The following is a 144,179-nucleotide window of genomic DNA, read 5'->3' as shown; positions in this document are numbered from 1 at the left end:
TGTAGAGCTTAAAAAAAAAATTAGTCAGCTTAATGTGCCGTAAATGGATCTCCATCAGACTGCATTTTGTTCCTGAGACTACAAACAACTTTGATTAACTGAAAACAGGCTTTACTTATGACGGTAGGGAAGGCAGTAAATTCTTATTTCCTGGTGTTCTCTCAAAACACTCCTGTCCAGGCCGAGGTGACAAACAAATAACCCTGCCAACTTTTTTTTGACTGTGAGAATTAGGAATACACCCACCTATATTACTCCCCTTAACATATAACCAATTTATCTGCCCTAATGATAAAGACCTAGGAAGAGAGCATCCAGGAACTCTTTTCTTCACTGGTTCCGCTCATGTTTTCAAAATAGTATGTTGTTACTCATGTTAATTTCAAAATTAAATTATTGCATCTAACGGCTAAGTGTCTTTAAAATGTGGCAAGCTCAAGTGGTGATTTTAAAAGGCCTCAAGTATGTCCTTGGGAGGGGGCTGTCCACCTCTGACAATGGCTTTGAGCCACTTGTCCTACTCAGAGTGTTTGTGTCTGAATCTCCAGCCCATGCGCTCATAAGGCCCTGAGTACCCCTGTGATCTGTTCCTGTAGATGCTTTATCCACAGAAAATGTTCATCTTCTACTAATACAGAAAAAAATTCGAGCAGCCTCTACTTACTGAGAACATACTTACTGTGTGCCTAGTACTTTGTATCCTGTATATTTTATCCTCAATTCAAGGGTTCTCAGCCAGGAAAGGTTTTGCCCCCAGGGGTCATTTGGCAATGTCTGGAGACATTTTTAATTGTCACAGCTGCACCAGGGGGAGGTGGGTGGAGGCCAGGGATGCTGCTAAACACACAGGAACGCACAGCTTCCCACGACAAACAATTATCGAACCCAAAATGTCAATGGCGATAAACACTGACAAGGTTGAGAAATACTGCTCTAATCCTCAAAACAATTCTGCAAGGAAGGTGTTAATATGCCAGTTTGGCTGAGGAAAACCAGAGGCTCAGCTAATTTAAGATGAACTGAATGGATGTTGGACAAGTTAGAAACAAAAGAGACTGTATCGTCAAAATAGACAAAAGATGGAGTAGTTGTTTTCTGAGCATTTCAGCTAATGGAAATTTTGTAGTGTAATGCTGGTACACCAGGCAGACGATCAGAAAAAATGAAAAGTGTTTAAGATAGTAGCTACTAGAAAGGAGTGGGAAAACAAGAAGAGGCTACTAACTTCATTCACTCAACTCATTAACGTCTGCCAGGCCCTGGGAATACAAAGATAATTCTTTAGGGTTTTCACATACATGGTGTCACACACATGATGCTTCCAACTCAATGGGAGAGGGAGTTCCAAAAAAGGTCCATCTGATTAATAAACATCTTTTTGACCATCAAACTTGAATCAACCCGCATGCCACCCAGGGCTTGAGAAGATTACTCTTGCTTCCATGTGATAAACAAAACAAAACAAAACAAAAAAAACAAAAAACAAAAACCTGAAGAAATAACCAAACATTTTCAAAGTATATTTTAGGTATTTCCTAACCTTACAAAAGTTCTAACAGGAAGAAATTAAAAAGTAATTTTCTAACGTTAGAAACCAAAAAAGCTATTCATCCAATTATCTTACAGTTTCATCACTGAAAACCTCAGTATCGTGTCTATGCCTACTTACTTGAATTGGCCTAAAGAAATAGGAACAGAAATAAAAAAAACAGGGGGCTGGGACCCCTGGGTGGAGCTGAAACCAGATAGTGAGGGGACGAGGAGACTTTTCACTGAATACCTTTTTATCATTTCTGGTTTTTATCAGTGTGCATGGACCTGTTCAAAATTCAGCAAACCCTCTTCCTCTGTACATTTAATCTTCACCCAAACTTCGATGATAACTTTGAGCATTTTTGAGCTAGATAAGCAACAGATGCCAAGCACATTCAGACTCTACTCAAGAATAAGTGGACTAACTGTAGCCCAGCTGTTGACGAGGAAACCGCCATGTTGGACTTTCATTTACCTGCTGCAAAGGTCTTTCCCCTACACACACACACACACACACACACACACACACACACACACACACTCCCATTAAAACTTCAATCTAGAGCAATTTGGTAAGTACCTACAATATACCCTAAAAACAGTTTAATAGAACTAGAGAATAAATTACTGATGAGGACGAATTTATCATTACAAGAGCCAAGTGAAATCATTTCATGAACATGTTAATGGTAGAAGGGCAGATGAGGCTGGTCAGGCAGGGTGGGATGAGATCATGAGGGACACCAACACCGGACCAAAAACCAAGAGTCTTACCATTTTTCACAGCCACAAAAATGTCCTTCAAAGTTGGCAAATAGCTGCTTTGTTTGATTTGCAGGATCCTAGCCATTTTGAGGACAATAGGAGCTTGAAGCTAAATTGAAGAAAATTTAATTCAAGCTAGATTAATGACTAAATAGATACATTTGGTAATAAAACACTTATATTTTACTCATGCACAATACCCACAGTATTCAAAAAAAAAAAGACTCATCTGGCTTCAAGTTGAAAATAATTTTTAAAAGCAATTTTTCCTTAAGCTTGAATTTTACTTTATGTTTACAGCTCTTGAGTATTCACAGAGTGTCAATTAACTCTTTAAGTGTAAAATATTAAACTTCCCACATAAAATCTCCTGCTGTGTTTCAGAGAATCTGAGAGACACATGAAATGCAAATGAACGTCTTAGTTTGCAGGATATTAAATCAAGGAACATGTAAGGCAAACAGCAGAGGAACCAAAGTTAGCTCTTCCAAAGCCACATCTCTCCACTCGGCAAGACGCGACTCCTTCCTACATCAGTTCAATCAACTAAATTTTACCATCTTTGACATTTCCCTGGGGAACGACTCTCTCCTATGCCACAGTGTTTCCAATTATTAAATGCTGTCAAAATATTCTCCAAATGGCAAACTTACTTTTAATCCGCATTCATTTCTAAAGTGCCTATCATATAAAACTTTGGAACAAGAAACGAGAACAGACTATTAAGTCATTCAAAAACAGTATTTTAAGCCTCTGAAGGTACTGGAAGTCATTGCTGTAGAAACCAAATTCTACAACTGACTTTCCTAATTCAATTTGTAAGCAATTTGTAGGGCTATCTACTTACTTGATCATAAATGCATGACAGATTTTCTCTCCTCATCATCCAGAAATCCAGTTCAGTTTGAGGATTCGACTGAAGACAATTCAGCAAAGGCTGCACGGAATCTTTTTCTACGATTTCTTGGATCTGATATGACCATTTAATAATCACTGACTCAATTGCATGGAGTACTGTCCTTTCATTTGATTCTAGCATACAAGCACTGAAATGATTAATAGAATAATTCAAAAACCAACTGTTTCACCTAAATAAAGATAGCACTCGGATCTTAAGATCTATTTGGTGTATCCATAAACTAGTTTTCCAAATATAAATGCTTCAGAATCAGATCCCTTATTTTTATAGTCCCACTTTTAGTTGTGATGTAAACATTGTTAAACAAATAATCATAACCTTAAACCATTATTGCTAAAAGAATACTGTTGAGGGACGCCTGGATGGCTCAGTCGGTTAAGCATCTAACTTCAGCTCAGGTCATGATCTCATGGTTCGTGAGTTTGAGCCCCGCATCAGGCTCTGTGCTGACAGCCCAGAGACTGGAGCCTGCTTCGGATTCTGTGTCCCCCTCTCTCTCTGCACCACCCCTGCTTGTGCTGTCTTTCAAAAATGAATAAACATTAAAAAAAAATACTCTTGACATCATGTCAATTGTTACAGCCTGCTTTTTGTGCAGTCTGCTTTTAGGAGATGTACTTTGTGGGGCATGTGGGTGACTCAGTTGGTTGAGCATCTGACTCTTGATTTCAGCTCAGGTCATGATCCCAGGGTTGTGGATGGGATGGAGCCCGCTTTAAAATTCTCTCTCCCTCTGTCCCTCTCCCCTCCTTGCACTCTCTAAAATAAAATTTTAAAAAGTGTACTTAGTAAGGAAATAATATACACGGTGCTCTGTACAACCTTTTTAAAAAAATGATAGAATTCTTGTGCTAATAGCTTCTATGTTAATTGGGTATGTAGGCTCTCCACTTTAATATCCGATATATACCATATCATTACATACTTGGTCTCTGAGTATTTCTGATCCAGGTCGATTTTTCCTGCAATTGTGGGAATTGGTAGAAGAGTTCTTCTCAACATTTTGCCCCGAAAAACATGCATTTTATTTTTCATGGCTTCTATGTGATGTTCCATGTCTTGTGAAATAAAACAGGACCAGGATTTATGGTTGTTCCTATTAGAAAGAATGGGCACTAAAATCTAAAGAGAAACATTTCCAAAAGAAGTTAATTTACAGACAGTGTACTCCTTCAAAGATTTTCTTGTCATACAAAATCAGCCACAAAACCACTCAATTTCTTAAATATCAAATTTACAAAGAGAGGACAAAAATCAGTATTCCATTTAGACATTATCAATTAGGCAAATACTTGCAAAGTGCAAATACTATAATGCTTGTTCACTCATTTACTTATTTATCAAACATTTGTGGAAGTTCCCAATGACTCAAACACGGCATAAAACAAACACAACCATGTCAAGTAAGCAAACTACTTTCCTAATGCAAACTGAGCACACTGGCAGGTACATGAATGAAAAAAAATTTTACGAATCACATGGAAGCAAAAGTAATCTTCTCGAGCCCTGGGTGGCATGCCGGTTGATGGTCAAAAAGATGTTTATTAATCAGATGGACCTTATTTGGAACTCCCTCTCCCACTGAGCTGGGAGGATCATGTATGTGACACCGTGTATGTGAAAACCCTCAAGAATTATCTTTGTATTCCCAGGGCCTGGCAGACGTTAATAAGAATGAGTTGAGTGAATGAAGTTAGTAGCCTCTTCTTGTTTTCCCACTCCTTTCTAGTAGCTACTATTGTAAACACTTTTCATTTTTTCTGATCATCTGCCTGGTGTACCAGCATTACACTACAGAATTTCCATTAGCTGAAATGCTCAGAAAACAATTACTCCACCTTTTGTCTACTTTGACAATACAATTACTTTTGTTTTCTGTGTTGAAACTAATCTTTCCAAAGTGTATTATTACATTTTCCTGCTTAGCACTGACTACAAGTCAAGCTAGGAAAACAGAAAAATAAGAAACAGTCTTTGCTGGGGATAATCTCATGGGTTAGTTCCTTTGCTACAAGAACTACCGTGATTGGAGGCATGTTCAGGATGTAATGTGGAGACACAGGATATACACCTGGCTCTGGAAGGGACAGGTGTTAGGGAAGACCTGCCACAAAAGGTGCTACTTGATTAAAATGGTGAAGATGAGGGCCTTCTGGGTGGAGTCAGTTAAGCGGCCGACTCTTGATTTCAGCTCAGGTCATGATCTCACAATTTGTGGGATCCAACCCCAAATCAGGCTCTGTGCTGACAGCGTGGAGCCTGCTTGAGATTCTCACTCTCCCTCTCTCCGTCCCTCACCCCCACACACGTTTAACTGCTTTCTCTCAAAATAAATAAACAAACTTAAAAATACATAAACAAAACGTTGAAGATGAAATTGCAGAGCAGGCACTCCAGAAAACTCAACACCAACAAAATCATTCAGGGCTCCAGAAGTATAGTGCTTCTGGAAACCTGCCACTCTGGGATTAACTTTGAGAAAGGCAGGGTAGTTCATGAAAAGCTTTAGAAATTAGACTGTAGACTTGAAGTTTATTGGGCATAACATTCACTGACCCACTAGAAAACTCTCTAGACTAAATCTCCAGTATCAGCAACTATTTCTAAATAATAGGCACGAGGAAAATTCTGGTTATTTGGCATATCTAACTTACCAGTTATGGTTTCAAACTTTCACTCTATGATTCTGTGGCAAAGCCAACTACTTTTAAATTTGAATATTTCTGTCACAAGCTGTAGATAAAACTGTGAAATTGTGAGCCACATGCTTTGCAGAGCAATTAGTCAAAGCGCGAGCGTGTTTCCGTAAATGTCATTTAAAACAGAGGTGCCTGGGTGGCTCAGTTAAGCATCTGACTTTGGCTCAGGTCATGATCTCATGGGCCATGGGTTTGAGCCCCACGATGGGCTCTGTGCCCCAAAGCAGGCTGCAAGCTCTGAGTCTCCCTCGCTCTCTGCCCCTCCCCCTACTTGCACTCGCTCTCAGAAAAAAACATTAAGAAAAAAAAAAAACATCATTCAAAACAAATAGACCTGGGATATGCTTTTTCATTACAATACATCTTCTTAAACTATACACAAAGTAATTCAATTAATTGGGGGTTTTATTTTGTCTCAGTTGGGAAATGTTTTCCTACTTTTTGCGGTTTAGAAGAAAAATTCCAAACTTTTTCTGAGCACTAAAATAATTTAAATATGCTTACATATTCAATACGTATATATACAACATGTAACTATAGATTAATGAACTACGGTGCCTCTGCTGTGTTTTCTTTACCTATGTTCTTTCTTTGATCCCTTTTTAAGCTAGGGATTTTCTTTTTACAATGGTTTTTAAGTCAATAGTTATTATTACCAGGGCAATGCTTTCAACATGTGGGAGCCTAGGCCTCTCCCAGACATCTTAAATTGCAATGTCCAAGGATGGGACCTAGACACTAACTATAAGAACCAAATCACACTTCCACTTTAGCTTGATAAGCCAAATGGATAACAGTAATTCACAATAATTATTTCTTTAAAGATTTAGACCAATATAATACATAAAGAAATAACTAGCCAGAGGAGTTAAGATGGTGGAGCAGCATGGAGACCCTAAGCTTGTCTCATCCCTGCAATGCAGCTAGAGCAGCACCAAACCATTTTGAACACCTAGGAAATTGATCTGAGGATTAACGCAACAATCTGCATAACTTGAGCCATAGACCCTGGCAGGTACACAATGCAAAGAGGTGAACTGGAGGAGAGAAAAGCCACGGAAGGTAGGGAGCCATGTTCACAGAGAGAGGACAGAGAAAAAGAAGAGGAGAGCGTGGTACATCGGGATCATGCAAGAAAAGCACTCCCCCCAAAAGTAGTTGGAGAGAAAGAGTGAAAACACAGGGGACTTAACAGGAAATCTGTTCCCCAAACCAATGATGGAGAGAAAGTAGAGGGTTTCAATACCACCAGGATTCTACAAATAGTGGAGTGCGGAGTCTGAAGTTCCAAAGTTCAGTCCCTGGTGGTACTCTGGTAATGAAGTAAAACAAATCCCCAGAAGCAGGCAGCCGGGTCTGAGGAGTCTGTGCGCCACCTGGGGAGAAGCAGTTTCCCTGCTTGGAGTGGATTTGGTAGAGGCCATACAGCCTCCCCACAGGCAAAGGTCCCAGCACACCCTGGAGAGCAGTCATGTTTGCTGGTATTGAGACAAAGACGCCAGAGGGCAATGAAACCTGGCACCAGCTGTGTGTAGTGATTTGCCATAATCTCTGAACCTCTGCCCCTGTGAGATCACACGAACCTTTTCTGGGGCAAGCTGACCCTAGTCATTGATCAGCGAGCCCCTCCCCCCAGAGAGCTGGCATAGGTCCAAGCAGCAGGGGTCTCTGAAGTGTGGGGTTTTGAAACACAACCTCATCTGAGATAAAACTCTGGAGGGGGGTGCTGCCTGGCAGGTGGACAGCTTGGACATGGCCAGGGTAGAGGCAGGGAATGGACAGAGGCCTGAGATCAAGGAGGGGTACTTAATCACAGGTTGGTGAGAGTATACAAATTCCTGCACCAGAGACTAGGGAGCTGGGTAAGGCCATTTCCACTTCCCCTGCACACGCACATGTGAGGATGCACACGGATCCACCCCAGTCAGCTATGCTGCGACCCTGATGGAGAACAGAGGCTTTACACCAAGCACCACCCAACTGTGCCCTCCAAGCACATTCCGCAGAAGACTAGCACAAGTCACTCCACCTGTTCAGTATACGGACTATAGAACGCTTCATAGTTTCAGTTCTAAGGGAAAGTGGATGTAAATTCATTCAGCTTTCATTCTGTTTGCTAAAGGTTCATTTATTTGTTCATTTTCTTTGCTTCTGTTTGGGTTTAAATTGTTTTCTTTTTTCTTCTTTTCTTTCTCTTTCTTGAATACAGAAAGAAGAAAACTTATTTACTTCATTTTTAATTTTTTTAAATATATTACTCTATTTCATTTTCTTTCTCTTATTATACATTTTTTTTTATTTTGTAAGTTTTTTCTTACCTTTTTTTTTCTTTCCTTTTCTACATTCTATGAAGTTTCTTTCAACAGGCAAACCAAAACAGACCTAGGATCTAGCTTCCTTTTTTTTTTGTTTTTAATTCTTTAATTTTTATTTTTCATTTTATTAATTTTTCCCTTCATCCAAAATAACAAAATGGAGGAATTCACCCCAAAAGAAAGAATAGGAAGAAATGACAGCCAGGGACTTAACACAGATATAAGTAAGATATGTGAACTAGAATTTAGAACCACAATAATAAGAATAATATCTGGGATTGAAAAAAGCATAGAAGACACCAGAGAATCCTTTTCTGTGGAGATAAAAGAAATACAATCTAGTCAGGCCGAAATTAAAAAAATGCTATACCAGAGATGCAATCTCAAATGTATGCCACTACAGCAAGGGATGGATGAAGCAGAGGAGAGAATCAGTGATACAGAAGATAAAATTATGGAGAATAATGAAGCAGAAAAAAAAAAAAAGACATAAACAAAGGCAAAAGATCATGATACAAGACTTAGAGAACTCAGTGACTCATTAAAAAGGAATAAAATCCCAATCAAAGGAGTCCAGAAGATGGAGAGAGAGAAGAGGCAGAAAGTTTATGTGAGCAAATTATAGTGGAATACTTGCCTAACCTGGGGAAGCACACAAACGTCAAAATCCAAGAAGCAATGAGAGCTCCCATTAGATTCAACAAAAAATGACCATGACCAAGGCATATCATACTCAAATTCACAAAATACACAGACAAGGAAATAATTATGACATCAGCAAAGGAACAAAGTCCTAACCTCTAAGGGAAGACAGATGAGGTTGTCAGCAGACCTATCCACAGAAACTTGGCAGGCCAGAAGGAAGTGGCAGAATATATTCAACGTGCTGAATTGGAAAAATATACAGCCAAGAATTCTTTACCCAGCAAGGCTATCATCCAAAATAGAAGGAAAGATAAAGAGTTTCCCAAACAAAAACTAAAGGAGTTCACGACCACTAAACCAACCCTGTGAGAAATTTGAAGGGAGACTCTGAGTGGAGAAAAGACCAAAATAAAACAACAAAGACCAAACCAACAAAGGCTAGAAAGGACCAGAGAACACCAGAAACATCAAGTCTACAGGCAACACAATGGCACTGAATTCAAATATTTTGGTACTCACTCTAAATTTAAGTGGACTAAATGCTCCAATCAAAAGACACAGGATATCAGAATGTATAAGAAAAGAAGACCCATCTATGTGCTGCTTACAAAGACTCATTTTAGACCTAAAGACACCTGCAGATTGAAAGTAAGGGAATAGACAATCATCTATCCTGCTAATGATTATCAAAAGAAAGCTGGAGTAGCCATACTTTTATCAAACTAAATTTTAAAATAAAGGCTGTTACAAAAGATCAAGAAGAGCATTATATCATAATTAAGGGGTCTATCCACCAAGATGTTAACAGTTGTGAATATTTATGCCCCCAACATGGTAAAACCCAAATATATAAATCATTTAATCACAAACATAAATAAATGTATAGGTAACAATACAGTGATTGTAGGGGACTTTAACACCCCACTTACACCAAAGGACAGACCACATAAGCAGAAAGTCAACAAGGAAACAATGGCTTTCAATGACTCACTGGATCAGATGGACTTAAAAGATATATACTGAACATTTCATCCTAAAACAGCAGAATACACATTCTTGAGTGCACATGGAACATTCTCCAGAATAGATCACATACTGGATCACAAATTGGCTCTCAGAAAGTACAAAAATATGGAGATCATATCATGCATACTTTCAGAGCACAATGTTATAAAACTTGAAATGAACCACAAAAGGAAAAAAATTTGGAAAGACGATGAATACTTGGAGATTAAAGAACATCTTACTAAAGAATGAATGGGCTAAATAAGAAATTAAAGAGGAATTTTAAAAGTACAGGAAGCCATTGAAAATGAAAACATGGCAGTCCAAAACCTCTGGGATACAGCAAAGGTGGTCATAAGAGGGAAGTATATAGCAATCCAGGCCTTCCCTAAAGAAGGAGAAAGGTTTCAAATACACAACCTAATCTAACACCTAAAAGATCTGGAAAAAACAACAAATAAAGCCCTAAACCAGCAGAAGAAGGGAAATAATAAAGATTAGAGCAGAAATCAATGATGTCGAAATCAAAGAAAACAGAACAGATCAATGAACCCAGAAGCTGGGTCTTTGAAAGAATAAACAAAATTGATAAACCCTTAGCCAGGCTGATCAAAAAGAAAAATGACCCAAATAAATAAAATCACGAATGAAAACAGGAAAGATCACAACCACCACTGCAGAAATACAAACAATAAGAGAATATTATGAACAATTATACGCCAACAAATTGGGCAATCTGGAAGAAATGGACAAATTTCTATAAACATATAAACTACAAAACTAAAACAGGAAGAAATAGAAAATTTTAACAGACCCATAACCAGTAAAGAAATTGAATCAGTGATCAAAAATCTCCCAACAAGAATCCAGGGCTGGATGGCTTCCCAGGGGAATTCTACCAAACATTTAAAGAAGAGTTAACACCAATTCTTTTGAAGCTGATCCAAAAAATAGAAATGGAGGGAAAACTTCCAAACTTATTCTATGAAGCCAGTGTTACCATGATTCCAAAACCAGGCAAAGACCCCACTAAAAAAAGAGAACTACAGACCACTTTTCCTGATGAACATGGATGCAAAAATTCTCAACAAGATACTAGCCAACTGGACACAACAATACATTAAAAGGATTATTCACCATGATCAAGTAGAATTTGCTCCTGGGATGCAGGGCAGGTTAAATATCTGCAAATCAATCAATGTGATACATTACATCAATAGCAGACAGGACAAGAACCACATGATCCTCTGACTAGATGCAGAGAAAGTATTTGACAAAAAAGAGCATCCTTTCTTGATAAAAACCTTCAAGAAAGTAGGCAGAGAAGGAATGTACCTCAAGATCATAAAGGCCATATATGAAAAACCCACAGCTAATATCATCTCAATGGGAAAAAAAAACTGAGAGCTTTCCCCCTAAGGTCAGGAAGAAGACAGGGATGTCCACTCTCACCACTGTTATTCAACCTAGTGTTGGAAGTCCTAGCCTCAGCAATCAGACAACACAAAGAAACAAAAGGCACCCAAATTGGCAAGGAGGAAGTCAAATTTTCACTCTTCGCAGATGACGTGATATTCTCTGTGGCAAACCCAAAAGACTCCACCAAAAAACTGTTAGAACTGATCCATGAATTCAGCTAAGTCGCAGGATATAAAATCAATGTACAGAAATTGGTTGCATTTCTATACACCAATAATGAAACAGCAGAAAGAGAAATCAGGGAATCAATCCCATTTACAACTGCACCAAAAACTATAAAATACTTAGGAATAAACCTAACCAAAGAGGTGAAAGATCTATACACTGAAAACTATAGAAAACTGATGGTAGAAGCTAAAGAAGACACAAAGAAATGGAAAAGAACATTCCATGTTCATGGATGGGAAGAACAAATACTGTTAAAATGTCAGTACTACCCAAAGCAATCTACATATTCCACACAATACCTATCAAAATAACATCAGCATTCTTCACAGAGCTAGAACAAACAATTCTAAAATCTGTATAAAACCAGAAAAGACCCCAAATAGCCAAAGCAATCCTGAAAAAGAAGACCAAAGCTTGAGGCATCACAATTCTTGACTTCAAGCTATATTACAAAGCTGTAATCATCAAGACAGTATGGTACTGGCACAACAGACACATAGATCAATGGAACAGAAGAGAGAAGCCAGAAATGAACCCACAAAGGTATGGCCAACTCATCTTTGACAAAGCAGGAAAGAGCATCCAGTGGAATAAAGACAGTCTCCTCAGCAAATGGTGCTCAGAAAACTGGACAGCGACATGCAGAAGAATGAACCTGGACTACTTTCTTACACCATCCACAAAAATAAACTCAAAATGGATGAAAGACCTAGATTTAAGAAAGGAAACCATCAAAATCCTGGAGGAGAGAACAGGCAACAACCTCTTGGATGCTGGCCACAGCAGCTTCTTACTTGACATGTTTCCCAAGGCAAAGGAAACAAAAGCAAAAATGAACTATTGGGACCTCATCAAGATAAAAAACTTCTGCACAGTGAAGTAAAAAAACAGCAAAACTAGAAGGCGAATGACAGAATGGGAGAAGTTACCGGCAAATGACCTAACAGATAAAGGGTTAGTATCCAAAATCTATGAAGAACTTATCAAACCCAACACCCAAAAAACAAAGAATCCAGTGAAGAAATGGGCAAAAGACTTGAATAGACACTTTTCCAAAGACATCCAGATGGCTAACAGACATAGGAAAAAGTGCTCAGCATCACTCATCATCAGAGAAATACAAATCAAAACCACAATGAGGTACCACTCACACCTGTCAGAGTGGTGAAAATTAACAACTCAAGTGACACAGATGTTGGCAAGGATGTGGAGAAAGAGGACCTTTTGCACTGCTAGTGGGAATGCAAACTGGTGCAGACAGTCTGGAAAACAATATGGAGGTTCCTCAAAAAATTAAAAATAGAACTACCCTATAACCCAGCAATTGCACTACTAGGTATTTATCCAAAGGATACAAGAGTGCTGTTTTAAAGGGGCATATACACCCCAACATTTATAGTAGCACTATCGACAATAATCAAAGTATGGAAAGATACCAAATGTCCATTGATGAATGAATAAAGAATATGTGATATACACACATACACAGACACACACACACACACACACACATATACAATGGACTATTACTTGGTGATCAAAAAGAATGAAATGTTAGTATTTGCAACAATGTGGATGGAACTAGAGTGTATTACCCTAAACAAAGTAGGTCAGTCGTACTTCATAGGATTTTACTCATATGTGGAATTTAAGAAACAAAACAGATGAACATAGAGGAAGGGAAGCAAAACTAAGATAAAAACAGAGAGGGAGACAAACCACAAGAGACTCTTAAATACAGAGAACAAACTGAGGGTTGCTGGCAGGGTGTTGCGTAGGGGGATGGGCTAAATGGGTGATGGGCTTTAAGGAGGGCACTTGTTGGGAGGAGGGGTTATATGTAAGTGATAAATCACTAAATTCTATTCCTGAAATCATTACTATATGTTAAATAACTTGGATTCAAACAAAATGTTAAAAAAATTTTTTTTAATTAAAAAAAGAAGTAATGTGAGAAGGTAAGAAAGAAAAGAAAGAAAATTAAGTGTCTGACTTTCAATTTAGACTCAAGTCATGATCTCAGTTTGTGTGTTGAAGCCACACATCAGGTTCTACACTGAGAGCACGGAGCCGGCTTGGGATTCTCTCTCTCCTTCTCTCTGCCCCTCCCCCCACTCATTCATTCATTCTCTCTCTCCCACAAAAATAAACATAAAAAATTTGTTTTAAAAAGAAATAACTGGGGCGCCTGGGTGGCTCAGTAGGTTGAGCGTCTGACTTCGGCTCAGGTCATGATCTTGCGGTCCGTGAGTTCGAGCCCCGCGTCGGGCTCTGTGCTGACCACTCAGAGCCTGGAGCCTGTTTCAGATTCTGTGTCTCCCTCTCTTTGATCCTCCCCCATTCATGCTCTGTCTCTCTCTGTCTCAAAAATAAATACACGTTAAAAAAAAAAAAATTAAAAAAAAAAACAAAACTACATAACATTTTAAATACTTTTGCTAAATATTATAAAATATAATACAGCTACAACTAAGAGTACACAGGAACACATAAGAATGTTGAAGAGCAGATTGGGAGTTCAGCTTTGGATATGTCAGATTTGAGACATTACACACTAAATGGCTATGTCCACAAGACGATGGATACCTAAGCTTGAAGTTTAGGAGAGAGGTCCAGGCTGGAGACACAAGTCTGGGAGTCCCCAGCACATCAGCATGAATTCCCATAAATCACTGAGTCAAACTCCAAAAAACGGTTCATAATGAATGCAAGTGAGAATACATTAGATCATTTGAATGAGAAAAAACTAAACATGAAGGCACAAATGACATTCCCAACCTGCAGTTCAAATACTTGGTCCATCCCTTTTTTATTCCATCCCATTAAGAAGCCAAACACTAGAAAACTCCCTCAGTACTTTACAGACCACTTCACTACCTCAGTAACAGTCTCTCCTTCACTCAACAGGATGACCAATTCAGCAGTCCTCTGCATGTCGTGTCTTTTGTTAATGTATAAATCAGAGAGTTGGAGGTTGATTAGCTTGGAATGCAAGTCACTGACATTCCATGTGACTGCACAACTTCCCAATCAAGCCAGCCCTGATAAAAAACCTTCCCAGAACATGCACCGCCACGGCCGTCTTCCAATCAACACATAATTTGGGTTTGGTCACTGCCTTTGCTGGCAACCACATGAAAAAGTTATGTGGCTGTTTATTTTCTAATCGGTCTCTCCACCCTTGTTTCTCACTACCTCCCAGCTCAGGTTCCCCGATCCAGCTACATTAATTTACTCCTTTTTTTAAAAAGAACCTACATTTCCTCACCTCTGTGCCTTTGTAGTGCTTCTCCCTCTGCTCAGAAAGCCCTTCCTCCTCCTACACCTAGCTATCTCCTCCTTGTCCTTCAACACTATGGGGACCACATAATTTACCATACAATTCCGGAGGCTTTCGAGAGTACAAAGAAACACTAAAAAGCCTTAGCGGACATTAACTGATCTCTGACAGTTCTAAGCCAAAAGTACCCCAGGCAAACTGAGACCTAGGATCATCCTATTTCAGAGTCCCCAGCCCCTGCCAGCCCTGTAGGTGTGGGGAGCATCATGAGGCTCCCACCCCATGATGCTGAAGACTCCTCCAGGAGCCTCCTGTGTCCTCCTACTGCAAGCTCAGCAACCTGCCTCCCTCATCAGACTACATGTCTTCTGAGGACACAAACTACATCACTAACTACCATGTGGTGTGGCCAGTCACTAGCAATGAGTAGGTCTTCAATAAACAGTGATTAAATGAATAAATGAGATTAGCATAAAATTTCTCGAGTGTCCTCTTCACCGGTCCAAAACAATCCAAATGGAAAGAGAGATCATATGCCAAATGCTTCTCTAAAGAAATACCTTGAAGCTTCAGGGTTTGGTCTCTTATAACAACAGGGTATCAGCCCTTAATTGACCTTCATTCATGTAACAAGTCCGGAGCTCCTACTACGTGTCAGGCAACGTCTTGGGTGTTTGGGCCACAACAGGGAGCAAAACAAAGATTCAAAGCTGGGACTAGGGTTAGGCAAGTGAGGCATTCACACAGGAAATAGAATCTAAAAGCCACCAAAAAACTCAGTAATCAAGACGAATAATTTTTTAAGATACTTTTTAAATCAAAATTAATGCAACAAAAATGATGAATTATCACTATTTTTAAATAAAGGCAACATCAGTATTACGGGTTTATTTTTGCTTCGGGCTCCAATATGATCTAGTACAGTACTGTTAGTGATCGACTGTTTATTTAAATGTTGACTTTTTCATTTTGATTTTTTATTAATGTTTACCTATTTCTTGAGAGAGACAGTGTGGGGGTGGGGAGGGGCAGAGAAAGAGAGAGAGACAGACACCAAATCCAAAGCAGGCTCCAGGCTCTGAGCTGTCAGCACAGACCCCAATGCAGGGCTAGAACCTGTGAGATCATGACCTGAGCCAAAGTCTGAGACTTAACCGACTTAGCAACCCAGGCACCCCTCATTTTTATTTATTTATTTTTTAAATACTGCATTGAAAGGAGGGCAGTTGTTGGGATGAGCACTGGGTGCTATACGTAAGCAACGAACCATGGGAATCTACCCCGAAAACCAAGAGCACACTTTACGCACTATATGTTCACCAATTTGACAATAAATTGCATTAAATAAAAAACCATGAACTCATATAAATATTATGTACATCTCAATTTAAAAAAATAAAATAAATACTGCGTTAAAATTTCATCCTGATATTGAGGGTTTTTTTGTTTTGTTTTGTTTTTGCTCCCTTTGCCTCCCTATAAATTTGCTCTTGAAGTGGGTGCCTCATTTGCTGACCCTAGTCCCTACCCTCCTCAAGGGTGGCTTTAATAAAAGATATATGAGTAAAAAGACTTGAAGGACATTAAGGGGTTAGCTGCGTGAATTCTGGGGGAGGTAAAGAAATAGTAGGGGCAACAGTGTACCTGAGACAATTAAGGATCAGCAAGGAGGTCACGAGTTAGCAAGTGAGAAGAGTTTAAAGAGGTCACAGGGAGGTCAGGTCACAGATTCTGGACTAGGGATTGCATCCTTTAATACACCTAAGAACCAATGATGATCCTGCCTCAGTAGCTCTGAAGACGACCCTGAGATTCTACAGTTCTACCAAGTTTTTAGGTAAGGCTGATAGCTGTGATCCACAGAGAACACAGAACATGCAAAGTCTAGACTACTAAAAGCATTTGGGCCCTTATTCAGAGTAAAACGAGAGCAGAGAAGTTACATGTTCAGACTCATGCTTCAACAGAATCCCTTTAGCTGCTATGTTGGGAATACATTCTAGATGGAAACCACACAAAAGCATAGAGATTAGTTAAGAGATGAAAGCATGGGAATGCAAACTGGTGCAGCCACTCTGGAAAAAGGTATGGCGGCTGCTCAAAAATTAAAAATAGAACTACCCTATGATCCAGTAATCACGCTACTAGATATTCACCCAATAACTACAAAAATACTAATTAAAAGGCATACACGTACCCCTATGTTTATGACAGCATTATTAACAACAGCCAAATTATGGAAGCAGCCCATTGACAGATGAATGGATAAGGAAGATTTGGTATATACATAAAATGGAATATTATTTTTCCATAGAAAAGAATGAAATCTTGCCACTTGTAATGACATGGATGGATCCAGAGAATATAATGCTAAACAAATTAAGTCAGAGAAAGAAAAATACCATATGTCACTCAAGTGAAATTTCAGAAACAAATCAAATGAGTGAAGGAAAAAAAAAAAAAAAGAAGAGGGAGATGAACCAAGAATCAGACTCTTAACTACAGAGAACAAACTAATGGTTACAGGAAGGGAGGTGGGTAGGAGGATGGGTAAAACAGGCAATGGAGATTAAGGAGTGCACTTTTCATGATGAACATGAATTCATCATGATCTTGGTGTGGATTTGTGTGTGATGTATAGAATTGTCGAATCACTCTACTGTCTACCTGAAACTAATATAACACTGTATGTTAATTCCTATATAATGTAACAAAATGAAATGAAATAATAACATTAAAAAAAAAAAGAGAGAGAGAGAGAGATGAAAGCAGTAGCACAGGTGAGAGACAATGGTGAACCAGACCAGAGTTGTAGCAGGAGAGGAGTATGGAGGCTGATTCTCAGTGTATTTTGAAGGTAGAACTTGCATGATTTCCTTTTGTTAAATATTATTTTAATCCAAGTTAGTTAACATATAGTGTAGTATTGGTTTCAGGAGAATTTAGTGATTCCTCATCGACCAATGACACACAGTGTTCATCCCAACAAATGCCTTCCTTAATGCCCATCACCCATTTAGCACATTACCCTACCCAACCCCCTCTAGCAACCCTCAGTTTCTCTATAGTTAAGAAACTTTTATGGTTTTCCCCCCTCTCTTTTTCTTATTTTTCCTTCCCTTCCCCTATGTTCAACTATTTTGTTTCTTTAATTCCATAAATGAGTTAAATCATATGATATTTATCTTTCTGACTTTTTTGTTTAGCATAATACATTCTAGTTGCATCCATGTTGTTGCAAATGGCAACATTTCATTCTTTTTGATCACCAAGTAATATTCCATTGTACATATATAAATTGAATATATATATATATATATATATATATATACATATATATATATGCATGCCACATCTTCTTTATCCATTTGTCAGTCGATGGACATTTGGGCTCTTTCCATACTTTGCCCATTGTCAATAGCACTGCTATAAACATTGGGAAGCATATGCCCTTTCAAATCAGCACACCTATACCCTTTGGATAAATACCCAGTGGTGCAATTTCTGGGTCATAGGGTAGGTCTATTTTTAATTTTTTGAGGAACCTCCATATTGTTTTCCAGAGTGGCCACACCAGTTTGCATTCTGACCAGCAGGAACTTGCAAGATTTCCTGCCAGAACGGATACAACGTGTGACACAAAAGAGTTAGGGCCGTCTCAGTAGTTTTCTGGCTTGAGCAACTGGAAGGAAGGCGTTCATGCCACTATTGTGGAGATAACCACAAGTAATGCAGTGGAGGCTGGGGAAGGTCAGTTCAACTTTGGACAGGTTTGGGATGTTTATTAAAATGCAAGTGTGAATTTCAGGAAAACAAATGGATCCCCAAGTTTGAAATTCAGGAAAAAGATCTTGGCTAGAGAGACCACATCATCATAAGCCACTGTTAATCAGCCAATTTTGCGAGCTACACTGGATACGAAGCAAAGACAATCCTTATAAAAATGTTTTCAACCCAATCATCTATAGCCAGTCCTTAGGGCCTTCTTCATACCGAATGTAAGTCTTGTCCAAAAGTAAACCCAAGTGACTTCCTAAGTGTGATCTCATTTTTTTTGTTCCCAATACTCAGATCTTCAAGCATAATTACATGAATCTTCTAAACCACTTAAACTCTGAGCTTCTGGATGGCTTATACGTACAATAAATGTACTTGTAGACAGCTTACTCTCTTTCATTTCATCTTTCTCAGAGTGGAATGCAGACCCTGGTATGGAGATAAATCCACACCAAGATCAGAGGAACTTGCAAGAGTTGTGTATCTTCTGTCTGTTGCCAGACAGACAGTAATGTAAGAATTCAAACAGAGTACATCCTTGCCCTTCCAAGCCCCAGCTGATGGCAGTCTAGTTTCAAATGACCAAGAGTCATTCCCATTTCATGTGAAATGCGTTCATCAGGTTCAGTTCGGTAAAAATTTCTTGAGCTTCTGCTACAGACCAAAAGTGTCCCAGGTAAAGATAGAAAACTCTATCGGTGTGTCCCTGAAATCATCTAAAACCGAGTAATTTCAACAGGAGGAGAGGGAAACAGAGGTAAGGTGGTGAAGTTGGGAGTTAGAGAGAGACTTTGGCTAGTCCAAAGACAGCGAGAGAGACTCAGGAAGTAGAAGTGGCATGCAACAGAGAGACTGGGAAATCGTTAGTAATAAATATTCTGGGAATTATTCCTACCTTAAGCACTGGCCTTGGCAGAAATGCACTGATTACAGAGATCTGATTTACTTCTATCTAACCCAGGGGCTCTCAAAGTTTGGGGCACATTAAAATTGGGATTTTAACCATTGTAACCACCTGGCTCCCACCCCATTCTGATTTAATTGGTATTAAGGTTGACCAGAAAAAGGCAGGTTAGATAGTTCCCCAGGTGATTCTAATGTTCAGCAAAGTTTGAGAATCTCTGCTCTAATCCTACAGAACCTGGTCATTTGGTACGTCTTTCCTCAAAGACATACCATCAACAAACAGAATCGTATGAGATCAGATACTGTAGAAGATTGGCCCCACCCCAGACCTACTGGAGCAGCCTGACTTTAATAAAATCCCCAGGATCCCACATTAAATCCCATTTAAAAAAAAAAAAAAAAAAACACTTTAAAAAAAATCCCACCAAGGTACTTTTATTACAAGTATCAATAACCTGGGTTTAGACAGCATTTCTCTGATTTAAGGGGACAGAAAGAAGAATTTTAAAGCAACCACTTCAGAAATTCGTTTCTATTATCTTTCCACATTATCTGACCTGAGGGTCACAGAAACTAACAGAAATCTGAAAAACTTATGATACACGCTTCCAAAGTCTAAGTTTGTCTCTATTCAACGTGAAATTTAAAACCTATAGCTAATTACAAGAGCCTATTCAAGCTTCTTTTTACTTCCCATATTTATAAACAAAGAGAAAAAGGATAATCCTACAGATTACCATCTGTTGAATATTATCAGTATCCTCTCATTCAGAAACAGTTAACCACATTGCATCCACCTAAAGAGATTATTGGCTTCTACATTCTTTTTTTTAACCAGAGTTTTTCTGAATAATTCCAAGTGCCATAGAGATAAATTAAAGATTCAAATATTAAGGACAGACTAGTACCTCATCTAGGAAAGTAGTTACATGTCCGAAAGATGAGGCGGTTAACTCTCCAAATAAAACCGTTTGAGAAAAGTCATTTACTCCAATGTTTTCAGTAATCTTCTTGGCAATATAAACAAGTTTATGTTTTCCATCTCTTGGGATCTGAAACAAGAGCAAGATGATTAGTCCAAGTTCACAGTGTAGTTTCCATATTAACACATAGGATTTGCTCTAACTTGTAGCTAGATTGCTAAAAAAGGAATAAAACCTGGCATCTTGCCTACCTTTATAAATAAGGTAGTTCCACTGCTCTTTGCCCTACCTTCTGCAAACTGTATAGTTTTGTTCTTTTAGAATGCTAATTCCACAGCATTATTGGTATGTAAATATCACCTTTAAGGGGGCTTGTCAATTACCCAAGATCATTATATACCCTAACATCTCCTTATTAAAAACAAATATAAGGAGAATTTAGCATTTTTCTATCTTAGGAAAGGTCATTCCTTTTTATAACCTTTTTTTTTGTTGTTTGGAAATAAACCAAAGTGAAAGGAAGTTCAGGCACAAGAGGTTACTTTGTAAATCTATCCTCAAAATAAAATGTTGAATGAAGATATTTTAACATTTCCACAAGTACTGAGCTATTTCTTCAGATATGATGATTATTTAACTTAAGTAATCCTAGACTTAAGTATCCTATCTCCTTGTTTGACAAAATTTTTAATTAGTTATAATTGGGAAAAGAGCAAAACAAAAAAATTCAGATCTCAAAACCCTAAGGCAAATTCCTGTTACTCTTTCTCTGGGATCCTATTTCCCAACTATTAAAGTGACACACAGCGATGATAAACACTTCACACATACAACACATTACACTGAGGCACTGTAAACACTAAAGACTTGATTTTGGCTCAGGTCATGAACCCAGGGTGGCAGATCCAACCGCGCATCTGCTCCATGCTGAGTGTGGAACCTGCTTAAGATTCCGTCCCGCTCCCTCTGACCCTACCCTGCTCATGCTCTCTCTGAAATAAATAAAAAATAAAAATAAAAATAAAAATAAATGCTGAATACAAATGCTGTATTTATAAGTGATACCTTAACCTCCAACTACAAAGTCTAAAAAAAAAAAAAAAAGGAAGGAAGGGAGAAAGATGGAAGGAAAGAAAGGACTGCCCCCCTTCTCCCTCCAGGGCTGGTAAACACCATGTGTGCGCGGAGTGACAGAGCACTCCTTTTTTAAAGACTAAGTATTTTTCCTAGGATTAAATGTGACAGACAGACTTAGCATATGAAAAATTATTCAGGCTCTGCTAAAACATTTTTTAAAGACAGGACCCAAGATTGGCCCAAGAGCGATTGAAAACAGAAGTTATCTGGCACAGAGAACCCACCTTGCTCCCAAAGCCTAGGCAGTTGAAAAAGTGTAGCGTAGCTTTTCCTGCTTTATCTGGGTTGGGCAAACTAACCTTCTAGAAAACTAATCCACAGTTGCTTAACTGGAGAGTGGGCGCACGTGGGTGATTTTGCAAACTCCAAGGCAAGGGCTCCCAAAGAAAGTTTCTTAAAGCGCCTAAGTGCATGCCCCCAAGGGAACCCAAGGACGCGACTGGCCTGTCCCCGTACTGGCAGCCTGACAGGGTCCCTTAGACTGTCGCCCCTTACCTCCCGGGCGACTGCGAGTGGTCCCGCGGCGGCGACGCTGAAGACAAGGCAGGCGGGACTGGGGTTCTCCAGGAACTCTCCCAGGACCTGCCGGTTTTCCTCGCTCTCCAAATGCTGGCTCCATTTCTCCGCTGAGAGCCCTAGCATCAGCTCCAGGCGGCCGCCGAGAAAGCGCACCCGCGCGTCTCGGGCGAAACTCCGAGCTCTCCTGGCCGCCGCCGCCTCTTCCTCCTCTTCCTCTTCTTCCTCCTCCTCCACCCCTTCCTCCTCCAGCTCCTTCATGCCGACCTCCTCCAGGCTAGCGCCCGGAGTTAGGCGAAGGGCTGCTTCTTCTGGAAACCCGAACACTTCCCGGGCTGCCATCACGCACGTCCAAGAGAATGCTGGGTCGGTCGGCTCCACACGCTCGCGTCCCTGCCCAGCCTGGGGTGGGCGAGGACACTTCTCCCCACACGCGCTGCGGCAGACGCCCACCCCCTCCGGCGACTGCAAGCAGCGTGGCCGCTGGCCCACACCTGCTGCTACTTGGCTGCGGGCGTGGCACGCACTGCTAGTCCCACCGGCTGAGGCTCCGACCCAAGCGGAGCTGCGCGTCCAGTTTCCCGGGAGACGGCGTCCCCGCCCCAGTCAGCTGTGGGCGGGGTCAGCGCCCGGCTGAGGCCTTCCGGCTCAGGGCTCCTCCCATTGGGGGCGGCTCTGGAGGGCGTGTTCTCCTCGTGTCTCAGCCGCTGAGTGGGTGGCTTCTTCTGCCCAACGACACCTTGTCCTACTGGACGTTCCGTGGGGTTCCCAGGGAGCGAGAGTAACAGCCCATCACTGATTACTATAGTTTATGCAGTGCTGTCTTGTGCCGAGCTCCGCGCTAAATCCTTAGCCTTATTTCATATAATCCCTAGAAAGTCAGGGCTTCGACTGCTCAGTTTGTCTTATGAGCAAGGGAACCAAGTCACAAAGTGGCTGCGCGACAAGGAGAAAGTGGAACCGGCATTCAGACCTAGCGCTGAGGGCTTTTATTCACCTTACTGCAGGTTGTCTGAGTAGTACCAGAAAAGAGCTAACCCGGCAGTGCGACTTCTCTGGTTGTGGAAATAAAGATCTAGGTATTCGAAGCCCTGATTCTGATCCTCACCTGCTACTTAATAGAATGTTAATACGCCCAATAAGAGAATGGATAGCGCTCTTTGTGCACTGCAAAGCAGCACCAGAATTATCGTGCAATCCAAAAGTAAATAAAAGATCATGGGAGAAAAGTTCCAGATTAAAACCAGTCCCCATGATATTGCAATGGAAATTCAATATGGCATATTGACATCTGTTGAGTCTATTAAAGAAACTTACATTACTGAAGTAGCCAGAATTTTGTGGGAGGAGTCCTTGAGCTAAACTTTTTTTAATGGGTCCGCTTTAATTGTTCATTTCAAAACAAAAACTTCAATCCCCATTCCTTTCATGGGAGCTATGGAGGAGTGTTGCCCTCAATCCATTATAATAACTAATTATTGAGGGAGCTCTTGTAGCTCAGTCAGTTGACCTTGGGATTCTCGATTTCCAGTAAGTCATGATCCCAGGTGGTAGGATCAAGCCTCCAGTGGGCTCTGAGCGTGGAGCCTACTTGAGATTCTCTCTCTTCTCTCCCTCTGCTGCCTCCTCCCCCGCTGCCCCCCTCACGAGCTAGCTCTTTCAAAACAAACAGACAAAAAAACCCTCATTTTGATAAATAGGTGTTTCTAGCAAGATTTAGAGATTCAATTATTTCTCCTTTTGGAATTTAGTCTGATAACCATCTGTAAGCTTTTCTAGTAACATAATCAGATTCCTGAATTAGCATACGCTCCTGGAAAGCCTTTATAATGACTTTAAGCCATTAAGGGTGCTATGTATGGGCCACAGCAATCCTTGATCCTCCAAAAGCAGTCTGGGAATCACTGCAAACACCTTACAATGGACTTTAAAAAAAAACTTTTAAAAAATGTTTTTATTTATTTTTGAGACAGAGAGAGACACAGCATGAGCAGGGGAGGGGTAGAGAGAAAGGGAGACACAGAATCTGAAGCAGCCTCCAGGCTCTGAGCTGTCAGCACAGAGCCGGACGCGGGGATCAAACTCATGGACTGTGAGATCATGACCTGAGCTGAAGTCGGACGCCCAACCTACTGAGCCACCCAGGCACCCCTACAATGGACTTTTTAGTCTCTCCCATCACCCCTGTATTCCAGCTTTGCATCCCCCCTCAGAAGAGAAACAAACATGCCGTAAGTAAGAGATGACTTAACTTGAAAGTGAAAAACCACTTTCAGACTCTGAAGAAAAAAAAAAAAAAACCTAGATGATAGTGCTAGTATTAAAGTACAATTTTCAAAAAGTTAAATCTATAACTCAAAATACAGAATGAAGGCATGTCAAAGATTTATTCAACCCATTATTGAGGAAACCAACAAAATGGTGACACTGGTTCCACAGGGAATTAGAGAAAAAGATTTCTAGTCAGTGGTGAAAGACTGTTGGAATAAAATTACTAGGGTAGATACAATACTTCCTAATGTCCTCCAGGACACTATAATGTTAACTTTTGTTTGAGTTTTTTTTTTTTTTAATAATTCCATTTCAGAAATTAATTTACATCTCGAACAAAAATCTATAAATAAAAATAGAACTTTATAGAGTTTAGCTCTGTAACCAGTAGCAAATAATGATTCAAAGGAGGGACATTCCTTGTAGATAATTAAGTAATCTTTTGGTGGACCAGTTAAATGATGTTCCAGTGTGACACTGAAAAGACATGCTGCCTTTCCTTTACCTTAGGTAATTCCCAAGTTTTGAATAAATTTTCTTATTAATAGCTAACATATATCAAGTGCCAACCAATCAAGGGCTATGTACTGTGCTGAGTTCATTTATCTGCCCTGCAAATATTTATTGAATGCCAAGTAAGTGCCAAGCACTGTTCCAGGGGCTGAGGATACAACAGACTGAGTTCTTGCTCTCATATTACTGGTATAAACCAGATGTATATTGGCTACATGAGAGCTATACCAACTGGGTGCACTTTCCACTCCTACCACTACTGAGTATGGGACTCTGACCAGCTACTTACCTTCTCAGTTTCCTCATCTACAATAAGAATAATAAAATGACAGATTTGATGATTTTTCAGTAAATATTCCCTCTCCCTCATCTTTCTGTTCCTTTGAAGTTGTATTTGGCCATATGACTTGCTTTGGTCAATGGGATGTTAGCAGGCATGACACAAAGGCTTGAAATGTGTTTGCATGGTGGGGCTTGCCCTCTCGTGCCCCTGCCATTGTCATGATCAGCACATCCCCAGCTAGCTCTCTGATGCAAGGAACCAACCTGGACCCAACTTGAGCTCAGAGGTAAGTCCAGCTAAGCCTGGTCTAGATCAATCTGCTCTCAATCAACCTACAGATACAGGAATAATAATAAATGATTATTGTTTTAAGCCACATATTGTGGTAGGTTTGGGATTCAGCAATAATAGCATGGCAATAGTCAATCAGAGGGTTGTTGTGAGAATTAAATTAACTCAGTTTACATACATGGAAAGTATGAACACTTGGGTCGGTGCCTTGTACACTTAAGCATTACAAGGAGTTTATCATTAATTAGGGAGTAAAAAACAGAAACTAAACAAGCAAAGGTGTAGTATGTTTACTATGTCACATAATGATAGGTTCTAAGAAGAAAAGCAAAGGAGGGTAAAAAGTGGGGGAGGACAATGCTAATTAGTATCAGTGTTCAAGAAAGCCTCAGTTTTGAGCAGAAATCTAAGTGAGGAAGTGAGCCACGGATTCTGGGAGAAGACTATTCCATGCAGAGCAAAGAGCACATAGATCCATAGAGATGATGCTTGGTGTTTGGACAAACAGCAGGGCCAGTAAGAAGGAAAATAGTAGGAGAAGGGGAGAAAGAAGAAACATGCGACCAAATCTTGTAGGGCTACGGTAATGGCTGGGTTATTCTTAAACCGAGATGGTGTGGTAGAAACCGCTAACTGTCCCCAGTGTGCACTCACCCTTTATTCCTTCAGGTAATAGGACACTTACCCCATTCCAAGTTTTAATGGAACTCATGGTCACCCAACTGGAAATTTCATTTCCTAGTTACTCTTGTAACTAATGGAAAGTGAAAGTAATGAGGTACGACTTTTGTGTCATGTTCTTAAAAAGAATCTGCCAACCCTCCATTTCTTCTGTCTTCCCAGCTTGCTCGCTAATATACGGACATGGTATGCTGAGTCATGTTCAATCACGCAAATAATCATTAAGCATATGAAAAGATGGTCAACCTCCCTCACAAAAGAAAAATATAAATTCAAACTATAGTACAATACTATTTTCTTACTTGCTAGCTTTAAGATTGACATATTCTTGGTATAACTAGGGAAACAGGCATTCACATCACTGCTGGGCATTCAAACTGATACGATCCCAGAGAGTTAGTTAATTTCTAGAAAAATTACATGTGCATTTGCCCTTTGACGCAGCAATCTCTCTTCTAGGAATCTATACACAAAGCTGGTTATCACAACACTATTTATAAGAAGAAAAGCTAGAAGCAACTTATATGCCCAGGAGTAGAAGACTGGTTCAATAAACTACAGAGCATCCAAGCAATGGAGTAATATGCAGCTACAAAAAGGAATGAGGATACCTCTATATGCGTTAGTGGAATGATTCCCAAAATACATTTTCAAGTGCAAAATGAAAGGGAGAGAAAAATCTATATATTTTGCTGCCATTCATCTGTAAAAACAGAGATACCCTTGCACCTGTACCCTTGCACCACCCCCCTCCACACACACAGTATTTGTTTATTTTTTGAGAGAGACAGAGAGCATGAGCAGGGGAGGAGCAGAGAGAGAGGGAGACAGAGCATCCAAAGCAGGCTTTATGCTGAGAACAGAAAGCCCCAATGCAGGACTCAAACTCACGAACCGTGAGATCATGACCTGAGCTGAAGTCGGACACTTAACCGACTGAGCCACCCAGGCACCCCATATTTATGGGAAAATATAATTACCATAATGGAAGAATAAGCCAAAAATGTTTAAAATTATTTACACATGAGAAAGGGTAGAGAAAACAGGGACAGAAGCTAGACTTCTGAAAATATACATCATTTTCCATAGTTGATAGGAATCGTGTAAATATTTTACATAATTAAAAAATGAGTTTAAACTTAAAAAACCTCTAAAAATAAAAAACAAAATGAACCAAATGAATTTATCTGTATATTGAGTTAATTGGCATAGCCATAGAGAGAGGAACTATTTTAAGTGATTTTAAAACAGTAATTAGATGGTGTATCCCTAAAAAGATAAAACCTAAGAACAAAAAGAAACACACAAAATAAAATAAAAATGATGTAAAAAAAATAATTTTAAATTGTTTTCAGTAAGTATGTTTCCAGTAATTGCGTGGGTAATATTATTATAAAAATGACTATGCATTATGAGAATAAAGCTATCATGGATTAGATTCTTAGATAAATAGACTCTAAGGCTCTTTGGGGGATTTGCATGCAGATCATTTATTATGGAGTGTGCTTTAAATAACAAAAAAAAAAAAATACTTGTAAGGGAATAGAAGAGCCAGACTGGGCAGAAGAAGAAGTTGAATCGTCAGGAAGTTGCAAGAGATTTGGTTGATCCCATGAGGAGCTCTTAAACCGTGATAGCCCTTTACGGATGTCCCAAATTGAGGCAAGAGAACCACAACTTTGTAGCCCCATATTTCACCAGGAGAAGTGGTATAACCTTCCCCAATTTCTGGGGAAAGACTTAGCATGAGGCTTCAACAGGCAATATTTCCAGCAGATGAATGAATGAGTTCCTTGTTCCTGAGGGGAAAGATCTGGGCAGCACCCACTACAAAAGCAAATGAATGATTATGCTGGTGTCCTTGGAAACCAGGAATTTGGGCAGAGTGAGAAAGAATAATTGACAGAAGACAGATGAGGTTAAGTAAAAACCCTTTAGACTTGATTTTAAAATTAAAGTTTTAACATATAGTCATGATCTCCTGTTTTTTATAAACTATCCGTCACCTAGTTTTGCTCACTGAAGAGTCTGAAACAAGAAGTAACCCTTTGCCATGAGCATCCCTGATGCTTAGACGTTGGTCTCTAAATACCATTTTCTACTCATAGAAACAAGGAAACTTTGAGAAACGGCTGTTTCTAGCTGCGGGACAGAAAAAGCACAAGTTGGTTTTGGAACATGCTGTAACAGCAGAAAGCAAGGAAGCTATCAAATACTTATGAAAGCGTGACAGAATTTTTCAGAAGCCAACTTGAAGAGGCTTCCACTACCTTAAATTTGAGCTCCGGTGAAAATAAAAACTACAACAGCTTGAAATGTTTCAAGTATGTGGCAGTCCACGAATATGTGATGGAATATGCTTCCGGCTTCTGCTTATGATATAGAAATTTAAGAAGAACTTCCCTCCCACCCTTATGACAACAGTGACAAAATATGTAGAGAAATCTGCAAAAATCACAACGTTGCTTGAACTCATCAGAGACCTAAGATTGCAGGGCGATGAACTACACTGAAGAGATGGGGCATGAGTACTTGATTACCTAGAGGTGATACCTCTAGAATACAGAGACTGTTGGGGCCACAGATGTGAGGAGGATCTGTAGCCACTCACAGGCTTCTTTCCATGGACACAGCAGAATTCTCACTAAAACAGTTTGGTGAGAGCCCTGAGATAACATCCTTGCAGCTCAGGCCTGGGGAAGGGAAGCAAGACCCCATTTCACCCCATCTCTCCTGTCCCTTCTGTGCTAGTTTCCACCAGTATCCCTCATCCTCCAAAGAAAATCATATCATCATATATAAAGGTACCAAATCAACACACTATACATCCAAAACTCACACAACGTCATCTGTCAATTACATTTCCATTTTTATATACAAATAAATACCCCCCCTTGACCCCCACAATTAATTAATTAATTAATTGATTATTCAACACTCCTTCTATCCAAAAGATGTAGCCTAATTCCCCTCTCCTTGAAGCTAAGACTGCATTTAGTGACACTTGCATTGAATAGAGTATGGCAGAAAGATTGAATGGTGAGGCAGACATGGAAAAATACTTTCTGGCAAATCAGCCCCACCCTAAACACAAACTAACATTACAGGAATTTGAAGCTTGGGGTGTCCTAAGCATAATCAGAGCAACATTAAACCTCAAGCCAGGTCAATTACCCACACCGTAACAGAGCTGAAGAATGCTTATGATAAATTCATCAGTAGACTCGACACATCTGAGCAAAGAATCAGTGAACTTGAAGATAGGTCAATAGAAATTACCCAAAATGAAACACAAAGCAAAAAAGGAGTATAAAAAGGATGACAGGACATCCAAATGCTGTGGGACATTATCAAACAGTCTCAAACATGTAGTTGGAATCTCAGAAAGAGAGAGAGAATGAGGCCAAATAAATATTTCTTAAAAAAGTGGCTGAGCCTTAATTTTTCAACATTAATGAACAATGCTAAGCATAGTTCTAAAAAACTCAAAGGGCAGCAAGCAAGATACATACCAGACAAAGTAAAACGAAGCGAAATAAACAAAACCCTACATACACATCTAGGCATATCCTACTCAAAATGTTTTAAACAGAAGACAAAGAGAAAAATCTTAGAAGCAACCAGATTGCGGGGGGGGGGGGGGGGCGCGGTGTGGGGAACCAAGTGGCATAAAGGAAAGAAGTACAACAAATTTACTTTCAAGCCATAAGATAGTGGAGTGACATCTATGGGAGAAAAAAGGGTTAAACCAGAATACTATAGCCAGCAACAATATCTTTCTAATTGAAGAAAAAATTTAAAAAAACGTTCTCAGATCAACAAAAACCGAGAGAATTCATTGTCTGCACACCTGCATTATAGGAAGGTGGCAGAACAAGATAGAGGAAACCTGGTTTTCAGGACAAATTGTTGGAGCAGTGCTGGAGCAGTAGAGCAGTACTGTCCTCAAAGCTTTGAACTTGTACATAAAAAACAGAAATAACTTTTTTTTTTTTTTTACTGTGTTTTGGGCCTCTGTTGAAGCATTTTAGTCTATATTCTAGTGTGTGCAGATGGGAGCCAATAAGGGTTCTTTAAGGAAAAGAGTGACATGGTTTCACTAAGGTTTTAAAAGGATGATTCTCTCTGTTTGCTGTGACTAGGCAATGAAGAATCAAGGATTATAGCAATAACCCGGAAGAGAGATAATGGTGGTGATATTTAGCAGTGGAAGTGGTGAGAAGTTATGAGAAGTGGTTAGATTTTAAAGGTGTTTTTAAATTTTTTTGATGTTTGTTCATTTATTTATTTATTTATTTTGAGAGAGAGATAGAATGCTAATGGGAGAGGTGCAGAGAGAGAGAGGGAGACACAGAATCTGAAGCAGACTCCAGGCTCTGAGCTGTCAGCACAGAGTCTGACTCAGGGCCTGAACCCAGAACAATGAGATGATGACCTGAGCCGAAGTCAGATGCTTAAACAACTGAGCCACACAGGTACCCCTAAATTTTTAATATGTTTTGAAGATGAAGCCAACAGGATTTGTTGAAAGTGTGGATATGGGATATACAAAAAGAAAAAAATTATGGATTAATAGGATTTTTTTTTTCCTGACAAGAGATTTATTCGAGATGTGCTAAGATAAAGGAACCTGGAGGTAAAACACATTTGAGGAAGGAAACCAGGACGCTGGGTTTGGACATGTGAAATGTCAGGTGTCTAGTAAATGTCCAGCTGGAGGTATTGAAATGTCCGTTGGATATATAGTCTAGGTTAAGGGGACAGGTGAAGCTAGAGAAATAAACTTGAGAGTCTTCGGCATAGGGACAATGTTTAAAGTTACGAGACTAGAAGAGATCACCTGGGGTTATCTGAGGACCAAACGCTGGGACTAAGGAGGAACCAGCAAAGGAGACAGAGAAGGAGAATCTAACGGTGCAGGAGGAAAAACAAGGAGAAAGCAGAGTCCTAGAAGTCAAGACAGGAAAAAGAAAAAAAAAAAGTTTCCAGAAAAAGGGAGTAGCCAACTATACCAAATGCTTCCGACAGGCCAAGTGAGGTGAAGACTGAGAATCAGTTGTTGGACTTACACAAAGTGGTCATTAATGACCTTGAAAAGGGGTTTGTCAAAGGAGCGATGAAGTCAAAAAACTTGGTTGGAATGAGTTTAAAAGAGGATGGAATAAGAAAATTTGGAGACAGTGAGTACAGGAAACTCTGTTTAGGAGGAGCAGAGAAATGGAGTAGGAAGTTGGTGTGGGAAGAATTTTCTTTTTCTAGATGTTTTCTTGTTTTCTAAATATATCATTGCCCCCTTTTTTTTATGAGAATGGTTTACTAGAGAGGGAAACGTTGCTGATGATGGAGAAAAAGGGAAGGGATTGCTGTCTTTGAGCAGGAAAGAAGAGGATGGAATCTAGTGTTACATAGGGATTCGCCTTAAATAGGAATGCAGAGATTTCATCCACAAAAGCAGAAGAAAAGGCAGAGTAAGATATGGGTAGCTTGATACATGGAGGGATGGGAACGTATGGAGGCTCTCTTCTGACTGCCTATTTTCTGATGAAGTAGCAGCAAAGTCATCAAATGAGAATGCCAAGGAGGGAGGAGATGTTCAAGGTTTAAGATCAGTGAAGGTGTGCAAGAGTGGTTGGGGAGACAGGAAAAGTGAATCGAATATGGAAGTACAGTAGGTTTGCAGAGCAACACCAAGGGCCCACTTGAGTTTAATTGATATGATTTTCAGTATTTCTTTTCAGCCATATTCAACTGCATGGTTTTTGAAGCTAACTTGGTTGGATTTTACCATGATTGGTTGGTTTTTGCCAGGATAGTTTGATGAAGGGAGATGGGGGCAGGAGAGTTGAGGGTGTATGGAAATTAGTCATTAATATTTTACTACAAATGCAATATCACCTTACACCTGTTAGAAAGTCTATTTTTAAAAAAGATAACAAGTATTGGAGAGAATGTGGAAGAAAGAGAATTCTTGTGCACTGTTGGTGGGAATGTAAATTGGTACAGCCACTACGGAAAACAGAAGTTCCTCAGAAAATTGAAAACAGAACTACTTGGGACGCCTGAGTGGCTCAGTTGGTTGAGGGTCTGACTTCGGCTTAAGTCATGATCTCACTGGACATGGGTTCCAGCCCCGTGTCAGGCTCTGTGCTGAAGGCTCAGAGCCTGGAGACTGCTTCGGATTCTGTGCCTCCCTCTCTGCCCCTCCCCCCCCCCCTCTCTCTCTCTCTCAAAAATAAATTAAATAAATAAAAACGGAACTACCATATGATCCTGAAATCCAACTTCTGGGTATATATCTGAAGGAAATGAAATCACTGTCTCACTATCTGGAAGAGATACCTGCACTCCCATGTACATTGCAGTATTATTCACAGTAGCCAAGACATGGGAACAACCTAAATGTCCATCTATGGATGAATGGATAAAAACAGTTGATACACACACACACACACACACACACACAGACATACACATAAGCACAACACACATATATAAAGAAGGAAATCCTATCTTTCAAGACAACATGAATGGACCTCGAGGATATTACGTTAAGAGAAAAAAGTCAGATAGAGAAAGATAAATATTGTATAGTATCACTTATATGTGGAATCTAAAAAAACTGAACCTATAGAAATAGAGAGTAGAATAGTGGTTACCAGGGCTGGGGGTTGGGGAAAATAAGCAGATGTGGTCAAAGGGTACAAATTCCCATGCATAAGATGAATAAATTCTGAGGATCTAACGCACAGCATGGTGACCATGGTTGACAATACTGTCCTGAACACCTGCCAAGAGAGTAGATCTTGAATGTTCTCACCACACCTAAAACAACAACGAAAAAGGTAATTATGTGAGACGATGGAGGTGTTAACTAACTTCATTACGGTAATCATTCCATACCTATATAGGTATATCAAATCATGACACTGTACATCTTAAAGTTACACAATGTTACCTGTCAATAAGGCTGGAAGAAATATTTTATTAGGGTACCTAAGCTAAGTAAGGAGAGAAATGAGGGGCAGTAAAAAGGTAATAGAATTAATGGATTCTGACATGGAGAAAAGTGAAAAGTTTGCCTAGAATATGTACATATTCAATTTCTCCTCTGGGAAAGTAGGGTTTCTGCTAAACACCTCCAAGGATGAATTCAGACTTAGCATTCAGGACCAGCCTCAAGTAAGAGTACGTGACTGTTTTCAATCTCCTAAAAAGGTTTCCTCTACCGTTTGCCAATGCCTAAAGTCCCCTCATTTGCTCCAATCACACAATTATTCTGTGCGGATAAGTAACACATTTTCACAACTTTTTTTCAAGTAAATAGAGTACTTAAAAGAGTAGGAGGATACCCAACAAATGAAGGAGAAAAGAGCGCCCTGAGGAGAACAGTAGAGGGAAACAGTGAAAATGGAAGATAATTTATCGATCCCCTGATCCCACCAAAAGGGATATGTCAGGAATGCTTCAGTTCGCAATTGCAGTTAACCAAAACCCAACTGACAGTGGCATACGATAAGGACGTTTATAACCTCACATAGGTGAAAATGTCCAGAGGTAAGAAAAGGAAACATCTGCATTTTTGAGTGGAGAAAACTTTCCAAAGCCTTCCACAAGACTTCCCCTTACATCTAATCAGCTAGAATTATATCTCAGGCCCACATCTAATCCTTGCACTTCTCCAGGACAATGAGAACTTCTTGGTTAGTTAAGCTAATCAAGGTCCAACTCCAGCCTCCTCTTAAGGATATGGCCACTAGGAGGAGCCTGAACAAAATCTGGGTTCTGTTAGTGAGGAAAAGGGAAAAGTGTCCATTTGGTAGTTAACCAATAGGGATATTAACCGTGTTTTTTTTCTCAGATGCCACTAATAACATAAGACATTATGGGAAATACCACCTTACACTAACGCAATTTCCCATGAATTACAAAGACTTCAGCACTTTTTTTTTTTTTAATTGTGGCTGAACATTAAAAGAAATTTACCTTGGAGAAGCCCTTGACTGAGGCCATCTTAAGATTTTGGAAGGAGAAAAAGAAAAACAGGACAACACTGAAAAACTATGCAATTTGAGGGATTTTATTACCTGGATATTCAGAGATATCGAGACATTGAAACCAGTTGGTGAAGGACAAATAGAACAGGAAACTGCTAAGCCCTAAGATACGAAACAGGGGAGTAGAGAAGGGTGATACACCAATGAAGAGACAAATGCAAATCACAGACAGGAATATCAACTCATAAGGTCAAGATTATTCAAAGCAGATATAAAACAATAGTTTAGTTATATTTTTCTTAAGACTGTTGGTTTTGATTTAAAAAAAAACCAACTTGGGGCACCTGGGCAGCTCAGTTGGTTAAGCGTCTCACTTTGGTTCAAGTCATGATCTCGCGGTTTGTGACTCGGAGCCCCACATCAGGCTCTGTGCTGACAGCTCAGAGCCTGGAACCTGCTTTGGATTCTATGTCTCCCCCTCTCTCTGCTCCTCCCTTGCTCATGCTCTGTCTCTTTGTCTCTCTCTCTCTCTCTCTCAAGAATAAACAAACATTAAAACAATTTTTTTTAATTAAAAAAAAACAACTTAAAATCTTAGCGGAAAGAAATCTTAGCAGCATTACAATGGGTACATCAGCGATGTAAATATAAAACGCAAAAGGAGATTTTTCTGACCTAAATCTATGCATGAACTTTCTAGAATATATGCATGAATTTCAGAGTCAAAGGGGGGAAATATAGTAGAAAGCCAAAGGATTTGCAGAAAGAATCATCTCATAGTATTTAGGCAGAAAATACCAAGATGTACTGGAAATGACTGACAAAAACAAGCAAGCAAGCAAACAACAACCACAAGGCTCTCAGGAAATCCTCACCCAGTACTTGGTGTAATCTCTTCCTGTACCAGTACAAGGCACTCTACTTAACATCATAGTTACTTGTGCAGCTTTCTTCTCATTTTCTCATTAGCAACTAAGCCAGTTGAGGGCAGGAACTGTCAGGGACTGTGGCATTTATTTATTTATTTTATCTCCTACAGCATCCAGCATTGACTCTCTAGAAACACTTTTGTTCAAATACTTGTTGAATTGGAGCAAGCCCTTCAAAACAAGGCCAGCAAAAGGAAGGACTTCTGTTCTCGAAGAGATTTTAGTCAGGGCAAACGTGAGGGTCTCTGAAGGAAGACGAAAAAAATAAATCTGTGGAAGGAGATTAATTAAATTACAGGTGATCCGAACAAGAAAGCAGCTTTATTCTAGGTGCACTCGTTCCAGAGAAGGAAGATTTAGAGATTAAATAAATTCATCGCAAGAATATGAAAAGGAGTGAAGCTGTGGGGGGTATAAACACAATTATTTCTGAATATCTTCTAAATCGTATTAAACATTATTATTTCTATTCCTGTCTATCAAGCCTTGCCTTGAAATGAGAGATGAGGAGGAAGCCCAGAGAAGGTGCTGGGCCTCGGGCACAGGTGGGAATTCAGTGAGGATTAGTGACCTCTCCCAGCGTGGAGGCAGCAGACATGTATAATTAAGCCTCGAGTTTATTTAGCGCATAACAGTTTACAAAGCCCTTTCCTAGGAGCTATCCATCTTTCTTAGTGGAGAAAGTGGAGAAAGATGGAGCCTCGCGTTTGTTTAGCGCATAACAGTTTACAAAGCCCTTTCCTAGGAGCTATCCATCTTTCTTAGTGGAGAAAGTGGACAAAGATGTAAGGAGGAGAGCCGTGTGCTTTAGGTCAGAAAAATCTCCTTTTGCCTTTTATACTTACATTGCTGATGTACCCATTGTAATGCTGCTAAGATTTCTTTCTGAACCAGTAAGCATTGCTTGCTTTTCTCCCTAAGTACACACATTCCTAATATGTTGGTAGTGAATTGTTACAGGATATAGAATTCCACATCAAACTAGAACATTCCCAAATTCCGAAGGACCAGCGTGTCCTCTTTAATGCCCAAATTCTGTCGGCACCAAAAAGCTGCCACCACTTTCCCTGCAATTCCAGTCCCTTACAAAGAGGGCATCGTCTTTGTGACTCTCTGGAGGGCTGCTAGGGCTGGGACAGGTTAGAGATAATAAAGCATTCTTTCAGTTCACACCAGGGGCCCCTTTCTCAGCCACCCAAGCCCTGCACCTCCCCATGCCAACGAGGATGCAAATACAGTAATCCTCCATGAACCTCAGTACCTTTGTCCTAAAATGGTCAGTAAAACTGCCATTGACAAAATCAAGATCTTTAAGAAGACAGTGTATTTTTGGGGTGGGGGGGGTGGTTGGGGAAGGCAGAAGGGAAGTCACAAAAATAGCTTAAAGTGTAATTCTTTGTCAATTCTGTGGTATGCGTTTTGCTCACATCTCTAAAATTGGGGCATGTCTTACATTTGTGGTCTGCCCAGAGTCCTGTCGTTGTTACTCATGCCCCACCATACATCTGCAGCAAAGCTTGCAGAGAAATTCCTGGAGTTCTTTTATGAAATGCTGCATCATTAGTGCCGTTAATGTCACAGAAGATGATACTGGTTGAAAACTGATGACTCCTGGTATGTTAGTTAGCTATTGAGGTGAAACCTGTCCCCAAATGTCACAGCCCGAAACAACAAACACGTGTTACTTAGCTCACAGGGTCCCTGTTGGTCAAGAATCTGAAGGAGTGTAGCTGGGTGCTGTGGCTCAGAGCCTGTGAGGAGGTTGTAGTCAAGATGGGGTCTGGGGCGGTAGTCATCTGAATGCTTGACTGGGCTGGAAGATGCATGTCAAGCTCACTTATTTGACGGTTGTCCAGAGGTCTCAGTTCCTTACCACGTGGGCCTCTCTTGACGACTGCTTTATACCACGGCAGCTGGTTTCCTCCAAAGTGGAGAATCCAGGAGGAGAAGAATTAGAAGGAAGCCACAGTGACTTTCTATGTCCCAGTCTTGGAAGTCCCACCCGGTCACATTGCACTTTATTCTGTTCATTAGAAGCAGTCACGAAGTCCAGCCCACACTCAAGGGGATGGAATTAGGCTCCACTTATTGAAGGAAGGAATATCAAAGAATTTGTGAACATAGTTTTAAAATTACCACTCTTGGGCACAAACATGATTGAAAAGTTAGTCACTGAATATGAAGAAGCTATTTCATTTAGATTTTTTTGAAGATTTTATTTTTTTAAGTAATTTCTACACCTAATGTGGGGCTCGATCTCACAACCCTGAGGTCAAAGGTCGCATGTTCCACTTATTGGGCCAACCAGCCCTCCCTCATTTAGATTCTTCATGTAGGTACAGGAGTGATGCATGGGAAAATACCTGTCTAAATAAGTCTAATAGAGCTCTCAAGTATAAAAGAAAAATTTTAAGAATAATAAATCATTGCATTGTAGTGTTATTGGCAGGGGTATTTTAGTGATATACAAATTAATATATATAAATAACTGATCATGTCTCAGATTCAATAAATATTATTAACAGGCTTTTAAAGACCAGTGAAAATAAAGTGTAGGAAGCAATCACATTTGTTGATGTAACAGACCCTTTCTCTTTTAAAATTCCTTTTAAAATTATTTAAGGGGCCCCTGGATGGCTCAGTGGGTTAAGCATCCAACTCTTGATCTTAGCTCAGATCTTGGTCTTACGGTCATGCCCTGAGTTGGAACCCAATGCAGGGCATGAAGCCTACTTAAAAAAAAATTACTTAAGGGGCGCCTGGCTGGCAGGCTCAGTCAGTTGAGCGTCCAACTTGGGTTCAGGGCATAATCTCCCGGTTCGTGAGTTTGAGCCGCATCGGGCTTTGTGTGGACAGCTCAGAGCTTGGAGCCTGCTTTGGATTCTGTGTCTCCCTCTGTCTCTGCTCCTCCCCCACTTGTGCTCTGTCTCTCTCAAAAATAAACAAATATTAAAAAATTAAAAAAAAATTACTTAAGTCATCATAATCCACAGAAACTGTATCTTACGCAAATATTACAAGAAGTTTTAAAATCAGTCCTATCTTTAAGTGAAATAACTTTTCCACTTATATTTGTCTTTGATTTTGTGTGTCTAAGTACAATGCTTATGTAACTGCTTGAGTTTTTCATAAATTCAGCAATTAAAACGATGTTTTGGGGACTGGGTTTTTCTATCCCTATATCGAAAGTGTGAAGAACCCACTGTGCAGGGTTCACATTCAGCTGTATAGCCACAATGGTTATTAAGATATTAAAATAATTCCATGCCAAGAAATAAACAGGCACTGTGGTTCCTGATCTCTCTACTTCTATCCCATGACTTCCCCAGGATCCAGCAACTGAAACAGTAAAGGCCAGCACTGAGGGGTTGGGTAGGAGTGTGTGGGGATGAAGGGTCAGGGGGGACTCGGGGGCCTTCCTCCATCACTACGTCTAGCATCCTTTCTGACCTGATACATGCTGTGCTGTAACTGTTATAAATACTGTGACTATCAAACATGTATCTATGCTAAAGAAAACCAATAATTACTTTTATATTTTTGTTTAAGGGGAATGAACCGAACTTGGGAATAGGGTAACTCTTAGTTTGATATCTAAATATGTCTGAATTTTGATTGAGGTGTTGATTCTGGAAAACAAAGCCGTGTCCCCTGGATTCATAAGCTGGATGTATTTTAAGCCAGGTTATATTTCAGCTACAAAAAATTAAAGCAGGAGGGTTACTTGATCTTTTTACAGCTCATAATTATTTTTGGAGTATTCTGAACAATGCTAGAATTTAAAAACATCTTATATATTTCTAAGTAAGAGATGTAAGTACTCAAATCATAAATCTGACCAGAATTGCTATTACAATGAAATGTATAACGTAAAGATGAATATTTTATTTGAATATATTCTTTAGTGATTATCAGTTCTTTTCTCATACCATTAATTCTTCATAGAATTTTTCAAGATCATGGATTCAAATAAAGATAATATTTAAAAGAAAACTAATATTTTAAAAGCATTTGACAAACAAGGTAACACTTCTCCTGAAAATACAGAACAATTATTTTATATCTGCAAAACGATCAATTTAATATAATTCTTCAGGTAGGTTTGCCCTTTTATCCTTTTTTTTTTTTTTTTTAAGATTTTATCCTTAAGTAATCTCTATACCCAATGTGGGGCTTGAACCCACAACCTCGAGGTCAAGAGTTGCACACTCCACAGCAAAGGACACAATCAACAAAACTAAAAGGCAACCAAAGGAATAGAAGATCTTTGCAAATGACATATCACATAAACTCAACACACAAAAAACAAATAATCCACTGAAGAAATGGGCAGAAGACATGAATAGACACTTTTCTAAAGACGTCCAGATGGCTAAAAGATGAAAAGATGTTCAACATCGCTCGTCAGGGAAATACAAACCAAAACCACAATGAGATACCACCTCACACCTGTCAAAATGGCTAAAATTAACAAGTCAGGAAACAACAAATGTTGGCAAGGATGCAGAGAAAGGGGAACCCTCTTGCACTGCTGGTGGGAATGCAAACTAGTGTAGGTACTCTGGAAACTAGCATGGAGGTTCCTCAAAAAATTAAAAATAGAACTACCCTATGACCCAGAAATTTCACTACTAGGAACTTGTCCAAAGGATACAAAAACGCTGATTCAAAGGGGCACATACACCCCAGTGTTGATAGCAGCACTATCAACAATAGCCAAAGTATGGAAAGAACCAAAATGTCCATCAACTGCTGAATGGATTAAGAAGATGTGGTATATGGATATATAATGGAATACTACTCGGTGATTAAAAAGAATGAAATCTTGCCATTTGCAACAATGTGGATGGAACTGGAGGGTATTATGCTAAGTGAAATAAGTCAGTCAGAGAAAGATATATGATTTCACTCATATGTGGGATTTGAGAAACTCACAAGATGAACATAGGGGAAGGGAAGGAAAAAGAAGATAAAAACAGCAAGGGAAGCAAACTACAAGAGACTCTTAAATACAGAGAACAAACTGAGGGTTGCTGGAGTGGAGATGGGTGGGGGGGGTGGATTAAGTGGGCGACGGGCATTAAGGAGGGCACTTGTTGGGATGAGCACTGGGTGTCATATGTGACAGATGAAACACTGGGTTCTACTCCTGAAGCCAAGACTACACAGTATGTTAACTAACTTGAAAATAAATTAAAAAAAAAAAAAAAAGAGTTGCATACTCTACCCACTGAGCCAGCCAGGCATTAACCTATTTTTTTTTTTATGTCAAAGTGTACATTTGTAATTAGATACAAGAATAAAAGCAGAATAAAAGGAATTGGTGGACATACTTATATAGATTTTTAATACAAATTGGCATCCCCGTGTTTTGAAAATCATAACAAATAGAAAAACATATAAAGACCTGAGACTCTTTCCATAGGTCTCTAAACCCTGTTCTACTCATGATTTATTCTATAAAAATGGGAAGTAAAATAAGGTTATATATTGTCATCAGCATAGGGCTTACTTTTCTAACAGTCTTTTTGTTCACATAATTATAGAAGTGAACTATAATACAAAACCACGGTAACTTATAAATTTACTTATGACTTATGAACTGTAGTTAGAAATAGACATGATGCTTCGCCAAACACGCAGGTGCACGCGCGCGCGCACACACACATTTCACGTATGCATATACAAATTTGACAAAGAATAAGCCGACATAAAGAAAGCTTCAAAGACGTAAAACAGTTAAGTTAAAGTTGTAACCACTTGCAATATTCCTGAACTGAGTTGGAATCTTTTTTCAGTAAGCTTCCTGTTTGCCTTTAAATTATTTTCCTCAACAGTGTAGTTCAAACTTGTTGTTTCAAACTCAGATTCTCAGAAGCCATGATGCCCTTTACATAACACCATGAATTACTGATGTATTTAATTCTAGCATAAAATTATATAAGCTAGGAACAATTTTACCAGCAGAAAATATAACCTTTATTATGGCTCCCACATCTCAAAGATAATACTACTATCAATAAAATATTTATTAAACCACATTTCATAGCAAGGTAATAAATAACACAATTTAGGCCAAGCCAACCATCTAGAAAGGCATGATTCAAAGATGGATGGGTGATTGAGACAACTTACATTTAATTTCCTCCTCTTCCCTGTATTTGCTTTTGTCTGATCTTTGCTCCCAGGGTCTGACTTCCTGGCTCTCTGACTCTGACTTGAGATGAACCTGTTCATCTTAACTTGGCCCAACATGATCTGAGCCTTGGCTCCTTCCCATGGATTCAGGCTTAATACACTCCCATATCTGCAAGCTCTGGCCAACTGGTCCCTAGGATTGTGGCAAGAGGATCTTGAGGTGCTCTAGAAATCTAGCTGAGGTAGAGATCCAGGGAAACAGGGTTAGTTCGGAAAAGAGGAACAGCATCCCTTGTGCCTGAATCTGGCATGCAATAGGTGCTCAGTAAAGTACCACCTGATTGGAAAAAGCATCCCCAAAAGTCAGGTTGGGAATGAAAAGACAAGTCAGAGTTAAGAACAGGATCTGGAAGCCAAGGTAAGACACTAAAGAGGACAAGATGGCCGGAAGTGGAGAGCAGGAAGTAGCCAGAGGTGCCCCTGAGGATGGCAGGACACTAAGCCAGTTTGGACAATGCATTTATTTATATCCTAATTCCACAAAGAAATCAGAACAGCTATGTGAAAGTAGCTTGGAGCTCATAAATTCTTTTTCTGAGAGACTGAAAGGTAGCTTGTTGAGAGTAAGAAAACCTTTGGAAATCAAATTGCACATTTTCTTTTTTGTGGCTATAAGTTGATAGGAAGCTGGAAAACACAGGAGTGCTTTTGCCCTGAGGGCTCAGATTCATTTTGTCTATTTAATAAATATAGGAAATGATTTTAAATATAGAAAACTTTCCATTCATGTCTACAAAAAAGTTGTTGAACACATGAGCAGCTGTTTTTGTTTTTCACCAATTGGTTTGCTTCTCGTTCACTTGTTTGGTTATCAGCTATCACTTCGAGGTAGGCAAATTGTAGTTGGAACGAACATTTTAAAATTAGGATATAACTGATTTGAAACTTTCATTTTGTTGAATAGCATTGGGAAAAGACGACTATCCTCTAATTTTGAGATAGAGCACCCCAAACTGGCTCATAAGCAGATAGTTTGAGGAAAACATGCAATTGAATCAAGAAATTCCTACTGAATTTCTCCCTTTTTCCTCTTTGGGATATTGAGAATTAACTTTTCAATGCATTGTCCACTTCCAAAGCTTTTCAGCTTTTCAGCATTGGTCCGACTAGGAAATATTCCATGCTCTTCCCCCCCACCTTTTGGATTAACTTATAATTAACAATAACTTCTACTGAAAACTGTATCAGAAGCTTGGGAGATTTATCTTTTTTTTTTTTTTTTTAAGTTTGTTTATTCTGAGAGCACAAGCTGGAAAGGGGCAGAGTGGGGCAGAGTGGGGCAGAGGGAGGGCAGAGGGAAAGGAAGAGAGAGAATCCCAAGCAGGCTCTGTGCTGTCTGATGAAGCTGGACGCTTTAACCGACGGAGCCGCCCAGGTGCCCCTTGGTAGAGATACCTTATTTGGTCCTCTTAACAGACCTGTGAGGCATTATCCTCACTGTGCCAAAGAGGAAAAGAGGATGCAGGACAGTTAATTTGCCCAAGGTTGTGCAGTTAATTAAGCGGCCAAACCAGGAATGAAGCCCACAGTCCTCTGCCTCCTAGTTGGTGATCTCTGCATCACAGGGCTTTGCTGTTGCCAGGGAGATCAACCCACCCCACTGTCACCATCACCGGGCTTTTCCACTCCAGTGGTGAAGATTACAGGGTCTACAGGATGTTGCTGTTCTGCCACCTTACCTCTCTCCTGCTGCCTTTTTGGCTTCTCTAGACTGTCGTGCTTTAGCTACAATCCAACCTTCAGGCTCATCCCTCTTGTTGGATTCCTCTTCCTCCAACCTTTCCTCAGATACTGATTGGCAAGGCTCGTTTCCTCATTTCAAGTTTTGCTCAGGTATCACTTGGGAAGGCTCTCCGGACAATCGCAGCCTTAGCACTCATCACCTTTTTTGTGCTTGTCCTCCCCACTCTGTAATACGTGTGACCTCTATAAGGGCAGGGATAGGGCTTTCTGTTGTTCTTGATCGATCTCTGATACCCAGATTTGTGCCTGCACCAAGTAAACAGTATTTGTTCAATGAGTGGAGAATCAAAATTTAACCTCTTACCCTTTGCCACTGTTAAGTTTTATAGCAAACTCAGGTCCAGAAATGGGGGGGTGGGGAGGAGGATAGGTAAAAATGCAATTTCATGGAAACTGCTGGTACAAATCTTCAGAGCATTTATTTTAGGCCAAGTGTGTACATTTAGGCCTATCTGTAATTTCTTACGGATTCTTTTTCTTTAAACAGCTTTAGAAACAAAAGTTTTATTCTGAAGTTTGAACTTCTTAACCCACCCCAAATGTTATGCTGATATATACCTACAATGCTACACATAGCATATATCTTTAAAAATGTTAATTTCATTAAGATCTAGGAAAAAAACCTCTATGGATTGTGTTTACATTGAGCAAAAATTTTAAATAGTGCCAGTTATGCAAGGGGAGTATTGGTAATTGGGGGAAACACATCTATTGTTTCCTTGAATTAAATTTTTTATTATGGTGTTTTTGTTTTTATGAAATATTTCAAAACAAGCTTATGTGAAAATTTTGCTTGACTTTCACCCAATTTTCCTGGTCGACTTCTCTAGGAAATGCACAATGTACTTAAGGCTTCAGTATCTGCACTTAATTGTAGGCCGGATAGTGATACATGATTTAGCATAAAAATGCCTTTTCTGTTTAAAGAGAACAGGTTTTATGTCACTATGGTCTAATAAATGTACTAACTCAAATCCTTACTATAAACAGTTGCACTCTATGTACATGCAAACATAAATTGCTTTTCTGGGCCAAAGTATTATAAGCAGCATTGTGTTTTTTGTGTTTAAATACATGAAAACTTGGGAGTATAATTAAAATTCTAAAATCTAGTAATAACCCTATTAATTGGAACATTTTTTTTCTTCCAGGAGAAATTATCCCAGCATTATCCAAACTATTAGCTCAGACAAAAATAAAGGTTTTCAAGATCTGTCTTCCTTCCTCTCTTCTCCCCTCCTTCTTTCTTACTATTTGTACTTGAGATTACTCTCAGGTATCCACAAATAAATTATTTGATTGCCACCTGCTGCTAGGAGGAACACAGCTGGAGGCCTATGCTAATTAGCTACTCTGCAAAGAACCAAAATATGTACCTTAAAAATCCTGCGACACAATTACAAGTTGGTTGTGTGCACAGTAAAGTTATTATTGCTTGGGCAATAAATACAGTTAACACATGATTCAGATATACTGAATAAAGTATTTTGCGCTTCTTGCACATACCTTAAGTTCTTGGATCCCTTAAGCATCTGAATTTTTAAATAAAAATACTCAACACGCGATCCTTTCTTCTGGACTTGAAATCATCCTCACCAACAGCACTGTGAACCACACTATATTACAGTCTTGCTCCCAGCACCGCTTCACCTTTCCCTGCTCATTACCCCAAATGTTTTACATCAATAATCTATGATAAAGTAAAAAACATTACTTTCAATTTTCTTCCATTCAGTCTTGTTCATAGTTATGTGGTTGAAGTCCCAAGAAGTCCCAAGAATCAAACTGGTATTATCATACTAAAAATTAAAAAAAAAAAAAAAAAAAAATTAATGTTCCAATTTCACAATCATTTCTTTTATGCAGTATCATCCTGAAACTTCCAAATGTGACTTTTTCTGGTAATTTTATCATCTTTAATTTGACACAAATTTCTTGAACAATTTACTCTGTAACTGGTCTTGTTTGGCATAATAGCACAAATTTAACCGTTTCTCGATTCAGTTATTGTTATGAACACACAGATACTACACTACACTGAGTTGTAACATAAACATACCTTTACCTTTGGGCTCTCCTGTACAAGGCAACCTATAGAGCTAGCTCTGGATTACTAGATGTAAAAAGACTCTTTCTGGAGTCTTCTGCCAGTGAGCCAGGGGACTTCCCTTGCTGCCTAACCCCCCCGCCCCCACCAGCCCACGCCCCTCATTTGGCCATATCATCTAATCTGGCCTGAGCTTGGAAATCTGATAAGTGAAGTTGTTACAATAATGTATTCATCATGTTAGTAAGGTTCTTTATGAGATCTGTAGGGCTCTCCCCGGAGGAAAAGACAACAGCTTTTGCTTACAGATTTTGTGGCATTTATGTGGCATACTCTGCTTCTTCTTAGTATTTCTGTGAGCTTAAATAGTATTTTAGTTATGTGTTCGTTTTTAGCTCTTCCTACAATTTCCTAACATTTACTGCTTTAAAAACATTTAAGTAAAAAATGTCCTAAATCAAATTTTAATTTCCATAAATGTCTAGGGCAATGGCTACAAATTAACATGAAATCTGCATCGGTGTTCTCTGGCAGTATGTTCAGAGAAATGGTGACCAGATCTTATACCAGGAATTATGAAGAGTTGCCAATACGTTTTCTAGTGAGAAGCATTTACTTCCCAGTGTTCACCGTGATAAGAAGGTTGATACTTCAAATAATTTATTGCTGCTTTATAGTATACATAATTAAATGAAGAAACATGTTAAACTCAAGGGAATTTTTAATAGGTTACTTGCAATTGTTATTGCAGGCAACAACTTGTACATGATTTTATTTCCAAATCCACAAAAAACAAATTTTATACAAATCAGCACTGTAAAAATGTCAATTACAGCCCCAGAGGCTTTGCTGGCAGAATAATTGTCTAAATTCTAGGATATGGGAAACAGGTTTTTTTCTTGATTCATCTTTTTTTTTCATTTTCTTTTTTTTTTTTTTTTTACAAAAAAAATTTACAAGTGAAATGTTACTACAAAACTTTTTATAAGGAATTTTTGCAAAACATTTACATTTTACCATCAACTATTTCTGTTTTAAAATCATTATGTAGATTTAATACCCTATGCTGCACATCAATTTATGTGGGATGACAACTTAGTGACATGCATAAAAAAACACCACAAGGCATTAAAATGAAGACTTAAATACAAATATTGTTGCAATAAAACAGTTATAAAATTGAAAAATAGGACCTAAACATCATGCTTATCTAAGTTTGACAAATTAACTTTTTCTCCTAGATTACACACTTTTATTACTGCTCTCATGAGAGTGTGATAAATAATGACTTAACATCAAGTTCTAATGTAATCAGCAACACATACACAAACCTAACCAAAGAAAGTATACTGTAAGAAAAAACTATTCTAACACTGGAGTTCTACCATGATAAATACATAGCTTTGCACTGATAATTACAATAAAGAAAAGTTTTATAACGGTGGCAAAGGGAATGAACAGTGAAATGCCATTAAATATGACTCTACTGCACATCTGTGCCCTATTACTTATAACAGCTATATCCCACTGAGTCAAATAAAGGACATTGAAATTTACGATTCTTATAAGACAGAAAAGTGGATTCAGAATGGTATGCAGAACAGACTGTCAAAATAGTTCTCATTTCAGTGGTGAAATGTGCACCTGCTAACACAAATTAATGTATTTTATATGCTATAAAGCTATCCAGATTCAGTTTGTTAAATTTATAATAGGCCTCATTGTTGATTAAAAAATAACTTCCATTTCTGATGAGCATACACAGGTATGCATTAAAACCGGTTCATGGAATAACGGTGCAGAGAGCTCATACTTGGTATTAACAACAACGAAAAGTGTCACTTTGAGGAAACATGATTCGAACATTAGGAAAGTTTCTTTGCATAAAAAAATTTATAGCACTGATTGTGTAGCATAATGATAGATAAAATATATATTTGATGTTTCAGCTCCTATATAATAAAATTAAAATTCACACGACCAAATGCTCCTCTGTACCAAACAAAACAACAAACTGATTCTGATGTTTTAAAGCCAGATACATCAGTTGTTAAGAGTACATTAAATAAAATATACAAAACAATTTACAAAATCCAACTAAAATTTAAAGACTTTGTTACAAGTCTACAAAAGCTTTAAGAAACTTGAAATTTATAACCACAGTGTAAAAATTTTTTTTTCCTTTAATCTCAAAGCTTTTTTATACAAACTGAAAGCACAAAAGGCCTCCAGCTTTACAGAGCGCTACAAAGGGCTGGCCCGAAGTGTGCACAGTGTAAACAGTGATCGCTACAGTATTTCTCCTTCATCGAAAAGACAAGAAACACCACGATTCTGGAAGAGAATTCGCAGGAGTAGTACTTTTCCTGAAATAATAGAGAAATGCACAAGAAAACACGTACCTTTATTCAAACGGTCCCCAAACTAATAATGTTAATAAACCAGGCAGTTAAAAGTTTTAGTTTTCAAATGGTCAATTCCAATTCCATTATGTTTCCAGGTAAATACATTTTTAAAGTGAGAAATATCTTACTAATACTTAAACTGTTGGTATAATCCAAATTTGTTTCATAGGAGACTTTTGGCCACCTTTCCTAGAAGATCCTTGCATAAACAATAAAATATAATTTTTTTCCTTAGTCATTTATTTGAAAGTTATTCTGATTTTTAAAAAATAACGTGCTTCATAGTATCACATCATTATATATCTGTTAGGCTGTCTCTTTAGGGAAAATTCAGTTATTGGCATAACATAAAGATATTTCTATGTTATAAATTCGTAACCAGCCTTCTAACACAGTACTAGAAATAAAATGGGGTTGGCGAAATTTTAGTAGAGAGGAAAACGGAAATTGTAACGTAGTTAAAAGATAATTTTCTGCTGGCCTTACAAAAAAAAGTGTGATAATTCTTTCTTTGGCTACCAAGTCAAAGCATAAAGAATTCTGCACATTGTCAACATAACTCATATTTACAGAATATGAAACTACAGAATGATTTATACTCTAGGCAAATATTTCCAATATAAACATTTAAAATGAATTTTGTGGTTCAACCTAGGGTTAGGAATATCATCAATCCTAACTTCAAAACTTACATATGTTAGGTTGCCTCATTTTATTTTCCTGAAGCTATTATGAGTTTGTTTCAACCACCCTCCCCACCCCAGTATTTTCCTAAGGTTTCAATCTAAAATTTAACCTAAAGTTTAGCTCTAAGTTCCTCTTGTGTCTCCAAATGGAGAAAGTAATTGGACTTCACTGATTGTCTGCATACACACTACTATAATGTAGTGGTAATAAAGATCTGAGATGCATCTCAGATTACTTTTGTGGAACTTACCTAATTCAACTGTTGAAGAATTTCTAACATTTAGAAAAGACGGCCAAAACTATTTTCGGTTGATTTTCCAAAAAACAAGCTAAGGAAATAAAATATTATCCCTATCATCAGTTAACTGTTTTCTGTGCTATAGAAAAAAAATCTACATAAAATTATTACTGACTGAATTTATAACAAAGTACTTCCAAAGAAAACAAGTCCACTTAAGGTCCAGCCTGCAAACTACTGAGGTCTGTCTTTTTAAACATGTTAACACATGATGTTAAGAGAGGGGAAAATTCAGTTTAAAGATTATGTGATATATTTCCAAATGGCTACAACTTATAGTATGGAGGAAATACTTTTCTGTTACCAGTACATCAGTATGCTTTTTGTATTTCTAAAAATTCAACACTTCACATGTTGACCCCAAATCTTGGAATATATAAAGAAGCCAAGAATGAAAACATGATTGATTTCCTACTCTGTAATCCACTTGACCAGCCCATTTCCAGATTTTCAAAGGTGTGTAAACTTAAGTGCAGCACTAGAGGTCTCTGTTATAAATAACTTTTCAGAATTCTTCCATGTTGGTTGAAACATTGGGAGTTGCTGGGTTTGAATCTTGAGAAATGGCTGCAACTGTGACAATTCTTGGGGAGCCAAGCACCTCTGTAACAGATGAGTCCAGTTCTCCCGAGGTAACAATGGCAAGAGCTGTCCCACCACCTTTCTTATTCTGGTGCGTTTTGACATGTTTGGAGAGATGATCACTCCGCATAAACCTTTTAGAACATTCCGGGCATTCAAACCTCTTTTCACCTAAACAAAAAAACAGTGAATGAAGTCACACATACTTTATTTAAATGAAATAATAATGTTAAATAATTTCTCTTCTGGTCATACTATACTTTTGTTTAACTTTTGACCAGATGCAAAATACTTTCATTCTGTTTTATTTTAAAATGCTATCAAACAAGCAACGCAGAACAGGAAAAAGAGCATGTGACTAGGAATCAATGAGTTGAGTTAAAGTCTTGGTTCTGCTAAGAACTGGAAGTAAAAGCTGAAGCCAGTTAAAGAGCCACTCTGTGCCTCAGTTTCCCCATTTACGAAATGAGGATTTCTTTTTTTTTTTTTTTTTTTGAATGTTTATTTATTTTGGGGAGCAGAGAGAGAGGACAGAGGATCCAAAGCAGGATCCGGACAGACAGTGAATCTGATGCAGGGCTCAAAATCCAGAACCGTGAGATCATGACCTGAGCTGAAGTTGGGTGCTCAACTGACTGAGCCACCCAGACCAGTTGAAAGTAAGAGGATTTCTAACAGAATCTCAAAAATCTCTTCCAGGTGTAACAATATATAGTTCAAGGCTCATGTCTACTCTTTACTACCTACTGCCTCTGTTTTAATTATAATGCCTAGAGGCAGGGGCACCTGGATGGCTCAGCCGGTTGAGTGTCTGACTTTGGCTCAGGTCATGATCTCGCGGTTCCTGAGTTCAAGCCCCGCGTCGGGCTCTGTGCTGACAGCTCGGAGCCTGGAGCCTGCTTCGGATTCTGTGTCTCCCTCTCTCTGCCCCTCCCCCACTCATGATCTGTCCCTCTCTCTCAAAGATGAATAAACGTTAAAAAAAAAAAATTAATAATGCCTGGAGGCAAAAAACTATCTTAGAACTACCTCAAATAAAATCAGTTAATAATTTAATAGTGCACTGAGTTTCTTCACAAGGCAAAAATGAGAGTAAGGTGAATACTGCGTTTCAAATTTAATAATTTGTACGTCTCACAGAATAAGGCTGTCAGGTTCTCGTATACAAAGTGACCCTGAAATATGCTCTCCTTAAGATGTAAGATAGCTCCACAGGAACTAACTACTTCTCTGTTTTTGAATAAAAACAAATTAAACGTTACCTTAAAAGAAAAAAGACATTTCACTTCTGTGCATAATGGATGGGGCACAAAAAAATGTGGTTAAGTGGTGTGTCGTCGTGTTCACAACAGATCAACTATTAGCTTCAGTCCTTTCCTCTAAGTTTGTTACTTAAGGGAAAGAAATGTTTTCCAAGTCTGACACTAGGACTTGAATAATAAGGAAATTCAGTTTCGCTGACTTCTTTACTTGGCCTTGCTTTTGACTTACCAATAGAAAATCTATAGGTTCAAGTCCATCCATATCAGCTAATTCCCCCACATCTTTGTGTTTGCTTCTATTTTCTAAAAAAATTACATTAGCAATATCTCATTTAAACTTTCTCTTTCAGTCTTGAAAAATTAAATGAAAGGATAAGTACATGGTTTAGACAAAATTCTCAAAAACATTTATTTTTCCTGAATGCTGATACATAGAAAAGGCCAAAAAATGATTAAATGAGGGTGTTCGGTTAAGATCAATCTTGAACTCCTCTATTTCAAGTCTCCCATTTACTTCAAAAGAAAAATTCATAATTTACAAATTTTAAAGCTTCAAGATCTTATTTCACATTTTCATTTTATAAATCTGTGAGCTGAGGCTCAGAAATTAATTAATCTTCTTGGGAAATCAAATAACTTATTAGTATTACAGCAGGATTCAAGGCACTGTATTTCTAGTTTGGGTTTTTAATGCTACACCATCAAAGTGCAATTACAGTCCTCCGTTCTTTTATAACAACAATGGCCAGGAATAATCACAAGAAATCAGGTGGTGATGGCTTGAAGACACAAGATCATTTAGTAAGCCCTGAATCAAATGGGTGATCAACCTGTACACAGTAGTTGTTTAATAAGTCTTTGTTAGCTGTGGTGATGTTTGTGAACTCATTTTTCAACAAATATTTGTTCAGTATCCACAATGTGCCAAGCAACAGTGATACAAAAATGAACAAGTGAGAGTCTCTGACATTTTAAGATCCCATTATCTTAAGACAGTCATTTGCAACCACATGGAGCTATCAGTAACAATTAAGAAATACAAGTCCTAGATACTCTAGTGGCAAACTGTAAGATACGTGAGATATCATGGTGACAGCATTTGTATGAGGACCTTTTTAGTCTGTCTACTTCTAACTGGTGTGGGTGTCAATTAATTTTAAGCAATGAAAGTTGGCTAGAATCTCAAAGTAAGTTACGCTACGCAATTAAACTAACGTTAGGGAAATGACATTTTATTGTGCTATCCTTTTCCACAAAGAAGTGTTTTCTGTGGTGTCAATTTCTAAATTTCTTATTGTTGGCCAAAATTATCATTCCTCTTTATTGCAAGGAAGTCAGAGTTCCTGTACTAATGTAATACAGTATCTTCCTTATATTTATAATTATGTTATTTTATAATTATTCTTAGGAGATTAATACTTTTATAGTTAGTACAAATAAAAACTGAAACTTGATACTAGATTACTTAGGACGGGCAGGAATGGCTCCCAAAGGTGTCCATGCCCTAATCCCTTGGAACTTGTGAATATGTTTTATTACACGGCAAGGGATGTAACGAAGATAACAGAGGTTAATACAGGAAGATTATTCTGATTTAACTGAGCGGGCCCAATCTAATCACATGAGCTGTTAAAAGCTAAGTTTTCTTCAGGTGGAGTCAGAGTTGCAGAAGGAAAAATCAGAGAGATTAGAAATGAAAGGGATTTGACCTGCTATTGGTGAAGGGTGCCACATGGAAAGTATGAGAAAGAATGTGGACAGCCTCCAGGAGCAAACAAGAGCCCACAGCTGAAAGCCAGCAAGGAAACAAGGACCTGTGTCCTTCAAGAGCAAAAACAATTTGGTTGACAGTGTCAGTGAGTTTGGAAGCAGATTTTCTCCTACAGCTGTCAGTAAGGAATAGCCCAGCTGACACCCGAGTTTGACTTTGTGAGGCACTAAGTGGAGGACCCAGACCAAGCCTACTCAGACTTCTGACTTAAAGAAATTGTGATACAATAAATGTGTGTTCTTTTGAGCTGTTAAATTTGAGACAGTTTGTTATGGCAGCAATAGAAAACTAAGAGTTACTTAAGTCAGAACCTCGAAAAAAATTAAAGCATAATAAGGAAATAAATGATGGCTGATCTATATGGTTCAAAATCTGTAAAGTATCTTCATTACAGGTACCCAAAGCATGTTAAGGACAAATTCCAAATTTCATTTCTTTTTTATTAAACTTTATTTATTTTGAGGGAAGGAGAGAGAGAGAACGAGTGGGGCAGAGGGAGAGGGAGACAGAGAATCCCAAGTAGGCTTTGCACCTTGTCAGTGTGAAGTCAGTGCAGAACTTTAACTCACGAACTGTGAGATCATGATCTGAACCAAAAATCAAGGGTCAGATGCTAAACCAACTAAGCCACCCAGGTGTCCCCCAAATTTTATTTCTACCACAAAATATCAAGAACATAACTCAAACAATTTTGGTTTAACTGAGTATAGATAAAAGAATTGCTTCTTTTACCTAGGTTATTAAGAGAAGGCCATGTTGTATTACATGATTGTTAAAATACGGTAGTCTTTTAAAAGGATTTAAGTAGAAGATTCATATTTAGAAACTACATTAGATTACTTCTTAGCATAATATTCTCAACAGTAATCTCTCTCAGAAAAAAACCTGATTGTCAAATGGAATCACAGATGTGAATGAATGCAATAAATCAGCTCTTTTAAGCTTTATTTATTTGAAGTACCATCAAGAGCCAATTATCTTGCTATCATAGTTCTGCCTTTCATCTGTTTTCAACATGTTACCCTCAAATCTAAACTAATATAATGCATAAAACATACTTTGTGAATTAATGTTATTTCTAAATTTGTCATTTGATAATATATTTAGAAATTAAAATTAGTTTTTTAGGGGCATCTGGGTGGCTCAGTCGGCTAAGCGACCAACTCCTGATTTTGGCTCAGGTTATAACCTCACAGTTCATGAGTTTGAGCCCTGTATTGGGCTCCACACTGACAATGTGGAGCCTGCTTGGGATTCTTTCTTTCCCTCTCTCTCTCTCACTCTCTCTGTCTGCCCCTCTGGAGCACGCTCACTCACTCTCTCTCAGACTAAACTTGAAAAAAAATAAATTAATTTTTTATATTTAGATTAAAATTAATTTCAGGAACCAAGTGACTGTATTAGTTTCCCTGGGCTTTTGTAAGAAAGCCCATACAAACTGGGTAGCTCCAAATGACAGGTATCTATTCTCTCAAGTTCTGGATGCCAGAAGTCGAAAATGAAGGTGTCAGTAGGGCAATGCTCCCACCAAAGGCTCTAGAGAAGAATTTTTTCTTGCCTTATCCCAGCTTTGGTGACTTCTGGGAATCCTTGGAATTCACTGGCTTGTAGCTGCATCTCTCTAATCTCTCCCTCTGTCTTCACGTGGGAAGTGTCTCTGTGTCGTCTTCCCTTCTTACAAAGACATTACTCAGTAATTGGATTTAGGGTCCACTAGGTCCTAAATCTTAGTCACTGTGTGTAGTATGACCTCATCTTTATTTAATCTGCAAAAAAACCTATTTCCAAATAAGGTCACATTCACCAGAGATTAGGACTTGAACATATCCCTCTGAGACACACAATTTAACACACGACAGGGACATTTTTAAATGTCTGGCATTTGTTATAACTAAGTAAAAAACATACCCCTTTGCTCATGAATAACTTTTATCAAATATCCATGTGTAGCATATACAGTTTGACCCTTGAAAAACAGAGGGGTTAGGAGCACCGACCCCCATACCTGCACAAATGAAAATTTGTGTGTAACTTTTCACTGCCCCAAATTTAACTACTAATAGCCTATTGTTGATCAGATGCCTTACCAATAGCATAATCAATTAACACATATTTTGTGTTAAAAATATTATATACCGTATTCTAACAATAAAGTAAACTAGAGGGACGCCTGGGTGGCTCAGTCAGTTAAGCGTCTGATTTCAGCTCAGGTCATGATATCACGGTTCATGAGTTCAAGCCCAGCAATGGGTTCTGTGCTGACAGCTCAGACCCTGGTGCCTGCTTCGGATTCTGTGTTTCCCTCTCTTTCTGCCTCTCCCCCACTCATGTTGTCTCTCTCTCTCTTAAAAATAAATAAACATTGGGGCACCTGGGTGGCTCAGTCGGTTAAGCGGCCGACTTCGGCTCAGGTCATGATCTCACGGTCCGTGAGTTTGAGCCCCGCGTCGGGCTCTGTGCTGACAGCTCAGAGCCTGGAGCCCATTTCAGATTCTGTGTCTCCCTCTCTCTCTGACCCTCCCCTGCTCATGCTCTCTCTCTGTCTCAAAAATAAATAAGCGTTAAAAAAAAAAAAATTAAAAAAAAATAAAAATAAATAAATAAATAAATAAATAAACATTAAAAAATTTAAAAAGTAAACTAGAAGAAAGAAAACATTATGAAGAATATCATAAGGAAGAGAAAAAGATATTTATAGTACTTTACAGTATTTATATATATATAAAAAAAAAATCCACATATAAGTGGACCTGAGCAGGTCAAAACTGTGCTGTTCAAGGGTCAACCATACACAATTTCTTAGTAACAATAACACCATTTATTTACAACCCACATTAAATAAACAATTTTTCAATTTTTTTCTAAGAAGCCTAGTTATTCAAACTGGGAGGCCTGTTGGCCCCTGTAACCCTCACCTCCAACACCTTTATAACCTATTGGTCCCTCCGGATACTCTTTTTTACCTACCCAGCCTAGAATATCTAAATGAATCTTTCATGAGTACCTTCATTTCTCCTCTGTCATTACCTGTAGATAAAAGTAAATTAAAAGGGGAAGGAAAAATAATTTCAGGTAAGTCATGTGGCTTACATCTTCCCAAATTAGAGAAACTAGGAGTAAAGGGAGGTTGAGTATGAAGGACAATGGAAATAAGACTCAAAAAGACTGAGATGATGATTACTATTATTAAGATTTTATTGTTAAGTAATCTCTACACTCAACACAAGGCTTAAACTCACAACCTGAGACCAAGTCACACGCTTCACCAGTCGAGACAGCCAGGCGCTCCAAGTAGATTTAGATAATTATTAAAATAATGTGGAAGCTGGGGCATCTGGGTGCCTTAAGTCGGTTAAGCATCTGACTTCTACTCAGGTCACGATCTCACGGTTTGGTTTCTGAGTTTAAGACCTGCATCGGACTCTGATGTCAGCACAGAGCCTTCTTTGGATCCTCTGTCTCCCTCTCTGCTCCTCCCCTGCTCGCACGTGCTCACTCTCTCAAAAATAAGTAAACATTAAAAAAAAAAAAAAAAAGTGGAATCTGACCCCCAAAAATAGGCTTGCAAGGCTGTTCTGAGTGATGGGCTGAGACTTGAGACTTATAAGGACATCAATTTGCATTATGAGTAAGTTTTCATTTCTTCACTCAGCAATTATCTATTTGAATATAGGAATCATATGGTCAATTTTATCACAAATGCTTTTTTAAAGCAATCTTATCTACTCTAATAGTTTTAACTGTGATCTATAAATGAACAATGACCTCAAGATCCAGATTTCTAAACCCAACTGGGAATTCAACATCTCTGAGATATGCCATTTACATCATTTAAAATATCACAAAATTCATCATTGTTTATTAAAGAAAAATGGCTGAATCTTGATTAGAACAGCAAATTTTATGGTATTTTAACTTCCCTAATTCCATCTTAAACTCCCCAGAAGGCCCACTAGCTACCAGAGGGAGAAGAGAGCTGGAACTCTTTCAAAACCTCATTTCCAAGGAATTGCCTTATGTGACCTGTCTAATCTGTCTAGTGGTTCTTTGGAGGGCTTCACTTGAAAACTATTGTACTGAACCTGACCTGGAGGCAGTCCAATGTGAAAAGTCTTTTCAGGGCCAGAAAGGAACAGGTGTTTGTCTAAACAATTGCAGGTTAAGAGTTTTAACTTCATGGATGCCCCAGGCAATGGATTAACACTTGGGACAAACAGAAAGACTGAACAAAAAGCTTAAAAGGAGGAGCTGGGAGATAAAATACCCATAGTGGCTTTGAAAAAAAGCTCTGTCATTTCCTTGGAATCTAGATGGCCACATATATACTTTAAAGCGTGAGCCTGGGGGCACCTGGGTGGCTTAGGTTGAGGGTCTGACTCTTGATTTCGGCTCAAGTCATGGTCCTCAGGTTGTGGGATCGAGCCCTGTGGTGTCCTCTATATGGAGTGTGAAGCCTGCTTGAGATTCTCTCTTCTTCTGCCGCCCTCCCCAGCTTACACACTCTCTCTCTCTCTAAAATAAAAAATGAAATGAAATGAAAATGGAAATGAAAGCTGTGAGCCTGCTCAGGAAAAGCCTGAGAAGGCCCAAACTCTCATGTGTGCTTAACTTTTGAGGCTCTGCATAAGCAGAAAGGGAAGGCTAAAACAGAGTCGTCAACTGTCTGGGTGAGTATTGAAGGGCACTCCAACATACACACAAAGAGTGAGAGATTTATTGTTCCAAGATATATAAAGAGAGAATATATGCAGAAAGGATAACTGAAAACTTCCCACATCTAATGAAAAACATTAATGTACACATGTAAGAAACTCAATAAGCTCCAAATAGGTTAAATGGAAAGAGATTACCAGTTAGACATATCACAAACTGCTTAAAGTCAAAAACAAAGAGAATCTACAAAGTAGCAAGAGAAGTGATGCATTACCTACAAAGGATTGTCAAATAATAGCAGCTGATTTTTTTTTTTTTTATCAGAGCTCATAGAGGCCAGAAAGCACTGAGATGATACAAGGAAAGTCCTGTCAACCAAGAATTCTATATACAGCAAAACTATTTTTCAAAAATGAGAAATTCAGATATTCCCAGATTAATAAAAACTTGAAGAATTTATTGCTAGTAGATTGGTACACCTAGATTATTGTAATATGTGAACTGTAATCCCCAAAGCAGGCAATCACTAAGAAAATAATATATTAACATTATTATAAAGAAATGACATTAAAATAATACACAAGGTCTATTTAACACCAAATGCCAATAACAGAGGAATACAGGAACAAAAAAAGAACCATACAGAAAACAAATACCAAAATGGTGGAAGCCCTCATCAGTAATTCCATCAAATGAATGTATTAATGCTCCAATTAAAAGGCAGAGGTTGCCAGAATAAATTAAAGAAAAACATGATCCAACTATTATGCTGTCTAAAAGAGGCTCACTTTAAACTCAAGCATGAATGGGCTAAAAGTAAAAGGATGGAAAAAAGATATAACATGCAAACGAGAGCTGAAATAGTTGTTTTAACAGACCAATATGATAAAAATAGTAACTACAAACAAGGACACTTTATGATAAAAGACTCATTCCCATCAAGAAGATATAGCAATCATACATATACATGCACATAACAATAGAGCCCTGAAGCATAAGAAACAAAACTGAGAGACGTGAAGGGAGGTAGAAAATTCTACAATATACTTATTCTTCTCCTGTATTCTCCATTTCATTTGGTAGCAGTTATCACTGGTACCAATTATCTCTTTTCTCACATTTAATAATCACCATGTCTTGTCAATTTTACTACACAAACATTTCCTGGAATGGGTCCCTATATATTGTTACAGCTTCTGTTTTACTTAGGATCTTAACAATTGTCTTTGATAATTGGTCTCAATATTACTCCCTGTGAATTTATTCTCCATACAAATACCAAATGGTCTAAAATAAAAAGATGACTACCTGATTAACTGCTGGAAACTTTCAGTGGTTTCCTATTTCCTATGGCTGTGGAAAAAAAAATTAAATAGTATATAACATCCTACAGTAACTGGACTCTGCCAACCTTTTTTGTTTAATCTATTGTCACAAATATTATGGTTCCCAAACACTGAACTGTTTATAGGTCTTGACATATGCTACTTTCTTTTTTTGTATGAATTGGATCCTAGATCAGGATAAAAATTTTTTAATTTTGCTTCACCTACTAGCCATGAACTTTGGGCAACTTCTCTATCCAATTCTTAATTTCTTCATTTAAAACTAGGAATAACAGAGATACCTATTTTATGTTATTGCTCAAAGGATTAAATTAGAAAATGAATGCAAAAAAGCATTTAGAAAAATCCCTGCACACTGAAAGGACCCAGAAATTTTAGTCTCAATTTGTTTACTACTCCCATGGCTTATTCTTATTAATCATGAATCTCTCAACTTGGCTCAAGGAACTAAGTTTGGGCCTTAGTAAAGAAATCAATCAACCTCCTAAGACTTCAGGTTAGTCCTTATTTATAAAATGACAGGGTTGCACATAATCATTTTTAGAAGTTCCTCTGGCTCAAATATTATCCTTGGAAGAGTTAAGAGAAGTGTATGATATTGAAGCATATGTATGAAGCATATGAAAATGGCTTTGGATTCTTAAAAAAAAAAAAATCTCCCTTTTTACAATTTAATTTCTCAAAGATAAGACTTTGTCTCACACTTTAAAAACTTTGTTTTAATTTATATACAGTAAAATTATTCTTGGTACATAGCTCTGTGAATTTTGACAAATGTATTAAATCATTTAGTCATCAACAAAGTAAACATATGGAAGAGTTGCTATCACTTTCAAAAATTCCTTCACAAAGCCTTTCTATAGTTAAATTCTCTTTTTCACCCTTATACCCTAGAAAACAATAATCTGTTCTCTGTCTCTATAGTTTTTACTTTTCCATAATGTCATATAAATGAAGTCATATAATAGGTAGGCTTTTGATGCTAGGATCATTCACTTAACATAATGCATCTGAATTTTACCCCTGTGGTTGTGTATATTAATAATGCATTCCTCTGTGTTTAAGAGTGGTACTCTCTTGTATAGATATGTGTTGGTTCACAAATTGGCCCTTTACACAAAGGGCAAGAAGAAACCAAAAGAGGCAGACCATTCCACATTGGTAGGTGCAAGTTTTAACTTACAAGAAAGGGAACTTACTTATGAGGCTTGTTTTGGATAGCCTTCAGATGAATAGATCTCTGTACCCACTTGCCAAATCTTAAAAGTTTACACAGAAGTCTTAACTGGGTTCAGTGACATACACTGTCCAGATGGTTTCAACACCGCTCTCTCTCAAGGCTACATCCTTAGAATAGCTCCCAATGTGGGAAGAGTGGGCACAATGTATATTACAAGGACACGGGAGGGAGGTGAGAAGCCTCTGATTACACAGGTTCAGCTTGCAGGTCAACCAGCAGTCAAGTCCTCTCAATTGCCTCTTCCAACAATATAACACAGTTTTTTATCCATTTACCAGTTGAATATTTGGATTATTTCCAATTTAAGGTGATTATAAATAAAATCTGCTACACATATATACATAGCTTTTTGTGTGAACATAGTTTTTATTTCTTTGGGGTGAATACTCAAGAGTAGATTGCTAGGTCATATTTGCTAAATATATGTTTAACTTTATAGGAAAATTCCAAAATGTTTCCAAAGATGCTGTACCATTTTGCATTTCCAATGGCTTGGCATTCTTGCCAATGGTTCTAATTGTCAGGATTTTGGTGTCCTTGTCTTTAATTTTAGCCATGTTAACAGAAGTGTGCTGGTATTTTGTTGCAATTTTAATTTGCATTCCTCAAATAACAGGTGATGTGGAATATTTTCATGTGCTTTTCACATGTATATCTTCTTTGGTGAAATGTCCAAATCCTTTGCCAATTTTTAAAAACTGGGTTTTTTGTTTACAAATTGTTGAGGTGTGAGAATTCCTTATATATTCTAGATGAAAGTACATGTCAGATATGCTTTTTTTTTCCAAATATTTTCTCAGTGTGTGTCTTGTGTTTTCATTTTCTTAACAAAATGTTTAACAGAGCAAAAGTTTTTGTCTTTATCAAGTCCAATTTATCAGTTCTTTTATGGATTGTACTTTTGGTGTTGTATTAAAAACACATTTATTTGTATGAACAGACTTTTTTATAGATACCAGGGTTTTTCTAAATAGACAACCAGGGTGTCTGCAAATAAAGACACTTAATTCTTTCATTACAATCTATATGTCTTTTCCTGCTTTAGTGTACTGGGTAGGACTTCCAGTACAATGGTGAAGAAGATTGATTAAAAAAAAAAAAAAAAGAAAAAGAAAAAGCAGACATCTCTGCCTTGTTCCTTATCCTATGGGTATTAGGTCCTCCATCATTAAGTAAAAACTTAACTATAAGTTTTTAACAAATACCCCTTACCTGGTTAAGGATATAACCTTTAATTCTTAAGTTTGCTGAGAGTTCTTATCAAACCAAATGCAGATTTTCCCAAATGCTTTTGGTGTATGTATTTAAGTAATCATATGATTTTTTTTCTTTCTCTTGTTAATATGGTAAATTACATTGACTGATTTTGGAATGTTCAATCAGCTTTCATTCTTGGAATAAACACAACTGACTCATGATATATTACTCTTTTTAATATATTACTGGACGTGGTTTAATATTTTGTTGAGGATTTTGACATTTGTATTTATGAGGATACTGGTCTGTTAAGTTTTTTTCTTCTTCACTAGTAATGTCTTTCTCTGGTTTTAGTATCAAGTTAATGAAGGCCTCATAAAATACTTAAGTGTTCCCTCATTTATTTTCTAAAAATGACTGCAGAATTGGTATCATTAATTGCTTAATATAGTAGAATTTGCCAATAAGGTTTTCTTTCTGAGCCTACGGTTTTGTCAAAAGTTTTTAGTTAAAATTCAATTTCTTTAATACATATGGTGCTATTCATATTATTTATTTCTTCTTGAGCAAGTATTGATCACTTGTGTGTCTTTTAAGGAGTTGATCCACTTCATCTTAGTCATCTAATTCAGAGCGTAGAATTATTCATAGCATTCCTTTACTTTTATATTGTCTGTAGGAGCTCTAATAATATCTCCCTTTTCCATTCCTGGCATTGATAAATTTTCTTGGCCAATCTGGCTAGACTTCTCAATTCTACCTTTTCAAAGAAAACTTAGCTTTGGTTTGAATGATCTTTATTAATTTTTCTATTTTCAATTTTATTTGTCCTCTTTATTGCTTCGTAACTTCCTGTTTTGGGTTTGATTCATTTGTTTTCTAGTTCTTTAAGGTACAAGCTCATTCTATTTAAGAATTATTGACTTAAAACCTTTCTTTGTTACTAATAAAAACATTCAATGCCATAAATTCCTTCCAAGTACTATTTTACCTACATCCCACAAATTTTGATATGTATTTTCATTCAACTGAAAATATTTTGTAGTATCCCTTGAGATATCCTCTTGACGCACAGGGTTAGTCAGAAACGTCTTGGTTAGTTTCCAAAATTTGAAGGTTTCCCAGGTATTTTTGTTACTGACTTACAGTTTAATTCTATTATGATCTGAGAACATACTTTGTGTGATTTCTATTCTTTTAATTTGTTAAGGTGTATATCATGGCAAAGAACATAATTTATCTTCAAGAATGCTCCATGTACTCATATATAAAATATTCTGTTGCAATTGGCTAAAGTGTTCTATGAATGTCAGTTAGTGCAATTTGACTGATAATGTTCTATATCCTTTCTACTTTTCTGTCTACTTGTAACAATTACTAAGAAAAGAGTGTCAACTCTACAAGACTAATTGTGGATTGGTCTATTTTTCCTTTTAGTTCCATCAGTTCTTGCTTCATACATTTTAGAGCTCTGTTGTTAAGTGCCTATTGTATTTAGAATTGTTATGCCTATGTGGAAAGTGAGCCATTCCATCATTAAGAAATGTCTTGTCATATCCAGTAATTTTCATTGTTCTATGAAGTCTATTTTGTCTGTATTATACATAATTATTGATTATATTTAAGTCTATCATTTTGGTATCTGTTTTCCATTTTTGTCCTGTTTTTCACTTTTGTTTTTCCCTTCTCTCCTTTCTTTTGGGTTGAGTATTATTTAGCATTCTATTTTAATTTATTCTCCTTACCCCCCCCCCCCAAATCTCTGTATTTTTAGCAGCCGATAAAAGGGATTACAATATGCATATCTAACTTTTCATAACACATATACCAACTTCTAGATTTTCACAGTAAAACAAAGAAGTTTCAACCATATAGACTCTTTACCCTCTCCACTTTACACTGTATTTACCACATATATTACATTCACATACAATGAAATATACCTGTATTAAGATTTTTATTTTAAACAAACATTTTTTAAAAATTTAAGCAGAGGAATAACAGTCTACTATATTTACCCAAGTATTTACCATTTATTTTGCTTTTTTTTTTTTTAAATTAAATTTCTCTGGTATGATTTCCTTTCAGCCTAAAAAACTTTTAGCATTTTTTTTGAGTAGATAAATATCATAAATATTTAGCAGATAAAGATCATAAAATGTCATAAAACATGACAACAAATTCGTAGATTTTCTTCATCTGAAAATCCCTTTGTTTTGCCTTTCTTATTGAGGATACTTTCACTGGATATAAAATGCTGAGTTGGCAATTCTTTTCTTTTTCTGGCCTCCATATTCTCTGAAGAGAAATTATTCATCGTTCAAATTTCTGTTCTTCTATACACAATGTGTCATTTTTTCAGACTCCTTTCCAGATTTTTTCCTTACCTTTGATTTTTAGCAAATTGATTATCATGTATCTGGGCATGATTTCTTGTCAATTCCTGTTTGGAATTCAACAAGCATCTTAAATCTATAATTTACACCTAATAATGGCTGAAGTCCCAGTTCGTTATTTTGTCAAAGATTTTTCTACATCACACTTTTCCTCCTCTCCTTCTGGAACTCCAATGACAACCAACTTTGTAAGTTCCACAAGTCCCTGAGACCTAGTTCATGTTTTTCCCCTGATCTTTTTTCTTTTCTGTTCTTTACACTATAATTTCTAGTGAACTATCTTCAACTTCAGTAACTCTTCTCTGTTATCTCTATTTGCTGTTGAGCACATATAATGAATTTTTAACTTTGCATAATGCATTTTTTTTTCAGTTCCAAAATTACCATTTAGTTCTTTTTTAGAGTTTCAATTTTGCTTCTGAAAACTTCTGCCTTTCTTTTTATTTCAAACATGTCTACCTTTAGTCCACGAATGATGGTTATAATAGCTGCTTTAAAGTCACTGATAATTCCAACACGTGGATCATCTTGACACAGTCACAAAGTCACAAAGTCAACTTTACTTGAGTCACAGTATGTTGAATAATTTTCGGTTGTATCCCAGACATTTTGGGTATTATGTTGTGGTGACTTTGCATCCTGTTAAAGAATCCTCTGGGGAATGTTAAGTTTTTGTTTTTGTTTTAGTAGGCAACTGACCTATCTGGTTTCAGACTAGTTCTATCTTGCCCTCTTTACGGGTTCCCATATTAAATCATTTTCAAAGACTTTGTTATGTTTAGGTCTGCTCAGCACATTCTGGCAATCAGGTAGTGGTTTATAAGACAGTTCACTTCTTGAAGCATTTGTTATGGTTCTTTGGGTCTATTCTGTGCATGTGCAGCTCACGGGTGAGCCCAGAATTTATTCTGTTCCATACATGAAATTAGGGAATCACCTTTCACAGATCTCTCCAAAATTTCCCTCATACTTTCCAACTGATATCCCTTCTTCTTGGTTCCTCCTGCCAGAAAGCCAGAATTCTTGAGGCATCCTACACCATTCTGTACATACACAATAGTGTCAGGGCCTTCAGATTAAAATAGCAATGGAGTAAAATAATAGTGACCCTCCTCATATTCAATAGAAACCAAGGGCCCCATTTCTGGGTTTCTTTGGACAGAGATGGCAGGTATTTTCTCAGGTTTTCAGGTCTCTGCTGCCACTACTGCAGCACAACCTACAAACAGAGTTGGCCTCAGGGTAGAGAGGCCTCTCTTCTCAGTTCTCAGGCTGGATGTATATGGTGTTTGCTATGTATTACAGCTATTCAGTGCCCACAGGGTCATTGCTAGGAGACAAAGGAGGAAAAATTCCTGTGAAACTCACTTGTGTTATGCAATGCTATATAAGTTTTGATTTTATCAAATTTCTGCAGACTAGAATACAGACTATTAAGGAAGAAGATATATCTAGAAGAGAGCCCATCTGTCTTCGACAGAATTGTGTAGAAATATTGGACTCAAAACGGTGAGAGGGAAACATGGAACATAAAAGAGTAAATTAAAGTCTGTACATGGATCATTAATCCTACTATCAAAAAATTGGGTCAAAACATTTGATGATTTTTATCTACAGAAATGTGCCCCCATAAATGACTCTTAAATATAGAGAACAAACAGAGGGTTGCTGGAGGGGTTGTAGTAGGAGGCAAATGGTCTAAATGGGTAAAAAGGGCATCCTAAATTCATTGTTGCACCATATGCTAACTAACTTGGATGTAAATTAAACAATAAATTAAAAGAAAAAAAAAAAAGAAATGTTGCCCCACAGTACATTACAGTATTTTCGTAATTAGGTATCTTGCATTATAACACAGCATCCCTGCCCAGTTGCCTAAAATGAAAGCCACCAGTTCATAAAACTTCCTTAATCCTTCATTCCAACATAGTTACCAATCACCATCATCAACTTGAATAAAGGCCAAGGACCACTGGACAATTCAGGAAAGCCTATAACATGGGAAAAAGCAAGGTACAGACAAAAAAAAAAAAAAAAAAAAAAAAAATTACCTTGGAGGAAACATAAATATTAAAAAAAATACTTAGCTGGAAAACTCAGATTTTCAGCAAACTCCTGCATCCATACAATGAGAAGAGTATGCTACAAAAAAGAAACAGTAGAAAAGCACTCTTGGAAGAAAAAAAATCAGAAGACATATCTGAGTATAAACTTAAGAAATCACACAGGAAATTAAAAGGTAAAAAAAAAAGCTGTAAGATGTTAAAAAAAAAAATCAATGTAGAGGCATCCCACTTAGACAAAGTAAGACTGCAAAAAGAATAGAGAATAAAAAAGGGAAAATGAGAGAAAAGGTAGAAAGGGGATGAAGGTGAACCCTGAGTGGAAAAGTCCAACAGGTTTGCACAATAAATGAAAAACTATGCAAACATACATAATTATGCAATTAAAAAAACAAAGATTAAAAGAGGCTTTTGCAGTTAAAAAAATAAGACAAAACAAAAGAATGGGGGCATGTCAAAAAGGATAGAGGCAGCAATCTAAAACAACTTCCAACTGGCCAAAGATGGAACAATGTGAGCCAGAAAATAATGACAATATTGTATTATAACCCACAAAATAAAATAAATACTCATGAGTCCATGCTGGATTACAAATAAACAAATAATTGGGTAAGAAGGTATAAATCTTCCTTGTATAAGAATCAAAACTAAAAACTGGAGAAGCAAAAAAGGGAAATAAAAAATGACCTTTAACACAATAAAGTAATTGCTGCAGGCAAGAAACAATGAGGAATACTAAAAGGGAAACAGGATTTTCTTTACAGAGAAACAGGATAATTGCATAGACTTGAAGAATACGACCTTCCCCCTGCCCTACCCCCTCTCGAGAAATATTTACTAATTACAGTGGTTGTTTTACAGTACATCCAAAAATTCTTTGTCACTCGTCCCTCCAAGAGGTAGAGTTTACTTCACCGCCCCTTTAGTGTAGACCAGACTTAGTAACTTGCTTCCAATAAACAGTGTATGGAAAGAAGAAACAACTTCACAGTGGAGCTACCTGGCACACAAGATCTTAACCAATTCACCAACAATAAGATACACGGACATCGTGTACTTCCTGATGCAATGCGATGAAGAAGGGCAATGATACCTGTGATATTCTTCCCAACAACAATTCGTAACCTCACTCTAATCATGAGAAAATACCAGACAAACACAAATTGAGGGATATTCTACAAAATACCTAACTTTCAAAAGTGTCAAGTGAGCCAAAAAAAAAAAAAAAGTACATCAATAAAAAAAAGAGTAAGGAAATTTCAGATTACAGGAGACTAAAGAGCCACGACAAATAAATAGAATGTGGTGTTATGGATTGAATCCAGGAACAGAAAAGGTATCATTTGTGGAAAAGTCTGTAATTTAATTACTAGTATTATACCAATATCAACTTCTTAGTCTTCATAAATTACAGGAATATGGAAGAGGTTAGCATTAGAGGAAGCTGGGTGAAAGGGATGTAAGAACTCTCTATGCTATCTTCACAACTTCTTCTGTAAAACTATTTCAGGGTAAAAATTATAAGTAAATAAGAAAAAAGCTTTTAAAAGCTGACGGGGGAAATTAGGTCACCTACAAAAAAGGAAGAGAAGAATAACAATGGACTTCATATTAATAAAACAAATGCAAGAAAATGATAGAGCAGTGCCACTAATGTTTTAAGTATCATTTTCAACCTACAATTCTGTTATATTAGCCAAGCCATCTATTAACTGGGAAAGCAATATAAAGACATTTTCAGACAGGGGTCCAGGATGGCTCAGTCAGCTGAGGATCTGACTCTTGATTTTGGCTCAGATCACGATCTCATGGTTGTGGGATCATGACCCCACGTTAGGCTCTGAGCTGAGCGTGCAACCTGTTTGAAATTCTCTTCCTCCCTATCCCTCCTCTGCTTGTGCGCACATGCGAGGTCTCTCTCAAAAACTTTTTTTTTTTTTAATGAAGAAAGACATTTTCAGACAAATTTACTTCCTAGAGCTTTACTGTAGGAAGCATTTCAGAATGTTTTCTGGCAATCAAGTAAACTAAGAAAAATGAAGAGAGGAGATCTTGAGAACACTGGATCAAAACCAGTACAGCAGGGAAGAAAAGTCTCAAGACTATCGTGTGCAGCAACCTTACAGAAGAATCCGACTGATTAGAAAGCTGGAACCTCCAAGTGAAAGGATAAATTGGATGGAATTAATACTATTTTTGAAAAGGCTAAATAACAAAAGGAGGTGATAAAGTTAGCCAATGCAAGGGTAAAAAAAGGAATTTAGACACCTGAAGAAAAAAACAGGAAAAGATATATAATCAGACTCATCACATCACAGTCATAACATTATTATTTATTGGTTTTCTACTTTAAGAACTAAGCTACAAAAAAACGGCAACAGTGCTTATTTAAGAGAAAGTAAACATTTTAACATGAAGAAAAAGAGAAGAGAAATAGGTAAGAGAAGTTAAGAGGTGAATGCTAGTATCTCTAACACAGGGTGGTTAAGTCAAGAGACTGTGTCAGGCCGGCACTCAGTTAAAAAAAACCTGAATGTCAAAAGATGATGTAAAGTGAGGTAATTTCTTAACTCTTAATGTAAGAAGTCAAGAGATAGTGCCTAATATTGACAGATCAATAACAACATAAGCATATTATTTAGATATACAACAACCATCAGAAGAAGAATAAAAATATAAGAAGAGTTAACAAGACTAAATACAGTCCTTTCGGGGTCAGAACAGGGGATGTGGCAAAGATTCCCCTTAAATGTTTGTCAATGATGTATCTGATAAGGGGGTTAACATCCAAAATATATAAGGAACTCCTACAACTCAACACCAAAAAAAAAAAACAAAAAAAAAAACCTGATTAATAAATGGGCAGAGAACCAGAAAAGACATTTTTCCAAAGAAGACATAGAGATGGACAACAGATAACATGAAAAGATGCTCAACATCACTAATTGTCAAGGAAATACAAATCAAAACTCCAATGAGCTATCACCTCACAACTGTCAGAATGACTAGTATCAAAAAGACAAAAAAATAATTGTTATGAGGATGGAGGAAAAAGGGAACTGTTGGTGGGAATATAAATTGGTGTTAAGCACTGTAAAAAATAATATGAAGGTTCCTTAACAAATTAAAATAGAAATACCATACAATCCAGTAATTGCACTTCTGGGAAGAAAAAGAACACTAATTTGAAAAGACATACACACTCCTATGCCAAGATCTGAAAGCAACTCAAGTGACCACTGATAAACAGACAAAGAGGATATGGTATATACTGACAATAGAATATTACTCAGCCATAAAATAAGAAAGAAATTCTGCCATTTATAAAAGATGGATGAAACTAGACGGTATTATGCTAAGTGAAGTAAGTCTGATCAAAGACAAAATACCATATGATTTCACTTATGTGTGGAATCCAAAAAACGAAACAAATGAACAAGCAAAACAAAACAGAAACAGACTCATAAATCCAGACAGCAAACTGGCAGTTGCCCGAAGGGAATGAGATAGAGAGATGGGCTTAAATGAAGGGGATTAAAAGGTACAAACTTACAATTATAAAATAAAAAGTCATAGGGATGTAAAGTAAAGCACAGAGAATATAGTCATAATCTTATACAGTGACAGATGGTAACCACTTACTATGGTAAGCATTTCATAATGTATACAAGTGTCAAATCACTATGTTGTACACCTGAAACTAATGTGTCAACTATCCTTCAAGTAAAGATAATTTTAAAAAAATCCCCTTAACATTGTAACCTCTTTTACAATTTAATTTTTTTTTAATATTTTTTGAAGTAAGCTCTATGCCAGGCATGGGGCTTGAACTCATGACCCTGAGATCAAGAGTCAAGTGCTCTACCAACTGAGCCACCATGGTAACCCTATGACTTGATTTTTAAATACCATATACATGTGACATTTGGAAATTAAAAAGGGGTGCCTGGGTGGCTCACCCAGGTTAAGCATCTGACTTCACCTCAGGTAATGATCTCACAGTTTGTGAGTTCAAGCCCTGCATCATGCTCTGTGCTGACAGCTCAGAGCCTGGAGCTTGCTTTGGATTCTGGGTCTCCCTCTCTCTCTGCCCCTCTCCCACTCATAAATAATAATAAATGAGTAAGCTTTAAAAAAAAAAAATTTCCCAAAAAAGCAAAAATAATTGGCACTATTTTCAGCAGTAAATAAAAATAACTCATATATTCATTTATAGTAAGGTACTGAATTTCTACTTAGTGTAGTGGCTGCCCCTTAAGAAAAAAATAGTTCAACAATTTTGTGCATGATGTATTGAAGATGTTCGAAACACTGAAAGTAAGCTTAAAATACATTCAATTCTGATTATTCAGGCTAGTAGGTTACAATGGTACTAATAGTTAAAAAAAAAAGAAAATATGCCTCCAAATCATTAGTAATTTGGTTTTGAAGTATATGTGTATTTAAGTCCTTGAATAAATTTGTTTTGTATATCTGTATGAATGTGGATATGTGAGACAAGACTTTAGACTTGACAAGACTTTCTCAAATAAAATGATGAAATCACAATGTGCAGTTCCAAATTCAAAGAAAGCGGCAATTTTTCTTGGCTTCTCTAACTTGTCCCACTGCTAATCCACAGCGGAAACATTGCATCCTGTCATACTGACATAAATGGCAGAGCACTTTTTTAAAACAGACATCAACACTATTATGGGATTAATCACACCATATTTGCCAATATCAATGGTGAGGTGGCACTATTAAAAGTCCTAATGCAGGAGCGCCTGGGTGGCTCAGCCGGTTAAGTGTGTGACTTTGGCTCAGGTCATGACCTCACTGTTTGTGGGTTTGAGCCCTACACTGGGCTCAGATTGTGTCTCCCCCTCTCTCTTGCCCCTCCCCTGCTCACATTCTGTCTGTCTGTCTGTCTCTCTCTCTCTCTCTCTCTCACAGAAATAAACATTAAAAAATGTTTTAAAAAATTAGAAAAAAAAATCCTAATGCAATACCATATGGAAACCTTTAAAAACTTTTTTCAAACTATGCTAACTCAGGGACTCAGCCAGTATTACTAAGACTCTGCCTACTAATTTATGTACATATCAAACTAAGTAACTTTATCACTTTTAAATTTAACTATTTTTTCTTCTCTGACACTATTTTCTAATCCATAAAATGGAGCTAATTTCTATCTCAGTGTTACTGTTAGAATCAAATGAGATAATTTATTTCAAACATGTGATGTATGGTAGCTGATCAATACATGCCAATTCTATTTCCTCTTTTGTCCCACATGTACCTTGGTACAAGTTAAAGGTTAGTCTAATTTGAAAATTTATCCAAATTACTAATTTATTCAACAATTAAATACTGAAACCCAGATGTATACAGGCATTCTAAGTAGAGAGGGTGGTTGTTCTATGCAAAACTTAGAAAAAGAAGATGAAACTTACACGAAAACTTTAAAACCATTAGAAGAAAATATTTTTAAAAACTTTATGATCTTGGGATAGGAGAGGATTTCATTCAAAATAAAAAAAGGAGGGGTGCCTGGGTGGCTCAGTTGGTTAAGTGTCCGACTCTTGATTTCAGCTCAGGTCATGATCTATCTCCCAGTTCATGAGATTGAACCCCATGTCTACCTCTGCGCTGGCAGCATGGAGCCTGCTTGGGATTTGCTCTTTCTACCCCTCTTCCGCTTATGCGCGTGCTCTTTCTTGCTCCCTCTCTCTCAAAATAAATAAACGTTTAAAAAAAATAAGAAAAGCAAAGGACAAAAGAAAAAACATATTTGACTAAAAAATGTAAAACTTCCATGTGACAAAAAATAGCAAGAAGTTCAAATACTAGCAATATAGGGGGAAATTACAACACATAAATCAGTAAGAAAAAGAAAAACAACCCAAAAGAAAAGTGAGCAAGGAAATAAATAATCAACAGAAAATGAAATATAAATGATCAATCAACAAGAAAAGATGCTTAATCTCATGGATAACCGGGAAAACTGCTACTTAAAAAAATAAGGAAACCAGGGACACTTGGGTGCTTGGTTGGTTAAGCGTACGACATCGGCTCAGGTCATGATCTCACGGTCCGTGGGTTCAAGCCCCGCGTCAGGCTCTGTGCTGACAGCTCAGAGCCTGGAGCCTGCTTTGGATTCTGTGTCTCCCTCTCTCTCTACCTCTCCCCTGCTCGTGCTCTGTCTCTCTCTCTCTCTGTCTCACTCAAAATTAAAAAAATAAATAAATAAAATAAGGAAACCATTTTAGATATACAAAAATTTTCTTTTTTTTAAAGCAATAAGCATGTTTTTATTTATTTATTTTTTAAAGTACGCTTCACAGCCAACATGGGGCTTGAACTCACAATCCTGAGATAAAGAGTCACATGCTCTACCAAGTAAGCCAGCCAGATGCCACAAACTGACAAAAATTTTCAAAAGTCAACACCAGTCAGTACTGGTGAACACACAGCAAGCGGAAACTCTCAGTTACTGCTAGTGAAATAGAAATGGTTACCAGCCACTTGAGAGATTCTTTGGCACTTATTTAGCAAAACACATTAAATTCTCTGTGATCCAAAAATTCTATTTGGCACACATGTTCACTGTATGTTCACAGTAGCAAAGTTCATGATAGTAAAAAAAAACTAATGATAATTTAAGCAGCACAAGGAATGGATAAACAGTATGGCAGTCATATAACAAAATACTACATAGCAAACATGTATACATACATTTGTATGTACACATATGAACTTGGATAGATCTCAAGACATAATGATAAATGAAATTATGATACTGTATCATTTATGCGAAATTTCACAACACACAAAACAGTATTTTACATACACATGCATGAATAATATATGCAAGAGTATTAAAACTGTACTAAAAACCTACATTTTAAATGCATGGGGGCTGTTGTCTTTGAGAGGACAAAGACGATGTCAACTTTGTAGGATTTGTTTTATTAAAAAATAACAAATATAACATCAACAGCTGTCAATTCTGAGAGGCGTATATTTGTTATATTATTCTTGATACTTTAGTCAATTTTCTAAATTGTAAAAAAACCAAAAACTAATAAAGGTCACCAATAAGATCAGAATTCAACTCTCTTCACCTATGTAAATACTGACGAAAAATAATGTATGTGAATTCAACATGCTAAGAATACAACAGGTTAAGTAAACGGAATATATTCCTTGTTATGTAATTACTCTAGTAAACCTCACAAAAAGTGGAATAAAACGTATCCTGGAAATGAGGTAACGATTTTGATCTTTTTTTTTTTTTTTTAACATTTATTTTTGAGACAGAGAGAGACAGAGCATGTACGGGAGAGGGTCAGAGAGAGAGGGAGACACAGAATCCGAAGCAGGCTCCAGGCTCTGAGCTGTCAGCACAGAGCCCGACGTGGGGCTCAAACTCACAGACTGTGAGATCATGACCTGAGCTGAAGTCGGACGCTTAACCGACTGAGCCACTCAAGTGACCCACGAATTTTGATCTTAAACAACTTTCATAAAATCAGTAAAGTGAATTGTCTTTAATTTGCATATTTCCAATTTTCATCTAAGCATTAAAAACGTACAAACCCTGCAATAAAACAACTAACCTGTATGGGTTCTTCTATGTCTCTGGAGTTCATCACTCCTTGTGAATCTTTTGCCACAAAACATCCAGTTGCATACAAAAGGTCTTTCTCCAGTATGCCAGCGAAGATGTGCTCGTAGGTGAGATGTTTTGCCATAAACTTTTCCACATCCTTCAATATGACAAATATGCTGTTTCTTTTTTCCTGGTTCATTACTGCCTCTAACAAAAACAAAAACCAAACATTAATTATACTCTTAGACACCAAGCTTATAATTACAGAAAAACAAAAGGGAATTAAAGTTCTTAAATGATACACTTCTGAATGGGTTTTTAAAATCATGCTACAATTGTAGTTAAAAATCAGAAAAATTCTAATCAAAAAAGGGTTATGTATGAAACTCAAAACTGTTATGAAAACATGTTAACCTCAGAGAGTTCGTGTTCTACCACGGACTTCATGTTCCTTCCCTAACAGCCTCTTCCCTTTGGAAAAAATCTCTAAGCTTTTCAAGACACTTGAAAATTCTTCTCAAATACCAAAAAAATGGTAATCTCCATTTAAAAGTGTACGGTTCAGAGTTTAACTCCCAGTAGGAAAGAAAGCATGAAGAGCTCCATTGGCCTAGTCCCTAGTGAAACCAGTGAAAAGTATGAAAACAAAACAAATAATATGTACAGTTCCTGGAAATGGCTCTATGAACATATAGCAAATAAATAAATACTCAAGAAAATTAAGAGTTGGTAAGAAGAGTGAGAGCCTATGGTATTTGAACCAAGACCCAACCCTCTCTCCCAATTTCCTATCACTTCCCTTGACACATAAACACTGCAGATGGGCGCAGCCAAGAACAGGGTTCCCTTTTCACATCTCCTAGTTTGAGCTTATCTCCCTAGGAAGGGGCAAGAGGTCAGCATTTCTTATTCCACCCCCAATTACCTGCTGCTGAGGCTAAGTTTCAGGCAAGTGTGACTGACAGGTAGGGAACTCTCTTCTACCCAAACCCAACTCCTGAGACCTTGGCTCTACCTTGGATAGGGCACAGTGAAAATACTGCAGTCCAGTCACCTTTGACTCAGCTCCTTTGTAGTGCATACATCAGAACTTCCAAGCCAGCAGAGGCAAGTCAAGAAAGCCTGAGGCCATTGCTGCTGCCCTGCCACCAAGCATTTAGCTCTCAGATCAGGGATGCCACTCAGAAAGAAATGTGCCACTATCCCAACCCTATGTTCAGGAGCCATGACAAAGAGATGTTGGCCAGAGAGAGCACAACATGTAACAGAATTCCAAATCTCTTCCCAAGGAACTGAATTCATTTGCAAACAAAGTGTGGAAAAACTTCAGCGTATGGGTGCTCTTAAAATCAGTGGAGGCGGTTGCAAAATGAAGTTGGGAGGGGACTAATAGATACAATGGAGAAATAGGCAAAACTATGCTCACTAGGCTGACTGAAAGAAGGGAGGGAAGAGGCAGCTGGGAGTAGCCCTACAGACTCATAAATCTCAAAGCGCAGGCCTGTTGATCTAGTCCTTTAAAAAAAAAATCTGATTGGATCACTTTGTAGAGCAATATACATTTCAGGGCTTTGAAAACAATAGAGCAATCAGTGGACAATTAGTGGAGTTTAACAACTGGGTGTGGTTAGGGACAGGACACTAAAGATCTCTGCCCAAACCACTGTCCTCCAGGGTCACTGTAAGCATACCGAATTTTGCATCCACTGAGGAGCAACATACTTCATGGCGACAGTGAGCAACATGCTTCATGGCGAGTTAAGGGAAGTTCACCAAAATAATCCAGCCAGTCACTAAATAAGCAAGCAAACAACAATAAACCAGGGGTGGGGGGGGTGGGTGGGGGGGGGCAGTACTAAGAGTTACTACAATGTATTATCTAAACCATCCAGTTTCCAACAAAAAATCTAAGACATGCCAAAAATAAAACAGAGGAATATGACCCTTCACTAAAAAAAAAAAAAAAAAAAAAAAAAAGCAGGCAAGTGAAACTGGGAGAGCAGATTTAACAAGACTTCAAAGTAGCCATTTATAAATATGTTTAAAGAACTAAAGGACACCATGATTAAAGAAGCAAAGCAAGATATAATGACAATGTCACATCAAATAAAGAATATCAATGAAGAGTTACAAATGGTTAAAAAAACTACCAAGAGGAAACTGTGGAAATGAGAAGTACAACTGAAATGAAAAATTCACTAGAGGGACTCAAAAAAGGGAAGGAAGAGTAAAATTGAAGGTAGATCAATAGAGACGATGTAACTTAAAAAGAGACAAGAAAAGAAAGGAAAATGAACAGAGTGTCTGAGAAATGTGGGACATCCAAGTATCGGTGAGGGAAGGAACGGGGAGGACAGGGGAGGGGAAAGGAGGAGGAGGAGGGAGAGAAGGAGAGAGAGAAAAAGTGCCACAGAAAAAATATTCAAAGAAATAATGACTGCAAACTTAATTAATTACTCAAAAACATGAATCTACACACGCAATAAGCTCAACAAACTCCAAGCAGACTAACTGCACAGATCCACAAATAGACACCTTATGTACTAAAAAATCCTGAAACCCAAAGACAGGACAAAATCCCGAAAGCGGCAAGGGAAAAATAACTCCTCACTTACAAGGGAACTGCAGTAAGAATAAGAACTTGCTTCTCAGCAGAACAATGGAGCTTAGAAGGCAGGGTGAAAACATATTCAAAGTACTCAAAGGAAACAACTCAAACAAGACTCTATCTAGCAAAACTACCTTTCAGAAATGAAACAAAGATATTCCTGGATACACAAACACAGAGAATTTGTTTTGAGCAGACCTCCTTTGCAAGAAATAGTAAAGGAAGATCTTCAGGTTGAATCAACTGGATGCAGAAAGTAATTACACAATTAAGATGCACACAAACAAGCAAGAGATCACCAGCAAAGGTAATTATGTAATTACAAAGGTCAGTGTAAGTGCGTATTTCTTGTCTTACCTGATTTGAAAAGTAATTTTAAAAACACTACGTGTAAAATGTATTGTTAAAGGCCACAACATTACAGAAATGTAATATATTTAATATATTTGCCATTAACAGCACAAAGCAGGGAGGTAGGAGCAAAGCTCGACTGGGCTAAGAAAATGATGCCAGAAAGGAACTCAAACATCCAGAACAGAGAACTACTGATAAAGTTAACATAGCAAAAGTTAGATATGCTTGCTCATCTTCTCTCAATTTCTTTACAAGACATTATATAAAGTAATAATTATAATAATGTATTATTGGGTTTGTAACACGGATAATATATATAATAACATCACAAAAAGAAGTAAGCTATAAAGAGAGAACATTTCTGTAATTCACTGGGATTAAGTTACTATAAATCTTAAACTGATAATGATCAATATGTATATGATAAGGCCCAGAGCAAGTACTATGGAAATAACTCAAAATAATATAAGTGAAAAAATTATTAACAAAATTAAAGTGCTATAGGGATGGCTGTGTGGCTAAGTTGGTTAGGCATCTGACTTCGGCTCAGGTCATGATCTCCCAATTTGGGAGTCTGAACAGCTTAGAGCCTGAAGCCTGCTTTGGATTCTGTGTCTCCCTCTCTCTCTGCCCCTTCCCCACACATGCTCTGTCTCTCTGTCAAAAATAATTAAACAATAAAAAATTTTTTTAATAAGTAAAAAAATAAAGTGCTATATTATATTCACTTAATGAAAAAGAGAGTAACAAAGGAGGAAAAAAGACATGACACACACAAAAACAAGCAAACTGAAAGACAAATTCAACCATATTAATAACATCAAATGCAAATGGATTACACACTACACTCAAAAGACAGATTTTGTCACAGTGAATTAAAGAAAAAACAAAAAAACACTAAGATCCAAACTACATGCTGTCTACAGTGACATAGGTCACATTCAAAGACTGAAAGATACAGGGAGATTAAAGTAAAAAAGATGGAAAAAGGTATGCAAACAACCACCACAAGAAAGCTGGAGTGGCTGTACTAATAATACAAGACAAAATAAACTTTAAAAACAAATGTTATTGAAGACAAAGGGGGAAATTTTATAGGGCTAAATGGGTCAATCCATCAGGAACATATAACAATTATAAACATACGTGCACTTAGAGTAACAAGAGAACACCTAAACAGATGAAGTAAACTGACAGAAATGAAGGGAGAAAGAGACAATTCAACAGTAACAGTTGGAGATGTCAATACTCTATTTGCAATGATAACTTCATAAAACAATTAAGCAGAAGAGCAACAAGGAAAGAGAACACTTGTTAAACTTGACCTAACAAATATCCATAAAACACTCCACTAAACAGCAGCAAAATATACATTCTTCTCAAGTGAACATGTAATGTTCTCCAAGATAAATCATATGGCTAGGCCATGAAACAAACCTCAACAGAAGACAGAAGTAATGCAAAGTATGTTTTCTGACCACAATGACATAAAACTAGAAATTATAGCAGGAAATTGGAAAATTCACAAATACCTAGAAATTAAATAATACACTTCTAAATAACCAGTGGGTCAAAGAAGAAATCGAAAGGGAAAGCAGGAAAAAGCCCAAGATGAATGAAGATACAACATAACCAAATTTAAGGGATACATGTAAAGCAATGCTTAAGAGAGAATTTTTTAATTTTAGAATTTATTTATTGGACAGAAAGAGAGTACACACATGTGCACAAGCTCACGTGAGCAGGGGAGGGGTGGAGAAAGAGGGAGAGAGAGAATCCCAAGCAGGCTCCACCCTTTGAGTGCAGAGCCCAACTCTGGGCTTGATCTCCTTAACTCCAAGATCTTGACCTGAGCCAAAATCCAGAGTCAGACACTTAACTGACCTGAGCCACATAGGCACCCCAGAGAGAAATTTTTAGCTGTAAATGCCGACATCAAAAAATATCTTAAATCAATAACCTAACCTTCCATCTTAAGACAACGGAAAAAGCAAATTAAATCTAAAATAAAGCAAACAAAAGGAAGGAAATAATAAAAAATAGAGCAGGAACTAATGAAATAAAGAATACGAAAACAACAGGGAAAAAAAAAATCAATGAAACCAAAAGCTGATGTGACTTGACTTTTGAAAAGGTCAACAAAATTGAACAAGCCTTAAGGTAGACTGACCAAGAAAAAAAGAAAAGACTCAAATTACTAGAATCTGAAACGAAAGAGGACATCATTACCAACCTTACAGAAATAAAAAGGATTATACAAGAATACCAAGAATAACTGTATGCCAATTACTTAAATAACTTAGATGAGATGGACAAATTCCCAAAAAGACATTAAGTACCAAAAAGTGATTCAAGAACAATCAATCAGAAAAACCCTTAAAAGTAAACAGATAAATTAGATGAATTAGTAGTCAAAAAATACCCATAAGAAAAATACCCACAAGCCTAGGACTTAATTTCACTGATAAATTCTACAAAACAGCTGAAGAATTATTCTTCACAAACAGTTCTTCACAAACTTTCTCAAAAATAAACTGGAGGAAACACTTCCCGAATCATTCTATGAGCCCAATATTATCCTTTCCAAAAGCAAAGACATTAAAAAAAACTACAGACCAATATCTCTCACGAACACAGATGCAGAACTTAACAAAATACTAGTAAACTAAATATAACTGTGCGTGTGTGTGTGTGTGTGTGTATAAAATTACATACCATGACTAAGTTGGGTTTATTCCACAAATGCAAAAGTACTTTAACATCTGACAATCAATTAATACCAATAGAAAAAAGATAGAAACTACATGATCATCTCAACAGATACACAAAAGCATCTGAAAAATCCAACGTCCTTTCATGACAAAAACAAAATGAAGTAGGGATAGAAGGGAGCTTGCTTAATTAAAAGCATATATGAGAAAGCTCAGAGCTAGCAACATACTTAATGGTGAAACACTTAAGATCAGGAACAAAACAAAGATGTCCACTTTTGCTACTTATATTCAACATTATACTGTAGATTCTGGATGGAACAATTAGGTTAGAAAAAGAAATAAAAGTCATCAAGACTGGAAAGAATGAAGGAAAACTATCTCTTTTTGCAGATTACATGATCTTACATATAGAAAAACCCTAATGAATCCACTAAAAAAAAAAAAAAACTATTAGAACTAATAAAAAGAGTTCAGTAAGGTTACAGATACAAGATTAATACACAAAAATTAATTGTGTTTGTATACACTTGCAATGAACAATAAAGAAAAAGATCCATTTATAATAGCATCAAAAAGAATAAAATACTTAGGAATAAATTTAACAAAGAAGTACAAAACTTATACTCTGAAAACTACAAAATAGTGTCAAAAGAAATCAGAGAAGATCTCAAACAAACTGACAAGCTGACTGATTCTAAAATTCACATGGAATTGCAAGTGTCTCTGTACAATCAAAACAATACTGATAAAGAATAACAAAGAGAACACATAGTGCCCGATTTCAAAAGTTCAGAGGACAAAGTAATCAAGACTGTGTGGTAGAGGCATAAAGACAGACATACAGCTCATTGGAATAAAACCAACAGTCTAGAAATAAACCTATTTGGCTTATATGGCCAACTGATTTTTGACAAGGGTGACAAGACCATTCAATGAATGGGGAGGGGAGAGTCTTCAACAAACGGTGTTGAATGGATCCTTACCTCACACCATACACAAAAACTAACCCCAAAACCGATCAAAGACCTAAATGTAAGAGCAAAAACTATAAAACCCTCACAAGAAAATGAGGAATCTCTGTGACCTCAGATGTGGCAATGGATTCTTAGACAGGACACCAAAAGCAGAAGCAACCAAACACAAGGCTGAATTTCATCAAAATTAAAAACTTAGGTGTTTCAAAGGACACTATCAAGAAAGTGAAAAGACAACTCTCAGATTGGGAAAAAAATATTTGCAAATCATGTATCTGATAAGGGACTTGTATCTAGAATACATAAAGCTATTACAATTTAACTTAAAAAATCTAATTTAAAATAGGCAAAAGATCTTAATAGACATTTCTCCAAATAAGACACACAAATGGCCAATAAACACATGAAAACACACCTGACTAATGAAGTCATCAGAAAAATGCAAATTAAAACCATACTGAAATACCATTTCACGCACACAAGGAAATCTATAATCAAAAAGCCAAATTATAACAAGTGTTGGCAACGAACTGGAACCCTCATACACTGCTGGTGGGAACGTAAAATGGTACAGTTACTTTGGAAAATAGTCTGGCAGTTCCTCAAGTGGCTAGACTTAGAGTTACTACATGGAGCATTAATTCCACTCCTTGTCCACTCCTTGTCCATTTCAAGAGAACTAAAAACCTATGCCACACAAAAATTTGTATAAAAGTGTTTATAGCAGCATAGGAGCCAACTGGTGGAAAAATTCCAAGTGTCCACCAAAAGATAAATGGGTAAGTAAAATACTGTGTATCCATACAATGAAACGTTCATTTGTTCATTAAAAAGAATGAGGTACTAATATGTGCTAGAATATAGATAAACCTTGAAAACATTATGCTACGTAAATGAAACCAATCAAAAGATCACATATTGTATGATTCCATTTATATGCACGTCCAGAATTGCATAAAGACAGAAATCTGTTCAATGGCTGCCTTGAGTTGGGAAGAAAGGGGGCCGAGGGGGTTGAGGGCTAAAGAAGTCAGGGTTTCTTTTGCAGGGTATCAAAATGTCCTAAAATTGTGATGATGGATGCACAACTTTGTGAATATACTAAAAACCAATGAAATGTACACTTTGAGTGAAACTGTACAGTATATGAATTTTATATCCATAAAATTAAAATTTTTGCATAACAAATGAAACAAGAAAGCCACTAAAAGTAGAAGGCAGAAGGTGGAGGACCACTAAAACTCCATTTCTAAACTAGCTCAATTTAATCCCTGTAATAACAATATTGTATCTCAACTTCTGGGCTACAGAGCCAGTGACATTCTAGTGATCCAAGGACCCGGCCAATGGCTTGGTTTACCTACTATTTTATGCCTTCCAGAGAGATAAAGTTGGTAACAGAGCATTTACCTTCCTTCTCCTTCCCTACAATTAGGACAGGAACAGGCAACTCTTCGAAGCCTCTTGCCAGGCTGCACCTCTTGATCAGAAGCTTGCTGGCCTTGCTGCAAATGCACTTGTGTGAGTTGGTCAGGACTAACAGCACCTATCGTTGCGTTAGCAATTCCTCCAACTGCTACAGTTACAGGAGCTATCGTGGCTTGTTGGACCTTTACTCCATCTTGTCCTTGCTGCTGACCTAAAAATTGGGGGTGAGGGGGAAAGAGTATTATAATGTTTTCTATTTCTAAAGAAAGGATTAAAAAAAAATTCCATGTGGACATTTAAAAACTACCATATTTGTTTTAATAGTTAATCTGTGTAAAATACAACAGCAAAGGGGTTAATGATTTGTATTATGCAGACCCTCCTAAAATACAATATTCTTATTAAGTAGTTCAGGCTGCCTCTCTGTCTGGTTGGTGGGACTACACATAAATCATTTAACCCTCTCCTGGCTTTAATTTCCTCATCTGTAAAAATGAAGACAACAATACTTGCCACCTACCTACCTCATCAAAGTGCTGTGAGGATTCATGAGACATTATTTGAAAAGCACTCTGAGATCCTCAGATGAAGGATGCTGTATCCATTTCCACAGTAAACAACGTATCTCATTCACTCCAAGAAAATACAGGAGTAAAAAGTAACTAAACGAATGATTAAGTTTTATAGATATTTCTCATTCCTAGATACTTTAGGTTAAGCAAACATTTCTTTATTAAGGAAATCTTTTTTTTATTATACACACTGAGTTACGTAGTTTTTTAAAGTGTAAAACCACCCATGATTATTACATACTATCACTATAATCATAAAATAGACATTTAGGACATTACTACTTTATTCACTCATGTAGCTCAGACTTCACCTCTCAGGTTAGTACATATACCAACTTGACTTCTTCACTTAGGGAAAACTATGATAAATAATACATAATATGACAAAAAAATATCTCCTGTGAAGTGCACAGGAGTATGCCTTATAATCATCCTTTCTCTCAACACAGTTCTTTCTCCACATCAGTTTTGGAAGGGCAGCTAAGAAACACCTATTTATAAAGGAATGTTCCCACCTGTGAGAGTTGATGTAAGAATTAAACAAGTTAATTTTTAAAAACTCCTTACCACAGGGCCTGCCACAGAGTTCATTATTGGTTATTTGTTATTATTTGTTAGCTATTATTACTGCTACGAGTGTCCATTGAGTTGGGTGGCAACACCAGAATAAAATATGGTAGCAGAAATAAACACAAGAGAATTGGGTATAAAATAAAGGGTTTATTTCAAAGCTGCATAGGTAGTACTTTAAACATTCAGAGCTATCAAGAAAAGATAATAAAAATCAGCAAGTGAAAACTAAACCTCTAATTCTCCTAGCCAAAGTCAATCTCATTCTCCTCTGTGTATTCAAAGCACTCTGAAACCTTTGGTACAGCATCAATATTTGTAATACAAATAAAAAAATATGTATTTTGTCATTGTTTTAGTAAGGATACATATTTTAGTTTTCCTCCTAACATTTAAATTTTTGATCATCTTTGAATTAACATGGTGTGATAGGTAAAACAGTGCAAGTAAAATCCAAAGTTCTGAATTCATGTCCGATTTGGTGACCGTGCACTTGGATACCCTCAAGTTATCTCACCTCTAATAATGCTGACCTCCCTTAAATTCCTGTCCCTTATCTACTTCAGAGAGTTCTTTCTGACGATCCTAAAGGGTAAAGACTGTAAACAATAAAACAATACGTACATGTAAAGTATAACTATTATGTCTCTATGTGTCTTTTGAGTACTTAAAAGTTGTACATATTCAGTAAAACCAGATTCCTTACGGATGCCCAAGGCGAAGTAAACTTTTCAAACTACTTGTGTATCTAGAGTCACAGTGATACACATACTCCCTGTTTACTGCAAAATAAATGCATTTATAGAAACAGGAATTCTATCTGAACCAGCACTATACAAAATCTTTAAAGCTTGGTCCCTATGGAGTGTGGGTATTTTAATGTGGTAAGTATTCTTTACATTCCTTAAGTCATGAGATATTTCTGGCCATAATTTTTGCAGCTATTGCTCATACAACACTTGGTCATGCCTTTCAAGTTGCAAGGGTATTAGATGCAATGGTAATGCATGTCCTTCATTATGTCAAAGAAGTGCTAGGAATCCCCTGATCACTGGCTGCTCATTTTCCTCAGTTCCTTTGATCATTTCCTCGATAGACTCCTCAAGTCTCCACATTATGGGCATTTATCTGTTCAATGCCTACACAACTTGGCAAGTTAGTCCAATGAATAATACCAAATACTTGAATTTATAGATTTAAGTCTGACCAACTCTCTTGACTTCATCTAGATGTCCTAGATCATTCAAGTTCAACATAGTTCAGTATTACTTTTCTTTCATTTCCACTGCTGCCAGTCAAGTATAAGCCACTGAACTACTTACCAAGGCTTCCAAGGCCCTGCTCAAGTTTAAACCCACCCTGTCAGACCTCACCAATTATTATTAGTCTCTCCCCTCTCACTCTGCTTCTGACACAGTGACCTTTCTTTCTAGCCCTCAAACAAATCAAGCTCATTCCCTTCTTATGGCCACTGCATATACTCTCTCGTCTGAATGGAAATGCCGTGCCACCTAAATCTTTGCACAGCTGACTCCTTAGTAATATTCTAAGTTCAAAACTCTCCTCTTTAGAAATACCATTCCTGACCACATCATCTAAAACGGTACCTTTTAGTCCATTTCTCTATCATCACCAAGTTTTGTCTTACCTGGTTTAAATTATCTTATCCTTTTTAACTTTTTTCTATCTTTGCCTCCTCATTTCTGAATGTTAAGTGCTATGAGAAAAAGGATCTTGCCTGTCAAGTTCACTGCTGTTTCCAGCCCATGGAACACCACCCAACACATAGTAGCCACTCAGGAACAAAAGCTTAATAAAGGAATTTTTAAAAATTAATTCATCTTCAAAACTGCTACTACTACTGTTTCTGTTTTGATAAGTGCTAATTACTACCCTCCTTATTACTACACTCAAAACAGTAAAACGTCAACTTTTAGGCTACTTCTCCTTTACCCATTAATTACATCCATGTGATAGCTAAGTTAAAAAGCGCATAAAAGGGTAACAGCTCTTGGATTCATCTTATCTTTCTATTGCCAGAACCATAATCTCGGTCCAGATCCTTGTTACTTTGTGCCTCTACCAGCCTAAATGGGACCCACATCTCCTACCTCATCCTTCAAACTGCTTCCAGAAATTTAAAAATGCTAACTTTCAGTCATTCACCATCGGCCAAAGTCTGCATTCAAAGGACTCCACCACAAAGACTTAACTCCTGGCTCACAGACTTCCTCTTCGTAGCCAAATCCAATGTGAATTTTCCCACTGAGCAATACATGATTACCCTGCCTCATGTGACACAATCAACCATTCTTTCCTTCTTAAAACTTGACTGAAGAAGCTACCTAATTTCCTACATTCTGAGAAACCCCCTCTTCTTTGTTAGCTATTACCAGCATTTAAATCTAAGCTTCTGTCACATTTTTATTTTTAAAAGATTTTATTTTCGGGCGCCTGGGTGGTTCAATCGGTTAAGCTTCCAAATCCAGCTCAGGTCATGGTCTCGTGGTTCATGGGTTCAAGGCCCCTGTCGGGCTCTCTGCTGTCAGCACAGAGCCCACTTTGGATATTCTGTCCCTCTCTCTCTCTGCCCCTTCCTCCTTCCCCCTTTCTCTCAAAAATAAATAAGGATATTTAAAATTTTTGAAAAAGAAAAAGAAAAAAGAAAATAAAAGATTTTATTTTTAAGTAATCTCTGCACCCAATGTAGGACTCAAACTCACAAACTCAAGATCAAGAGTGACATGCTCCACCGATTGAGCAAGCCAGGTGCCCCTGTGTCACATTTTTAAAAGATTTATCCACATTGGTTACCTTTACTCCTTTCCCATTCTCTCCTCAAACTACTAAAATTCCATGTTGAACCCACCACTCTACTAAAATCATGACAGAACTAACAACTTCTTCATTCATAAACCCAAAGATACTCTTCTTTTTGATCCTGTTTCATGTCTCTGGAGCACCTGAAGCTGCTAATCCTACACGCTCCTCGAAATCCTACATGCCTGTGCTTCATTGATAGTACTCCCACTGGTGTTCCTCCTACTTCTCTCACCATCTCCACGCTGATGTCTTTCTTAGGCCACTTTCCGGTTTTCCGTCATTTCTTCTAACTCCCTCCTTGGGTTATCTCATCCGCTTTCATAAATTTTACTTCTATTTTAAGCTGAGGTCTCTCAAATCTGTATCTTTGGCTTAAATATCTCTCAAGTGTCAGACTCTTATTGTCATTTGCCAGGGAACATGGCCAACAGCTGTCTTGCAGGCGATGTGTCCAAGAATCATACAGGTTATCCTCTTCTCCTAAACTAGCTCCTTCTCATTGCCCAAACTGAAAACTTGGAAGTCGTTCTTAACTCTCCTCCATCTCCTCCATCCCCACAACAGTAGCTATCATTTTATGCTTATTTACTGGACATCTTACAACTATTACTTCACATACTCCTCACATCCCAATGGACTGAATACTACTGTCCCAATTTTAAGCTAAGAAGACTGAAGTTCTGAGAGGTACATAAAACACCCAAGATCACAAAACAGCTAAGTGACAAGAGCTGGGATTTGAATCCAAGTCTAGCTAACTCTAAAAGCTATTCTCCTTCCACTGTATTACTTACATTGACCAGTAGTCTTGTTGAGTATACCTTTTCAAATATCTCAGATTTGTCCATTTTCTCCATCCCTATTACCTATGCAATAGCACAGGTCCTTATCACCATTATGCCAGTTTTGCCCTTTCCAATCCCATACCGCATATACAAATCGGGTTCCCGAAAAGTCTATGAGTCTTCAATGAATTCACAATACAGTCAACATTTCTTGGCACAATACATAATCTAGTTTTCGCTTACTTTTATAGCTTCATCTCAGTACTCTTCCTCCATTCCCATTCTCAACACCAGCTACATTGAACTCCTACTTCTTCAAATGTTCCATTCTTGATTATCTCTGGGAGTTTTGACTAACCCCCATCCCAAATCTCCATCTTTGTTGATCTTGGAAAAGCTGATTCATCTTACAAAACTCAATTCATGTGTCATTACCTTTGGGAAGTCTTCCTGCTAAGTGTCTTTCTGAATCTAGGTCAGATACCTCTTCCTTCTTTTCACATAATATCCTGTGCATAATAATCTTGTTATATCAGCAGACAAATTGTATGGTGAATGCAGATACTATAAATGCTTATTTGTTTTGTCTTTCTAAAGGATCATATATTATGGTCTCTGAGGAGCTAAATACACCTCTCTTTGTTTTCCATTCTTAAAAACGTATTGCCAGGGTGTGTCAGACTTAAGAACAAAGGACTGGCCCATGTGCTAGTGGCTGCTGTCACTGTGTTGAGCTGAAATTTCTCAACTGTCACTTTTTTTAATAGGGTAAGTTGGGTACAGCATGATTTAGACACTAGACAATGAAATCTGCATTAATGAGACCACTACTGCTTATAATTCAATCAGGATAATAAAAAAAAATAAGCACAGGAAGAAGCTGTTACATAGGGAAAACGGTTGGTTTGTTGCAATGACTTTCTGTTCAATTTGTCAAGGAAAAATAACAAAGATGTTTAAAAAAAGATGTTAAAAAATATAAGAAGCTGTGCCAATGACAGTGCTGGTGAAAATGGGAAAAACAAGTAATTATAGAAACTATACATTTATGGCTACAAAACACCTTCACTATTAAAATGTCTGAAGGAAAAAGCTATTAACACTCTTTTAAAACTCGTCTCTAACCTCTCTGTCATCACTTAAACTGTTTTATGACATGATCTTACAAATAACTCAGAATTTCTTGGAAATACAACTATGCATCATGATGGTACAGTGGGTGACCCTTTCTTTTCCTTCCATGCTACCATAGGTAAAAAACATTCCAAGGCTGCTTGGAACAACCAAGCTATCTTTCCTATTCCTTTCCTTTTTTGTTCTGCTCCCTTTTTCAAACGTAGGAACTGGGACAAGGGTAACAGGGACCAGTTGGTTGGCAGGTGGCATGGTATTAGAATGCTAGATATTCAAGAACATCTAGAATGGGTATTTGGGAGAAACTTTGTTTCTTGCACATTTTCCTTTAGCACCAGCTGGAATGGTCCTTTGCCTCAATACAGTACTAAGAGACTTGAATTTAAGCTTCAGAAAGGAAAGCAGATTTAACTAGTAAAGAAAGACAGCATCTTCCATACAGACTAACCTAACTCTCTGAATTTTGAGATGGAGGGGCCTACACCTAAGCCAATAAAGTGTTACTCTGACTTGAATTTCAGTATACCTAGCTCCCTAAGAGACCTTAGGGAGGGAATCAGAATCTGAGTATTCCTGCTGCCTCTTATCAGATAACCCTCTCATTCCATCACAATATTAATCACAAATTATTTCTAACAAAAGCTGCTCAGAACAGAGGGCCTCTGTGTGGTTTTACGTCCTTTGCCCAGCAAAGTTCCTGGCACACTGGAAGTACTCAATGAATGTTTCTTAAATAAAGTGAATGGCAATCTAAAATCCATACAAACACAGCAAGCGTTCTTATGAAAGTAGGCCAGCAGGAGATCACAAGGCCACTACTAGATGACACCTACCTTTCAAAAGACATGGACCACGGGTGGTAAGACAGTAAGAAACAGGATAAGGTGGACATTCACCACAATTCTCTCCTGCTTCATTGATCTGGAATTCAGATTATTTAGGAGTACATCCCGAAGTATAAATCACAACCTGCCACTGAAACTACTGTTTCTTTTCTCTCAGTTATCAGCTGTAGCCCAGAATCTGTGTTAACCACATTCAACAAGATCTTTCTTGAGGAGTTATACTCTTCAAAAAAGTCTACTTTAAAAAATAATTATAACCAAATGACATTTAATAAAATAGGCGAAGATTTCTCCCCTTCCACATATTTTGAAGAAGGTAAACATAGCTTCGTATTACAGATACATACACTTTAAGTTTTTTCTTCTGATTTTAACAACACATGCTCACCACAGAAAAGAATTAAGGAGGAAACAAAATCATCCATATAGTCATTACCCACAGATTATCAATATTATCATTATGGTGTCTGTGCTTCTACTCTGTTCTGGCATTTTGATAATGATGCAACTCTACTAATAAACAATTCTGTTGCATTCTATTCTTTTTTACTTAAGAATATAAGTGCTTCCAAGTTATTGCAAATTCTTTTAAAATAGTGTAATGATTGTATAATATTCCATCACATACATATACCACAATTTACAAAACCATTACCCTAGTATTAGACATTAACGTTATTTTGACACACTCCAAGTAATGCAAAAGCAACATAAATAATGAGCAACGTGAACAAAAATATTTGTTCTTATTACTTCCAAGAGATGGAGTCCTAGAAGTGAGATTATTAGGTCAAAGGACATGAAACACTCTTAAGACTTTATATACACATTAAAAAACTATAGAGGCATATATAAAGAGTTACATTCATTTATATTTCCACTGAAAGTATATAAGAGTACTTTTGCATACCATGCACAAGAGAGATTCAGTAAGATTAAGAAAAAAATTTAATAGACAAAAAATTGGTATCTCACTGTGGTTTTTAACAAGTGATTCCTACTCTCACCTATAATATTCTATATATTGTGAAGGTATAAGTCAATGCAATAGGGTAAATAACAAATCTGTATGAGAAAAGAAAAAGAAACTCTACAAAATCAACAAACTATTAGAACAAATAAGACATTTCAGCAAGATGGCCAAATACAAGATCAACATTAAAAACCAACAGGGAAGGGAGGGAATCAGAATATGCTTTCCTCCATAACAGCAACAGTCAACTGAAAAAAATAAAAGAAAATGGGACGCATGGGTGGCTGAGTCAGCTATGCATCTGACTCTTGGTTTCCGCTCAGGTCCTGATCTCATGGTTTTGTGAGTTCAAGCCCCACATTGGGCTCTGGGCTGGCAGTGCAGAGCCTGCTTGGGATTCTCTTTCTCCCTCTCTCTCTGCCCCTCCCCCACTCGCGCTGTCTCTGTCTCTCTCAAAATAAATAAATAAACAAAAATAAATAAATAAAAGGAAAAAATATTCCATTTACAACAGCAATAACAACCATCAATACCTAAGAATCAATCTAATTAGAAACATGCAAGGTCTTAAGGAAGAAGACATAAAGGACATAAATTAAGACCTGAATAGAAGGAAATATGTTTTTTTAATGTTTATTTATTAATTTTGAGAGAGAGAGAGACTCTGAAGTGCATGAGTGTATGCCTTCTAATGATCCTTTCTTTCAACATAGTTCTTTCTCCATATCAGGTCTGGAATAGCAGGGGGGAAAAAAAAAACCCAATTTATAAAGGAATGCTCCCAACTCCAAGAGCTAATGTAAGAATTAAACGAGTTAATTTTTACAAACCCCTTACCACAGCGCCTGGCACAGAACTGTTCATTATTTGTTAGCTATTATTATTGCTGTGAGTCTCCATTGAGTGGGGTGGCAACACAAGAATAAAATGTTACTCTTCCGAATAATACTAAAATGAGTCTTAACTCAGACTATTGGGATTTATTTCCTCTACAGATGAAACTTGGGAGTCTGCCTAAACAAATGTCTAAGGGCCTCTAAATGTATACATAGGAAAGAATGTAAGTCTTGTATTTCAGATAGTTTTCAATAAATAATTATACTCTGAAATAGAAACTGGTTTGCTTTATAATGATTTAAAACAGACAAGCAGAGTGTATATTCCTAAAAATAAAAAGATAACCAGGTATGTCTAGGGCTCAGGGACAGGGAGGAGAAATGGGAAGTGACTGGTAATATGCCTGGGGTTTCTTTATGAGGTTATGAAAACGTCCTAAAATTAGATTGTGGTAATGGTTGCACAACTGTGAATATACTAAAAGCCACTGAATATAAACTTTAACTGGTTGTAGAGTATATGACTTATACCTCAATAAAACTGTTCAAAGTGGGGGGAGGGTAACTAGAAAAAAAAAATCTACTTTTCGTGGTTCTAAATCTCTTTAAACTAGTGGTTCTCAACTGGAAGTAATTTTGTCTTCCAGGGGATATTTGACAACGTCTGGAGACATTTTTGGTTGCCACAACTCGGGGGATCATTACTGGTATTTAGTGAGTTGAGGCCAGGGATACTTCTGAACATCTTCCAATGCACAGAACAAATTCCCAAATCAAAAAATATCTGGCCTAAAATGTCAATAGTGCTGAGGTTAAGAAACACTGATTAAAATGAGCTCCCAAAAAACTCAACTAACCTTCATGACTCTCATATACTCATAACTATAGCCAAAACAGAAATTATGAAAATATGGTACATTTGTAGGATACCCATAAAAACTACAAAAGACTACATGAGTCTCCATAAAAAAAAAACAAAAAAAACAAAAAAAAACCCCTACATGACTGAATTAAAGTCTTTACAAAGAGAGTAAAGTAAAAAAAAAATTTTATAATGTCCATAAATTTAGGAATGGGGAGCGCCCACATGGCTCAGTCAGTTAAGCATCCAACTCTTAATTTCGGCTCAGGTCATGATCTCATGGCTCTTAAGTTCCAGTCCCATACTGGGCTCTGCACTGACAGAGCCCCTCTCTGCCTCTCTCAAAAATAAATAAACATTAAAAAAAATTGGGGAATGGGCTTTAACACATTTGGCACATAATGGACTTGGACAGATCCCTATAGCATAGTGGCAACACAAAGAATAACATACTGAGTTTGGGAATTATGCTCATTACCTACAAAATACGTTTACTTTATTCAAGAACTGTAACAAAGTCTTGTCTATAGACGAACTATAACTTGAGAATATTAAGAAATTATTCAGTGTTCTCTATACTTTTTTTATATAACTTTTTAAACTTTATTGCATTCAGTATAAGCTACCACGAAGGCAGAACTTGCTTTAAAAAATTTTTTATTTATTTTAGAGAGACAGAGCACGTGTGGGGGAGGAGGCAGAGAGAGAGAGGGAGGGAGGGAGAGGGAGGGAGAGAGAGGGAGAGGGAGGGAGAGGGAGGGAGAGGGAGGGAGAGGGAGGGAGAGGGAAGGAGAGGGAGGGAGAGAGAGAATCTTAAGCAAGCTCCATGCTCAACACAGAGCCCGAAACAGGGCTTGGTCCCACAACACTGGGATCATGACCCAAGCTAACATCTAGAGTCGAATGCTCAACTGACTAAGCCCCTCAAGAACCCCTCTCTGCACTTTTTAAATGAAGATGAGCTATATTAGCCACTGACTTCCAAGATTATTTACACAGCATGGGACATACACAATTTTTAAACCAATATTGAGGTTCTGAGTAGGCACAACAGATAGTTTAGCAGATTTAGTTAAATTATAGATTTAACAAAGCTCTGGACTCAGATTTATCTCTGAATTCTAATCCTCTCTAGTTTCTTTCTTTGAGGACCTGGGAGTGGTGGGAATTAACTGAGATAATGTAGTGTTGTCTACAGATGAACTATAACTTGAGAATACTAAGAAATAACACTTAGTATGACACACTAAGTACAATGTCTGCAATATAATAAACACTCAACAGAAATGTTAACTTCACTACATCTAAAATTGCACAATTTTATTAAGTACAAATACCTAATAACAGTCAGTCAGATTTTTATAAATCTTAGATCTTTGAATGAGAACCTAGGGTACAAGTGAGATTTATTAATTCAATAAACATTTCCTGAGTACCTGCTATGTGCTTAACACTGCTGGGTAAATAAAGATGACTACAATCTGGCCTGAAACTCACCTGTAGGGATGACGAGCAAATAAGTATAAATATACATAACATTAAAAAAATGAGTAAGATGCGTAAGTAGTACAGAGGAAAGCGATATAATGTCAAGAAGAAACAATGAAGGCTTCATGGAGAAGAAACCACTTACTGGTAGAAAGAGTAAAGGCAAACAGGAGAGCCACAGGAAGAGTATATTTAAAGGCGTAACTCTGAGACAGCATATTGCTAGAGATTAAAGTTCAAGGAAGTGAGGCACTAAAGAAAGAGTTGGAACAGATCAGGAAGGGCCTTATTCAATTTCTTACAACAGTGACTTTTGGCGGTGGGCGAGGAGTGGGTCCTTGTTAAGGTATCACGCCCATCCCTCCCATCCCCAATTCCGACAACAGCTGACATATAATAATTATTTATGTTTACTAAATGGCCAGAACTATTCTCAACTAGTTTACACTCACACTCTTGTCATCTAATGCTCTCTCCGAAGGCTCTGAAAGATTATATAAACTTCCCATTACATAGCAAAGCCAAGGTGTTAACCTAAATCCAGAGCCCTCTAGTCCTCTATAGGCTACACCATCCTCCCTAGAAACCAGAAATCTTATTTGGGCTTTGGAGGCAATAGAAAGTTATAAATGGTTTTAAGTAAGAAACTAATTGGTTCAAGACCACATTAAGACACAACACTGCCAATTACTCTGAATGGAACTGAGAATGGAAGTTCTATTCATCATTTTTAAGTAAGACCTATAGAAGATCTATCCTATCTTCTATATTACATTACAGACATGATTAAATCAGTATGCTGATATGACCTTTGATCAAATTAGATAAAAAAGGTGCTTTAACCTGGGCATGCAAGCTGGTGCAGCCACTCTGGAAAACAGTATGGAGGTTCCTCAAAAAACTAAAAATACAACTACCCTACAACCCAGCAATTGCACTACTAGGCATTTATCCAAGGGATACAGGTGTGCTGTTTCAAAAAGACACATGCACCTCCATGTTTATAGCAACACTATCAACAATAGCCAAAGTATGGAAAGAGCCCAAATGTCCATCGAGGGATGAATGGATAAAGATGTGGTATATACATACAATGGAGTATTACTCGGCAATCAAAAAGAATGAAGTCTTGCCATTTGCAACTACGTGGATGGAACTGGAGGGTATTCTGCTAAGTGAAATGAGTCGTCCAAGAAAGACAAAAATCATATGACTTCACTCATATGAGGACTTTAAGAGACAGATGAACATAAAGGAAGGGAAACAAAAATAATATAAAAACAGGGAGGGGGACAAAACAGAAGAGACTCATAAATATGGAGAACAAACTGAGGGTTACAGGAGGGTTATGGGAAGGTTACGGGAAGGTTATGGGAGGGGGGATGGGCTAAATAAGGGGCAGTAAGGAATCTATTCCTGAAATCATTGCACTATATGCTAACTAATTTGGATGTAAATTAAAAAAAAATAAAAAATAAAACAAGTTAAAATAAAAAAAAAAAAACAAAAGACACTTCAAAAAAAAATGGTGCTTTAACCAAAAATAGGTATAAACGTAACATGCGGGGTTTTCATTAACTTTTATTTAAAAAAACCCAACTAGGTCAAGCTTCATTTACATGCCAAACATCTCTTAAAATTAAGGATCAGAAATTCAACAATGCCTAAAACATAGTAGGCTGCAGTTCTAGAGTAAATACCCCAATGGTATATATATGTAAAATCTGCCTATCAATTTTGATGCTTGAAGGTGCTGCTCTTTTGAACCTGGAACTAGGAAGGAAAGGCAACACCAGACACTTAGAATCTGCTACTGGTGAGGAGTGGTAGGTGTTACTTAAGCTTTTTTCTTCCCATTGAAAGCCCCAAACAAGTTGCCATTATTCTTGAAGAACAAATGTGGACCATGAAGAACAGATGTGGATGACATTTTTAAAATGTAGGGGCGCCTGGGTGGCTCAGTCGGTTTAAGTGGCCAACTTCAGCTCAGGTCATGATCTCACAGTCTGTTGAGTTTGAGCCCCGCATCAGGCTCTGTGCTGGCAGCTCAGAGCCTGGAGCCTGCTTCTGATTCTGTTTCTCCCTCTCTCTCTGCCCCTCCCCTGCTTGCTCTCTGTCTCTGTCTGTCTGTCTCTCTCTCTCTCTCTCAAAAATAATAAACATTAAAAATTTTTTTTTTTAAAATGTAGCCTAAACATCATGATCTGATACCTATCAAATTCAAGAAAGTGTAAGGAAGAAAGAACATATTCCTAACAGAAGGAATCACTTAGAAGGGACATTTAAAAAGAATTAAGAAGCAAGCACAAAGAATGCTGATTTTAAGAAAATAAACAATAGTGGACTCCAAACTTTACTACATAATGCCACCAGGAAAAATACCTTAACTTCACAACCTAATACATTTATTTATAACTAACATGCATATAATAAATGTGTATCAATGAATACATTATAAAATAAACATAAGAAGTAGACACTTGCAGTTATTTGATCAGAAAAATAAACTCAATATTTTCTTCCTACTTTCTGTTTTAGAGATGTCTTTCAATACAATATGAGTAGGGCATAAACAGAAAAGTATTAAAAAAAACAAACAAAACCCACCTAGACACACACACTGGCAGAAGTTTACCCATGGAAACTGCAAAAAGCTCACAGCTAAGTTTGCTCAAACCCATTGTATTCATATAGTTTGAGATGTTTATGACTGATTTGGAGATCTATCTAAAAACGCTTAAGGAAAAAAAAAAGCACTGTACCCAAGAATATGGAGAACTGGTGGCTGCCAGAAGGGAGGGGGTGGAGAATTGGCAAATGGGTGAAGGAGAGTGGAAGGTACAGGCTTCTAGTTATAGAATGAATAAGGCATGGGGATGAAAGGTATAGCATGAGGGATGCAGTCAATGGCATTGTAGTAGTGTCGTGTGGTGACAGATGGTAGCTACACTTGTGATGAGCACAGCATAATGTAGAGGGTTACCTACAGAGTTGTAAGAATCACCATGTTGTACACCTGAAACTAATGTAACATTGTGTGTCAACTATACTTCAAAAAATACCTAAATAGTAAAAGCAGCACAGTCATCATGGGAGATTGTACATTTCCCAGAAATGTCACACCAAGATTTGACGACACTGCTAAAGTACATCAGCATATAAAACTGCTTTGGACAAGAAGGAACATTAGATTGAAACAGTCACTGCGAAAATAATTTTCCTTACAGAATTCCACCTGCACCATTATAACTAAAATTTAATTAATTTCAAGATGTTCTTCTTGAGGAAATCTGTCATTTTTTTTTAAGTTTATTTATTTATTTTGGGGGTGGGAGGGGCAGAGAGAGGAGAAGAGAATCTCAAACAGGCTCTGTGCTGTCGTGTTGTCAGTGCAGAGCACAAAGCAGGCAGGGATCGAATCCATGAACTGTGAAATCGTGACCTGAACTGAAAGCAAGATTGGACACTTAACTGAGTCACCCAGGTGCCCCTGATAACATTTTTTCTGTTTGGTATAGTATATGGGAAAAAGTAAACAGTAAGAATTTATCACTATTCAATCTAGTACTATTATATTAAAAAAACACTAATTGGAAGACAAAAATATTCTAGTTACTAGATATAGAAAGATGAACTCTATATTAACAGATATAGTTTCAATCCCGAGGAAAATCGTTAACAACCACATCAGGTACCATGTTAAGCACTTTCACATATTTCACACATAACCTGCTGAGACAGGTTATTACTCCAAAAGACTACCTCCTAATGCTCTGACTTTATGCTTACCAATTAATTCTGATTATTACTTGGTTTCTCAGGTCCCTTGACACCAGGAATAGAAGATTAACAGCCTTCCAGTAATAGGAAAGATTTATCTCTTAGCTTATATTAAAAAGAAAAAACAGGGGCACCTGGGTGGCTCAGTCTTGGTTAAGCATCCAACTCTCGATTTTGGCACAGGTCATGATCTCACAGTTCATGAGATCAAGCCCCATGTCAGGCTCTGTGCTGACAGCATGGAGCCTGCTTGGGATTCTCTCTCTCCCTCTCTCCTCATGATGTCTCCCTCTCTCTCTCTCTCAAAATAAACAAACTTAAAAAAAAAAAAAAAGAAAAACCAGTATTCTAGTTCATAAATCAGCCTTTTGTCAATCCTGATTTCATAAATCAATTTCTCTAGGATCTGAACCTGAAAAACAGTTCTTGAAATTTCAAAGACACAAACTAAATCACAGACTATTTTGACTCTATCAGAGAATACTTTAGGAAGCCATACTCTCAAACAGGTAAACTACCTAATCATCTTAACTACAAATAATTACACACACACACTTCAATAATGCAATACATAATTTAACTTAAAAGGCTGACAACTTTTTAAGTTTTTATAAACAAGTATAGTTTGCAAATTATACAAAAACACAAAACACATATTAAGTCAAAAGGATTTAATGTGCCTGTATAACTCTGGGAAAACAATGTTACAGACCATCAAATTAATACCCCAGGAACTGGCAATACCCTAGTCTCATGAGAAAGGTAACAGTCTTATGAGAAAAGTCCCTAAATGGCTAACAAAAAATATGACCGTGGCTCTTAAATCAGTTTCAGAGTATCCACTCATTTTCTAAAGCCCATGTTCCACAGAACACCATATATATATATATATATATATATATATATATATATATATATATATATATATAATTTAACTTGGAACAGTACTGTTCCTACAATCTATCACTGGAATAATGATTTTTTTAATGATTAAAACCTGACTCTAGTTTGTAATAAAAATTAACATTTTCAAAAAAAATTACATTTTCCTCTAAAATTACTTAATTACAGAATATTATTAGGCAGTTCTCGGGGTTACAAATTAATAACTGGCACACAAATAAAAGGTCTCAATTTTTATTCTTCCACATCATAATTTAGAAGGTCAATACACAAATAATCCAATGGATGAAGCAGCTCCGCTCCATGTATTCAATACAATTTACTATAATAAGCAATTACTGAGTGCCTCCCATAGGTTAGGAATACACAGATGAACAGGGCAGGAGCTGAGAAAAGCTTAGTCAAAACAAAGACATACATTTATCTTTGACTCCTAGTTATTTCGATTTATTCTGGCCTTAATCCAGATTAAGGATCAACTCTTCTCAACTCTTTGTCTACATAGGGAAAAGTTTACATTACAGAATCCCTTCCCACAGGGCAAACAACTGACCCCAAAGGATGTGACTATTTCCTTTAAAATTTCAATATTAAAAAAACCCAAAAAACAAAAAACAATTTCCCTACATCCCATTCATTCTTTATTGAACCACACTAATTTAAGAAGGTGGTAGAAAAACAAAACAAACAAACAAACAAACAAAAAAAAAAGGAAAATCTGACTACTTCTACATGGAATTCTAATAGTTTTTAAAAATCTGAAGTTTGTTTCAGTTCTTCAGAGGTAGACAGAGTTACCATAGATTGTCCTGAACTGAATTATAGCCATTATCACAAACTTTATTCCACATTAGGCTCTCTTACTTCTTGAAAATGAAATGCATAAAAGTTTAATAACTTGAAAAGTTTGCAATTGGAAACCTATGAAGGTTCTGAGGAAGGGAATAGGAGTACATAATCAAGTCTGGGTTTTAGGAAAACTCCAGAATGTCAAGCATGTGACAGAAAAGCTAGAGGCAATGAAGCTATTCTACTTTCTAAATGACAAGGCCCTGGAAAAGAACACTGACAAGAGAGAGAACGAACTAGATATTATAATAATAATAATAATAATAATAATAGCTACTAAAAAAAACTTCTCTATGTTCTAAGCACTGTGCAAAGCACTTTACACCTATCATCTCACTAAAGTAACATGATTATTGACATTTTACAGATAACACTCATCTAGAAAAACACTTGATTAAAGTGCACCTGGGTAACTCAGTCGGCTAAGCGTCCGACTTCAGCTCAGGTCATGATCATGAGTTCGAGCCCCACATCAGGCTCTGTGCTGACAGCTCAGAGCCTGGAGCCAGCTTTGGATTCTGTGTCTCCCTCTCTCTCTGCCCCTCCCCTGATCATACTGTCTCTCTCTCAAAATAAGTAAACATTGAAAAAAAAATTAACAAAAAAAAATACACTTGATCAAGATTTAAGTGGCAAAACCAAAACGTGAATCAAGGTTTAATTGCAAGAGTCAGGCCTAAAACTAAAAATCAATGTTACGAAAATCAAATCCGTCTATAAGAATTCTAGTCTGGGACAAGGAAAAGATGATTAGCTGAGACAAAGGAACTCAGCAAGAGAAACAAGTTTGAAAAGGAAAATCGGGTCTAGGCTCAAGTTGTCTCCCGGCTCAGGGGAGCCTGGGTGGCTCTGTCGGTTGGGTGTCTGGCTTCGGCTCCGGTCATGATCTCACAGTTTGTGGGTTCGAGCCCCGCATCGGGCTCTATGCTGACAGCTCGGAGACTGGGGCCTGCTGCTGATTCTGTGTCTCCCTCCCACCCTCCCTCCCTCTCTCTCTCTCTGCCCTTCCCCTGTTCCTGCTCTATCTCTCTCAAGAAAATACACATCAAAAAAATTAAAAAAAAAAAAAATGTCTCCCAGTTCAAACTCTGTCACCCATTAGAACTGCTCCACTTCCAAGAAGTCACGCTCAGCGCTGTTTCGTCTTTGACTGCTATCGTTTAACCTTCTACCATCCTCACTACCAACACTTTGGAACTTCATCTCCATTCTCATCTTGTTCTCTCATCATGTGCCTGGACACACACTCTCCATCCAGCAACCTTCCTGACTTCACTTGGCATCCTTAGCTAATCCGTTGCCTCTTTGAACCTCTATCCCATACAGTGCCAATTCTCCTCAGAAATCCCTCAGAAAACAACAGGCTTTCATCTCTTACTACTGCCTCAGAAAACATACTCAGTTTTCCCCTTAGCCTCCTCTCTCTCTGGTTCTTCCCTTTCCTTTGACTCTATGTTCCTACTCAACCAACCTGCTTAAAACTAGATTAGCCTCCTCTCATCCATATCCAAACTGTGCAATCCAAAATGTAGACGTGACCATGATACTCCACCTCTTCAGGCCCTTTGAAGGCTCCCCATTGCTTTCAGGATACCATTTAAATTCCATGACAAGGGGGGGCGCCTGGGTGGCTCAGTCGGTTGGGCGGCCGACTTCGGCTCAGGTCATGATCTCGCGGTCCGTGAGTTCGAGCCCCGCGTCGGGCTCTGTGCTGACAGCTCGGAGCCTGGAGCCTGTTCCCGATTCTGTGTCTCCCTCTCTCTGACCCTCCCCCGTTCATGCTCTGTCTCTCTCTGTCTCAAAAATAAATAAACATTAAAAAAAATTTTTTTAAATTTTAAAAAATAATAAATAAATAAATTCCATGACAAGGAAAGAATCTCTGTAACGTGTGCTTGCCACCATGACTACAGCACATGAACTCTTGGTGTGAACACACAAAACTATCTGTGTTCCCTTCCCTGATCAAATCTGCTATTTTGTGACTCTGCCTTTTGCCTGGAATCCTTTCTCTGCCAACCTGGCTAATTTCTAGTCATTCTACCTGAGCCATCCTGTATCAATCATCTCCTCGAGGAAACATTCCTCACAAATTTCCTCATTTGATTATACAGTAGACTTCATGTATCCACAGAAGATGAGTCCTGCTGTTTAAAGCATTATCACAGGATATCCATAACTCACTGGATTTCTAACCCCCAACATTCCTGCTCCAATTATATACCTACACACGTTTTAATAACTTAAGCATCGTGGTGTCTATACCTAGGCACAGTACTTCATAAATAATATGGTCTCAATAAATATTTACTGAATGAATAAATCATAATCATAGTCTTAAAAAGCTGTTATCCCGGCACCTGGGTGGCTCAGTTGGTTGAGTGTTGGACTCTTGATTTCAACTCAGGTCACGATCTCACAGTTCACGGGATAGAGACCCAGAGCTATTAGTGCACAGCCTGCTTGGGACTGTCTCTGCCTCTCTTTCTGCCCTACTCCCTCTTGTTCTCTCTCAAAGTAAATAAATATTAAAAAAAAAAAAAAAAAGACTTTAAAAAGCCTTTCTCAGACCCCAAGATACTATCCTCTTCCTGTTTTCATCAAATTTTTCCAAATGTACCCTATACTTGCTAGGTCAGTATTTTTACCACTCATTTACTTAAATGCTTTCAATTTTGCTGTAGCATCTCCTAAGTTTTGTAAAGTAGTTCTAGCCTATGGATCTTTCTGCAAGAATGAAAATGTTCTGTATCAGGGCTGTCCAATATGGCAGGCTCTAGCCTGATTAGAGAGGTCCAGTTTGTATTGGCTATTAGCTACTGAAATGTGGTCAGTGTAACTGAGAAAATGAATTAAAAAAAAAAAAATTTAATGTTTATTTATTTTTGAGAGCGAGAGAGCAAGCAAGCAGGGGAGGGGCAGAAAGAGAAGGAGACACAGAAGGCATAGTAGGCTCCAGGCTCTGAGCTATCAGAACAGAGAGTGATGCGGGGCTCAAACTTGTGAACCGCAAGATCATGACCTGAGCTGAAATCGGCCACTTGACTGAATAAGCCACCCAGGCGTCCCAGTGAATTTTTAATTATAATTAATTTTACCTTAAATAGTCAAATGTGGCTGGGGCTTTCGTAATGAACAGCGCAGATCTCGGGTCTTACCAAATAATCCAAACACTATTCATGAACTCTTCCCAACGCTTACTCTCCAAGTCATCCTTTGAACATTCAACACTCTCTGAGATTCCTCTTAGCTGTTGACATACCACCTGTTCTCTTCCAATCTCTCTGTTTTCACTTTTCTAGTTTTTTTAATGTTGATTTATTTTTTTCAGAGACAGACAAAGCATGAGTGGGGGAGGGGCAGAGAGAGAAGGAGACACAGAAACTGAAGCAGGCTCCAGCTCTGATCTGTCAGCACAGAGCCCAACGTGGGGCTCGAACTCATGGACAGTGAGATCATGACCTGAGCCAAAGTCAGACACCTAACCGACTGAGCCACCCAGGTGCCCCATCTGTTTGAATGGACAATCTCTTTTGTCCCCAAAAGACTGAGTGTAAAGCCTAAGGCTAGTTCTCATCCTTCTGCACTTCAAACTCGAAACTGCTCCCTCATCAATTTCACACACCGCCATAATTTCAATAACCATCTGTATCTACAAGACTTGCAAAACCAGATGCCAACTCTAATCCCTCTTCTCAGATTCACATTCCAAATACAAACTGGACATTTCTAATGGATGTCAAAGTTAACAAATATAAAAATTCAGGCTCATCACCTTCTTTTTCTCAATGTCCTTTCTTTTAATGATGAAATCACTCTCACCTAAGCTCAAACTCTTAAGAATTACCTTAAGTTGGGGTGCCTGGGTGGCTCAGTGAGGTAAGCTTCCAACTTTGGCTCGAGTCATGATCTCGCAGTCTGTGAGTTCAAGCCCCACCCCACATCGGGCTCTGGGCTGACAGCTCAGAGCCTGAAGCCTGCTTTGGATTCTGCGTCTCCCTCTCTCTCTGCCTCTCTCCTGCTCACCCTCTGTCTCTCTCTCAAAAATAAATATAAACAAAAAAAAGAATTACCTTTATTTTTCCTCTCCATATTCATGAATCATATCCTGTCAATTGTTTTCTTGAATTCTCTTGAATTGCACACTTTACACCCAAGTTCAGATTTCCCATTACTGATATCTGAACTAACACTATGGTCCCAACACTGGCTTTCCTGTACCTCCTAGGTCTACTAGAAAATAAAACTAAAACACCATTTTATAAATGAAACTTCCTTTCCCCTAATCCTTCAAAAATATACACATTCACACCCTCCTTCAATGATTTGTCACCTGTCCTTAATCTGACATTGCCATTCTAAAATCAGACTTGTACCAACCTTGCCAACCTCATCTTCTACCATTTCCCTCAAAGTCTCCGCTAACTTAAATGGCCTACCAATTTTTTTCTTTAATATGTAAAGCATATTCCAGCTTCCTCTTTTGCACCTCTTGTTTCTTCAGCTTATAATGTCTTCCCTCTTTATTTGTGTTTTTGGGGTGGTGAGGGGAGGCTTTCCTTTCCCTTAAGAATCGGTTCATGCCTCCAAGGCTTCATGAAGCCTTTCATTTCTGCCCTATCTCTCAGTGGCTTCTTCCTGCTCTTAATTTCAGTATTACTGCCTTTTACCATTCAGTCTACTTTTAGCACATAACACTGCGTATTATTTCTACATACGATCTTTAATTTTAATGAACATTCTGTCTCCTCGACTAGAACAGAAGCTTTTAGAAAGCAAAGACTGTGTCTTATACCACCCTTTTATGTTCTATGAACTTAGCCCTGTGCCTGTACTTAGTAAGAACAAAGGAATAATCACAAAAAAATAGGTATGTTGAGAGGTTGTAAGTAACAAGAAAAAGTAAATCAGCAACCAAGAACACTACTAAATGTATAAAACAGGAAATAAGAGGGGAAATAAGCAGTCTAACATGAGAGCCAAGAATATGGGAAAAGGCAATCACAGAACCAGGCATTAGTGTAATAACCACCTAAAAACAGCAAAATCTTGTAACAATCATCATCAAATGCCTCTAGGTTTTCCTGTTTTACAGGCAGTTCATTCAAACAAGCAATGCTCAAAATAAATAGGTAAAACACAGTATTTGTGTTTTAAGTAATTTTTTTTTTCCTATAATGCTATTTATTTTAACGAAATCCTATATATTAAGGCGAGCTAGTAGTTTGTGCAGGTGGGTACAAGGATTTCCCAAACATCAGAATGATAGCCTTAATTGCATAGAAATTTATAGCTGATCTGTCCAGCCCTGGAAATACAGAACTGGCACCCAGTGCTATGAGGGTACAGTATGCCCTGTCAGTTCTTAAGGTCACAGCTTAAAATAGTTACACAGTTCAGGGCCAAAAGAGGCTGGGCCAACACTCTTAGGCTGTCATGGATCAGTCTAACCCCACAGATGTCTATTTTAAGCTACATCTCTAAACAGCAAATTGAGCAACCAGGAAATACTAGCTTTCTACTTTCAACTGCAGATGAACAAGCCATAGATTTTCTTGAAAAATGTGGACAGGATCATTCCAACCATGTGAGACCCAACTTAGATTGTCTACCGTGCAATCCAGATGCATCTTCAGTTGTGGGGAATTTAGTTCTAGTCATCTGTTTTCACTTCCAGTACAGATGAGAAAACTATCAGCACATCTTTGTGGGGAAAAGAGGATTTTTAAAAATTACATTGACTTTCTTGGTACACAAATAACTTTTAGCATGTTTGGTGGGGGGGGGGGGGGGTTGGTTAGAACACAGGTAAAAAAAAAGGTTTTATTCACTTACATGAATTCACAATGATTCTTTAAAAAAATTCATTTATATAAATAAACTTTAAGAAACAGATCAGAGAATTATGTGCATTTGATAGAAGAGACTAATTTAAATAAAGATATGTGAAGACAAGGAAAAAAATAAACTTTACTGTAAAATTACAGTCAAAGCCTAATACTTTTAACAGAGCTCTACATTGCCTCTTCAAAAGTTATTAAGAACCTTTAAGTGTAACTATTTTGTCCTTTTAATTTCTTCATCACAATAAAGCTCCAAAAGACCATGAATTTACAATACCTATATTACTGTTTTAAATTAGTGGTTTACTTCATTCATTGCTCACGGCTAAGATCTCAAGATTATTTCCACATATATGCACTTGATTATGATATATGGCAATAGACACAAAATAAATTACCATAAAAGAATTACTGAAAATAAAAAATAGTGGATCACATTTATATCCCTTTCCTTTGACCATATTAGGGAGTTATTATTTTATATTTCTATTGTGCTGTCCCTTGTAAGAACTCAATGTGCTTTATCAGCTTGGGCAGACAATAATCTATTCATTATCAAAGAATACTCTTTGCCACTATCAAAGAATACCCTTGATGATTCTGAAAGGAAAGGAACTTGCACATTTCTAGACTGAGTAAAGACTATATAAACTTAAGAGAATAGCTTGAAAAGAACAAAATTACCTTTAATTATTTTTTAGGAAGCCTAAAAAGTTTCTGGCTTAGGTTGTTCTAAAAGGCTACCAGGAGATGTATATCACATTAAAATTTTATTTTCAACTAATAAAAATTTTGAATGATTTTAAAATCCTAAACAAAAAAGTGCCAAATTTGGCCAGATTTACAATATCTGGAGTATAGCTCTCCGGCTGAGTATCTAACATTTCAGTACAAAAAGGAACTATAGTGCTAAAACGCAAGAAAAAATTTAATGGTTTAACGTTAACTTTTATTAGCAGTTACAAAACACAAAGTCAATTTAGAAGTGAACATATCAGGGGAGCCCAGGTGCCTCAGTCAGTTAAGAGTCCAACTTTGCCTCAGGTCATGACCTCGTAGTCCATGGGTTCGTGTCCTGCATCAGGCTCTGTGCTGACAGCTGAAAGCCTAGAGCCTGCTTCAGATTCTGCGTCTCCCTCTTTCTTTGCCCCTCCCCGGTTCATTCTTTCTCTCTCTCAAGAATATACATTAAAAAAATTAATAAATAAATGTGATACAGATCATTACATAAGATCAGAAGATTTTATATTAGCAGAATATGGAGATTTTTATGCTACCAGAGGATTAATAAAATGATTATCTTTTATTCCAATTAACGAAAAAGGCAAAGCATTTCCAAAAGGTAAAATGCAAAGTTTACAATAAATATCAGTCCTTCAAGTAATTGACAAGTTTTGAAAAATGCCCACACACTTATGGAAAATGAAATCGAATCATTAAATATAAAACAATTTTTTCAACAGACCTACAAATCTTTAAGCAGTGACTATATGCAAGGCATTGCCTATAGATACTGGAAGAAGCCAAGATGATCACAGTACTAGCAGAGGTAATACAGTGGACCATTACTTAGCTCCACTCATAGCTGTTTGTTTTCCACTACAAAAACTGAAAGCTATGGCAATAAGCACATCTTAGAGCCTCTAGGAGATCGGGTATAACAGCTGGCAAAAAAAAAAAAAAAAAAAAAAAAAGGTAGACAGGAAATCTGTCAGGGAATGGAAAACTTTTTTGAAAATCCAAATGAACTCGATTATTCTGTATCACTCTTACATGACTTAAGGTTATACTATAATGAAGTTGCTAAGTGCTTTATTCTATGATCAAAAAATAAAATTTCTCTTATTCAGAAAATTAGAGGATCCCTGGGGAGCAGCTGACATGCAATTCTAAAATAAGCTAGAATGACAGATTTTCATGGGCAGAGGTTCAACAATCTTCTTCAGTAAGTCATACCTTGTTCAACTACTTAATGTATTTCTTTAATTTAACCTAAATTTCACCTTCCAACATAATTACATTTTGTTCAGTTTCCTCAAGAAATGGACAGCAATCACTAGTGTCTGTATGGAGAACCAGTTTAAAGCCACCTTTCAGGCTTTCCTTTCTTTGTTTCTTTGAAAGTGGAAAACCAAAATTGATCCAATATTTACATAAAGATCCAGCAAAACAGAACACAGCAGAAAACAATTTCACCACAAATCTTGTATATTTACTTCCTAATATTATGTCTACTGAAAAATAAGAAACCAAAAAACCCACTAAGAAAAACTCACTATAATTCACTGTTCTCTCCATTTCTCCTCATATTATCTCATTCACAATATAATTACGTGACCCAGTCAAATTTATCATTAAAAGTACAAATACTAGAAAAATGTGTACAAGAAAATATCTAGTTTAAAAGCCATCACAAGTTTCTAAGCTTGTGATTCTAACAACAAAAACAAAATTAAAAAAAAAAAAAAAGAGCTGAGATACAACATGGGTGAATTTTGAACATAAAACATCCAGATTTGGATGTAAAATATCTGAATATCTGTGCATAAAATATCTATTAAAATAGTTTACGAAATAAATAAAATTTAAGTAAATACATTAGATGCTAGATGAAAAAAATTATATAAATAGGAACAATTACTAAGCAACCAAACCACTGCCACTTGGGACAGGAGAAAACAAAATTAAGATCTTATTCCCTTGAGAAAAGGAAGAAAAAGTTGCCTATAATTTTCTTCCTAATAAAAAAACTTGTAACACTCACACATCTATTTAAGCCTGAAAGAGTCAGACCTAGGTTACCCTGGGTTTGCCAACAACTATAGGTATGATTTGGGTAAACTATATATCCACTTTGGGCCTTAATCTTCTCACTTACAAACAAAAAGAGCTGAACCAAAGACGGTGTGTAAAGGTAGCTTGGAAATCAGAATTTGTCATCTTTCCATGAAGTTTTAAAAAGGTGTATATACATACATACATATTTGTGTATACATATACATACATATGCATGCACACATTTAACTACCTACACACATACATATCTCAGTATCATTCTGAATATTCATGTTACTTCTTAAGAAAACTTCAAATTTAACAATATTTAATACTATTTCTTAATAAGATTCTTTGCCATAAGCATTATAAAATAAATCAGCAGCTCACTGTTTTAAATATAATGTATCAATAGAAAATGTGAGTATAATAAGGCTAACAGATGAGAAGACCGGCTTGGAAAGACAGTTTATTATTCACAGTTCCCAAGAGGAAGGGGCAAGCCATGCCACAGGGGGCTACATAGGAAAGTACCAGGGTTAGTCAGAAGGCAGAGGGAGGGATTAGAATGAAAGACAAGAGCCACAGTAAACTATGGTTTCCACAGGAAGGAAAAGGCAAGACAAGGGAAAGAGGCTTAGAATTGGCTAGCTTGAATAATTTCAGAGGGCTCAGGAGGTACAGAGGCTGTCCCTAGTTGTCTGGTACCTGGCCCTGGGGTGGGTAGGACAGGCAGATGGTGGCCTGAAGTGTGAGGGCCTATCAAGGATAGACTGGGGAGTGGGGTCCAGATTGGTTGGTTTGTATTTGAAAAGCATACACAGGGGGGAGTTGTTTACTATCTCTAGGAAATGATTAATCCTGGAAGGGGCAGTGCCCTCCAGGGGCAGCAAGACCCTAGATGTCAAAGCATCAGAATACAGAAAATAAAACCACAATTAACACATGCAATTAAGCTAAGTAATAGAGAAGTCTCATTTCTGCTGGGTATTTATTGAACACTCAGTATATATCAGCATTGCACTATACACTTCAGATACAAAAATGACCATGTAGTAGAAAATGAGACTGCAAAATGCTAAATACACACACCTGTTAATTTAGAAGAGAAAGGATAAATTTATGATTAATAATAGTTTACATCTATTTAATACTTTGGTATTTATAAAACATTTTCACACATCACTCCTCACACATTAATCCTCAGAAAAACTGTGCAGTAGGCAGTTTAATATTCATTTTACAGGTGTTTACTAATCGCTCAAGAAAGCTGAAAGGCATCACTGTATCACAGACAGTAAATGGCAGACCATGGGACTGAAGCCAGGTCTTGATTCTTGTCCACCACTATTTTCACCCACACCACAACGTCTCCTTCATTTTAAGTTAAAGATATAGTATTATTGTGTAGAAAAAAATAGTTACGTATTCCTAACCACTGAGGATTAACTGCTCACTGGCCTTTACTGTAACAACTGGGCTAGCATACTGAAAAGCATGCAGGATTCTTAACAACTAATGAAACATAAATTCCTTACTGGGGTACTTGTAACAGTATTTGAGGGCACAATTCTGTGTTTTTCTTTTGAACTTTTGTATAAGAGTAGAGTGCTAGACCTCACATAACCTAAGACATCATTTCCAAAATAGCTTTTATTTCTCAGCAATCAGGGGTAACTAAATATATACTTTTAAAAGTGCTTCCATAAATTTAAATTTATTTACCAAGTAGAATCCAAGAAAATATTATACTTAAAATTGTTTTTGAGGGGCACCTGGGTGGCTCAGTCAGTTAAGCATCTGAATTCAGCTCAGGTCATGATCTCATGGTTCGTGAGTTCAAGCCCCAGGCCAGGCTCTGTGCTGACAACTCAGAGCCTGAAGCCTGCTTTGGATTCTTGTCTCCCTCTCTGTCTGCCCCTCCCCCACTCAAGCTCTATCTCTCTCACAGATACATAAACATTTTTTAAAAATTGCTTTTGAAACTTCTGTTTAAGAAAAATCCATTTTATCATTACTTAATTTAAAAAAAAATCATCACAGATGACATTCTACAAAAGCATCTTGACATTAGTACAATCCAGCATTTCAAGTAGTACTTTCTTCCCAAGGTAACAACTGGAACCTCTTATTAAACTCCATGCGCCGGTAGTTGTGATGCTGAAAATGGCGTTCTCCCTGCTATAATACTTTCAAGCTTAAAATTCTAAAGTTCCAGCAGATGAAGATCCTACTGCTCTCATGAGACATCTTTGGTCTACAAATCAGCTGTCATATGCTTCATCTTCTAGAATAAGCAGTAACAAGTTTTCTCCTTTGAAGCCAAGATATTCAAAGATCCACCTAACTCTTCTACTTCTATATTTCTAGATTTTACTTTATTGTCCCTGGTGCAGGCATCTAAGTCATGAGGTAGTAAGGTAATAAAATAGGTAGGTTGGGATGATTACTGTTAAGTTGGAGAGCAAGAAGGCAACAAGGACTGTGGTGAAATTGTTGGTCTGAAGATCAGAACCTAGCTTTTGGGAAGGTTAGGAGCTAATGGATTAAAGAGCTCTCTGTGAAGTCACTGTAGCTGCAACATGAATTCTCACAGGGCTAATCTCTGCTGCTTGTTAGCTAGAGAGGCTCAGACCTAAGCAAGCATACTCCCTGGCTTAAAGGGCAGCTGGTCTTTGACCAGGCATCTTCCATATCTATACCCACTGGCAAGGGCATTTTGAGTAGTCAAATGAGCTCCCAGATGGCAATCTGAATGCTCAAGGGTTTAGGGGCCTGGCCCTCATTTTTGCTGTTGCTAAAGGCTAGGCATGTGCTTAGTTTAAAAGGATGGTGGTGAATCATTTTCTAAAAATTCTGTAAATCCTTACTAATAACTCAAACTTAGATAGATGACTGACCTTCAAAGGACAAGAGCGTTAGACTCAGTATTAGATGTGGCCTCGAAAATTTGCCAAAACAAAAACAAAGTTCCAGCAGATGAAGATGGAGATACTGACATATCTCATTCAGTTTTACTCCCCAAAGTAATCAACTTGACTTAAAAACTAGAAACACTGGTAAATGGTATTTTCCCTGAGTTTTCCTCTTGGCTCACTGAAATAAAATTTAAGTTCAATTTGGTTTCCACAAACTTGTGCTTAAAATTATGCAATTTTAAACACTAAAAAATATCTCAAATATTTCACTTTACAAAATACATTCACAAACATTTTATTGTAACAAAAGGAAAATACCAAGACCTCCAATCCCAAAGGTGACACAACTATTTAGTGGCAGAGTTAACCTGCTACCCAGCAACAGAGCTCTTTTGCTAAATATATCATGGTTACCTCTGCTCATCAAACTGCTTATGGAATAAAACATGTTTGCCTTCCAGTTTGAAAATTATACATAGTTATCACTACCTGTTCAGATAGCCACCAAAGAATCTTTTCAAAAGCACAATGAAAGCTGTGAACACTATGATTTCAACAATCAAGTTTTCTTTGTGACTTGGGATAAGGGTGGGAGAGTGGGAGGAAGTATGTTATTTTTTTCCGAATTACCCCAAAATGAGTTGGTAGACTTGAAGGATAATGATGAAAGAACAAGGAAGGTGACGAATAGGTCCACAAACGGAGAATATAATCTCAAGTTTTTTCTCGATGTTTATAATGATTAAATATATATATGTAAATGCATACACACACAAACTTATAGACAAAATGAACTCAATCACATCCTTTCAAAATATAGAGACTATAAACTTACCCCATTCTCGTATACTATAAATTTACTCTGGTCTATCAATCTCTTGTAAAATGTAAATTGATCTTTAATTTTCTTTGATAATTGGTTACTTTAAAAATGGGGAAAAAAAAAAAAAAACCTTTTAAAAACTTTTCATAGAAAGTAATTTACCCAGGGTGCCTGGGTGGCTCAGTCAGTTAAGTGTCTTGACTTCTTGAATTCAGCTCAGATTATGTTCCCAGGGTCATGGAATCAAGCCCCATGTCAGGCTTTATGCTGAGCATGGAGCAGACTTGAAAATTCTCTCTCTCTCTCTCTCTCTCTGCCCCTGCTCATGCTCTCTCGCTCTGTAAAATGAGTGACTGAATGAATGAATCCCAGTGCCAAGGAGTAAGAATTTTGAAGCCAGATGGAATCTGAGTTCTTTCCCCAACATACCCATGTATTAATTCTGTAACACTGGGCAAATTACTTAACCTTTCCTTTCCTCATCTATTAAAAATAGCAATAATCTGGGGCACCTGGGTGGCTCAGTCAATTAAGCATCCAACTCTTGATTTGAGAACGAGCCCCTTGTCAGGCTATGCCCTTGGGATTCTCTCTCTCCCTCTCTGCCCTTCATGTGCAAGGGCATGCATGCACTCTCTCTCAAAAGAAATAAATAAACTTAAAAAAAAATAGGAATAATCTAAGACTGAGATAAAAAAAGAACTCACCTATAATAAAGTAGAGGACCCATGATTACAGAACGTGTCTACTTTGGTTCCCCACTATCTAGAACAATGTCTGGTATACAATGGCAGATATTTGAATATTTCTTAGTATTTATCCACTAGACAACAATAATAAAGTTAAAGCACCATCCCTGTCAAATGAACTAATACATGAAAATAACAAGAGAATTATCTAATTTACATAAATTCTATACATATAATTCTTATTGTTTTGGGGTTTTCTTAAAGTCATTTCTTAGTATTTCCTGCAGGAAGTAAATTCCTGTCTATTGACATGTCACATGCTGATCAAGAAGCAACTCATGAGGGGCACCTGGGTGGCTCAGTTGGTTAAGCATCTGACTTCAGCTCAGGTCATGATCTCACGGTCTGTGAGTTCGAGCCCCACGTCAGGCTCTGTGCTGACAGCTCAGAGCCTGGAGCCTGTTTCAGATTCTGTGTCTCCCTCTCTCTCTGACCCTCCCCCGTTCAGCTCTGTCTCTCTGTGTCTCAAAAATAAACATTAAAAAAAAATTAGAAAAAAAAAGCAACTCATGAAATATAGACTTCATAAAGCATACACTTTTTTACATACCTGATATTTTTATTAGTTTTTGTATCAGCATAATATAAATAACATTAAATTAGTATAAATATTAATTACCATATACTGATTATATTTAATAATGCATGATATATTTATATTGTTACATATTAATATTACCAATATATTAAATATTAATATTACTGTATTATAAATATTAATGAAAATGAAATATAAGACTCCTCTATGGCTTATATTCTTAGACTCTGTCTTTAAAAATTCACTCAAAATTGATTTATGGTACACATATATTTAATGAAGGAAATGTCTTTGCTGGCCTCAAATTCCCAATCAACATAGGATACACAAAGTAATACAATCTTTTTTTATTCTAATCCTCTTTATGGCATTTATGCCCTGTGTCTCGAAAGGAAGAAGAAGAGTAGACTGCTCAGCTATACAGACATCAATGCCTTACTGAATACACTACAATAATTACAACAAATTACTTACAATAGTATTACTTAGCTGGAAAGGTAGGTGATAGTCCTGTTCACCCAGAGCAGCCTTATAAAAAGTACTTTCACTTACTAGCTGTCTAACATATTGGCTGTATGACCTCGGCCAAGATATTAACTTCTGATGGCCTTGGTTTCCCATTTTATCAACCGAGGTCACCATCATTACCTTCTTCAAAGAATTGCAAAAATTAAAAGGGTTAATATATATATAATATTTAAGCAGTGTCTGATACACAAAAAACAATGAACGAATTCCACAAATGATCACAGGAAACACACACTGTAGCACAAAGAGCATATACAGTGAGAGACAATTTAAGTGGTAATGGACAAAGTGCAAGGTCCTAGAGACAAACTGTGTCTGGATTTTGTGACCTTGGGCAAGTTTGTACCACTCTAGGCGTTAGGTTTTGCACCTGACCAGAATGCTTAACTTTATAGGGTGTTCTGAAGAGTAAATGAGTCAATATTATCAAGTGTAGGATACAGTATCTGGCACACTATAAATATGCAGTAAATGTGACCCGAAATATAAAACAAGCATAGGAGTTAAGAACCCTTTTACTTAATTCATTCATAAAAGAACACTAAATTAATTTCGTTCCCCATTAGAACACTACGGAAGAGGGAGTTCAGTCCCATGTTATTTTATAAGGAACACATCAAGCCTCACAATAAAGACGCTGAGTACCTGATTGCTGAATTTAGGAATATAGGCTCCCAGCAGAGAAGCCATGAAATGGATGAAAGCCTATCAAGAGGTTACCAGAACCATTTACCTGCCCTACCATTAAAATCAATATAGGTACTGACATCCTGCCAATGAGAACAAAAGATGACAGAAATTCTAGAAATAAAAATTCAATGAGATTTAACTTTATAAAACTTCATTAATTAAATCACAACTATGATAAAATCATATTACTGCTTCAACAAGCACATTATCATAATTTGTAGTATTTATGACAAATAATCTGTCGAATGTTAACGTCTCCAATTGGTTCATATGTAGATTTAAATATAAGGGAAAATGCAGAAGATTTAAAAACCACTTTAAGTAGAAGCATTTCTCCTATATAAATTCAATTAGTATTTGTCATCATCTGCATCTACCCTTTTCTTCTTCCCTCTTCTTCCTGAACTCGTTGGCCTAGACATCCTCAACTACAACGAAACAAGGATTTTCCGCCCCCTCTCCCACTCCCACGCCAGGCATAGGTACCCACTTACCACAGCACAGATCACTATCTGGTTCCTATACTCCTGTGCAAAAGCAGCTCCGCTTCTGTGAACAAAAAGCTATGGTGACTTGACTCATTATTTACAGAACTGTACTAAACTCTCTCTGGCCGTATTATTAATTCAGAGGAACATAATAAATTCAGGGGGACAGAAACAACCCGTAAACTGTAAGCACTTTTGGATTCTCCTCAAAACTGCCCTCATTGCTAAGATTCTCACCTGCAATTGTCTACCAAAACACAGGAAACAATCAGATGTGAGTTCCTTTTGTTTCATTTTACTAACCACTTTTCCTTTTATGATCGTAACTCTCTTGTTCCTTTTTTAAGTATGCATCTTGAATCTATTCCAAGGACCTATCGATCTCATTCTCCTATAAAATCAAAGTTCTCCTTCCCCCTAGTTTAGTATCAGGATTTTAATGTACCAAACGATATCCATCAATACGTAAGCAGAAAAATACCATATAAGACACAGCTTCTGCCCACAGGAAGTTTACAATTCAACTTTATGTATGTTAACATTTCTTGATCCCAGTCTGAAGTTTGCAACATTTGTAGAAAACTCCTTAAATCAATTTCCAAACTGCATGTAAAATCCAACATAACCTACAATGGCCCTCCTCAACCTGACCTGGCAAAATTTTAGTAATCCATTAGGGCCCAGCTCAGTTATAACCCTCTCCATAAAAACATTTCCAGAACCCTAGAAGAAAGCAGAACTAGTGTTTCTTTCCTGTGGGCTTCTACAACCTCACTCATAGCCTTTATTAGCCAAATGCCATGTTGTAATTAAATTAACTATATATTCATCATATTCTATTGTCTCTAAGATGCAGGGATTGTAAGGAAAAAAAGATTCCACTAATTATAACATGCCTTTGACTGTAAGGTACATTTCAATTTTGAAGACGTTGAAATGTTAAAAAAAAAAAAAAAGTATGTTTTGGCAGCAAAGAAATAAAATACAGTATGTCCCTGCAAGAGATCATATATTCTGTGAGAGCATCAAACATGTCTCACTTCATCTTCAGTTTCTCAATGCCTATTACGATACTTGATACAGAACAGAGAAAAAGAACCAGCAAATCTGATGTTTTTACCTAACCTGTTACCACTTCTTTCAGGTCAACATTCTCTGTACTAAAGGGAAGTTTGACAACCTGTGTTTTGTATTAAGCAACTTCACTGCCACAGTCCTTCTAAAGGCCACTGTGAATTCATGACTAAATTACCCCAACGACGTACTTTCTCCTGGGCTCCTAACTTTTCCACACTTTCACCTAGAGAGAAACACTTTAATAGTATCATTTGCTTCCTAAATCTTTCCATTCAATCGCTTTCACCTAGAAGATTCACGTTTTTGAAACTAACTTTTAGTATTATTTTGGCAGAGTCCCTTCTTCAACTAAATGTTAGGAAACAGTCCAACAAACACACAACTTCTCTGAAGCAGAGGTGGCAGGCTGCTCACGTGGCATACCTTGAGCCTCTCTGTGAGACGGCTGGCTGCGATGGAGCACAGACGGATGGAGCACAGATGAGGGAATGCCACTCGCTGTGTTAGCCACACGCCGTGTTAGCCACACGCCTCCATGTGAGCGCTTTATGCTTTTCAAGTTCAGCCGCTTGGCTCAAGACACCTCTGTCTTCACTTCTCTATCGTCAGTCTCAAACGTCCACTTTCCAAACCAATCTTCGAGGCCTGGTTCAAGACCTATCTTCAACACCGAAAGCCTTCCTCGTTTACTCCAATCCACTGATTTCACTTGTCTCTGAGCTCTCAAAACTTGTTTTCCAGATCTCAAAACCTAGTATTGAAGGATAAACTCTCATATGCAACTGTAAATTGCCCTGTAATTGTTTCATGAATGTAAGCCTCACCTCCCCAACATGAGCATCCTTTTAAGACAGGTGAATACTTTCGGAGTCTAACACAGACTGAGCATGCAGCACTTAGATCTCATACAATTAACATACTGCTTTTTTTTCCACCTATAGATACACCTCTCTCCATCCTTAGTTGCACTGCAAAGGTTTCTGATATTCCTTTTATACAACTTTCTTATCTGCATCTGATATTTAACTCCAGCTAATATCCGTATCAAAAACTACTCATTCTCCCACTTTACTACTTCACATTCAAGTGGATGAGAATAGAGACTTTAGCAACTTCCAACTTTCATATATAGTTGACCCTTGAACGACATGGATTTAAACTGCACGAGTCCACTTACACGCAGATGTTTTCAATAAATTCAGCACTATAAATGTATTTTCTCTTCCTTATGATTTTCTTAATAACATTTTCTCTGGCTTAAGAATACAGTATATCATACATACAACATAAAAAATATGTGTTAAGTGACTCTGTTGATGTTGTAACTAAGTCTTCCACTCAACAGTAGGTTATCAGTAGTTAAGTTGTGGGGGAGTCAAAAGTTATATGCAAATTTTCGACTGTGTGGGGTCAGCACTTCTAAGCCGGATGCTGTTTAAGGGTCAACGGTATAGTTTTCTTCATAATAGTTAAGCTTTTTTGTACCTATTATGTCATCTTATCTTTGCAACTCTACCAGGTAAAAAGCGAAGGAATTAATACGACCGTTTTACAAATGAGAAAAGGAACAAAACTCCAATTATAACATGTTTGTCCAGGATGGAAAAGCTAATGGGGAGCAGCACCCAAGCAAAAATGTGAGAGTTCTAATTCTTGGTCCTGTTGTATTATAAATTTTAAAATGTTTTCCTGCTGCCTGCACATCTCCTCAAGCAGGCTGTGAGCACCCTGCCCAGGCAGGGTGATAAGGGGGTGGCCCCTGCCTTGAGTTTCCCTTCCTACCTTCCCCTGACTGGGACCTAGTAACATTTAGATGAAATGCCCTCATGCCTTTTCTTATGTACTCCATCCTGACCACCCAAGAAAAGCATCTGCCCATGGGTCCTCGCTCTCTCTGCTCCCCACCTGTTTGGCTGAGCCAGCTCCCTTGGTCTCCCCTCCCGTGTGATCCCCTCTCAGTGTACAGTGACAGTCTCTCTAGGACATGTGAGCATAATAAACTTTTTTTCCTGTGCCTCTCCTGTGTCTCCTCTTTGGGCCACACCTGAATAGCACCTGGAACACAAAATACCTGTGCTCTAGGAAGCCTCTCAGTACTGATGTCTGCAGCAATAAAACTACTACTTACACCACACCACTCATGAAACAGATAATCGCTACTCCTAACTTTATTATTGTACCTAAGGAAAAGAGAACCTTCATATCTCAAGTAACACTTTCTCTATTTAAAAGAGTCTCAAGTCTCAAATAATTTTTTTGAAGTCTTTTTCCTCTTTATTTTAGCAATGGGTTGTGGAAAACTGTGATTTTATCTTGACGTGAAAATATTTCAACGCACAGTGATCTTGCCTGATGGATTTAGTATTTTCTGCATAATTTTTAAAAATTTTTTCTTATGTTTATTTATTTTTGAGAGCGAGAGAGACAGAGCATGAGCAGGGTGAGGGGCAGAGAGAGAGGGAGACGCAGAATCCAAAGCAGGCTCCAGGCTCCGAGCTGTCAGCACAGAGCCCCACAACGGGCTCAAACTCACAGACCACGAGATCATGACCTGAACCGAAGTCGGATGTTTTAATCGACTGAGCCACCCAAGTACCCCTGAATCTTTTTTTTTTTTTTTTTAAACACCTATGTGCTAGATATTCTGAGCCAAAAAGAAAGACCTACTGGATCTGTTCACTCCATTGGGTAAATTAATAAATTCGAAGTTGTAAGTGCATCCAGAGTTTGAACTTTATTAGGATCCTAATTTTCCAAATGCTCTCCAATTCCACTAAAGTAATCACATTGTTGGTACTAAAGTGACAGTATCAGAAACATGACTAAACATGGCTAAAGAGCTACTGAGATGAAATATCCTAACTACAACTTCAATGTTGGACGACAAAGTACATGTTTAAAATACTAATGCTTTGTGGTCACCAAATAAAAGTGCAAATAACAGAAAAACATCTTAGAGTGCAGTAAGTCTAACAATGAAGAACAGAAATCTATTTATGAAGTAAAATATTATATTTATTGCTTAAGAGAATTCACCTTAATTATACTCCCTCTGTAATAAGAAAAATGATAAATGTGACCCTCAACCCCCACCCTCTAAAATCCTTAAATACTTGGTCAGTCATGTAAGTTTAACTAAGACTTCCAGAGAATTCTCACCATATGCTGGATGGAAGTACCCAGAATAGGACCACATAATCAAATATTCATAGAATCTTCAATTTTAGAAGACTTGCAGTTTACCTAATCAAACTTCCCATGCAAGAAATTCTTCTACATTCTGCACTATCTCTGACATGGACATCCAGCCTTTAATACAGGAAGGTCACTACTTCATGAAACAAACCATTCCATTACTTTACAGCACTAGTCCACTTGTGTATATAGACATATTCTTCTATTGATTTCCAAGGGTCAAACAAAACAGATTAAAAAACAACAACAAAAAAAACTTTTCCTATATCGAAAGACAGCAGTCACAGTTCCTCTTGTTTTAACAATAAAACCCCCCACTCTTCAATGATTGCTAGTGTGAAATGTTTTCCGCACTCTGCATTCCAGGAATCCCTTCTGATACGCTTGCCAGTTTGTCAGTGTCCATTTAAAATGTGCCACAACTAGCAAAGCACACAATATTGCAGAAATGGTCTGACAAACACCAAGTAAAGGAGGAGCTTTACTCTACTCTTGATTCATATCAAGCCAATAAATCCCAAATCACCTTCACATGTCCTGCAGTCAACCTAGGTTTTTCATCTTGTAGGTACACAATTTCCCCTACCCTTTTAAACAGAGGATCTGTTGTATTTATCTTGCTAATTCTGACCCAGCATTCCAGACTATTAAGATCAGTTCGAATCTCAAGTCTATCCCCATCGTAATTATTAGCAAAGTCTCCCAGCTTTGCCTCATCTTTAATTAAATAGGCCATCCTTCAGTACAGTATTTGAAAAAAATACTTAACAGGATTGTATCAAGGATAGAAACCTATGCCATAATACCAAGGACGTCTACTGAAATAGACAATCATTTCTCATACAATTGAGAAACCAGGTATGAATGAGCCTTTAAAGACATCATGACTATCAATGCTGAAATCAAAATATATTGTGGCAGCATTATTTCTTTTCTATACTCATCTGAAAACCTTAGCAAAAGAATACATAAACCTAGTTTCTTAGTGAAGCCATATGGGTTCCCCATGATCCCTGAATTCTTTTTTAAATGCTCAGAAGCCAACTACTGGATAATTCACTCAGGGCCTTTGTTAAAGATGTTATCAAACTCATCTGTTTGCACTATAGAATGTTTTCAAACAGTGAGGTGCTTATTCATGCTCAATTTTTCCATGTGCATAATTTTTAAGTTACTGATACTGGCCTGAAACTGAATTTGAAAGTTCCTTCTGATCCTAGGATGGCATTTATCTGGATCATTCTAACTTCCAAAAAGCAAACAAATGTCCCTTATCTACTCACTAACTTTGCACAAATAATCTCAGTGAATACAGGTCCAGTTATTTTAGCTGGAACTGAATTTTTCTTGCTGGTTGACAGAAGCACAGCCCAGCAGCTGTCTTTTCTCCATATTACATCATTTTGCTCAGGCAATACGCGTCTTTTGCTGTGATCTGAAGCCTTACAAGTTGTTTAAAATTATTTTAAAAGCCTACTTTATTATGAGTTTCTGCTTTCCCGACATTATTCTTAAAATGTCAAGCTGCTCTTTGTTTTCATTCTTTTCTTTTAATGTTTATTTACATAATTTTGAAAGAGAAAGAGAAAGAGAGAGAGAGAGAGAGAGAGAGAGAGAGGCAGAGTGTAAGCGAGGGAGACACAGAATCCAAAACAGGCTCCAGGTTCTGAGCTGTCAGCACAGAGCCCGACGCAGGGCTTGAACCCACGAACCACAAGATCATGACCTGAGCTGAAGCTGGACACTTAACCAACTGAGCCACCCAGGTGCCCCTCTTTGTTTTCATTCTGAATCCTTTGTCCTTCCTTCTACCTTCCACGTATACTATTTTAAAATCGGAGTTTAACAACAAGGTCTCCACACAGCCACACTAGTTTCTATTCACCATTTCTTTTACTACTTTTAGTCATAATTATCTGTCCGTGCTACAGAATGTTAGAGCTAGAAGAAACTTTAACTGCAGAGTCAGCATTTCAATTTTCAAAACCACTTACCCTTTACAGGTCTTAAGTTTACCTACAGATACAAAAGGATAAAAAAATAGCCTTCACCTCTGAACATATCCTTTTATCTTATGTCTCCTAAACAAAAGACTCGGAACCAATAGATGATTTTAAATCATGGCTCTACCACTAGGGCAAATTTTTTCTTTTTGGTTTTTTGTTTTTTTTTTTTAATGTTTATTTATTTGTGGGAAACAGAGTGAGTGAGAGAGAGAGAGAGAGAGAGAGAGAGAGAGAGAGACAAAGTGCCAGTGTGGGAGGGGCAGAGAGAGAGACAGAATCTGAAGCAGGCTCCAGGCTCTGAACTGTCAGCACAGAGCCTGACACAGGCCGGAACCCAGGAAAAGAAGATCATGACCTAAAGCAAAGTTGGACACTTAACCTACTGAGCCACCCAGGCACCCTGGATGGCAAATTTTCTTAAAGAAATTAAAACTCATGAGGCTATCTGTAAAATGGGCACAATCAGACCAGCTTACAAAGATATTGAGGATTTTAATGAAATAATATAAAATACCTAACCTAGCACCTAACAAGCTCTAAGGTAAACAATAAATGTTTGTTTTATTCCTCCACAAGTCTCATTTAAAAAAAAAAAAAACAAAAAACAAAAACAGAGGCACCTGGGTGGCCCAGTCGGTTAAGCATCCGACTCTAAGCTCAGCTCAGGTCATGATCTTGGGTTCATGAGTTTGAGCCCCCAGCATTGGTCTCTGTGCTGATGGTGTGGAGTCTGCTTGGGATTCTGTCTCTCCTTCTCTCTGCCCCTCCCCTGCTTGTGCTCTCCCTCTCTCTCTCTCTCTCTCAAAATAAATATACTAAAAAAAAAATTTGTTTTTAAATCGATACAGTAGCTTGACAGCCTGAGGATTTGATTAACCTACATATACAGTTTACCAATCTCTTTAGTTCTGAATTTGCTCTTTCAAGAAAGTACAAAACAATGCGACTAAAATTCCAACATTAAGCTCATTAACAAGGCAACCTACAGAATTGTGCTTTTTACCAACACTCTATTCAGTATACTAAAGCTGAATATCCAGTGACAACAGACAAAACCTATCTGGGAGAACACAAAGTCAAGCTAGATACTCTCCATCTCTGGTCCCTAAACTTCAACTATATTTACTCACTAGCAAAAGATTTGAATAACAAAGCCAGCAATAGAGCAGAAAGACAACTAGAGCAGCAGTCAAGATTCTAGTGCTCACTTTGCCCAAAAGTACAAGAAAGTCATTCAACTTTTCTGGGCTTCAGTTTCCTCATTTCTAAAATACCACTAAGGAGTGAGGGTAGGGGAGAGATGCTCAATTATCTTTAAGTTACCTTAATTATGGTTTCATTAAACCTTTATCTCACCACACACATACATAAGCAATTTGTGGTTCAACAGGTTTCCCTTTGCCACAATCTGCTCATTTATTAGGTAGCAAACTGACAGGCATTATGAACATCCAATTGCAACTAAATCAAGAGAGTACAGAAAAGCCCACATAAAAGTATGGTTTGGTATCAGGCCAGGTTCCCCCTTTCACTGTCAATTCTTACTATGTCATCCCCAAATACTTAATGTAGGACTGTGAAACTTCTGAAAGCCTATTTCTGCTTTCACCTGTAACAGAAAAATACAAAATCCCTTTATAAATAGACTTTAGCAGTGATATCCAATGGCTACAACTGGTAAGCAATAACATCAAAGATCCTTTCAAACTAAAATTCTACCATCTTGTAAATCTATGTTATTTCTATGAGATCTATGTATAGCACTTTCCCCCTATCTTCTTTCTTAATCAAGCCTCCTTTTCCTTCTCTTCAACTTGCTTTTATGCCTACTCCAATATTCCTTAAGTATGACTTATTATAGGTTTCCTGATTCAGATTCAAAAAGGAGATAATTGGGGTGCCTGGGTGGCTCAGTCAGTTGGGCATCTGACTTTGGCTCAGGTCATGATCTCATAGTCTGTGAGTTGGAGCCCCGCATCAGGCTCTGTGCTGACAGCTCGGAGCCTGCAGTCTGCTTCGGATTCTGTGTCTCCTTCTCTTTCTGCCCCTCCTCCATCATGCTCTGTCTCTCTGTCTCTCTCTCTCTCAAAAATAAATAAACGTTACAAAAATTAAAAAAAAAAAAGATAATTAAAACTCTATCTTCCCTTGCACCCCCCTCTATTCTGAAATATCCTAAAAGATGCCCTTTTAAAAATTAATGCGGCTCTACACTGGATACCTTTTCATCTTCCATGAAGAACTTAAAAATTGGCAATGATGTTGTTATGTCATCATCAACAAATCTTAAAGGTCATGCTATATGTTATCTAATGGGTAAAATCAACTTGGTAATTCAGAACCGAAATCACTTGTACAGGGTACAAGATGTAAGTTCTTCATAATGAATTCTACATGTAACAAACAGTACTAGAAGATTTTAGAGAAATAAAATTAGAAAAGCAAACCTGACTTTCTAAAAAAAAAAACAAAACAAAAAAAACCCCCAAAAATTAACAACCAAACACAGCAGGCATATGTATAGCTCTACACACAAATATGTATACATGTTTATAAATCCGTATACAAGTATAACACATGTATAGATTAAGATGCCTACTAAGAAAATCCAAATTAATAGAATAGCAAAAGAAATATTAGTATTAAACTTCAAGTCAATTTCTACTTTTAGTACCTCTATAAAAAAGTATGGTGTGGGTACCTGAGTGACTCAGTGGCTTAAACAACTGACTCTTAAGTTTGGCTCAGGTCACGATCTCAGGGTTGTGGGATGGAGCCCCACTTTGGGCTCTGCCCTGACAAGTGCTGAGCCTGCTTAGGATTCTCTCTTCTTCTCTCGTCTTCTCTTCTCTTCTCTTCTCTTCTCTTCTCTTCTCTTCTCTTCTCTTCCTCTCTCTCTCTCTCTCTCTCTCTCTCTGCCAACTCCCCCTGTCCCTACATTCTCTCTCTCTCAAAATAAATAAACATTAAAAAAAAAGTTGTACTAGATTAAGTTTCCAAATTAAATATATATAAATCAATTCTTTTCTTTGGCCCCCATTTTCCCTAATTATGAAGAACTGGCCTTCCCATTGATGATCCCCAGGTTTCATACGTTAAATCCAAAAAGGTAAAGGAAGGTTGGAGAGTCAAGTTCTTAAAGGGCCAGCAACATCTTATCTTCAAGTTTGAACTTCCTTTGTGTATTAGCCTTAAAATGTTAATTACCACTAACATTGCCAAGAAATATCCATCCATCAAGCAAACACAGGTTCTTTGGCCAATTAAGGCCAAAACCAAAGAAAGTCACTAGCCAATGCAAGTTAATTACAGATTTAGGTATCAATGGTCCCTACATGTTCTAAATTGTTTAAGAAGGTGTAACTCCTAATGTTCATTTTACCTAGGGCTCTTTGGCTACCTGAGCACACTGTGCAAACTGGTAGTCCTTTTAGAACAAAAATCTTACTTTCCTCACTTAGTTAAAGGACGTTCTTAAACCAGAAAAATGATTCGTTACCTGTGCTCTTTAAAAGGGATTTCTGCTTTTCCTTCAGTCAAAGTCAAACTCATAATCCAACAAGGAAACAAAGTATATAAGTATGTAAGGGCAACATGTACTTAGTTCCTACTATAATTCCAACTAATTAAATGCTAGATACTCAGCCTGGAAAGTCAAGATTCTGAGAGGAGAGACCAAACCACAGAAACACATTATGTCGAATTCAATACCATGGCAAGAGATTCCCCCTAAGTTGTCACTAACATTCTCTTTTCATAAAATCAAGTATGAAGCTCCCTAGCCTCAAGAACTAGTTTCATTTTATCTACCTTATCCAATTTTTTTCCTATCCGTATCATCTAGAACCTTCCCATATCTCCAAGAGTGACATGAGGATGGATGGCAGATAACTTTTAGCCCCTGGGTATTGACTGAGTCATTGCATTTTGTCAAAGCCAACTATTAAGAATTTTTTCAAGGGACACCTGTGTAGCTCAGTCAGTCAAGCATCCAGCTTCAGCTCAGGTCATTATCTTGCAGTTTATGAGTTCAAGCCCTGCGACGGGCTCTGTGTCTCCATCTCTCTCTGCCCCTCCCCTGCTCTCTCTCTCTCAAAAATAAATAAAACATTAAAAAAAAATTGTTTTAAGAAATTTTTTCAAGCCTCGTAAAAACTGTCATGAATATTTAGAGCAAAAATTTTCCCCACAAATTAAACAAAATCAATACTATTTGGGGGAAGGAAATAGATATATGAAACAGTCAAAAAGTAACAAAAAGTAAATGGGGACACAAAGTAACAGACCAGAACTTACAGGACTCATTTATAAAAGGGATATGTGGGTACTTTTTGCTCATTCTCCCTCTTGTAGAGAGAGTAAAGCACCTGGTGTCTACTGTTGATGTCTTAAAAACTCAAAGCCAAAAGACATTAATGAAAATAAAGCCATTTCACCAGCTTCATTAAAACCACTCCAGGCCTTGCTCCCAATTCCAAACTGCTGTCTTTTCCATCACCTTCTATGCCTTAATTCAGCAAACATTTGGCAAGCACCTACTATAGTAAAAAAATAAAGTAAAAATCTATGAACTAGTCTCAGATGAACTGCACTGACTTGCAAAAATTGGTACATTTCTGATCTTTGTAACATGGTTATCTTCTTAAAATGATTGAGCATATCTATTTGAACATAAACTCTTCAACATCAACAAAATTTAAAATCTTTGGTTTCAAGAGAAAAAAATCCAACTACATAAAGTTTAAATTTCCTTATACGCTTAAGTGACATTCAAATCATGTAAACTCTTAAAAAAAAAAAAACACCAAAAAACCCAGAAAATGGAAGACTAAACATACCTATTGGGAGTACTCAGCATGTGGCTAGTCAATACATGCTTGTGAAATAAAAACTGTAAATTCTTTTTGTCATTAAAATCCATTCTTTGAGGCATACATGAACTAGGTCCAACACCCATCTGCTTCCATATTTTGCTTTATGGCTCACTAGTAATGATTAGATCCTTGGTTCTCAAATTTCAACGAGAATTTAGAATGACCTGGAAAGTTTATGTGATAGGCAAATTCCATGACCACACCCCCAAAAGTTATAGCTCCAGAAAGTGGATGCTGCATTCATAATAATACAACATGCAAATAAATCTGAGTTAGGTCGTCAGAAGATCATACTCTTAGTATCAATGACTCACCCTCATAATAGACAAGGAGCTGTAACTGATACCAATGAGAGTACAGAAGAATTGACTATTCCTGACCTAACTTATAAATTACTCAATTCTCTTAAGCATAATTCACAACTAACGCTTAATAGGCAAATCAAAATTTAAGTGAACTAACTTTTGCTTTGATAATGCAAACTGTCAAACAATCCACCAAAAACAGATATTTTTCTGAAATACTTAAGATACTGTCAACGTTTAGGAAAAGAACAGGAAGAAAACAATCTATGGACTGTAATACAGAGAAACATTTATATAATTGTCCTGCAATAATTTTAGGGGGAAAACTACCACACTCAAAATACTCTTTGATTAGGTTACTGTCCTGTCAATACAAAAGCCACTAGTCACGTGTCTATTTAAATTAAAATTAAATGAATTAAAAATTCAGTTCTTCAGTTGCACTAGCCACATTTTAAATGCTCAACAGCTGCATATGGCTAGTGGCTAACACACTGGATAGGATGTACAACACTTCTTCATCACAGAAAATTCTACTGGAAAGATCTGGTTTAGAGGTTATGGGCATCTAAATATAACATGTAATCTCTATTCTTCCTGACCAGAGAGCTCAATTTGGCAATTTCCAATCATAAATATATACAACTACTTTAGGTATTAACTGTAAAACAAGCAGTTTAGCATAATTTTTCTGAAACTTATTTCTAGAAAGGTCATTAAAAAGTGATGTGCTCATTCATATTATCAACATAAAAATATTTAACTAGAGACCTGACACTATCAAAGGCATGAAAACCACAAGTAGGTTTGCACCTAATCAGAATCAGTAAAAAGTGTTTAATTACTAGAAAACAAAAAGTATTAGGTAAAATAAGACAAGTCAAGAAAATTTAAAATACTTAGTAAGTCTAGTTTCGCAAATACTTCAGAAATCTCTTTACATACATGACAAACAATTGCTTTATAATTGGTTTTTAAAATGACCTTACTACAATTAATTCAAGTTAGTGACATTTTACTATTTTCATTCTTAATTGCTTTTCAACAACTTCACACTAAAAAATGCCTAAAAATAACAGAACCATAAGATTTATATACAATTTTATATGCGAATAACTACTAATACAAAATCCTGAGAAAATGCTGGTTTTAACAGAAAAGTAGACATAAAAAATTAATCAATTTGCAACTTAAAACTGTATCTCTAAACTGCATCAAAACCTAGTTTAAAACAACACTGTGTAAAAAAAACGCAAAAGCATGAGCAACAAGATGCTGAATGAGAAATAACTTGCAATTGAAGAAAAAGTTAGACTTATTACAAAGCAGAATTAAAACTTCAATAGATTCACAACCACGTATTAATTCAACTTTCAACCTACTTTCTTTTAAAGATACAAACATCTTTAACATCTTTTTTATTAGTTCTTTCTGAAGAGTTCAAGTGTATTCAAATATCTCTAAATTACAGAAGACAATTTTGATTCTAATCAGGAAGTTTTGCTCCATGGAAAAATAAGTTTATAAAACTGTCTAACAAATATAACTTCTACAATCTAACATTAAAACGTACAGACGCGAATGGGTCACACGATGACTAGTTACGGAAGTTAACATTCCTGTCATTTTAGATTCCCTGTGATTATGTTCATTTCAGAGATCTTCAAATCTAAGTTAGCAAAGAAAAGCAGTAACTTATTAAAAACTGTATGAAAGGATCTTACAGAGAAAAGACTGTAGTAACTTACCTGCAACACTAGTGATTGTAACTGGAACTCCTTGAACTTGAACACCTGCAGCACCCAGGTTGGCAACACTCACTGTCTGAAGGTTAGGCACTGATGCAAGCTGGGCAGTATTCAAAGTTATTGGGGCACCAGCAACAGCCACAGGAGCAATTTGAGCAAGGGTTGTGCCACCACTTGAAGACACTGGGGTGATGGTTAATTGTTGGGATAACCCAGCATTCTGAACTTGCAAATTTGAAAGACTCTGAATATTCTGAACCTGTACAGTTTGCCAACTGATTTGCCCTGAAGGTGTTAAAGTTGGAGCCCTGATAAGCACCTGAGTCGGATTTACTGCTTGAAGTTGAACATTCTGCAAAGGCTGCTGCTGGATGGTCTGAATTGTCTGCCCTGACTGAAGTTGAAATGACTGTGGCGGAATAGCCTGAATAATCTGTTGCTGAGGCTGTTGGATCTGGATCTGCTGTAAGATAGGCTGGCCTACAATCTGCACCTGCTGAAGAGAATTTGATTGATCCTGTGTGTTCTGTATTCCATTAGACTGAAGCTGACTGGAGCTCTGCGCTTCAGACTCAGTAGCAGCAGGTGTTTGAGATTCTTCAATAGTGCGTTCAGAACTACTGGCTGATGTGCTTGCATACTGGCCCGTGTCTGCTGAGCTCACTAACGTGTCACTGCTTGTCAGAGACGTCGAAGCAGTGGTTGTGCAGGTAGTGGAGGAGGAGGGAGATTCCGGCATAGTACTGGCAGAAGCGGTGGTAGTGGTGGGTGTGGAAACTAACTGACTCCCGTTGGAAGTCCCACTATCAGTAGTAGTAGCAGGCTGGCCAACCTGTCCAGTCCCTCCTCCAGCAGTCACGTTGTTTATCACTGGCAAAGCTAAAGTCACTCCTCCAATGTTAATTGGTAGGGTTGTTACAACTTGAGCCTGAGTACCAGGAAGGGTCTGTAATTGCAGTGGTATTGAAACACCAGGTCTAATTTGGACTGGAACGGTCTGATTTGCCAGGTTTTGAGCAAGAATATTCCCAGAAGCTGTCCTGTTAGCAGCTGTGAGTATAGCTTGATTATTACCTGCAGAAATGAGCTGGATTTGACCCTGCAAATCCTGTAGAGATGAACTACTAGCTGGATTGATTTGAATCTGCTGGCCTTCCACTGTCTGAAGTTGTGGAATCACTTGGTACTGGACACTACCACTCGGATTTTGTACTTGTATGACTTGAAATTGACCAGGGGCGGAAGAATTACCTGATTTCGTTTTTGTAGGAGATGCACTCCCGTTATTACTGCTGGAAGAACTAGATGAACTAGAAGCTGGTTGAGAAACGTTATTTTCTTTTGAAGCAGGAGGAGTGGAGGCAACAAGTTGCCAAGTGTTTCCAGCAAGTTGTGTTGTTACCAGTTCTAGCTGTTGTGGTTGATTTTGAAGTTGCACCAATCCTTGGCTTGGATCTATAATAATTTGTTGTTGTCCAGTTGCTTGATTTTCACCAGGAGTCCCTATTTTGCTGCAAGTAGCTGCCAGTAAAGCCAGAGGAGAGGGCTGAGAGTCCTACCCAAAAATGAGATGATAAAGGAGAGGGGGGAAAAAAAGTGGGCGGATTTAGTGGAGGCCAGTAGATGGAAGGGGTTTGTTTGTTTGTTTATTTATTTATTTATTTATTTTGACAGCTCTACATTTCAGAACTTACTTAGGCAATGACAGAAATCAAAAAGAAATAGTAACAAGAGCAAGAAGATAGAGGAAAAAAGGAAACAGATACTGTAATATAAAGTTCAAATAAAAGGAAATTTCTAAGAAACTTTTGTAAAGTATATTCTCATAAACTCAAAATGCCCTTGGGAAAATACACACCGTTTTCTACTGGTCTGAGTTCCTGATGTAATTTTAAACAACGTTATCCCTTAAACATGTGAAATCTTTATGAATTTACAATTTAACTTCCTCACTCTCAGAAAGATGCTTTGAGTGGATGAACATTTGTATTCTGTTCTTCAGTTCTGGGCAATTAAAGGACATAACTCCCTCTCTCCCCTTACGTTTCGTGATGAATTTTTTTATATGTTTGCTTTTACCTGGGAGCCTGAGGTTTTGGGTTTTTTATTGTTATTCTCTGGCTCAGAGGTTTTCCCTCCTTCTGTAGCCATCGCCGCTGCTGCTGCTGCTGCCGCCGCCGCCTCCTCCTCCTCCTCCTTCTTCTGATCTGCAACAAACCCCCCCCCACGACAACAGGTTATTAGGATTATTATTATTCGTCTTCCCCCTCTCCTCCTCTTCCCCTCCCCCCGAACATTAATCTCCATAAACCCGCGATCCACGCACACCGGCAGGGGGTGGGGGAGAAGGAGGGAAGGGAGGAGGGGGATATCACAAAACGTGGTTTGAAACCCGACCCATCCGCTCCAGAGCAACACCCAGAAGGTTGTTCTCTCTCAGACATTAAGACAAAACACAACCCTCCTTCCCTCCCCCTGATACCCTCCCTTCCTCTCCTCCTCCCCTTAAAGCATCTCAGCGGCCCCGGGGGAGGGGGGAGAACCGAGCAGGGTCTGGGGAGGGAGGGAGGGAGGGAGGCGGTGAAGGAGACCGAGGGGGGTGGAGAATACGTACCGCTCATCCCGCATTAACAGGACAAACCCTCAGACGGAGACACAGGGATAGAGGTGGGTGGGGGTGGGGGCGAGGCGGGAGGAGAGGCCGGTCCCGCCCGCCCGCGGTGGCTCGGAGGAGGCTGTAGCTGGCACAGGCTCTGCCTCTTTTTCCGCGAATGGCCGCCGCTGGGCTGTGGCGTAGCAGCTCCTCTCTCCGCCCGAGCCCGGCTGACTCGCCCTTGATTGACAGCGGCGGCGCGCGGCGCGGGCGGCGGCGAGGGCTGGGGGCGGGGCCAGGGCGGTGCGAGCCCGGCCGACTCCCCACCCCCCTCGGCCTCTCTCCGCCGGAGCCGCCGACTCTCCACCCCTTCCCCCAGCGGATTGGCCGCCGACCTGCCGGGGGCCGGGGCGCTGGGGCCGCCTCCTCTCCACCCCCTTTCTCGGGGTTATCCTTTCAGCCGCTCTTCTTTTCCTCCTTTGGCTTCTCCGGTACTCCTTCTCTCGGCGTTCTAGCTCAGGCTCGCTGCCGGTAGGCCCTCCATACAGCCAAACTTGTTGTCTCAGGATATCCCGCCCCCTACTCATTTCCCAGCGCCCTCCCCTCAAAAACCTGCTCCAGCATCCCTCGGAATTGCCACTAAAGGAAAAAGTAGGGCTGTCGCTCAAGGGAAGCGAATGGGTCGGATGAGGGGACGTGCGGACCACCGACGGCTTGGCGCGCCGGGTGAACTTCCCGCTGCCCCTGCGCAGGGAGCATGGCTTTCCTGAGGCGCATCCGGACCCGGGCGCCCTTTTTCCCTGGCTCGGTCCCCATTGGCTGAGGCCCTAGTGACGCGCGCTGAGTGGTGGGAGAAAGGGGGCGGTTCGCTGCCGCAAAGCCTATCGGCCCTTGTAGTTTTCGGCGGCCGCGGCGGCCCCTCCGAGGCACCGCCTACCCTCCCGCCCCCGACCGAGGCCTGGCTGCGGAGCGGAAAGCTGCCCGAGGGGGCGGTGGCGGCAGGGCGTGGCCGGGGCCGAGTGGGAGTTGAACTAAGCGAGGGGGAGGGGGAATGGGTGTTGTTTGCCTGGGCCTATCCGCCGCGCGGGGCTGCCCAAACCACCTCTGCCACCGCCTCCTCGGCTCCAAGCCGCTCCCCGCAGGGAGAGCTCACACCCGGAGCGCTTGGCGATTGAGCAGGCGGCGGCGTGGGGAGGCGGGGTTTGCTGTCCTCCGGGTTTGAATGAACCCGGTTTCTAGGAGCCGTGCCTTCGCCTTTCCTTTCTTTGCTTACCTCCCTCTTTCAGGCCTTCCGCTTCAAATACGAGGCCTGCTTTACCACAGAGAAGCATCTTCCATTTTATTTGTTGTCTCTAACTGGCTTCTGGAACAGAGCAATGACCCGCCTTCTAAGGTTGCATCGTGTTTTGCCAAGTAGCCCTTGTGGTTGGCGGACTTCTCACTCTTACTGGTCTCACAAGATTCTGGAGGCGAAGAAAAACCCAGCTCCGTTTGGGTCAGCCCTAGTCACAGTTCAGCATAAGCTTCTGGGCAGGTGGAATTCACATCTGGCTGCACAAAGCATTTTAATGTCAAATGTACTTGAGCAGTCTTCAAAGCTGTCCTTCAAAGTCCTGAAGTCAGGATGGTGCCGTGGAATATAATAGGCGGCTGATTAAGTGTACCAAAAGTGGAAGTGAATCGCTAATGTAAACATTGGCCCTGGGGACAAGGTGCTCTTACACACCCAAGCTCACAGTCACCCATTCCCATTTAACCTGGGCTCACACAGCTTTGAGCGTTGTTGTCTCCTCCTTGAAGCCTAGTATGTTGCAAGGGTGAGGAGGTCCCAGGTGCTACACTTGACTGGCATTTCCTTTGCTTGTTAAAATAATTGCAACATTGGCTGATGACAAAGCCAGCAGTGCAGAAAGACAAAGCACTTCAAATAAAGAATTACATAGTATTGTCTACCCCTTCTTTAAAAAATGAGACTAAGATCCTTAAATAACCTGCTTTCGACCCCACCATGTACAATACAGAAACTCAAAAGTGCTTCTTGCATTTACAGATAAACTCTATCCTCGAGTCATTTTTTTTTTCTCCAATTCATTATGATAAATGAAGGAAGACATTTTGCAGTCTTATGAATTGGGACATTCCTTGGCAGTTTTCTTACAAAACCTGCTTCAGAGGGACAATGTCACTGACTCTGAACCACAGATTTTAAAAAGAATGCTTAGGGGCACCTGGGTGGCTCAGTAAGTGTCCATACTTGGCTCAGGTCATGATCTCAGGGTTGGGGTTCCGGTCCTGCTTCAGGCTCCCCCATGACTGAGTGTAGCCTGCTTGGGATTCTCTTTCTCAGTCTTGCTCTCTGCCCCTCCCCCACTCATGCTTTTTTTTCTCTCTCAAAATAAATTTTAAAAAATTAGCTGAAAGAATATAATTTAAAAATAAATAAACAAGGGTGCCTGGGTGGCTCAGTTGGTTAAGTGTCTGACTCTTGATTTCAGCTCAGGTCATGACCTCAACAGTTCCTGAGATCGAACCCCGCATTGGGCTCTGTGCCGACAGGGCACACAACCTGCTTGGCATTCCCTCTCTCCCTCTCTCTTGCCCCTCTCCTGTGCATTCTCTCAAAATAAATAAATAAATACTTAAAAAATAAATAAATAAGAATGCTTATCCTTTCAGTATGGATCTACAAAGTATTGTAAATATTCTGTACCCTATAGATAGTGGTAATCCTGGTATTCATGAAACATACTGTAGAGGAGGAAAGATAATTTTTCCTCTACCCTCTGATTTCTTAGAAGAGACTTCTGTAATAATTGACAACAGCAAGGAATTCCAGAATTTTATTAACATGTATACCTCATGTATGCATGGGAGATACCCAAGAAAAAAATGAACAACTCCCCAAAATAGCTTAAAATTCAGAGTTAAATATCGTAATAGGGAAAGGGGAAGGGGGATGTAGGCCTCTTAGGGGGAGGGTAAATAATTTTTAGGAAACACAGACTGGCCTGTAGCCAAATAGATGGAAGGTATGATAGTTTGTGAAAGTTTTCTGGGTATGGTATAGACTTGTAGTCTCCTCTCCTGTGAGTCAGTCTTCCCTGGTTGATGAAACTCCCTGGCGGGGGAGGGGGGGGCAGAGGGAGGTTATGAAAATTGAGTTCCTTTTAGGGGCTATGTCTTTAGGCAGGTAAGGGGATTGGAGGGAGCATCTCTCTGTATTTGCTGTTTTTCAACTGCATACAGCTCAAAATAATATGCCAAAGTAGCAGTATTTTGGAATGGCACATTCTGCTACCCTTCAATAGTTATCAAGGCCTGCTTTCTATCATGGACCAAAAGCTTCTCATCCATGGCTGAGCCATAAGACCTGGGGCAGGTAATCTAAATTAATCTGTTCTCAGGCACCAGCATTTTGTCTAATAGAAGGTTTAGCTAGATGAGACAGTTCCAAAATTATAGTCATTCTTATACCACCTTCCTAACTTAAGCTGTGAATCATCTATACTATGATATACTTAATATTTTTCTTTAAATCACTTTAATTTTAGTCTTAATATAATTAGTTTAAGAAGTTGATATCATCATGGTAGGTGGAAAGCCAGGATCATTCTCTGTGTAGGTAAGTGTAAATAGAAATTCAATAAAATTCTCAGCCTTAGACCTACGAGGCTGGTCTCTTGGAGGAAGTAGTTGGTTTAAAATAGTTCCTTCCTGGGGCGCCTGGGTGGCTCAGTCAGTTGGGCGACTGACTTCGGCTCAGGTCATGATCTCACAGTCCGTGAGTTCGAGCCCCGCATCGGGCTCTGTGCTGACAGCTTGGAGTCTGTTTCAGATTCTGTGTCTGCCTCTCTCTCTGACCCTCCCCCGTTCATGCTCTGTCTCTCTATGTCTCAAAAATAAATAAATGTCAAATAAAAAAAAAATTAAAAAAAAAAATAAAATGGTTCCTTCCTGGGGTGCCTGGGTGGTTCAGTCAGTTTAAGCATCTGACTCTTGATTTTGGCTCAGGTCATGATATCACAGTTTGTGGGTTCCAACCGTGTGTTGGGCTCTGCACTGTCTATGTGGAGCCTGCTTGGAATTCTCTCTCTCTCTCTCTCTGAATTTAAAAAAAAAAAAAAGTTTCCTTCCTACACTCATATTGCCCATAGAATAGTGGTTCTAACACTATTTTATACTGACCTAAGGTGTATACACACACACATACATACAAAGAGGAAACTGAGCATTTTTATTCAAAATATTTAACAACACTGAGCACTGACTACTCAGATAAAACACTGCCTCCAAGATCTACCCGTGTCCTAGAGGACCGCTGCCACGCATCACCCGTGTAGTTTCTGAGTGGAGAGCTCCAAAGAGTGGAGAAACAATGTTGGGCATGGGGAGGGGACTTAGACACTCTTTATTTGTCCAGGGGAAACAGTTTTTAGAGCCATATTAATATATATTAGTTGAATGTCAATCAATCATATTAACTGAAGCAAAGCTTCAGGAAAAAAAAATAGGTCTTCTTACTCTCCCTACTTAAAAAAAAAAAAAAAAAAAAAAATCTAGTAGTATCCCAGAATTTGAAAAAATAGTGTCCTATGGACTTTTTTTTTTCTCCCTACCACCTTTGTGGAGCAGAAAGTTCATATTTCCGGTTACACTGCAGAACAAGCCTAGAATCTAGGTAGATTTCCTGTGCATTTAGAATTGCAATTCTGAATCAATCTACATTTGGAACAATGTTGCTGGAATTTTTTGTTTGTTTTTGTTTCTGGAATTTCTAACAGGTCTCTTTCAGATATAAAATATTTTCTGGTCCCCACTTTCTAGGACCTGGTATTTCTCAACTGACCATTCAGTCAATAACTCTTGAATGCTCAAAAGATCGCAATGAAACCACCAGTCTCCTTTTCCCCCTCCCTGCCAAGAATAGCCCTTAGCTCTCTGAGGGCAAAGGCCAGGGCTTTAATCCCCTGTAATGCTGAGGATACATTGAGTAAGACTTTAATAAATATGCTTATAGATGAATGATACAAGCAGCTCCAGAGGATACTTGAATATTATAGGAAAAGAAACTGAGGTGACTTGAATGAAAGGGACCAATTCTGAGCATTTCCACCAGGAAGCTACTTGCTGAAACAATTAAACTCTTTGATTTTGTCTTTGAGAAGCAGAAAGCAAAAGTTTGGAGAGGCCACAAACCGCAGAAAGATCAAAATTTAACATTCCCCTCTGCTTCAAAGTGTGTTAACTGAGAATGTAGCCAATTAGGAAATGGATATAGATTCAATGAGCATTATGTTTAGAACAAGTAGCTTCATTAGTACATCTAGGAGACCATGCATAGTTGCTATCATAATAAAACCCTGGTAAGGTACAAAACCACCTTAGTTTTGTATTTAAATTTAAAATAAAATTTAAATAAATTTAAAATAATTTAAAAATAAATTTCTTAAATCCAGTAATAATTGTTTTCAGGAAGCAGAGAAAGTTTTAGAAATGTAATTGTAATGTAATTAGGGCCTGGATATAGAACATTTATGGGGAAATAGGTACAAGAGGTGATATACATATACAAGCCTTTTAAAGTAATAAATTACATTTGTAACCAACATTGTCAAATAGTGGATAAAGATAGACCTTCAGACTGTGTTTTCTCTAGCAAGAGTTGATGGCACTGTTGTTCCTCATATGCACTTACAGCTGTTTCATGGTTTGTTCATGTAAAACTTACTAAGATTTAACTTACAGTTTTTAAATGTGTAATGTTTATGATTTTAACCCAGTTATATTTATTGTTAATTTATATAAGAACATAATTAATAGCTATTGGCAGTTAATGCATATAGTATAAACATGTGTTCAATTTTTTATATCAATTTATATGTGTAAAGGAGTATGAGGCTCACTGTTGCCACAAAATGGAAGATATTTGGTTAAGTGTGGAAGTTAAGACATAGATAAATTAATTTTCTTAAGACTGCATATAAAATTAGTGATTAAACATCATGGAAATATGCAGCACAGATGCCCAGTGTGTTTGCAATTGTAACTTTCCAAAGCATGCCAATTCCATATGCTCAATATATATTTTTTATTAATAAAAAAATCTTTCATTGGATTTTTGTTTAAAGAATATAAGCATTACAATAAAACTACTTGGATTTAAATTCTGGTCTGCCTTTACTAAAAGTGCAGCCTTAGACAAGTGACCACCTCCTCTGAGCCTCATTCCTTTGTCTATAAAATGGTGAAGATGATAATATTACCATCTCATAGGATTGTGCCAAGAACCAAATGAGATTAAAAGCTCTAGGACAGGGGTGCCTGGCTGGCTCAGTGGGTAGAGCCTGCAACTCTTGATCTCGAGACCGTTAAGTCTGAGCTTCATATAGCAGGTAGAGATTACTTAAAAACAAACCTTAAAAAAAAAAAAAAAGCTCTTAGGACAGTCTCTGCTACATGGTAAACTCTCATTAAATGTTACCTACCATTATTAACATTAATAATGATAATTACTTTCATTATCATTATTAATATTATTGCTAAGATATATTAGTTGCAACAAGCCAAACACAGAGTAAAAACCTCTTTCCATCTGCCTCCATTCCAAACACTAAATTAAGCAATAACTAATTGGCAAGTGCTTTCTCACTTTTATCTGGCTTACATGTGTGCATTAAAAAAAAATTTTTTTTAATGTTTATTTATTTCTGAAAGACTGAGACAGAGCACGAATGGGGGAGGGGCAGAGAAAGAGGGAGATACAGAATCTGAAGCAGGCTCCAGCCTCCTAGCTGTCAGCACAGAGCCCGATGTGGGGCTCCAACTCACGAGCAGTGAGATCATGACCTGAGCCGAAGTCAGACACTCAAACGACTGAGCCACCCAGCAGCCCCTCATGTGTGCATTTTTAATGTAAAATTTCATGCATGCACTCAACCTACAGAAGTATATATGCAAACTCGCTTTTTTTTTACTTTAATATATAATGGTCGTTCTCTCCAGTTCAAAATGTAGAAATCAAAATCACTGTTTTCATAGAATTTACTGTTCTGCAGCATGAATATATTTTATTCAATAAAAATATCCCTACTGATAGCTTTAAGTTGTCTACTATTTTCCCCCCAACATAAATAACTTGCAATAAACTTACTTATATTAGTACTTGCTAAGATATTCTTTTATGTTAGTATTTTGTTTTAGCAGAAAGATTTCCAACAGTGGGAATGCTGTCCCTAGGTGATGCATATTTAAAATTTTTATACATACAGTAAGATCATTGTACAAAAAGTTATTTCATTTCACAATTCACCTGGTAAGTGTGAGTACTCACTTCCCTATAATTTCTCTAGCACGGATTATTCTGGCCTTGTAAATTACTACAGCTCTAATGGGTGAAGAGTGTATTTACCTGGCTATAGAGTGGTTGGGCCTCTTTACATTTGCTTAGTGGCCAAGTTGCCCATTGCCTTTTTAATTTCCTATGGTATTGTTTTTATGTTTTTGTTATCAATTTCTAGGAACTGAATATATATGGTAATATTAAGCATTTGCTTATCATTTATATTCCAGTATATGTCTGTGGTTTTTGCCATATATTCTGTATAATAATATATTTTGTACCCTATTTCAGAAAGGATAATACCAACCTAAATGAACGCTTTGCCTAGCTCATTAAAATATTCTTTGCACATGGATACCTTTTGTACTATTTAGGTAGAATGGTTTGCTCCACTAGAGTAGGAGTGGATTATTATCCCACCCATACCCTCTATCCCTCCACAACCTACCCTTCCCCGATTAGGTGCACACATGATCCTAAATGCACAGGAAAATGCCCAGACTATCATAAGCATTCAATATATATTTATTTAGTTAGTGAATTTTAAAGTTTCAGTACCTGATCTGTAAAAATAAAATAAAGTGACCCTGTCACAGCAAATTGGCTGGAATTATTTCATATCAAATGGAAAGATATTTGGAATGGTTTATAATAAAACTGACTATGAAATTCATCAAGAGTGGGTTAGAGATATGTATACCTACAGGAGCACCCTAAATATTATAAGTAGTTATTCTCCCTAGTAGCTGCAAGCGTTAATTTTTAATGATGATTATGGATTCTCTCAACTATCCCAAGGACAGCTAGTAATAATAATATTCAGCTCAATTTTCTTATTTATTTTCATTGATAACATTTTTCTTTGCACAAGGATCTAAGTCATATGTAATAAAATAGTGAAATGTAAGTTGATATAAAAACCAGGCCTGGGGTGCCTGGGTGGCTTAGTCGGTTAAGCAGCCAACTTCCGCTCAGGTTATGATCTCACGGTTCATGAGTTCAAGCCCTGCGTCGGGCTCTGTGCTGACAGCTCAGATTCTGGAGCTAGCTTCAGCTTCTGTGTCTCCCTCTTTCTTTGCCCCTCCGCCACTCATTCACACACCACTCGTTTGCGCACTCCTCTCTCTCTCTCTCTCTCTCTCTCTCTCAAAAATAAACGTTAAAAAAAAACAAAATGAAAAAGAGAACACAAATATGATCACCAATAGTGTCAACAGATAGGTTTTATCTGAGCTTTAATTTTGACGTTGAGCTTCTTAGCAGCCAGAGCATGTAAGGAAACACAATTAGTTGTACAATTCTCATTATTAGAAAACAGGAAAAAGGAAAAAAAAAAAAGAAAAGAAAAGAGCAAAATGCCGGTTTCTCAGAGAAAGTAGAACTCTTCCTGGCTCCAAAGACTGGTAACTGTTTTGAAAAGGCCACTTCAAAGTTAGGGTTGTGAATTTGCCATTTTAAGTATTTACAATGCTTGGAAGAATTAATTATATTAAATTTCAGAATGTGGTTTGAAATATTTAATGAATTTAATTTCCTATGTGAGATTATTTAGACAAATTTTATGTGCTTGAAATTAATAGAGCATGAATCAGAGATCAGGTAAAAATAATCTTATTTTATTCAAATACTTTTAGATTTTGAAACTGACCAAAAATAAATAAATAAATAAACAAACAAATAAATAAATAATAAAAATTGACCAAGAAGATTGAAAGCCTGAGAAAAAGAATTATGACTTTAATAAATTGAATGTTAATTTAAAACCCAAGAATCTATAAATTTATTGTTCCAAACTGTCCAAAAGGCTCCCTCAGAGATTTAAAGAACTCACACTAATACCCCTAAAATCACTAAATGAGTCAACTCAAAACCAGATATCTGAGAATTTATGTCAGTGCCAAAGATTTTAATGTTTACATTTTCATTTTAGTCTTTCTTTCTAGAATATCAGGAGCAGTTATTTACCGAGGCTACTCTGTTTTGTGATAACACCAAATCCTTTCTCTAAGTATATTAGCCAAATAGGGCTCAGGGGAACAAATAGCCAGGTAGTCTAAAAATGAATTCAGAGTTTAAAGGTCTGGTATAAAGAAGAGGTAAGGAATATGAAACTTAGTATTCATTTTAAATTGCTCAGGATTGTTTTCCAGGCTGTCAAGCTGCTACTCTTCCTGACTCCCCAGATTCTTGTGGTGTTATGAAAATGCAGGTTTTTTAAGGACATTAATAATGGAGTTCATGCAGTTTGGCTAATAACCATTCTAGAATTAAGGGAGGTCAGGCAGGATGCACACTGGCTACTTTAGAACTTGGCAGGAAGTGCTGCCATCTTGGCTCCCAGGCCAGTTGCTTAACTGCCTTGAGTTTCCTCATCTATATGTAAAATCTTCATAATTATTCCTTCTATGCAGGTTATTAGGAAAATTACATGAGGTAATCTCCATGGCAGGCACTTAATAATTTGAATTTCTTTCCTTTCTAGTTTACAGTTTTTTTAATTATCCTTCACAAAAATTAAGTCTTCATTTTGCTATTCGTCTTGTTCTAAAATATAGTGAGCAATCTAAGTGAATGAAAAGTGTTTTCCGTGAGCAAATAGCCCTCGGGGTCATCAGTGGCCTTTTTGGGTCTCAGCATCTATATGTATTTATTTTTTTAAAGCAATCTGCTATAAAGCTTTCAGAGAAGAATTTAATTAAAATGTAATTGGGGAAAAAAAGGTCTCCATTTATGTCCAAAAGACTCTGACCTCTGAAGTTTACTAACTTCCCTACTTAAAAGACTGAGTGAGGAGTCTTTTCCAACAAAAGTAAAAGGCATGAGGTAGATAGGAGGGAATCTGGTAGATATAAAACAGTGAGGAAGAAAAGTGGGGAAAAGGGCAACCAGAGAATGAAAGCTGAAACCTTCAGGGAATACATTGGCTTCCTTCCAAGAGTACATATCACCTGAGTGTGATGTGTTCACTTGGTGTGTAAGATACATGGGCTTAGGGCACTTCTCTGCTGCTACATCACCAGGAAAGGAAAGAAGGAATCCTAAAAATAAGTAAGTAAGTAAATAAATAAATAAATAAATGAAAAGGTAAAAAGATTGACAGAAATTCATGTAGAAAAGAATATAAATGGCAAATGTGACAAAAAAGGGAAAAAAAAATCATAACTATCTTGCTCACTGAGCTTTCCTATGAAGATTTTTTCCAAATCTTGAGAAAACCTAGATTAAGAGTATGAACTTGGAGGGGGGAATGCCCACCAAGGGGTACAGACATGGTCATATTATGTACAGGGACAGTAGGTGTGCTATCTTCCCATAACATGTGTCTGGAATGTTCCAGGAAGCCTTCTTGCTAAGTCCTCCTAAATCCAACTCCCAACAGATCATGTGATGTGAATAACATCACCGTGACAAGAAAACCAGGAAGCATCTCTTAAGAAGATGAAGGCTGGGGAAAGAAAATAAGGGTACAACGTGATTGGGGAAGTTACAACAAAGAGTCAAATATAACAGGGATGATAAATTTCCACCGTGGAAAACGCAAAGTCCTCAACAAATAAGTATAACAAGGAGGTTGCTTTATTCTGTCAATCAAGACACACCTAGAATGCTCTTTAAGATCAGAGGCGCCTGGGTGGCTCAGTCGGTTGGGTGGCCGACTTCGACTCAGGTCATGATCTTGAGGTCCATGAGTTCGAGCCCTGCGTCGGGCTCTGTGCTGACAGCTCAGAGCCTGGAGCCTGTTTCAGATTCTGTGTCTCCCTCTCTTTGACCCTCCCCCATTCATGCTCTGTCTCTCTCTGTCTCAAAAATAAAGAAACATTAAAAAATTTTTTTTTAAAAAAAGAAGGAGATCAACAACTAGAAAAGAAGGTGGTGGGCCAGGATGGCAAGAGATGAGAAACAATTTTAAGCATTGAGGATGACTTGGGAGAAGATACTATAATAGCCTTTAGATACTATCAGATCTGTCAGATGGGGAGGAATTAGGTTTACTTTATGTAGGTTCAGAAGGCTGAACTAAGATCGATAAGTGGATGTTGTTACTGTCCAGAGGTAGATTTTGGCATGATATAAAAAGAACTTCCAAAGAATTAGAACTATCTGAAATGAAACAAACTCCCTGTGGGGCGGTGAGCTGCTCTTAATTGGAGAAATTCAAGTACAGGCTGAGCTACTACTTACTAGGAATATTGTAGGAGATTTCTATATGCGATGGCAACAGAAGCAGATTAAGACTTTATGGAATCCCAATTTTTTAAAGTTTAGGGAACCCTTTTAAGAACAAAGAATAGGGGGCGCCTGGGTGGCTCGGTCGGTTAAGCGTCCGACTTCGGCTCAGGTCATGATCTCACGGTCCGTGGGTTCGAGCCCCGCGTCGGGCTCTGTGCTGACAGCTCAGAGCCTGGAGCCTGTTTCAGATTCTGTGTCTCCCTCTCTCTGTGACCCTCCCCCGTTCACACTCTGTCTCTCTCTGTCTCAAAAATAAACGTTAAAAAAAAAAAAAAAAAAAAAAAAAGAACAAAGAATAGGACACCTGGCTGGTTCAGTTGGTAGAGTGTGTGACTCTTGATTTCAGGGTGGTGAGCTCAAGACCCTTGTTGGGCATGGAACCTACTTTAGAAAAAAAAAAAAAAAAGATTACAAAACTGTGAATAAAAATTAGAGAGCCATGGAAGGTACTTTTACAAGTCAGGAATCTTTGAAACTTAAGCATCAATAGCTTTGTCAAAAATTCACATCAGTGGAGTCAATTGATAACAAACAAATGTGCAATTTAAATTTGTTTTTATTTTCATTTAAAAAATTTTTTTTGAGAGAGAGGGGGCTGGGGGAGAGAGAGAGGGCATCTTAGGCAGTCTCCACGTCCAGTGCAGAGCCTGATGTGGGGTTCAATCCCACAAACCATGAGAGCATGACCTGAGCCAAAATCAAGAGTCAGGCTCTTCTATCAACAATAGCCAAATTATAGAAAGAGCCCAAATGTCCATCAACTGATGAATAGATTAAGAAGATATGGTATATATATGCAATGGAATACTATTCAGAGATGAAAAAGAATGAAACCTTGCCATTTGCAACAACGTGGATGGAACTGGAGGGTATTATGCTAAGCAAAATAAATCAGTCAGAGAAAAACAGATATCATATGATTTCACTCATATGTGGAATTTGAGAAACTTAACAGATGAACATAGGGGAAGGGAAGGAAAAAGAAGATAAAAATAGAGAGGGAGGCACACCATAAGAGACTCCTAAAAACAGAGAACAAATTGAGGGCTGGTGGGGGATGGTTAAATGGGTGATGAGCATTAAGGAGGGCACTCTTTGTGATGAACACTGGTTGTCATATGTAACAGATGAATCATTGGGTTCTACTCCTGAAGCCAAGACTACACTGTATGTTAAAAAAAAAAAAAAAAAAAAAAAGACTACACTTTATGTTAACTAACTTGAGAATAAAAAACAAGAATAAAAAGAGTCAGGTGCTTAACTGAATGAGCCACCCAGGTGCCCCTAAATTTGTTGTTTTTTTTTTTTAAGCTATTTAATTTTTTTTAATGTTTATTTATTTTTTAGAGAGAAAGACAGAGGAGGGACAGAGAGAGAAAGAGAGGGGGAGACACAGTGTCTGAAACAGGCTCCAGGTTCCGAGCTGCCAGCACAAAGTCCCACACGGGGCTGAAACTCAGGAACAGCGAGATCATGACCTGAGCTGAAGTCGAACACTTAACCGACTGAGCCACCCAGGTGCCCCCCTAAATTTGCTTTTAAAGAACAAGTCTTCTCAATTTTGAAATAATTATTTTGCTATCTTTGGGACAACATGGAGGTAGTAGAAGGAGAAGTGAAATTAGACTTACCTAACCTAACGCTTGTGTTTTCATAACTGGATAACCTTGGGCAAATTACTTAACCTCTCTGAGTCTCCATTCTTTCATCTGTCCAATGGAGGTGATCTCTATTTTGAAATACTGTTTGGAGGGTGCCTGAGTTGGCCCAGTCAGTTAAGCATGGGTTTGAACCCCATATTAGGCTCTGTGCTGACAACTCAGAGCCTGGAGCCTACTTTGGATTCTGTGTCTCTCTTTCTCCCCTCCCCTGCTTGCACTCTGTCTCTCTCTCAAAAATAAATAAACATTAAATATATATATATACATATATATACATGTATATATACATATATATATACATATATATACATGTATATATACATATATATATACACATATATGTCACATATACACGTATATATACATATACATGTATATATACGTGTATATGTGACATATATGTGTATATATATATTATTTTGGAAAAATTAAATAAAGTTCTGTATGTAAAGCACTGGTATATAGAAATTGTGTAGTTGCTGACAGCTAAATTGAAGGACTAATAAGATTTGGGTGATCATAAGGAAAAGACTTTACTTTTTTTTTTTTTTTAAGTTTTTATTTATCTATTTTGAGAGAGTGAGAGAGAGCATGCCTGTGTGGGGAGCATGAGCAGGAGAGGCACAGAGAGAGAGAGAGAGAATGGGAGAGAGCAAGAGAATTCCAAGCAGGCTCCAAGCTGTCTGTGCAGAGCCCTAGGCAGGGCTTGACACAGGGGGAGGGGAGGAAGGGTGGGGACTCGAGGCGAGGCTTGAAGTCACAGTGAGATCATGACCTGAGCCAGAATCAGGAGTCAGACACTTACTTAACTGACTGAGCCTCCCAGATGCCCCAGGAAAAGGCTTTAAAAAATGACATTTAGGGTTGTCATCTGCCATCCTGAAGATAATGAATGACATTGTTCCACAGCTCCTCCTTTAAGACTTGAACTGTCACCAATGTACAACGTTCACATTAGGCTTATTTGAGACAACTTTAGCTTATGGGTAGACTAGAAAATCACTCACAGGACTGATTGACTACTCTAAACATCTTTGTCCTCCTCTACACTCTTTCTTTTTTTTTTTTTTTTAAATTTTTTTTTTAACGTTTATTTATTTTTGAGACAGAGAAAGACAGAGCATGAACAGGGGAGGGTCAGAGAGAGAGAGGGAGACACAGAATCCGAAACAGGCTCCAGGCTCCGAGCTGTCAGCACAGAGCCCGGTGCGGGGCTCGAACTCACAGACTGTGAGATCATGACCTGAGCCGAAGTCGGACGCTTAACCGACCGAGCCACCCAGGCGCCCCTCTACACTCTTTCAAAATCTGGAGTCAGAATGAAGGACTGGGACATTTCTTGTTACTCCATTTCCAAGAAGCAGGTTGGCCAAGGTCAAGTGTACTCAGATGGGTCACACTATCTAGAGGGTAGTAACTTAGCAGGAGTCCTTGTGCATCACTCAACTCTAGGTCACCATTTATCTGGAAGACTCTTGCTACTCTAAGAAAGGACCTTGGCCAGCAGGAATAACATCACCTGGGGCTTGTTAGAAATGCAGAATCTCAAGCCTACCCTTGTATTGTAACAAGATCACCAGGTCATTTGATGCACAGCAACGTTTTATAAGTGCTAATCTAGACTCGAAGGCAACTGGTGCTGTGTGGTTGAAGTCCTCTCCTTTGGGCTCCTGAATGCATTTTGTTTTATAAGGTTAGAGAAGGTGAGAAGAAGCAAGGGGGTTGCTTGCCTCAATTCCCAGGGAGGAGGCCCAGTCCACCTGATTCTCGTTGACCTTTTACACCTTGGGGTGTCTTCCTTTCCTATAACTCATGAGATTGTAATAGTTCAAACTTGAAATGGCAAATTATACGTGAGAGAAAATCCAGCCATTTCTCTCTAAGAGACATATTTTTCTAAGAGCAGAACAGAAAAGATGGGACCAGGGTATAGATCCGATGTCAAAACCACTTTTCCTCTTCTCCTTTCTCCTCTATCCCTTCCACTGCCACGCCACACCTTTCTTCTACTAGCTAGGCGAAATAAACCAGGGAATAAATTATTTGGGAATGGCTCCACCAGCCCTGGGAAGATCCAAGTGGCAGACCCAAGCAGCGCTGGGACTCACTGTCTACATCTTTATCTAATTGGTGTATTCTGAGTCTACCTTTCTTAGCCTTGGCTGTGGCCTTAGAGAAAAGGAGAAAGAGGAAGAGTAAACCTGCAGCCTAGACAAAGTGAGTCCCCCATCTGTCCCAGATCCTCCATGTGTCCCAGGGTGCACTGGTATTTGGGAAGGCGTATCTAATACCAAAGGACATGCCTTTGCTAGCATTGACTCTGTGCATGTATTAATAGTAAATGCCCAGTTAGCACACACTCATATATAAGCACTTCACATACACTTACTCATTTACTCCCACAGTAACCCTACAAGGTAGGTACTATAGTTGTTCCCATTTTACAGATGTGTAATCAGAGGCACTCAGAGGTTACATAATTTGCAATGTCATCCAGAAAATAAGTAGTAGAACTGGGGGGATTCGAACCCAGGCAACTCAAGCCAGAGACCTTGCTCCTAACCTGCCTCTCTGTCAGGAATCCTGTAGGGATGGTTGCCCGGTGTGGCTGTTCTCACTCCCCCAGCCAGTTACTGTCCTAATCGCATTACCATTCCCTACAGAGCTCCATTGTCAAAGCACAGGAACAGGTTTTAAACCACAAAGATGTGTATGACTGTACTTGTTTGTTTAGTACACCAACCAGATTTGCAAACGAGGAAAGGAAGTATAAAGGAAGTGTATCAAGGG

At 37.9% G+C, this 144,179-nt stretch overlaps 2 protein-coding genes across 5 annotated transcripts in view; both read right to left on the bottom strand.

Moving 5' to 3' along the window:
• The window catches only part of DNAH11 (dynein axonemal heavy chain 11), a 358,971-nt gene extending 336,327 nt beyond the window's left edge, over positions 1-22,644 (bottom strand). The window contains exons 1-5 of the mRNA XM_053898599.1: positions 22,047-22,644; positions 20,400-20,543; positions 4,143-4,339; positions 3,146-3,344; positions 2,308-2,407 (exon numbers count right to left, since the gene is read on the bottom strand). Coding sequence (XP_053754574.1) covers positions 2,308-2,407; positions 3,146-3,344; positions 4,143-4,339; positions 20,400-20,543; positions 22,047-22,409 — 1,003 coding nt within the window. The 5' untranslated portion in view covers positions 22,410-22,644. The remainder of the gene's footprint in view (positions 1-2,307; positions 2,408-3,145; positions 3,345-4,142; positions 4,340-20,399; positions 20,544-22,046) is intronic.
• Positions 22,645-45,720: 23,076 nt separating this feature from the next.
• SP4 (Sp4 transcription factor) lies at positions 45,721-128,382 on the bottom strand. 4 transcript variants are annotated; one of them, XM_019443567.2, is made up of 6 exons: positions 128,181-128,380; positions 127,646-127,773; positions 125,567-127,121; positions 80,572-80,800; positions 72,519-72,718; positions 45,721-49,160 (listed from the first exon to the last, which is right to left on the bottom strand). In XM_019443567.2, the coding sequence occupies exons 1-6, from the start codon at positions 128,185-128,187 to the stop codon at positions 48,913-48,915; spliced, it is 2,367 nt and encodes a 788-aa protein (XP_019299112.1). In that variant the 5' UTR covers positions 128,188-128,380; the 3' UTR covers positions 45,721-48,912. The 4 variants fall into 4 exon arrangements, with proteins under 4 accessions (XP_019299112.1, XP_053752929.1, XP_019299116.1 ...); XM_019443571.2 differs by lacking the exon at positions 45,721-49,160 and adding an exon at positions 64,648-64,845 and having other exon boundaries at positions 128,181-128,382; XM_053896954.1 differs by lacking the exon at positions 80,572-80,800 and having other exon boundaries at positions 128,181-128,381.
• Between the last annotated feature and the right edge of the window lie 15,797 nt (positions 128,383-144,179).

Source organism: Panthera pardus, unplaced genomic scaffold, assembly GCF_024362965.1.
Source record: "Panthera pardus isolate Hobbes unplaced genomic scaffold, ASM2436296v1 HiC_scaffold_8, whole genome shotgun sequence".
Taxonomy (NCBI): domain Eukaryota; kingdom Metazoa; phylum Chordata; class Mammalia; order Carnivora; family Felidae; genus Panthera; species Panthera pardus.
The sequence above is the reverse complement of the archived record's forward strand: the minus strand, read 5'-3'. Positions and strand labels throughout refer to the sequence as shown.

Coding starts and splice junctions, on each gene's coding strand:
- SP4 (XM_019443567.2), bottom strand. Junction 127,122..127,645: donor CCAAAACCTCAGGCTCCCAG/GTAAAAGCAAAC, acceptor ATTTTTGGGTAG/GACTCTCAGCCCTCTCCTCT. Junction 80,801..125,566: donor TACAATCACTAGTGTTGCAG/GTAAGTTACTAC, acceptor CCCAATTTTTAG/GTCAGCAGCAAGGACAAGAT.